This window comes from Lissotriton vulgaris, chromosome 7 (assembly GCF_964263255.1).
Source record: "Lissotriton vulgaris chromosome 7, aLisVul1.2, whole genome shotgun sequence".
NCBI classification, from domain to species: domain Eukaryota; kingdom Metazoa; phylum Chordata; class Amphibia; order Caudata; family Salamandridae; genus Lissotriton; species Lissotriton vulgaris.
The window spans coordinates 134345867-134490045 of NC_141695.1; the positions used below are offsets into that span (position 1 = coordinate 134345867).

General features: G+C 45.3%; 1 protein-coding gene across 1 annotated transcript; it reads right to left on the reverse strand.

Moving 5' to 3' along the window:
* Positions 1-6996: 6996 nt before the first annotated feature.
* Positions 6997-94250, reverse strand: LOC147701005 (phospholipase A2 inhibitor and Ly6/PLAUR domain-containing protein-like). Its single transcript, XM_086929833.1, has 5 exons — positions 93993-94250; positions 90182-90304; positions 28429-28575; positions 19357-19500; positions 6997-9093 (listed from the first exon to the last, which is right to left on the reverse strand). The coding sequence occupies exons 1-5, from the start codon at positions 94117-94119 to the stop codon at positions 8900-8902; spliced, it is 735 nt and encodes a 244-aa protein (XP_086785959.1). The 5' UTR covers positions 94120-94250; the 3' UTR covers positions 6997-8899.
* Between the last annotated feature and the right edge of the window lie 49929 nt (positions 94251-144179).

A 144179-nucleotide genomic window follows, 5' to 3' on the forward strand; every position in this document is an offset into this window, starting at 1 on the left:
GCGCTGCCAAAGCTTTGCGAGGCATGCAGTATATACTGTTGAATGGAAGCTTTGTGGAAGCTCCGTCGACTTTCTGCCCATTGGCTTTTTTCATAAATGCTGTCTTCTGGTTGGTTTGAGGCTTTTTAGTCTCTCCTCATTCGTCATTTGTATCCTTCCAAGGCTACCAGCCCCTTTTCTTCCACTGCCTTCCCCCCTCCCCTCCCACAGTCTGTGACTTCTCAGACCACACCAGCCCCCCATCCACTCCCGTTTGTGCCTTCTTCCCACCAACACTTCCAATTCTAATGCAATAGGACTTGTGTAAATGCGAGTCCTATTGCATTTTCAATGCTTGCTTATAAAGTCCTCCCTCTGACATACGATCCCGGCATGCCTCTGTTCACACTTGTGTCTCGCTGTATTTTTAAACAGCTTGCTTTTGTTTGAGTGCTTGTTTTTTTAATGCAGATTTATATAGTGCAGGTCACCGGCAGATTAAGTAATTTGCACAGAAACACAAGATGTGGACGCGACCCCGAGGCTCAAACCTTGGTTTCCAGCACCAAAGGCGGCAGCTCTAGCCGTCAGACCACATTCTCTCACTTAGTCTAACAGGAGTGAAAAAGAAGATAGCCAAAAGCAACATAAAAAAAGAAAGCATCACTGAACCATTTATTTGATCCCCAGGGCGCCCTCATCACAGTCGTTACTGGCTGTCGAGAACCACAAGTCCTTGAGTGAACCAGCCTCCCATTGGCTGCTTCCTCTACTGTAAGTATAAACTCCCCCACCCTACAACTCCTCCAGGAGCCATCTGTGTCTTCTGTCTAGCCGTATTACATGCCATGGCCTTAGAATACACCGCACATACGCTGGGGTGACCCATTCCTTGCACACATGCTCATATTTTAGGCGTGTTTCCTGTGACTTGTCTGCCTGCCCCACCACCACTCTGAGATCGCTTGTTTTTGTTTGAGTGCTTGTTTTTTTTAATGCAGATTTATGTAGTGCAGGTCACCGGGAGATTAAGTGATTTGCACAGAAACAAAAGATGTGGACGCGACCCCGAGGCTCAAACCTTTGTTTCCAGCACCAAAGGCGGCAGCTCTAGCCGTCAGACCACATTCTCTCACTTTGCCTAACAGGAGTGAAAAAGAATATAGCCAAAAGCAACATAAAAAAAGAAAGCATCACTGAACCATTTATTTGATCCCCAGGGCGCCCTCATCACGGTCGTTACTGGCTGTCGAGAACTACAAGTCCTTGAGTGAACCAGCCTCCCATTGGCTGCTTCCTCTACTGTAAGTATAAACTCCCCCACCCTACAACTCCTCCAGGAGCCATCTGTGTCTTCTGTCTAGCCGGATTACATGCCATGGCCTTAGAATACACCGCGCATACGCTGGGGTGGCCCATTCCTTGCACACATGCTCATATTTTAGGCATGTTTCCTGTGACGTGTCTGCCTGCCCCACCACCACTCTGAGATCGCTTGTTTTTTTTTCTCATCCCAGCGCCACACAGAGGACTGGGGGGACAGTGTGGGTGATTAGTTACACTGCGCTACCCCTCCTCTGGTGTTGGTCTACCCAGTGAAGCAAAGTGATGCCCCCTCACTACAGGTCAGGCAAGTCAGGTCAGGCGTCTGTTGGGTTGCCTCCGTCCAGTGGCAGGAACTTCGGAGTTGGCATTGAGTTCCTGTCTGAACCCTGCCCCCCCTGCATGCGCCTTGCAGAGGGAGGGGGCCCAGGGTGCCGGCAGCATAGAAGTGTGGAACCAGGAGGGCAGGTGTTAAGTTCAAATGAATCCAAATAAAATATATTAAACAATTGTAGTTTAATTGACAGCACAGCTTGCCAAGTAAAGAGCTACAGCAAACCTGGCCTACAATACAGAATGCTTAACATACCAAAACAATCCAAAGCTAACAAGGTGTTCTGAAAGCATTTAAAGACATAGCATACAGAATATAAAGAGAATGTAACACATCCCTCCCCTTAACAGTTTAAACATAATCCTTCATTTTAGTTTGAGGTCTGATATTCCTGCAATCAGTTTTAATAATGGAAGCAATAGAGTCAGACTCCTTGGAGATGTTGGGTTCACAAAGAATGGAGCGATGAAGAGGGAAACGACATTTAGCAATTCTTCTAACCTTCCGAATCCTTCCATCGTGTGTCCTTACACTATTGAAATTAACTTTAACAACTCAAATAGGAGGTCCAAACTTGTAGGATTCTTTGACGTTGAACCGTGGTTTCCGTACTCATATCCAGTCACCAACCACAAATGAAGGTTCCTTCATTTTCATTTTTGTGTCATAACATTTTCATTGTTTCTTGATTTTGTTGAACCGTAAACACTACTTGCTTCAAATGACTGCCAACAAAATCTTTTGACATTTTATTTTGACCCCACCAGGGACACAGCTTAGAAGCTAGTTCTCTACCTCTAAGGAAACGGAAAGGGCTCAGGTTAGTCGTAGAGTGTGGAGTAATGCGATTCGCCCACAATTTCTCCCTTAGGACAGTTTTTCACTCCCTGCCTAATTTCCTGTCTGTCTCAACACAATCTTTAAGCACACAGTTGAACATTTCCCTGGGGTCCATAAAGGGCTGTGGTATGATACTTAATGTTATGACTTAATTTGTACTCTATTGTCGGTCACAAGACCCTCTGGAAAACCTTCCCTAGCAAATATTTCCCTGAAAAACTAATTTATGGCTGAAGTGATGGCATGATGAACAAACTTAACTTCTGGCCATTTAGAATGATAATCAACGATTACCAATGCAAAGCAAGAGTCTTGAGGCAATGAGTGATATGGCCCAGAAACATCAAAGCAACCTTCTGCCATCGGCATTGTGGCCATGGAACGGGTTTAGGAGGAGCAGGAAAAGCTCTCAGCATTTTATCACTATTAGCACATTCAAAACATTCCCTACAGTTTTGTCTTAACCCGGCCACCAAAAACTAGATCTTATTAATCTCTTCATGGACAACATCCCCTCATGTGCAAGTTTAAGAATGGCATCCTGCATTGACTCGAGAGGTACACACTTTCCATTTTTGAAAATTAAAACATTTTCTACAGTAAGTTTGGAAGAAACATGCAAAAATGACTGGAGTTCAACAGGAATACTTCCATTGTTAGGCCATCCTTTGAGAATGAAATACTTAAGTAAACCCCAAGTCTTGTCAGAAATTATACTCTGATTCCACTCCTCCTCAGAAATCATAGAGAATTCCTGGGAAACCAGAACAGACACAGAGGCAATCATTTCAATGTCACGAGAAACTTTTCCTTCTCCCAGCTGAGAATTGGGCAGCTGGGAAAGACAATCTGCAGTAGCATTATGTCTTCCCTGAACATATTCTATAGAAAAATTATGCTCCTTCAACCTCGACCAAAGTCTACTAATTCTCACAGTGGCATTCCAGCCACGTCCAGGAGATAAAATAGAAACAAGGGGTTTGTGATCAGTTCTGAGTTTTAATCTGTTTCCCCAGATAAAATTCTAAAAATACTCACTGCCCTAAACACATTCTAGTAGCTCTCTCTCAATCACAGAATATCTCCTTTCTGTTTCGTTGAGAGTAAGGGAGGCAAACGCAACACACCACTCATCCTACCCAGCTTTTTGTGAAGGAACTCCCCGCCTAATCCATACATGCTGGCATCTACTGTGACAATACAAGTCTTATTGATCCAAAATGGTTTTAAGGTGGGAGCCCCAACAATTTCCTTCACAATCAGTTGAAAAGAACTTTCCTGTCTCTGTGTCCAAAAAAATTCTACTTTTTGCCTTGTAAGCTCTCTTAAAGGCTCCATTTTGTTTGCAAAGTCTTTGATAAACGGACTGTAATATTTACAAAGTCCTGCAAAGGACAACAGTTTCTCTTTGTTATCAGGAGCTGGGGCATTTACAATTGCTTCAACCAAAGACTTCTTTGGAACCACACCATTCCCAGATAGTGTATGTCCTAAATACTCAAAACTTTCATGAAACATTTTGCACTTCTCTTGTTTCAAAGTCCAACAATTTTGTTCTAAACATTTACATACTTCTTTTATGTGCTCAGCGTGTTTTTCAGGGTTAGGAGAGAACACAAATATATTGTCTTGGAAACAAATCCATCCTAGTTGGGCGTGGCCAGCAACATGACCGAGTAGGACGTGTGCCTGCACAGCTCCGCCGAGCTGAATTGATCCGACGCTCATTTTAGGTAGTCTAAGGTCCCGAAAACAGCATAATTATTACCCAGGGGGTCCAATATCCCCTCCGAGAGCAGCGGGTGGCGAGTGAAGGCCATGGCAAGCCCGTAATCTGCACTGGCAAACATTGATCCGGAGACCCATGACAAAGACCCAAGATTGCGCAGCTGGAAACCTGAGAGAGGAGGCGGAGCGGCTGGAACCACCAGTGGTAGTCGCCTTTGTCCTCTTGTAACTAGATTGTTGTAATCTGCTTTATGTAGGCATTGGTAAAGCTCAGAGGTTCAAATTATTATCGATACAAAACGCTGCAGCTAGGCTATTGTTAAACATCCCTAGAAGGCATCCCACTTCTGCTGCTATTCACTCATTGCATTGCCTTCCGATCCAGCAAAAGATGGAGTTTAAAGCCATATGTCTGATCAATAAGACATTATTCGGTGGAGGGGCTGCCGATTTTCTGAATCTTTTCTCAAGGTATACCCCCACCAGAAACCTTAGATCCACTGATGCTGGTTTTGTTTGTATCCCTATGATTCGCAAAGCTAGATGGGGAGTTAGAAGTCTCTCACATTGTGCTGCAAAATTGTGGAATCAGCTGCCTATTTCCTTGAGACTAATGTCTAATAGGCTTCTCTTTAGGAAGGCATTAAAAACACGGCTGTTTCCACCTCTTTAAATATCTGTCATAGCTGCTACGACCCACTATCTCACGTCAGCATTTGAGCGCTCTACAAAACTATATCCTATCCTATCCTATCACACTGTTTGCGATTCCCAATGGGGTCCCAAATTGAGAGGCTCATGAATATTGATGAGCCTCTTGCAATTTGCCACCCCATTGGGAATGGGAGGCCCATCCTGGTATGGTGGCCTGCTGGGCTCAACAGGCCACCATGTCTGGGACTGCTTTAAAATAAAGCAGTTTTTTTTAAAATGCAGCCTGTTTTCCTTAAAGGAAAATGCAATGCATTTAAAACATTTAAAAATAAAACGTTGTCATTTCATTTTTTAAGGGCAGCTAGTGGTCCCCTGACATAAAGTCAGAAACATAAATGTAAGACTGACAAACATTAGGGGGTGACTGTAAATTATGCTGTGAAAGGGAAGGGTTACTTACAAGGAAAATCCTTTCCACAAGTTTGTGGAATAAAACTTCTACCTCTTGACACTCAATTGTCAAATGCTAGCATGGAACCTCAAGCATCTGGAGAGAAAAGATCCATACAGATATATTTTAAACAGAGCTTTAGACTATACAATTTCTCAGTGAAAGGCAATATTACTCTCCATGTGTTCTCATACCTGGCATGTCACACAACTTGGTGCTTACTTTCCCTCCATGTCAAAGAACAGTAGATGTTCAGTACCCAGGCTAATGTACTGCATAGCTAAATACATATAAGGTTCTAAAGGCGAAATCGATTGCATTGCAAATGCTTCTTTGGTCTAGCTCCCAAATTATCTCGGCCTATATATGGATAGGTATCCGCAATCATTTTTGTTACTAATGCTCCTGGTCTACTACTGCAATGTGTGTGAGGCGCATTGCCAGTGCTGCTGCTTCCCCTTCAATATTACTTAATATGATTGAGTATACTGTAGCAAAATGGCCAATTAATTTCAAAACAGCAAGTGCTGGTGTACCATGATTTATGGTATAAATTGCAGCAAATACTGTACCCCGAGTGGCACAGTTGACAATTGGGGAACTACTCAAGTAGCAAGCACATAGTGAGAATTCTATATTTATCCTGAGGTCCCGTATCGGGAAACACTAATTGAAACTGATTAGTTTTTTGGGCTATCCAGAACAGAAATTCCTCCTGTCTGGTGGGAATCTTGTCCATAATATCATTGATAGTTACAGGAGTAACCGCAGGCACCGCTGTGGCTGGAAAGCTTGAACAGCCTTCTAATGCGCCGTCATTATTGTGAACATAACAAACTGTGTTAAACTTCTGTGTAGCATAACATGACCAGTAGAGAAAGTGTATAGTTCACCCACATTAAGCAGTGACAAATTGGGATATGATGTGTAGGTTGCTAGGACGGGCCATATAGCCCAGTCATTGCTGAGGGGACCCAACCTGCTGTTGCATAAATGATGTGGCAGGGCACCTTAGAACCAATTTGCTGGAAAAGTGACCCAAAAGTAAAATACTTCAGTTTTATAAGTTTTATGAGCATCAACCATGAAAGTAACATCTCCACTCCCATTTTTTAGCCCATATAATGGTATAACAACAGGTCTGCATTTAGCTGAAAGATTAAAAACATTTGCCAATGTTGTGAATTGAATTCAGAGAGGGAATACTCATAGTGGGGTATCCTTTTCAAAGTACAAGCTTGAACAACCTGCAGACAAAAATAGGGGCTCCCTATAATGCTGAGTATGATTTGTCCCTAACACCACCAACATCTCCATTTAAATGTGAATAGGGTACATTGGGCTTGCATAAGAATTACTCAGGAGATCTGTTAAATAAGTACTTTACCTAAGAACATTGGTGGTGCCATGTTATATGGTTCCCACTAGAAAAGGTGGGACTGTGTATTAGGATGACAGAACTTTAGAATGCAGGGACTGAGTACATATACACCACCAGAGAATAATGGCTCAATCCCTAGCTAGCTCACAGTGCCTCACCCAAACCACTAACCTTCTTGGGGTGGCAGGTGATTTTGGCAACCTCAAACATGACACTCTGATCTCCAAGGGAAACGTGGAAACAGATCTTACACCCTTCGTTGTTTACTTACGCATGACCATAGTGAACAGAAGAAAGATACAAATAAAGTTTTCAATACTTTTAATTGAAAACCTTTTAATCCTACATAGAAAGAATGAGCTGCAATTTGTAGGAAGATAAAACAAAGCAAAGCAACCAGCATTATGAACATGGTGAAGAAAAAAAACAGTCCTACCATAGCAGTCTGATTTCTCTATATATTTCCATCTATCACTACCCCTACACGGTGAGCATACTGTGCACCTTCTGCCCGACCTCTTAGGTTAGCCTGAGCCCCCGTACCCGGATAACTGGACCAGGGAATTGCCTGACATGGAATTTGCAATCTCTTTTTGCAGGATGGAGGATATGCATCGACAAAGCTGCATGTCAAACACAGCATTCATTCCAAGACAGTCGTGATTGGAGAGATCCTCTCTGACCACTGAAGGCCAATATGTCACATACATAATAAAAGCCACTGGGTTAGGCGTACAACTCTGTTGCAATGATGTGTCTAGATATTAGAATCTGTCTCCGAACAGGCAATGCAAGCACTAGGCTATCTTGTTCTGTGTTCCTAGCCTTGAACAGAGTGTACATATTATGTCGAAGGAAAGGCTTTCTAAAAAAAAAGCAGCATGTACAGTGTCTTCTATTAATAATATTGTGCAAGCATAAACTTATAAAATTAAATTCTCTAAAAATTATGTCAGCCTAAAACATATAAAATGTGAAACTAAAATGAAGAAGCAAAGTGGGCCCAATAAGGCCTCACAACATTAGCTCTCTTTGGGAGATAAATAAGTATCCCAATGAATGGATGTAAGCATGCACGAGTTTGTGCATGTTATGTGTTTTTAAATATCAGTTCTCTAATTGCAAATCACTATTAGGTTTAGATATGGTTCTGGTCCTGATGAAGGCCTATTGACCCATTGAGGTTAATTCTTCTTAAATAACTTGCAGACCAAGGATGCTAAGGTTATAGATAACTCAAAGCCTTGACTTTGGTGTAGGCTAGTACCATTGCTTTTAAACTTATCAGGGTAACCTACAATAAAACAAGCCATGCGGTATATACCCAAGGAGATTTTAAAATAGCCTAATCCCTACAGTATGTAGGAGCTCCCTGAAACATGATTGAACCTTCTCAGATGTACCGCCATTCTGAGTGAGGGTCACAATGATGAACCATCCCACTAACAAATATGGGGTGAGGGACCCTTTACAAATCAAAAATAGTACTTCCTTCTTCGAGCTGGGTTTTTGAATGGGAAGAGGTAATTTCCTGGCATTTCTAAAAAAGAGGGGATCACTTCTTCATCACATTATAGGGGACTGCTCCTCCTAAAAAAATGAATCCCTTATGTCTCGTGAGGTCGTATTGTTCCCTTTACAGTGATGCCTCTCCCGCAGAGATCGGTGTAGTCTGCCATTAATTTTTTTGATGTGACATCTGTGTGCTGTGGGCACTTTTTGTCAACGCAAACAAGAAATTAGGAATCTAAAGATGCAAAGGAAGTACTTCCATTGCATCCTGCATTTCTTTATTCAGAAGAAAATGCTTTTGGTGCTTGCAGCAGAAGCATTTACTGGTTTAATTCCTTGGACAAACTGTTTCGACCTTCGAAGTGTGGACGTAATGCAATGGAGGTCAATGGGTCATCCACAACTTAAAAGGAGTTAAAAAAGATGGACGAGGTAATGAAGAAAGTCCTCTGGCTTGTGAGGGCCTTATAATTTTTTTATTTGTCCTAAGTCTATGTTGCCTTTTCCATAAGCACAACCTTGCCCTGACATTTGGAAAAAAGGGGTGAGACCTGTCAAGAAACATTGAAAAATGGCTGCTTAAAATTCCTCCAAAAGTGTAAGCACTTACTATAGTGCTGGACCTGTGAGCATATCTGTGGCCCGCTTGCCAGTGCAACAAGGGCCAGAGACTGCTATCTACTGGCTGCAGGAGTAATCAAACAAAGAATTTGATCAGAAAGATCCCAAAGATGGCTGACAGAAGGATGCCCGGCTGAAGTCGCATGCTGCTGTCCGTGCAGGCCACATCAATGGTTACGGTTGCCCCTTGAGATGATCCTGAGCTGCTTCCCATAGCACAGAAACTTGGAGTCGCACAGCCACGTAAAGCAAGTTTGGTTGTCTGAGAGCCTGCGGAGAGAGAAAATAGTTAGAAAATTGAGAAGGAGATGTTACGAATGGGGTCTCTAGTTGGCAGAGGTGTGCGCCCTGTCCACGTAGGGACCACCACTCTAGTCAGGGTAAGTCAGATGCACACCCTAACTTAACCTGTGCACACCCCCTGGTAGCTTGGCACAGAGCAGTCAGACTTACCTTGAGAGTCAATGTGTAAAGTATTTGAGCACTTTTTAATTATACTAATTCAATGAAATACCACAAAAAGACTCTGCACCTGTTTAGAGGAATAGAGAATATTTCTCTGATTAAACCAAGATGGAAACAACAAACATCCAGTCAGTAGAAGCTGAGATCTGAAGTGTTAGACGTGACATCATTAGCGTAAGTCTCCCTTCCATTTTTTGACGGATTGCCTCTGCTGTATTTATGCTTTGGGTGCTGTGCCTCTGCTAATCAGTGCCACAGTGCAAGTTCTCCCTATGTTAAATTTATATACTGATTGGTTATTCCATGATTGGGTTATTTGATTTACCTGTGATTGGGTTATTTGATTTACCTGTCAGCCCCTAGTACAGTGCACCATGTGTGCTTAGGGCTTGTAAATCAAATGCTGCTGGTGGGCTTGCAGCACTGGTTGTGCCACCCACAGAAGCAGCTTGTAAAGTGTGTCTCAGGCCTGCATTGCAAGGCCTGTGTGCAGTCTAGCACTGCCATGTCAACTTGGCCAAGTGCACCCCCTTGCAAGTCCCTAAACCTTTCCTTTGCTTCATATTAGACACCCCTTTGGTAGGCCCAAGGGCAGGGTGCATTGTAAGTACAAGGTAGGACATGTTCTGATGTGTGTAGCGTGTTCTAGTTGTGAATTACAGCCATTTTCGTGTTTCACTATTGAGAGCTACCTGTTCTCATAGGCCAGAATGAGCAGCTAGATTATTACATGCTTATAATCCTAACTGACTCAGGGAACATGGTAGAAATTCGAATTTAGTATGCCTGAACTCAGAATAATAAAATACATCTTTTAGTAACGTTTATTTTAATATTCTGTGTTTGCAAATACCACATTAAGAAAGCAGGTATTTGCTTGCCTAACCATTTAAGCCTGCCTCTGCTGGGTTGTGTATTCCTTGTCTGGGTTTGTGTGTGACAGAGCTGGGGAATTCCAGGAGACAGGCTGGGACAGCCCAGTGGTGAATAGAGAGATTTACATCCAGCTGGGAGGGAGGGGTCCACCTGGGACCTGAATAGGGCTTCCTTCTACAATGCTGCCTCCAATGAAGCTCCGGCCATGCCCTCCAGTCGACCCCGACCAGAGGACCATCCCCTCAGCCTGGGAGCTCCGGCGATGGAAGCCAGTCGACCCCAGCTGAGTGGTTTTCCTTCCCCCCCTTTGGATCCGGCCCTCAGCTTGGGAGCTCCGGCGATTGAGGCCAGTCGACACGACCTGAGTGGCTTTCCCTCCCCCGCTTTGGATCCGGCCCTCAGTCTGGGAGCTCCGGCGAGTGAGGCCAGTCGACCCCAGCTGAGTAGCTTTTCTCCTCCCTCCTTGGATCCGGCCCTCAGCTTGGGAGCTCCGGCGATTGAGGCCAGTCGACCCCAGCTGAGCAGCTTTCCCCTTCCCTCTCTGGAGGAGTTTGGCAGTCTAGCCCTCACGATTTCATCTGGCTCGCCTCTTGATCCTCTTCCTCCAAAACTCTGGAAGGTGTTTCAAGAGGATCTCTTCCAGCCCTTGCATGCCATCCGTTGCCAGTCGTTTGAAACAGGGACTGTACCGGGCTGCTGGAAGAAGGCAGTGGTATCTCCGCTCTTAAAAAAACCTACGCTCGACCCTGTGTGCCTTTCCAACTACCGGCCAATCTCCCTGCTTCCTTTTCCAGTCAAAATCATGGAAAAATTGGTTACCCGCACTCTGTCCGGCTTCTTAGAAGGGAACACCTGGTTGGATGAGACGCAATTCGGTTTTCGCCCAGCTCACAGGACGGAATCCGCGTTGGTGACCGTGTTAGACAATCTGCGGGCGCGAGTCGACAGTGATCGGGCAGCATTTTTGGTGTTGCTCGATATGTCGGCCGCGTTCGACACGGTCAGTCATCCTACCTTGATTTCGAGGTTGGAAGAATGCGGGGTCAAAGACAAGGCTAGGGACTGCTTAATCTCCTACTTGGGCAGCCGTCAGCAACGGGTTTCGCTCCCTCCCTTCAGCTCAGAGGAGCGGAGAGTGGGACAAGGAGTACCCCAGGGCTCAGCCATCAGCCCTATACTCTTTAATATCTACCTCCGCCCTCTAGTCCAGCTCATTAAATCATTTGGGATCTCCGCATTTAATTATGCGGATGATACCCAGCTGGTCTTTTCTCTGGAGGGACAGGATGCAGTCCCATTGGAGACTTTTCACCGGTGCATGCAGGCTACAGCGGAATGGCTCCGTCTGAACTCGTTACAGTTCAATGGAACCAAGACAGAGGTCCTGCACTGCTCCACTGACCGAGTTCCCCGAGATCTCCCAGATGACTTTTGGCCCCCGTCCTTTTCAGAGACGGTGTCAGCCGCACAATCGGCGCGTAATCTGGGCGTCATTTTTAGGCCCAACCTGCAGCTGGATCTGCACGTAAATAAGACCACCTCAACGTGCATGATGCTGATCCGCATGCTGCGCAAGGTTCTACCCCTCCTCCCTGAGCAAGCCAGACCAGAAGTAGTGCGAAGTACCATCCTAAGTCGACTTGACTATTGTAACGCACTGCTTCTGGAGGCCCCGGTAACACTTCTGGGCAAGCTTCAAAGGGTGCAAAATATGGCTGCCAAACTCGCCCTCTCCCGCCCCTACTACAGCTCTTCTACGGCAGCGCTACAGGAACTCCACTGGCTGCCGGTCCATTTACGCGTTCGCTACAAAGCAGCGTGTATTGTGTTCAGGGCTATCCATGGCCTGGGCCCAATCCCTCTGCGGCGAATGTTTGCCTGGTACCTTCCATCCCGAGCCTTACGTTCCTCGTCGTCCAGGCTACTTGTAGTTCCGCGCTTCCAGAGAGTGAGGATGGGTGGCCGTTCGTTCAGAGTAGCGGCGGCCAAACTCTGGAACTCCCTGCCAATATCCCTGAGAAGTCTTGAGGATCTCTTAGCCTTCAGAAAGGCGCTGAAAACTTACCTTTTTCCTAGGACAGGTTGAGCTACTGATTTTGCTGGATCATGGGTCAAAGCGCCAGGATGCCCTTGGTGGTGACAGGTTTGCGCTATATAAGTATACCACAATACAATACCCCCCATTGCTTGTCTGAAGTCTCTGCCCTGCACTGTGAAAGGAGAAGAGGAATCATGTCAACAGAGTGCTCCAGAGCTGTATCTTCCCTCCCCTGTGCTGACTCCAACTCCTGTGGGGCGTCTGGTGTCTCTGCCCTGCACAGTGAAAGGAAGAAGAGAGGGGCATATTACCAACAACTAGCGATAATTATCACTATGTTGGCTTAGCGGCAATATTTTTATCGCCGAGCTGAGGCGATTTTTATCGCTTAGGAACCTTGCTATTATCAAGGTTTATCTTCTAAGCGATAAAAATCAGCCAAAATGCATGAATATCGCAGAAAAGTCAGCCATATTCATGCATTACCGAGCTAATTCTCTTAGCCATGTTATCCACCTACCATTGGATAACATGGCTAAGAACTGCTCAGGGCAGGTGTTAGCTTTTGGAGATATTCGCGCTTAGCGCGAATATCTCCAAAAGTTTGTAATAGGAGATAGCGATTTTAGCGACTGTTTCCAGTCGCTAATATCCTGGCACGCCCACTTTGCATGTCATTAGTGATAAATTTCACTGACATGCAAAGCGGGGCCCAAGATGGTCGCTATCTCCTACTATCTGTCGCTAACTGGTGTTAGCGACAGCTAGGTAATAGGGAGATAATTTTATCTCCGCTTTCTTGGCTTTTAAAGCCAAAAAAGCGGAGATAAACCCACTTGATAATATGCCCCTGAGTCCTGTAAACAAAGTGCTCAGGAACTGGTTTGCGCTAGGCAGAGGCCTCTCTGCCTTCAGAGAACAAAGGATTTTGGGGTATAAATAGTGGGACCCCGATCCCAAGAAATTAGATCACTTCTGGAACAAGAAACCTTTCTGTCAAGGAGAAGAACCAAGGAAGCTGCAGGAGTTTGGACTGCCCCTCTGCCAGTGTGCTGTTTGCTGGGTTGGCCTGCAGGGGTTGCTTCATTGCCAAGGGAAAGGAGAAGGAACTTTGTAAGGCTACAGAATATTCTCCAAGGGCTTTAACTGTGCTTGCCTCCTGCTAAACTCTCAGGGCCAAAAGAGTTCAACCCCAGCTCCCTCCTGAATTTCCTTGCTGGGAATTCAGACTCCAGTCACTTGCCTGCCACTGGGAGCAGGAAGCGCGACGCATCGAGAAGAAGCATGTGGCCGCCGCAGCTGAAACCGTCGCAATGTCAGAGAAGCGAGCCTTCATCGCATCTCCATGGAAGCATGTGTTCATCGAAGCTGCCTGCTGTCGCATCACAGGTGAAGCGTGTCGCAGGGCCTGTCGTGGCTCCAAAGTACAGAATCGTCCCAAGGCTGCCAGGGCGTCATCGCATCTTCATCGCTGCATCAAGGGCGCCATCTTTTTGCATCGCAACCGGATCGTCGCATAGCATCAAGGCACAATCTTGCGCACCGCAACGGGTCCGCAAGCCGAGAATCTATGCATCACCTTTCCTGCCCTGGTTTCCAGACTCACAACTGGATGTATCCAACTCTTTGTTTGGGGACAGGCACCTCCCTATTCAGCAGCGTGCCAGCTCCTTCTTTCGAATTTGCCCAAGGAAGCCCATCAGACTGGTGATTGGCAATCAGGGTGCAAATGTGACACCCCTTTTCCCTTTGTGTGGCTGTCCAGAGGGAATGCACAAAGCCCAGCTGTCACCCAACGCATGCGTATATTCAGAGACAGGCTGAGGCGCAGAAGGGTTAAAATAAGAAAATGCCAACTTTCTAAAAGGTGCATTTTTCAGACTAGCAATTTAAAATCCAACTTCAACATACGTTGTGATTTTAAATTGTGAGTCCAGAGACACTAAACTCCAAATCTCTATCTTTTCCCAATTAGAAATTACACTTAAAATGTGTTTAAGGCAATCTCAATGTTAACATATGGGAGATAAGGGAAGGTTTGGGTCTGGCAAATACGTTAACTTGCCAGGTCGAAATGGCAGTTTAAAACTGCACACAGAGGCTCTGCAGTAGCCAGCCTGAACCATGTTTAAAGAGCTGCTGAGTGGGTGGCACAATCACTGCTGCTACCGGCTCACTAGTAGCGTTTAATCTACAGTCCCTGGGCAAATATAGTCCAATCTACTAGGGATTTATGAGAATTGTAAATATGCCAATTGTGGATAACCCAATGTTAACATGATTTGAATTACAGAGCATATGCACTTTAGCACTGGTTAGCAGTGGTAAAGTGCTCAGAGTCCTAAAGCCAACAAGAACTAAATCAGCAAAAAGGGGAGGAGGAGCGTAAAACATTTGGGGGGACCCTTCAGTAAGAGCCATTTCCAGCAGGTGTGATTTGAAGGAGGGACCAGCACATGAAGAAAAGCAAGAACACATAAACAAACCAGACAGGGTAGATACTGTATGAAGAATCTTCTCTGCAGGTTTACCTTCTAGAATCCTCTGCATAAAGAATAGCATTTCAGAAGAGAACAGCATTATGAGTGCCAAGGTCATTGAAGCCGTAATTCTAACCTTTGGAGTTACTGTTGTCACCAGTACCGGATCCTCAGAGGGAGAACAAACAAGCCATTGATTTATGGACCCTGATGGTCCACACTGACATGGGCATAATGGAGGATGTTGGATCACTGCATCTCCTTCCCCTGAATATATCTCATTCTGTGGCAATGTTTTTCCTTGAGATTTCAACTGCTTTAACTCCCGTTACCACAAGAAGACCCTCACAGTGAGGTTTAAACATGAAATTCTACCATCTCTCATCAGTTATGATTTTTAGGAATACACAAATGTTACCAGAAAGAGAACCAAGTCTCACAAAAGCTGAAGGGTTGCAGAGGTACTGGAAATATTTTTTGAAGTCCATTTTTACAGATCAGATATGCACATGTCATTTTGCTCACACAAAAACCTTTCCAAGTGAGCTCATGTGGAATTGTCAATTTCTTTCTTCCTCAGGGAAAATATTTTTCAACATGGAGAAACTCTTTTCCTTTCACCCTGACCAGCTATAGGGCTTTTCCTTTGCTTTCCATTCAGGAAAGGAATTTACCTCTGCATTTCTCAGGAGTAGATTTACGCCCTTTTCCATGGTGTCAAGAGGTTATAGATGAGATTATGAAAGAGCAAAAGAATATAAATTTGTGGGTGTGCACAAACTGATAACCCCACATGCCATATCAACACTAGAATGCCAACTAACATCTCCTAGGAGTAGGTGTAATAACATGAAAATCTTTATGTGAGTAAATCATGTTAGTAGAGCAAAACAATTTTTTGTAGCTTCGAAAAGTAATTTTGCTGACACAATAGTGTGGTACTGTGTCTTACTTTTATTTCTATGGTACAATGTTGGGATTTAGATTTTATTATAAGTGTTCTTAGAATGGGATGATGTGCATAGGATTCTTGAAGAGATGGATTGAGAAACGGTTGGAGATCGGTCGAGCTTAGAAGTGTTTCCTGCGCATTAGTGGGTCCTTATACAGCACTTAAATAAATAGATTATTTTATATAATCTTGTCTCCCTCTCGTCTCTACAAATAGCTTTGTGACTTGTGAATGAACTATTTTCCAAATGTGGACACTTCCTCACTAACTGTCTTTTGGGAACAATTGAAGGGCCTGCACAAAGCCAATCCCACTGAAAAGGATCAATGAGAGGTAGCTATTTCTCTACAAGAAGATAGTAAGCAATTGAGCTATGTATTTCACCACTAGAAGCCAATTCTAAAATGGGAGCACCGTGTCATGGTGGTATCATTCAGACCGACACATTAACTTTGTCCAAAAGTATTTCACTTTTCTGCAGCTGAGGCAAATAGTCTGTGGCTAGAAATCAGCCATGCCTCCCTATCATGGCAGAATGGTCAGACAGCAGAACGGTGTCTAAAGTAGGAGTTAATTTCCTGATGTCCTATAACTGATGTCTCTCACATGTCTGGGTGATTTCTCCCAGTGAGTGGGGGCATTCAAATCGATTGTTTGTCTGAACCCACCAGTGATTTACTGGATGGTCCATCATGAGAATGGTGGTCCTGCAAATTCCATTCCAGACAGTAGTAGTTCTGTGTAGTAGGTCTCCACAATGACACATGTGTCTACCATCAGCAGCATCACCTTTCCCACACTTTAAATGTGGCAGGGGACTACAAAGGTGGGTGGACGAGGCACCTCTCAACTTTAGGGTATTAAAATAAAAAAAGAACAGAATACGAACGAAAGGCTGAACAATGAAAACATACACCACCCATCACAGATCTGAGTTTAATCCATCATTTATTTTCCGAACCACCCCATCCCAGTTTAGATCCAGCCACATCCAAATTAGTATTGACCCTGCTCCCCATGTGAACAGTCCAGCCTGAACTGCCAGGCTAAGTCCTCCCTGGACCAGTTTTGGATTATCACCCCTCATCAGCTAGGCTAGCTTGAATCGAGTGGCACAGTGAGCACTGGACCCACATATGGGCATACCTGTTCCATTTAGGATGGTAAAGGCCGAACAAATAGATGATGGAGGAATCCTGAACAATGGAAACATTCACCCTCATTTGCAGATCAAATTTCAATCCATCTCTTTTTTGCTCACCACACCCCACCAGGTTGGACCAAGCCATATACAAATCAATCTTGACCCTGCTTTCCATGGATACAGTCCAGCCCAAACTGCCAGGCCAGCTTTCCCTGTACAGAAAACATGCAACTTGGGACCGGTTTCGGGGTTTCACTCCACATCAGTCAGGCTGGCTTGAATCCAGTGGCCCATTGATCACGGGACCCACATCTGGGTATACCTGTCCCACTTCGGGCGACAAAAGCAAAAACAATAAATGATGGATGGAATGCAGAACAATGCAAACATTTAGCCCCAGTTGTAGATCTGGGTTTAATACACAGTTTTTTGCTCACCATGACACACCAGTTTGGACCCAGCCATATGCAAATCAGTCAGCACTGCTCCCCACTGAACAGTCCAGCCCGAACTGCCAGGCCAGGTCCTTCTTAGACTGGAAACAAGCATCCTGGGGCCGGTTTCGGGGTATCACCCTTCATCAGCCCAGCTAGCTTGATTACCTAGGCACTGTGAACACAGGACCCATTTCTGGGCATACCCATAGCCACTTAGGGTGAAAAAAGCAAAAAGAAATAATGATGGACGGAATGCTGAACAATGTCCCACATAAATGACAATATAAATATCACAATGGGATACAATACAAATTCTGTGCCTTATGGTTCATGATGGGTGGATGCAACCAGACCATGAGCCTGGTAAATCTATTGGATTCCGGGTGCTATGAGCATTGCCACAGCACTGACATTAAAACTGAAAATTACAACCACCCTAAAGTAGGAGGCACTATACATTGTAGTGGTATGTGCATGTGGGGAGAAATGATCAACAAACAACCATGCACACCGGAGAAGGACACTTCCTGGTCTTCCTTAATGCTCCCCCAGGGCAACCAATAGGAACTACCTAGGCAACCTCAGCATTAGGACCATCAAAAGTCCTAAAGCTGCTGACAGGTCTGCATTACTAACACATTGGGACATATTTAAAAGCCCCTAGTGCCACTGGAGCATCCCTTTGTTTGACGCTCAGGTGGTGCTCGATGCAGGCCCATATTTACAAGGGTGCACTAAGCCACTTTCTTTGGCTTAACTAGTCTTGCAAATATGACCCTCTGCATAGCAGTTTTTTGCAGCAAAGGCGCGTGCAATTGGGGCTGCTTTGGGCGTGCCCAGCAACACCGATGGCTTTTTGACACTGCTCCAAATTTACACGGCTCTGTATGCTTTAGACAGAGCCAAACACCTTTCAAAAGGAAATGTTAATGTAGTGCAATGAGGAGAAATACATTGGTGCAAGCGGGCCTGCGTTGTTAACATGGAGCATCCCTGTGTTTTCAATATGATGCAGCTTGGTGCAGCAAAATTGCTTGTAGTACCGCAATGCAACATTTTCATGTGAATAAGCCCCATTGTTTTGTATAGACATAACATCAGAATGGGGCATGATATTACACACTCATTACCCTGCCACATCCTGAAACAGATGAAGAATGCCCTGGTATGCCCAGTTGTTTGAACCATCACATTTCCCGCAGATGTAAATGAGTTAATCTAGTCCATTGCATCTTTCCCCTCGTCTATCAGACCCACAAACTACAGCCGCATTCAACAGGTGCCACTTATGGCCAGGTAGAAGATATTGACACCACCAAAAATAAACATATTCCATCAAAAGCGTATCTGACCTGTGATGCAGATTTGACCTTCATCATGTATGTGTAGAATACCCAGGAGAAATACATGCCTATAATTTGCTTAAATATCTGTCTACAGGCACCATGAATTACCCGACCATCAACACAGAACATGGGGGCATATTACCAAGCAATAGCGATAATTATCGCTATTGCTTGGTTAGAGACAAACATTTACCGCTGAGCTGCGGCGATTTTTACCGCAAATAAACCTTGGTATTACCAAGGTTTATCGCAAATGCGATAAAAATCGCTGCAATGCATGAATATCGCTGAAAAGTCAGCGATATTCATGCATTATCGAGCTAATGCTCTTAGCCATGTTATCCACCTCCCATTGGATAACATGGCTAAGAACTGCTCAGGCCAGGTGTTAGCTTTTGGAGATATTTGCGCTTAGCTCGAATATCTCCAAAAGTTGGTAATAGGAGATAGCGATGTTAGCGACTGTTTTCAGTCGCTAACATCTTGGCACGCCCACTTTGCATCTCATTAGTGATAAATATCACTGACATGCAAAGTTGGGCCCAAGATGATCGCTATCTCCTACTAGCTGTCGCTAATTGGTGTTAGCGACAGCTAGGTAATAGGGAGATAATTTTATCTCCGCTTTCTTGGCTTTTAAAGCCAAAAAAGCGGAGATAAACCCTCTTGATAATATGCCCCCTGATTCCCTCAAATTTTAGTAAAATGTGGTAAAATTAGGTATATCTCAGAATGACCTCCAACATTAAAATTAGCACTTGAGTAAAAGTCATGTAAGAGAACAAAAACCCTCACCAGAGCTTGTTGTGGCTGAATAACGCATGCACTTTGTCTCCACTCCAGTGCACTGCATGGTTTCCGACGTATAGCAGGAAGCGGAAGATGCATCTAAGCAGGACCGGCAGATGACACCATTCTTTGAACCACCGGGTGATGGCACTGAAACAAAATGAAATACTGGATTTGTAAAATGCATAGACTTTGGATATTGTACCACTGAAAAGGCGATGATGGAACGATATGGAGGACCACCTCTTTCAAAGATGGCTGACGTTAACAACTTAGGGAAGTGTCGATGTTACAAGGGATTCTTGGAGTTTTGAAGGCCTGTTTAAGTGCTGGGAAATCAAGGTTCACATAATGGTATTAAGATGATGAAATGCAGAGATGTAATGGTCAAGTTAGTCTGCTTTTAAAAAAAATTGGTATGTTATGTCGACATCATGATTTGCTGAGTAGGTCAGATCCTGACTAATTATCGGTGACACGTTAAATTCTGCCCCTCGCATAAACCGCTGTTTACAAAAGGAACGGAATTATGGGTTTGGTTTCACTTAACGCATCCAATTATAGGATGCGTTAAAAACCCAACATTATGTTTCTGCAGGTTAAAATTGTCTAAATTTAACAGGAGAAAACATACTGTATTTACTGTATCATGTGGATTTTGGTGCACTAAACACCAAAGTCTGCATGCTATTTTCCATAGAACTCATAATAGGTGTTATTTTTCACACCCAATAAGTAACGTACCCATGGTGTTGTTGTTTACCTGGCCCAAAGGCCCTGATTACGAGCTAAGGCATTATTTATCACCACTGATAAACGACGATACCACAGGTACATTATTTATTTGGTGCAATAAGTAACGCCTATTAAAGTTTATGGGGAAAAACAATTGGATTTTGGTATTTAACGCACCAAAATCCACATGATACTGTAAATATGGTATGTGTTCTCCTGTTAAACTTCTGTGGGTTTGACCTGGTATTTAACGCATTCGAATAGAATGTGTTAAATATTTTCACACTTATAATTGCGACCCATGAGTAAACAGGAGTTCACACAGAGATCTGAAAATTACGAGGAAATTGTAGTTAGGCTCCTAGAGATGTGGAAAGAAAAGCTTACTGTAGTGAAGTACTGTGAAAAAGACAAGATACCTAAGTCTGGATCAGGACTGGGGCATCACCACTGCTGCATGGATTGGCACCGCCTCATTGCCTCGGCTGCACCCTACATCCTCGATGACGACGCAACCAGGATCATGCTACCTTTGTTCGTGGGCCTTACTGGGTCCCTGTATCCGGCCCATGATCCATCGCAGTCGGCTAGAACGTTTGACTTTGTCCCGATCCGGCATGACCATACTGTTTGAAGTGGTGCACAAATACTTTACACATTGCCTCTAAGCTAAGCCTGACTGCTTTGTGCAAATCTTCCTTGGGATTAGCACAGGTTATTTTTGGGGTTTTCGTGCTTCTTACCCTGACTAGGATTGTGGTTACTGCTTGGATATGACTCATACCCTCGTCAACCTACAACCCAATTTCTAACAATGAGCCAGGCCAAGATGAAGCATTTCTGGACACTCTAGACAGTGCAGACATGGAAACGAGTTGCCCAGAGGAAAACATAACATCAACTAATAAATAAGATGAATCTGTCTACCCTACATGAGTGAGAGAGACTTGAAGAGGTCACTAGAGACTGGCCAACGAGACCAAATTCTAACCAGCTGTCATCTGCCTGTGAGAGATAAGTCCAGATCACCGTTGAAGTCCAACTAAAAAGGGCTCCTCCTTTACTATTGTCATATAAACTTGCTAAATGAGAAACAGCGTGATGCTCCTGACATAGTTTCAGACCATATTAGAGAATCTGGTAATGATGCTTAATCATCCCTAAATACTATGGTTAGGTGGAGGGTTCAAGTTTTTATAGTTCTAACAGTGAAAGTAATTGTTGGGTTCGGCATCTTACTATGTAATTTGATATCTTGGTGGGTTCTGAATGAGTTGGACATCAAGATGACTCTACCTTGAAGTGTCTCACTGGGGCCATATTCCAATCTGCACTGCGTTACATTAGATCTGTGCATGAACATACTTTGCTGAGGTGGGAGATTAGCTGCTTTCCCAGTACACCAAAACATTTAAGGCTCCCTCACTTTAACTGTGCATCTTGCATAAAGGCAAGTCTTTGGAAAATGGGAGGGGTATCCTAATGCACAGTTATCTACATAGATAGGTTTTAGAGATTTCTCCCTATTTAGCCAGGTTTTTCTTTTCCCTTATTTCTTTTTTTTGTTTGTGTAAGAACACTGCACAGCCTGTAGCTCCAGTTTAGTTATATACCAGGTCCATCTAGTTCACTAGACATTTTCTGATTACTGTCGTCACTGCACTTCGCATACCAGTTTTATTACACTGACTCCATCAACAAGTGCTTTTGTATGGAGCACAAAATACCTGGTAGTCCTCTGATTTAATGCCATGGCCTCAGCAACTACATTAAACTAAAAAACTATGGGGCATATTATCAACAACTAGCGATATTTATCGCTAAATAAGCTTAGCATAGCCGGATTTTATCGCATAGATAACTTGCTATTAGGAACGTTTATCTCCAAAGCGATAAAATATCCGGTGACAGGGGTGAAATGCGTGTATATCACTGGAAATCCACCGATATTCAGGCATCATCGCTAATAGGGAATTAGCCTGAATATCCCTCTCCCACACAGTCTAAGAACTGGTCCGAGCAGGCATTAGTTTTCAGCGATATTCGCTCTTAGAGCAAATTTTTTTGACGCTACGCCTGCGTTGATAATAGGCGATAGCGATGTTAGCGCCTGCTTTCAGTTGCTAACAGGTTGGATACGCCTACTTTGAATGTCATTAGTGATAAATCGCTGACATGCAAAGCAGGCCCCAAACCGCTTGCTATCACCTAAAAGCTGTGGCTAACTGTTAGTGACAGCTTGCTAATAGGGCAATGAAATTATCGCCGCAATAATTTCATATCGCCTGCCTTGGTAAAATGTCCCTATATTTTTTTACAGAACTTGTCAAATGAGTATTCATCCGGAAGAAACATCTTTCTCCGCCAGAAAGTGAGAAAATGGCAAAGAATATCATGCATTTCGTAAATAGACCTGGGATGAGACCCCCTTGCTAAACCCTCCCTGGAAGGTGGAGGTTGATGTTTTGATCAAAAAGGGTCTGCTGCTGAGAGTACTTAATATGTGGCCAGCTCTGTATGGAAATTACGTACCTTTTAAGGCCACTTTCCAATACCAGACACCGTTCCTAATATCTATTGAGCTCCAACTGGGGAGAAAAGCCTGCTCTAGATTCAAACACCCAGATGCAAACATAAGGTGCAGGAGTTTTTGAACAGATACTTAGAGGAGAAGCAACACTCAATGATCTCCCCTCATATCATTTGGGAAGCATGTAAGCCCTTTATAAGTGGGGAGCTGAGCCAAGATAATGTCTTAATGAATCAACAACTGACTAACGAGAAAGCCCTAGAACTGCAGACAACACCTATCACAACATAATACTATAAGACACATACTGACTCATGAACTCTTGCAAAAGAAATTAGTGCTCAAATAATTATTCACTTAACTGGCAGAAAAGGCCTCACTGTGCTTAACGCAAAGAGAGTATGGGAGTGGCAAAAATGCAGGACACTTTCTGGCCAACGGAGGCACAAAGAAGCCTACCATACAATAGAATCTATAAAAAATTAAAAGGGGGAGTTGCTCACGCATCCGGTAGATATCTTATCCATCTTTAGTGGCTCTTATAAAAACGTATACACGCATCCGGTAGATACCTTTTTCACTTTTAGTGCCTTCTATAAGGGAAAGGATAGGCCTATATTTTTATGTGCAGAGTAACCTGCAATATAGAACTGGCCTATCTTTTTATGTGCAGAGTTCTCCACCTCGACTTCGAAGTCCTCACAGTTGTAAAGTTACTATTACATTCTTTGTTTGTGAATACTGAAAAAGACTAAACCTACACAATAGTGTGAGTCTACCTTTCTGAATTGAGCACTGAGTATGGACATTTCTGTAGCACACACTACCCACCGTTAATGTGGTAACAGACTTACATGGCCTGTGGTATTAGTGTAACAACGCTCAGTATATTAGATTGCGCAATACTGAACTGAAATTTTGTCGTGCAGCTGCTGATTGGGAGGGAGAGCTGAGAATCATAGGTGGTTGTTTTTAATCTGCCAAACAAAAAGTCTTTCTAAAATCTTTTATAGCACTGTTGCACTTTTAAGCTGGGAGGCGAGACAGAGGTTAGCGCTCCAGCTTTTTCAGGGGGATTGTGCATATAATGGCATCAGATGTGTGGGCGCAAGCAGTGGATGGGTCCAGGGGCCAGGAACTCCGGTTCATCTCTAGTAAGTAAAATAACTTACGCTCACCTTCAACTATTAGCCTCACAAAAGCCCCTTAATGAAAGCTGGCTGCACTCCATGGATTTAAAGGTGCTCTGTAAACATTGTGCCTCACCCCTGCCACGGGTGACTGATGCCAAGCCGTGTTCTAGAAGGAAACCTACTTAATTGCAGAACACTGTCTGGACATAAGTTAGAACTATTTGCCTTCTTCAATGACAATAAACCAGATGCAGCATTTCTGAGGGACACCTGTTTCCGTGCTGAATCCGACCAGACCCTCTTCAAGCCCTGCCTCCTTTTTATTATATCCATCATTTAGAGTAGAAAAATGAAAAAGGCAGAAAGATTTCGACCATCCTCAAACATGAGTGCAGTCGCTCTACTGAATCTGTAGAAATCCAGGATTGCGAAAGACTGCTGTTCGCTATCTCGATCTCCCCCACAATTACCTTCTCCGGAGTTTTGCTGTATTGGCCACCGGGCCCAAGTAGTAAGTTTCTCCACTCCCTTCCTGAAGTGATTGCTAACCTCACTAGCACTAGAGAAAAATGTCCCCTTATGGGAGATTTTAACCTTCATTTGGAGGAGCTAGATGATACTCAAGCTGCTGGATTATTACACGGTCTTTTGGCCATATAATTTTCTCAAAGGGTTCTCGGACCTACACATGTGAAAGGCCATCTACTTGACCCTGTCTTTTCTCAATGATAAACGGCTAAAGATTCAAGCGCCTGCATCGATAATTTGGTCAGATTCATTTATGATTCCAGTTACCCTTGACACCCCCTCTTGTCCTTAAATTGTTAACCAGATTCCTGGAAAGACCGCCCCTGTTCCAAACTGCCAATTGAATCATGGAAAGATGCCCTGATTGACTCAAGACCTGCTCTAGGCCTAGACCCCATCTTAGCAAATGATAAAATCTCACATTGGATTACTTGCACTCTTTTTTGTGTTGACATTTTTTATTGAATTATGCAATAAAATACATACTAAATATCAATGTGAATAAGGAAAATCGGAAAACCTTATTTGCAAAATATTTGAAAAGAATAATGAATTGATAGGTTATGAAATTTACTCCTAGTAATAGAGATAAGGAAAAAGTTAACAGTACATACTCTACAATTACTTGCACTCTTGATCAAGTCATCCCACAAAAAACATTAACCAGAAGAGTAAAAGATAAATCGGCTCCCTGGTATACCCCCAAGCTGTGGAAACTCAAACAAGAATGTAAAAAAGCTGAAACGTTTTGGAGAAAAGATTAAGGGAAGTTAAGCAACCAAACATACAGAAATCACATCCGAAACTACCATGCGGAAATAAAAAAAGCTCAAGCTTCACACTGAGGAAAAAATCAATTGTGCCACAAACTCCTCAAGTGAAATGTTTTGCACAGTCAAAAAACTATTAGATCCCTCCTCCACTGGCTCTCCCTCTAATCCTCCCCACTGCAGTGTAATGATTTTTTCAGAATATAATCCACAAAATATACAGCGATATTCCAACCTTCAATGAACACCAGCACCATGAGCAATAAGAAAGCTACACTGGTCACAAACCAGCCTATTCTCAGTGCTTTCCCCCCTCTGAAGTTGAACAGTTTGACAGATATACTTTGTAAGGTCAAATCCAGCTCTCTAAAAAGATCCAGCCACTGCTCGGATTTTAGCCAAAGTTGCTGACCAGATGTTTCTTACTTTGCTGGAAATGGCCAACCTATCCTTGGCTGCGGCCCTGGAAACAGGCCATGGTCAAGGCGTTATTGAAAAAACCTAATTTGGACCCCTTTGGTTTAGGAAATTACTGACTGATGTCCCTGCTTACCGGAATAAGTAAAACTCTAGAAAAACATGTCAATTTTACTCTCTCAGAAGTTTTAGAAAAATATGATATTTTGTACCACACACAGACCAGATTTCTACCCTACCATGGCACAGAGACTGCTCTTCTAGTGGTGGTAGAAGAAGCCAAAAGAAAAATGCTGGATCAGAGAGGCTCAGCAGCAATAATCCTCCTAGATTTCTGCTTTTTGATATCCTTGCTGAAAACGGTATCTCTTTCTTCACTGAAGTTCTTTCTGAAAGGCAGGTCCATCCAGGTTTTTGACGGCGGTTGTGCGTCAGGTATTTGCCTCTTAGAAGGCAGTGTACCTCAGCGCTCATCTCTATTTAATGTTTATATGAGGCTGGATAAACAGCTCCTGCCTTAGACTAAACGGAGGGCAAATACAGTACATGACGCTGGGCAATAACTTGACCTCCTCATGTAATCTGAGCTGGCCAAGCTGTCTAGACCCCACTCCCTGCCCTATAAACGCCATAAAGAGCTTAGGAATGGGGCTGGACAAATCCCTGCACTTCAACACCCTGAGAACGCTCTGAAAAATGCTCTCTCTCTTTCCTCCCACTTCAAAGAGGTGGATAGTCCAGTCTATTATTCTTTTCTGCGTAGACTGCGGAAATTCCCTTTACTCAGCAGCCCCAAAGGCGACAATACGAAAACTACAAGTGATACAGAACTCCGCCGCCCAGACGTTGTACGATCTACTTAGACATCAGTCTGAAAAGACTAGCTCTTGCTTCCCTCCATTGGCTTCCCGTGGCCGAGAGGGATGTACGTTGTTACGACGCAATGTATTACATTGCGGTACTTTACAACGCGTCTTTTACAACGCAAGTCGTTACCACAACTTGCGCTGTAGGGGTGCTGGACTTAGGAATAGGTAAATTTACTATTCCAACACCAGCCTACGTGCAGTAGGGAAGGTGTTGGAATAGTAAATCTACTATTCCTTAGCCTAGAGCGCCCTCTAGCGCAAGTCGTGGTTACGACTTGCGTTGTAAAAGACACGTCGTAACTGCACTACGGGGTAACATCCGCGTTGTAAAGGATGTTCCCCGGCTGAGAGGATTAGGTTTAAATCACTATGCATCACCCTTAGGGCACTCCTTGAAAAAGGCCCTCTAATCTCCCACACTTTGAAATCGCCATACCTCTCCAAGAGAACCTTACGCTCCTTCATGGCCCACCAAGCCATCGTCCCTAGGGTCAGAAAGGTCAAATGTGGAAGGCGCTGTTTTGCCTGCAAGGTGCCCAAACTATGGAACTGCCTTCTGTATTATCTGAGATCAGCTAAAAAGGAAGTTCCATTTCAAAGAGTATTAAAGACTTGGCTTTTCCAGAACAGATCCCGGTAATCCTCATTTATCCAGTCTGAGCCGCACAATTAGCGCTGGGATGCCTAAGGGTAGCTATGCGCTCTATAAGTGTTGTATAGAATAGAAAAGAATAGATCGAAAAACAAGAGATTTTATTGGACATCCAACCTTTACATTTAAAGGATAACATTGTTTGATGTATATCCAACTGTATTGAAGGCATCTTCTAGACAAACACAATATGTGTCTTTTTGAATAGATCTAAATGTCGTCAGCATTTAGGAAAGAGGTTTTTAATTAATTGTACAACATAATGACATAGCTATTTTTATCATATATCACCACTTTAAGATTTTCTTTCATTGTATGTGTATTTTGAATGTACATTATCATATGGTAAATAGGATTAAACATCAAAATAATAAAAGAAAATACAAATGTGATCTCAAGTTGGATGGAATTCATTATTTTTTTAATTTATACGTTAACATTTTTTTGCATAGGTTTGAATTACTTTGTTAAGCTACATTCCACTATATCTTACAGTTTGTTTTCGGAAGGTAAAAAGCATCAACATTCTGGGGTAAATTCTAAATACAAAGAACAATCCACTGGCTCATTTTATCCGGGGGAAAGAGGAGATTCAGTCAATAAAGTTCGATATTAAGAGTTCTCTTAAGAATCAGTCACATCCTTTAGATTTGAAATAGGAATGCATGGGAGACCCTGAAAGGCGTCTTCTGAAGCCAGACTGGACTGCCCAAATGCTTATGGGAGCCTGGCAGGTGGCCATGTAGTCCGGTATTTACACGTAATTCATCTTATTTAAAACCTCGTGGTAGACCCTGTTAGCATTTTAAATCTATTTTCTTTTAATACAGGCATATTTTCCATTTTTTTTTCTACCTTACATTAGCCTCTTGCTTATGGGAATGCTCCAGGAAACCTATAGTGAGAGCATTTAGTAACATTCTGTACATTTGTTCCACACGCTTCATTTATGCCATGGTAGTACAATAAATGTAGCCAATTACATGTTACTTGGATCAACTATACTAATATACACTTATTTATATTTCTTCCTAGAGCGAGAAGGTTAACCTCGAGTTTATTACCACAGGACGCAAAACTGACATGAGAAAACACCACGTACTGCCTCCGAGATTGCATGTAACAAGTGCTTTACAGAGCGAAACAACATTTTGTATAGTCAAAAATCCTCACGAGTGTGGTTTTACCTTAATGCAAACATTTAACAACTTGTGTCCTGGAATTGTTTGAGTATCTTTTGCCAAAACAAATGCATATAAAAAAATGCTATAAAATAAAGGATCTATGCAGAGCATAATATATATTTTTATTACCATTGTTGAGAACGGGAGACACTTCACTTTTAATGAGTCATGGCCTCTCTCTATACTAAACAATGGTCATTAATAGATTGTTACACTCTTTGCATCTGTATATATGTTATATATGGTATAGTTATACATACACTGGGGTGGTGTAGCGTTGCAGTTATCCGTGGTGCAGCAAGCTGAGCTGGTTCTTACTGTTATGTATGGATTGCTCAAACTAGTGATCTTATCACAATCCCTGGATCGCCCACAGGATCGTGCAAACGTGCTGATTGGTGCACCACCTATAATAAAGAGAAATAAAAGGTCAATGCGTATTTTTGGCTGCCATAACAAAACCAGTACAAAGGGAGAGTAAAGGAAATGTTTATTTTGTAAATCATGTCCAAAATCATAGATGAGCACTGGATCCAGGAAGCATGGGTGAGTTTATTTGCCTCGCACTTTGAGTATTATTACAACCAACAGAGCCCTCTCCTTTTGCCTCTAACGTAATGGAGTAGAGTTTTATGTAGTGCTTCAATTTAGGTTTCAATTCATACCCCTAACTGTACACAAATACACACACTCACCCACACACTATATATATATGTATGCTGATGACACCATCCTTGTGACAGACTGACAGACCTCCTTTCAGTGTAATGTAACCCTTGACTATAACTGGTGTGAAACCTATGGGTTTTTCAGTGAATTTCAAAGGTTTTTTGAAAGCACATTTCTATAGCTATGAAATGTAATATTTTTTAAAATGAATTGTATATTTATATAATACTATTTTTTTAATGTTTTTTTTTTCCCTGGAGTGCTCCCGGAGCGCGTACCGATGCGCTTAACGGTAATCGCAATTTTGCCGCGCACCGGTTCGCGTACCGGTGAGCGCCCCGTTTGTGCTATTGCCGCGAACGAAAACATGATCGTGACGTATCGCGTAGCCGCGTGATGCGTGTTATGACGTACGGCGTAAGCGCACCCGGAAGCGCCGGAGCACATACGATCGCGCTACGTAAGCGCCCCAGGGTGCGCCCTAACGCGCATACGCTACACGCCTCCGGGTGCGCCCCGGGGCGCGTAGCGTAAGCGTGTCAGGTCATGTGACCTGAAAATAACACTTTTGGTTTCCAAATGAAGAAAGCCCCCACCCTCTTTCCTCATTCTCACTTTGTTGTTTGAGTGAGGAAGACCTGCTTCTATTGTTAGAGAAATGGCTACAGTAGCAGCAGCAGCTGGAGCATCTGCACCACCACCACCACCACCACCACAAGGACCACCACAACATCACATTGGTGGTCAAGAAGAAGATGAGGAGGAGGAGGAGAAGGAGGAGAGAAGGCAGACAAGGCATTTCCTGCCTGAAGACAAAGCCCAATATAAACCTAAGGATCACTTTATATGGGACTTTTTTGAAATACCAAGGGGTGCAAAGAAGGTAAACGCTGCAAAGGTGACTTCTTATATCTGTGGCGCAGTACTATCCAGGGGGAACCCTACAAAAAAATATTCATTTGGGAATCACACAATGATTCGGCACATGCAACGATTGCACCCCAATAACTATTCTGCAGCAGAGGTGAGAGAACTGTGCAGAAACCTTCCACAATCTTCTGCCAGCACCTCAACAACCAAAGAACCCACTCCATCGGGACCAGAAGCAAGTCAGATGGTTCCAAATATACAAACTAAGTTTGGTGGTTTCAAAATTGTTTGCATTTATTGTGGCAAAACCATTACCTATGGTGAGAAGAGTATTACCCTCATCAACATTGCTGATGATAACCACAAGTGCCCGAAGAAACCCTAATTTTTTTAATGTTTTTTTTTGCTCCAGTTGAGCCGTTTAAAATTCTCTGTTTTTTGTTTCTCCCCATAAAAAATACAAAAAAAATATAAAACTGTTCAGAAAAGTCAAAAAAGTAAAAAATGTTCAAAAAAACAATAAAAAAAATATAAAACAACAAAAAGAATAAAAAACAGTTCTTTTTAGAACTACCTCCAATTTATAAAAAAACCCTACATTTTTAAAAAACTCTGTCATTCTTTTTTCTCTAGGGTACGCTCCCCGGGCGCTCCCCCGCGCAAATCGAAAAAAAAAACATTTTTTTCTTTTTGCCCGCGGGGGCCTTTTATGGCCCCCACACCAAACCTAGGGGTCAGGGGGGGTCTACCCTTCCCCCTTTTGGTCATTTCCCCTCTTTGTTTTTGCCACCTCTTGTGTCTCGATCCTACCGAGACACAAGATGGCGGCTGCACCGGACTGTTTGGAATGTTTACAGACACCCGAGAGCCAATCAGCTTTCCACTCGCGAACTCGCGTAGTACGCTGGTTCGCGCCCCGGTGCGCGTACCGGGGCGCGCTTACAGATATATATTTTTTTTAACCTAAATTACTCAAAATCCACTGGAGCACATATCTTGAGACATAGCAAAGGCATATCGGGCTACCAGTCCCTACAATTTTGCCAAGTTTGGTGGAAATCCATTCAGCCGTTCGGGCTAAAAGTGAGGTCGACCGCCCTATGGAAATTAACATGGGGAAAACACGTTTTGGGACCCCCCTTTTATCTCGGACCCCGCTTGACGAATCCCCCCGGAACGGAGTGCCGCGAGGCAAATTTGAGGACATTTTCAGGTAGATTCCTCAACCGGCACCAAAGTTATTCCCAATAGAATGTTGCGATTTTCCTATTGAAAATAATCCTAACTATAACTACCTACTGGCAACTGCCAGTAGGTAATATATATATATATATATATATATATATATATATATATATATATATATTACCTACCGCCAGTAGGTAATATATATATATATATATATATATATATATATATATATATATATATATTACCTACTGGCGGTCGCCAGTAGGTATATATAGTTAGAATTTTTTCTCTATGGGATTTTTGAAAATTCTATGTCTAATAACTTTGGCGTTTGTGGATGGAATTGGCTGAAATTTTCAGGAAAATGGAACATTTCGTTTCTGAGCAGCCCCTGACAATTTGGGGGGGTTTCATCAAGGGGGGGCCGAGAAAAAAGGGGGGTCCCAAAACGCGTTTTTCCCATGTTAATTTCCATAGGGCGGTTGGCCTCACTTTTAGCTCGAACGGCTGAATGGATTTGCACAAAACTTGGCAAAATTGTAGGGACTGTTAGCCCGATGTGTCTTTGCTAGGTCTCAATATATGTGCTCCAGTGGATTTTGAGTAATTTAGGTTAAAAAAAAGATATATATCTGGGCGGAGCCTAACCACACATCTGATCTGATTGGCTGTCAGCACTTCATCCAAGAAGTGTTGGCAGCCATCTTGGGACCAATATACATGATAGCACCTCATTAAAAAGCATTGTAGTTAATAGAGGGTTTTAGGACTTTAGTTACATTATAAATCATTTGTTGATGGTACCATACTCGTTTTAGGAATTGTGGTGGGTTCTAAGGTGATTTTACCATGTGAAAAAACCTTCTGCTGTGATATCATGAATATTGTTTGAAAGAAAACTAATATCTCATGATTTTCCCTCAGTGGTTTGGAAGGGGATCTATAAGCTAAACTGAAAGCATATTTTCTGTAAATTCACATTATCTTTCTCAGTCATGTGAAAATGAAGTCTGACATTCTCAGTAAAACATCTACATCCAACAAGGACAGAGACTGTCAGTTGATTCCTTTGTGTTCTACTGCAGCCTCCTAGAGTGTTCTAAAGAACAACTAGAGCGCTAACAGTCCTACTTATTACAAAGGTATGGCACACCTGAAGCCATCTTGATTGGAATAAAGTGGTAACTCTTAAAACATTTAATTTAAAAAGAAACAACATGAGGGGGTATATTTTGCCATAGAAAGTATGATTAGTGCTGCAGAATGAAAAATTAGGGCACATTTTGAGTGACTTCTCAAATCCTTTTCTATTTCATTAAAACATTCTGACATGCAGTCTCCCAAAATGGCCACCAGAGACAAAAGAGTCCAAATGTAGCCCAAATATCACCCAGATGTAGCCCAAGTATAGCCCAATGACAGAATGTCCCAGAGTGTTCTAAAGAACAACTAGAGCGCTAACAGTCCTACTTATTACAAAGGTATGGCACACCTGAAGCCATCTTGATTGGAATAAAGTGGTAACTCTTAAAACATTTAATTTAAAAAGAAACAACATGAGGGGGTATATTTTGCCATAGAAAGTATGATTAGTGCTGCAGAATGAAAAATTAGGGCACATTTTGAGTGACTTCTCAAATCCTTTTCTATTTCATTAAAACATTCTGACATGCAGTCTCCCAAAATGGCCACCAGAGACAAAAGAGCCCAAATGTAGCCCAAATATCACCCAGATGTAGCCCAAGTATAGCCCAATGACAGAATGTCCCAGAGTGTTCTAAAGAACAACTAGAGCGCTAACAGTCCTACTTATTACAAAGGTATAGCACACCTGGAGCCATCGTGATGGGAATAAAGTGGTAACTCTTAAAACATTTAATTTAAAAAGGAACAAAATGAGGGGGTATATTATGCAATAGAAGGTATTATTAGTGCTGCAGAAAGAAAAATTAGGGCACATTTTGAGTGACTTTTCAAATCCGCTTCTATTTCATTAAAAAATTCTGACATGCAGTCTCCCAAAATGGCCACCAGAGACAAAAGAGCCCAAATGTAGCCCAAATATCACCCAGATGTAGCCCAAGTATAGCCCAATGACAGAATGTCCCAGAGTGTTCTAAAGAACAACTAGAGCGCTAACAGTCCTACTTATTACAAAGGTATGGCACACCTGAAGCCATCTTGATTGGAATAAAGTGGTAACTCTTAAAACATTTAATTTAAAAAGGAACAAAATGAGGGGGTATATTTTGCCATATGAATTATGATTAGTGCTGCAGAAAGAAAAATTAGGGCACATTTTGAGTGACTTCTCAAACACTCTTCAATTTCATTAAAAAATTCTGACATACAGTCTCCCAAGATGGCCACCAGAGACAAAAGAGCCTAAATGTAGCCCAAATATCTCCCAGATGTACCCCAAGTATAGCCCAATGACAGAATGTCCCAGAGTGTTCTAAAGAACAACTAGAGCGCTAACAGTCTTACTTATGACAAAAGTATGGCACACCAGAAGCCATCTTGATTGGAATGAAGTGGTAAGTCTGAAAACACTCAATTTAAAAAGGAACAACATGAGGGGGTTAATTTTGCCATAGAAAGTATGATTAGTGCTTCAGAAAGAAAAATTAGGGATCATTTTGAGTGACTTCTCAAATCCTCTACTATTTCATTAAAAAAATTCTGACATGCAGACTGAAACATGCACTTTGAATACCAGCAGCAGACGTCCCTGGTGAGCAGTAGCTTTACTACAGTGATCTAATGTGCAACTAGAGTGCTAACATTCAGAATTTATGGCAAATGTGTGACACATCTGAATGCCTTCTTGATGGAACCAAAGTAAACAAGCATTGAAAATGCAATAGATCTCGCCCTCGTTTAAGTTAAAGCCATTCTGTTTGTAATGAGGTGGCTTTTTAGCTTTGCTTTTATTAGTGTTTTTTCAACTTTCATGTAAATAACATGCATCTGTATGCATAAAAGTCTATGTATGCATGCATTTATGTTTGTATTTATATAGATATACAGATGATATATGTTTATATATGTATGTATATATATATATTCACTGAAAAAACCATAGGTTATAGACCATATATAGTTAGGAATTAGCATTTACAAAACCTTGAAAATTCACTGAAAAAACCATAGGTTATAGACCATATATAGTTAGGAATTAGCATTTACAAAACCTTGAAAATTCACTGAAAAAAACCATAGGTTATAGACCATATATAGTTAGGAATTCACATTTACAAAACTTTATTTTACTCACACAAAACCATTGAAATTCCATTTATAGTTAGTTGCACTAACTATATATCGCGCACCCGCAATCCACTGCTGATGATGTCACATATTACATCATTCATGACATGGTCAGTGACATCACTGATGACATCACTGATGACATCTCAAATGACATCACTGATGACATCACTGATGACAACATCCAGTGACTGTATGTTTCTGTAAAGTTAAAATATGTCTTACATATTGAAGAATGAGTGGATGTATAAGTGTCTGGATGAAGGATTTAGTAGGTGCATGACTGACTGTATGAGTGAGTGATTAAATGTGTCTCACTGAGTGCATGGGTTAGTGACTAAACTGTCTTAATTTGTGCATCATTATGTCTGTTGTTCTGTAAACTGTTGCATGTGTTGATAAGTAGCTATATGAGTAACTATATGGGTTATTGATTGGTTGCCCAAGTATTTGTATGGGAGACTGAGTGTGTGTGTGGGTGGCTGGGAGGTGTATGACTCTGTTTTTTTTTTTTTTTTTTTCTAAAACAAATGGCCGCGGTAAGAGAGCCCTAGGGAGGAGCTCCGGGGGCTTGGGATCTCCAATTTTGGATTAAATCCCTGAACATCCCCTAATCCACGACCCTACACCAAGCGGAACCATTGCTGTATGTTGTATCAGCGAAACGAACTTAAATGAAGCAAGACGCCGGAGTGAATCATTTACCTGGGCGGTGGTCAAGTCGGACTCCGAGGCTGACCTGAGGCTGACTCCTCTCCACGGACTCATCTGACAACCCCCAAGAAGCGGACCATCAGCAGCACCCACAACGGACATCCCGACGGATGTATGCGAGCCTGAGGACTCTGAGGAGAACGATCGGCGGCGGTCTGTAGGCTCCGGTGCCCGTGTACATAGACTGTCCAGCTCGGAAGGCGGAGCTGGGAGACCCCGGAGACGGACAAAAAGGTAGGATCCTCCGCATCCCCAGCGCGGCCCCACCAGTTGGGAGCCCCCCGAGACCACAACTCGCCGAATATAGGCATTTAGAAAAAAAAACGGGGAATCACTGCTTCTGGGATTAAAGAAATGCGGCTCGCCTGTCCTTAAAATGTCGGCCGCATAGGACCTTTTCACTCTTACACTCACTGTTCTCACGCTGGAGACACAGACAGGGAGAAAGGACTGGCAACCGGAGCCAGGGAAAGAAGACCTCCCTAACCCGACCGTACAGACAGCGAAAAGGGACCAACTAATCTTACAATTGAATTGAAATAGGACTGGCACCGGGGAAGAGGAAAGATACTTCCCAGAACCCACCTAACTCGGCAAAGGAAACTGTCAAAGGACTAAGATACTCAAGAGATAGGAGAACTCCCAGAAGCCTCTCAACTGATAAGGAGAATGGCAAATGCACAAACAAGTCATGGAGTGGAAAGAAAGAAGGGACTAAGAGAAGCAAAAGGAACCATCCAACTTCAAGAAGAAAATTAGAAAGAAAGATAAGACCAAGGAAAGAAAAAAGGGAATAACAACTTCAAGAGAAAAGAGAGAAAACCCTCCCCCCTCGCAGGAATTAATCAGGGAAAATCTTGGCTGACTTCGTGTACTGGCTACTGATCTCAGGACAATTACCCATCTCAATCAGAGATAGTCAATTAATTAATTAATTACCCTTAACTAACTACAATTATTTACTAATTACACACTAGAATAAAGCAGCATAACTAATAAAGATTAACGAACAAAGGAACAATTTAAAACTGTATGGTGCAAGTCAACTGAACCTACGATAGCTCCCACGTATACAAAGGTGTATCACTATAAGCAAACTATTCCACTAAGGAGCTATTACCTCCACCTCGTAACAATAGGAAGTAGTTACTACACTGTTACAACCACCAAGATACTCCAGCTGGGAACTACTCATTACACAACGTTCAATTGACCCCTGCATATCCCCAAGGTGAAGCGAAAATGGATGGTAGTCACCAAGGATCGACTGGGTCGTATGCAAAGAGCATAGAATACCCTGCAACGCTATCCAAAAATGCTGCCAAAAAACTCAAACACTATACCTTGAGAAAAAACCTGGACATACTGTTCTCTGACCCATATTTTGACAGTGTCAAAGGCATCATGATGAATGATCTTATTTTCTACACAGACAAAACAGCCAAATGGCGCAACGCCCTTTCAAATATGCTGTTCACGAAATCTATAAAAAACATACCATATGGCATAAAGATAACGACCACATTAACCAAAAGAAGCAAGACAGAATTATGCATTACTATGTATAAAACGGGAATAGTGCTGATACAAGCAAGCAATAGAGAACTCGAGAAATTCGAGTTAACCTTTCAAAACTTGAAGGAATACATTGAAAGACCAAACCACCAAAATAACTTGAAACCACCAGACTGCACGCTTGAAAACAACGACTCCAATACTAGAGACATCATTCCAACTGACAACCTTAACAACCAATCTGCTATCACCGAAGACGTAACCGACAACGAGAGGGTAATTACAGAGAATGAGATAGAAAGGATAACACTGACCACTATTCCTGGAAACAAAGTGAAGAACCGGGCCCCAAGGAAAGTATTGCTGACGCCAACGCACAACTCCACTACGCCTGAAGAAGAATGTACCCCAGCCCCAAGCGAGTCCCGCATGGATGCCAACGAAACGAAAAAGACAAATGATTTCGACCTCATCCAGCCTCCACCGAATGCTAGTCCTGAGTCCCATAGTTCCCTATCCACAAAAAGACCCCTCACATCCCATAACATAAGTTCTAATGGCGACATCTCGAAAAGAGCCAGAAATCACAAACAATCTAAGGTTATTAAGAAAAGATGTGTGGCAGTGAGAACAGATCACTCACGGAGACGAGCAAACTGCAATACTCATCCTATCAGACCTATCGCACATAAGAAATCATCCCGAACACAGAAAGAAGTCTATGAGCTCCAGAAGCTCGTAGGCAACCTGACACAAAACTCGATAAAAATCTCACAGACAATTGGGAAAATCTGGGAGATGGCATTAAGTACGCACACTAAGGTCTCACACATCCAGAATCTGGTACTCAGACCCAACAGACCTATCAGGACTAAGCCCCTGTCAAAAGAAGAAGCTCTTGCCTTACTCGAATCGTATGAACAACCTGCCTGCAATAGGGAGGAGAAGATCAAAACAGTACCTATTGACTCTAACAGAATGTACAGAAAGAATGACAGGAAAGCAATTCACCAAAACTTACAACATATTCAGCTAACAGCTCCCAAATCCGATAGCGAAAAACTCGTTAAAACACAGAAACCCCTGAATTGCCTACTACTTAATTGTCGCTCGGCGACTAAACACGCATCAGACATAGCTGCCCTCATCATTAATAAGGAAATTGACCTGGCCATCCTCACCGAAACATGGCTCAATGAATCTTCTTCTCCTACCATGGATCTCTTAATACCCCCACAATACAACATCGTCAGATTAGACAGACCAAAGATTGTGGGAGGAGGCATAGCTTGCATTCACCGCTCAGAGATTGAGGTCTGCCAATTCCAATCTGACCCCCTAGAATCCTGCGAATACCTTGGTATTAAGGTGAGAACACCAAGTAATCAAAACTGCAACTTGCACGCATTCTACCACCCACCAGGAGAGAACGCAAAGTTCACCGAGCAACTGATGGAGATCATAACGACCAACTCTAATTCGGAGGTCAATAACATATTCCTGGGCGACTTTAACCTCCACTGGGATGACGGCAATGACAAACTGGTCAACTCGCTCAAAGACTTCCTCAGTGAGCTAAAACTTATACAATCTTGCAACCAACCCACGCACTCACATGGAGCGACCTTAGACTGGATTATTTCAAGAAAGGATGAGGCATCAATCCTCGCTATAGACCCATGTGATTGGTCGGACCATCATACCATAACATTCACGTTACCTACAATGAAAAAGGGCAGGACCGTGCAACCACGCAATCTCAAGAAACTGATTAGAGACACAAAAGAGGCGAATATCGATCTACTGGTCGAAAGGTGTGAGACAGACCTGAAACCACCCAACAATAAGCAGAATGTTAATGGGATGACTGACCACTACCTAACCTCAATTGGCAATATCGTTAATGATACCATGCCCCAAAAACTGAAAAAAGTCGCAGAGAAACCAAAAAACCCTTGGTTCAATGAATCACTGAATGAGGATAGGCGCAAACTGAGAATGGCCGAAAGGAAATGGAGACAGCATCCCTCCTCCCCTGAACTGAAAGCCGTCAGAAAGACAAGGAAAGAATATAACAAAAAGATTATCAACTCCAAAAAAGAATTTATCAGATCTGAATTGGACAGTGCCTTAAATAGACCACGAAAGCTCTTCGAGATTTTAAAACTACAGTCGAATAAACTGGCCAAAACGGTTCATGAAAAGACAAAAACACCCATAAGCTGCGAGGAATTCTCTGCACACTTCACGGAAAAATCCAAAGTGCTAGAAGTTGAACTCACAAATGCAGCAACTAACATTATGACCCTTCCTCCACCTAAAAATGAGGCCATCGTCTCAGCAGAGGGTCCTCAAACAAAAAATAAGGCGAAATGGGACACATTTGAATTATACGACCAGGGAAAAATCGCCAAAACGCTGGCGGAACTTAAGCCAAACAACCACTACCAAGACCCTCTACCGGGAAAATGTGTAAGAGAAGTCAGCCACACTCTAGTTCCGATATGGACCGATATAATAAATGCCTCACTTACACAAGGGACCCTCCCGGACTGCCTAAAAACAGGGCAGATAATGCCCATCCTCAAAAAACCGACGGCTGACGCAACTGACCCGAACAACTACCGACCAGTGACCAACATCCCTCTACTGGCCAAACTCATTGAGAAATGCGTGCAGGGCCAACTAAGTCAACACATCGCTAAATTTTCGCTACTTGACGATTGCCAATCAGGATTCAGAACTGGTCACAGCACTGAAACTGCGATCCTGCATATTGTGGATGACGCCCTACAAGCCCTAGACCGAAATCAAACATGCTTATTGATCCTCCTAGACCTGTCATCAGCTTTTGACACGGTAAAGCATGAATTGCTAATGACCAGACTACAAGACAGGATGGGTCTGTCAGGGAACGTGCTGAAATGGTTCAATTCTTTCCTACAGAACAGGACTCAACGATACCTGGTTAACCAAGCAATCTCAGCCCCGAGCCCCAATGCAATCGGAGTTCCACAAGGATCAACGCTCTCCCCAGATCTATTCAACTTATATGTGGAACCTCTCACGGAGATCCTTCAAGAATCACAAGTATCCTATCATATGTATGCAGACGACACGCAACTATACATAAAAATAGCCTCCCTTGAGGACATCGACCTAATGAACAGAACACTAAAGAGAGCTTTGCGATGGTTAACAACAAACCATCTGAAACTGAATTCCCAGAAAACAGAATTCTTGCTAATTTCACCGACAAAGAGCCAATCTGAAGTTAAAGAATGGTCCAAACTGGTGACGGCGCTAAATTGTACCCCGACCCTAGTTAATTCAGTCAAATCACTTGGAATTATACTAGACGAAAACCTCGACATGAAAGATCATATTAACGCAATGGCCAAGAGCGCCCGCTTCCATTTGAATTACTTAAGGAAAGTGAAACCCTTTATCTCAGAGTCGGATCTAAAACTGGCTATCCAATCACTAGTCATCTCGAGGATCGAATACGGCTGCACCACATTAGCGGGTCTCCCGAAAACAGCCACAGCACCACTAAAAGCCTGCCTCAACGCAGCGGCTAGACTCATTACGGGCACGAGAAAATTCGATCACATTTCCCCGCACCTGAAAGCACTAAACTGGCTACCTTACGAGGCCAGAATCCAAATGAAGATGGCCTGCATTACACACAAAGCGGTCCACCATAACACGCCTAGATACCTGGTTAAGAAACTTAAGCTTTCAGGGGGTAACAGAATAACCAGAAGCGCCAAAGAACTACTACTACGACCAGCCTTTTTCCACAAGAAAAAGACCTACAACCGAGCATTCTCCGGAGCGGCCCCCAGAATATGGAACTCCCTCCCTCCAAACATCAGGATGATTCAAAATACCATGACATTCAAACGGGAAATGAAGAGCCACTTGATGAGTAAATACCCGACATAGAAAAATTAAGATGACTGAGAAGTTCACCTACAAGAATGGAGGTCGCTCCTCGTCTTGAAACATGACTGCTGTCGTGTTCAAGCTGAGGCTAGACACCTATAACTATATCTCACAATCAAACATTTAACTGCTACCTCATTGTATTTATCTACCCATTTCATCCTTGCGATGCACTTGAATGCCTTATAACCCTACCCCACCGAGCTAGATGGGATATTTCTGACCTGGGCTCAGCCTGCTCGTCATCTATTGCTAATTGGGCATTTAATAGGGGTATATATATCTAATCACGTCCCTACAATACACTGCCTTCTACCTCATATCTATTTGTTACTATTAATGTTAATATAATGTCTATATGTCATTTCTTTACATGTTAAGCACCTACTGGTAATTGCACAGATAATAGGAACACTCATAGCTAATCACAGCGTTGAGTATAGTACCTGCTACCTCAGATCAATTTGTTATTATCAATGCTATTTGAATGTTGATTTGTGTATTTCTTTCCTTGTGAAGCGCTCTGATACCCACGGGTCTTGTCCGCGCTATATAAAACTCTATAAATAAATAAATAAATAAATGTGTGAGCAGTTGATTCACTAGATGTATGGTTTCAAAAGTGCATGTGGAAACAGCTGTATGGGCGGTTGACTGTGTGCATGAGTGTATTGGTGAGTGAATGGATATCTCAGTGCTACATGTCAAAGTAAGTACATATGTAAAACACAGTACATGTGAGAGTTGACATATATAAATAACTGTGCATAAGAGCCAGTGAATGTGTGAGTGGCTGTATGGATCATTGTGAACTTGTATCAGGGATTGTATAAGAGAGTAAATATGTGTTGGTATATGTTGGAATAAGTAAAGTTTGTATAACTGTATAGTTGAGGAAATGGAGGTGTGATTGATTCTTTGCATGACTGACTAGGTGTGTGAGTAACTTCATGGATGAGTGACAGTCTGTGAGTGTCTGTTTACACTGATTGTATCTAAGGTTATATTAGAGTCTGAAGAGGTTCATCGTATTATCACATGAATGATATCATCAGTGATGTGATCAGTAATGTCAAATGAGATGTCATCAGTGATGTCATCAGTGATGTCATTTGAGATGTCATCAGTGATGTCATTTGAGATGTCATCAGTGATGTCACTGACCATGTCATGAATGATGTAATATGTGACATCATAAGCAGTGGATTGCGGGTGCGCGATATATAGTTAGTGCAACTAACTATAAATGGAATTTCAATGGTTTTGTGTGAGTAAAATAAGGTTTTGTAAATGCGAATTCCTAACTATATATGGTCTATAACCTATGGTTTTTTCAGTGAATATATATATATATATATCTATCCTTGACCTCCTCCGAAAGGAAAGAGTAGTGACCACAGGGAAGATTCAAGAGAGCACTTTATTTAGGAAATGTCCCAGGTGAATGCATTTCGGCGTGTCGGCTTTCTTCAGCGCCCCTCTTCAACTGTAAGTGCTGCGGTGTTGGCGGTCCTGCCTCCATGTTGATATATGTGCCTTGCTCCACCCCGTGATGAAATTAGGCACTCCTTAGCAGTCCTGCATAGAGGGACTACCTGACTCACAATACCTCGGATTGGTGCATCGCGGGACTGGTGATGCTCGCGTGGGGTGACACTTTCTGGAGTGGCAGTCGGTTGCAGGTACAGACACCAAAATTGCTGAGAGGTGAGGCAAATCCACAGTTTAATGTCCCCTTGGGTCTCCCCTAGTACCGCCAAAACCCCTCCACATGAACTCTTCTGCGGGGGCAGGCACAGGAATACCGGTAGCCCAAGTAAGAGAAAAGAATATCCCCCAACCGCTGTGTCCTCCATGCGTTTGAGGTGTGTTCAAACGTGATTGTTACCACAATCCACAAAAATTGCTCAGACGAGCTAGCCCAGGGCGTTTGAACCTCTTGTGTGGCGGGGGTCGCTGAAATGCGCTCTGGCTTGGCGCATATTTTCATCACCTTCACCTCCTCCGAAAGGAAAGAGCAGTGACCACAGGGAAGATTCAAGAGAGCACTTTATTTAGGAAATGTCCCAGGCGAATGCATTTCGGCATGTCAGCCTTCTTCAGCGCCCCTCTTCAACTGTAAGTGCTGCGGCGTTGGCGGTCCTGTCTCCATGTTGATATAAGTGCCTTGCTCCGCCCCCTGATGAAATTAGTCACTCCTTAGCAGCCCTGCGTAGAGGGACTACCTGACCCACAATGCCTTGGATTGGTGTATCGCAGGACTGGGGATGCTCGCGTGGGGTGACACTTTCTGGAGTAGCAGTCGGTTGCGGGTACAGACACCAAAATTGCTGAGAGGTGAGGCAAATCCACAGTTCAATGCCCCCTCGGGTCTCGCCTAGTACCCCCAAAACCACTCCACATTAACTCTTCTGCGGGGGCAGGCACAGGAATCCTGGTTGCCCAAGTAGGAGAAAAGAATATCTCCCAACCGCTGTGTCCTCCATGCGTTTGAGGTGTGTTCAAACGTGATCGTTACCACAATCCACAAAAATTGCTCAGACGAGCAAGCCAGGGCGTTTAAACCTCTTGTGTGGCGGGGGTCGCTGAAATGCGCTCTGGCTTGGCGCATAATTTCATCACCTTCACCTCCTCCAAAAGGAAAGAGCAGTGACCACAGGGAAGATTCAAGCGAGCACTTCATTTAGGAAATGTCCAAGGCAAATGCATTTCGGCTTGTCGGCCTTCTTCAGCACCCCTCTTCAACTGTAAGTGCTGCGGCGTTGGCGGTCCTGCCTCCATGTTGATATATGTGCCTTGCTCCGCCCCCTGATGAAATTAGGCACTCCTTAGCAGTCCTGCATAGAGGGACTACCTGACCCACAATGCCTCGGATTGGTGCATCGCGGGACTGGGGATGCTCGCGTGGGGTGACACTTTCTGGAGTGGCAGTCGGTTGCAGGTACAGACACCAAAATTGCTGAGAGGTGAGGCAAATCCACAGTTTAATGTCCCCTCGGGTCTCCCCTAGTACCGCCAAAACCCCTCCACATGAACTCTTCTGCGGGGGCAGGCACAGGAATACCGGTAGCCCAAGTAAGAGAAAAGAATATCCCCCAACCGCTGTGTCCTCCATGCGTTTGAGGTGTGTTCAAACGTGATTGTTACCACAATCCACAAAAATTGCTCAGACGAGCTAGCCCAGGGCGTTTGAACCTCTTGTGTGGCGGGGGTCGCTGAAATGCGCTCTGGCTTGGCGCATATTTTCATCACCTTCACCTCCTCCGAAAGGAAAGAGCAGTGACCACAGGGAAGATTCAAGAGAGCACTTTATTTAGGAAATGTCCCAGGCGAATGCATTTTAGCATGTCAGCCTTCTTCAGCGCCCCTCTTCAACTGTAAGTGCTGCGGCGTTGGCGGTCCTGTCTCCATGTTGATATATGTGCCTTGCTCCGCCCCCTGATGAAATTAGGCACTCCTTAGCAGCCCTGCGTAGAGGGACTACCTGACCCACAATGCCTCGGATTGGTGTATCGCAGGACTGGGGATGCTCGCGTGGGGTGACACTTTCTGGAGTAGCAGTCGGTTGCAGGTACAGACACCAAAATTGCTGAGAGGTGAGGCAAATCCACAGTTCAATGCCCCCTCGGGTCTCGCCTAGTACCCCCAAAACCACTCCACATTAACTCTTCTGCGGGGGCAGGCACAGGAATCCTGGTTGCCCAAGTAGGAGAAAAGAATATCTCCCAACCGCTGTGTCCTCCATGCGTTTGAGGTGTGTTCAAACGTGATCGTTACCACAATCCACAAAAATTGCTCAGACGAGCAAGCCAGGGCGTTTAAACCTCTTGTGTGGCGGGGGTCGCTGAAATGCGCTCTGGCTTGGCGCATAATTTCATCACCTTCACCTCCTCCAAAAGGAAAGAGCAGTGACCACAGGGAAGATTCAAGCGAGCACTTCATTTAGGAAATGTCCCAGGCAAATGCATTTCGGCTTGTCGGCCTTCTTCAGCACCCCTCTTCAACTGTAAGTGCTGCGGCGTTGGCGGTCCTGCCTCCATGTTGATATATGTGCCTTGCTCTGCCCCCTGATGAAATTAGGCACTCCTTAGCAGTCCTGCATAGAGGGACTACCTGACCCACAATGCCTCGGATTGGTGCATCGCGGGACTGGGGATGCCCGCGTGGGGTGACACTTTCTGGAGTGGCAGTCGGTTGCAGGTACAGACACCAAAATTGCTGAGAGGTGAGGCAAATCCACAGTTCAATGCCCACTCGGGGCTTCCCTAGTACCGCCAAAACCCCTCCACATGAACTCTTCTGCGGGGGCAGGCACAGGAATCCCAGTTGCCCAAGTAGGAGAAAAGAATATCTCCTAACTGCTGTGTCCTTCATGCGTTTGAGGTGTGTTCAAACGTGATCATTACCACAATCCACAAAAATTGCTCAGACGAGCTAGCCAGGGCGTTTGAACCTCTTGTGTGGCGGGGGTCGCTGAAATGCGCTCTGGCTTGGCGCATAATTTCATGACCCTCACCTCCTCCGAAAGGAAAGAGCAGTGACCACAGGGAAGATTCAAGAGAGCACTTGGGCTCAATATTTCCGTAACTTCAACAGAAACCACAGCACTCAGGAGCGTAGCTTGCTTCACAGATTTATTTTCTTGCAGGAATCACATACAGACGCATTTCGGCGTACCGCCTTCGTCAGTGTCTCTCCCATTCTGTGCACAACATGTTAATAAAGTTAACTTCACTTTCATTGGACACAAACAAAGGACTTTACCACTCTAGGCGTTTTGGGCGCCATCTTGTAGTGTGCCTGGTTAGTCTATCCGGCATACTTTATGTAGTTCTATTCATTAATAGTAAACCGTAAATAGGAGGGTAGAGGGTTATCTATATTGCTACAGTAACACACTATAAAGCCTTGTATCAGCCTTTGTCCTTTGTCATCGTGTCCCCATTTCTAATACCAATATACACCTTCATCCGAGTGTAGACAAAATCCAAATACTGCTATATTTTCTCAAAGCTTTTCTCAAAAAAACATTTAGATGCATTGGAATGTCACAAAAAATCATCAAAAACAGCAAAAACCCAACCAAATCAAGGGTGATAAAATTCATATGTCTCTCAATGGCAGAACAGCCACACGATCCTTATATTACATGGTCATTATAAATTCCTTGTGGAAAAAGAGGAAAGGAAGGAAGAAAGGGAGAAGAGAGAGATAAAGAAAAAAGAAGAAAGAAGAAAAGAGAAAGGATGAGTCCTAGGCCTCTGTTTGTTCCCCAAGAGGCATAGTTGCTATCTCCAATTCCTCACATTCAGTTCTATTGTACAGTCGAGCCCCTAGAAAAAACAGACCCTCTCATTTGCCTAAATGTACCGCCATCTCTTCTCCACTGTTAAGACCCCTTGGGTGCTTGGTTGATAAATCAATAATGTACCTAGATTCCAATCTGCGGAGACGTCTTAGCCTGTCTCCGCCTCTGCTGTTTGCTCGAACCATGTCTAGGCCAAAGCACTGTAGCTTGCTTCTATCTTTATTGTGAACCTCTGCAAAGTGACGCGCCACCGGATAAGACTGGTCTGTCTTATCTATGGCCCTGAGATGTTCTAAAATTCTCAGTTTTAGCTGATTTATTGTGCTGCCAATGTACCGCAGCCCATACGGGCAAGTCAGACAATAGACCACGTACGGTGTACTGCAGGTAATGAACTTCTTAATGTACATTGTTCTCCCTGTATCGGGTACAACATATGACAGAACTCTTTTGCTGCTGGCACAAGCCTTGCAGCGGCCACAAGGATAGAATACCTTCATTTCTCGTAAGGTGTTGGTTTGTGGGGTGATATTCCCTGAGTGGCTAGTTATTAGCAAATCTCCTAGAGATCTGGCTCTACTAAAAGTTACCAATGGGTAGGCCGGTAGTTCTTCCTGTAGCACACTATCGGTTTGGAGGATATGCCAATTTTTCTTTAGCATGGCTCTTAAGTCCTGGGCTCCTGAGGAGAAAGGAGTGATCATCCTAAATTTCCCTTTATCTATTGGGCCTTTACTTTTCCCTTAGCCAAGGGTGATTTGCTTTCAAGGAATACTTTCCTAGGAATCTTCCTAACTTTCTTCAGGGCACTCTGTAATAGAGTGTCCCCGTATCCTCTCACTCTGAAACGCACTAGACATTCGTTGGCAGCCGCCTCGAAGTCTTGATCTCTGGAGATAATTCTCCCTAGCCTTAATAGCTCCTCATAGGGAATGTTCCTCACTAGCTGGGGTGGGTGACTACTGCTTGCAAAGAGTATTGAATTGCCAGCGGTATCCTTTCTGTGCAAAGCTGTGTGTATCCGATTGCCCTCTGGGAACACCTTAAGGTCCAAATAGTCCGCAGCAACCGAACTAATGGTCCCTGAGAAATGCAGATTATAATCATTCTTATTGAGTACCCTGATATATTCCTCAGCTGTACTGTGTGTTCCATGCCAGATGATAAATAAATTGTCGATATAACAATACCAACACACAGTCTCACCCTTCTCCTGCCCCACTATACAGCTCCTGGGCACCTGCTCCTCCCACCAGCCAGCGAACAAGTTCGCGTAGCTGGGGGCAAAGCAGGTGCCCACTGCCGTCCCAGACTTTTGCTTATACAATTGGTCTTCAAACAAAAATATTTTATTGTTTAGACAAAACTCAACAAATTCCTGAATCATGAGGTTATGTTGAGCAAATTGCATTTGCCTCTGGTCCAAAAAGTGCCGGACCGCCTCCAGGCCGTGTCTGTGTTATATGCACATATATAAGCTGGTGATATCCAGCACCATCAGTAAATGTTCTGAGTCCCACTTAATGTCCCGAATTTTGTTAAAAAAATCTTTGGTGTCCTGCACATAAGATTTTAAGGTAAATACCAATGGGAACAAGATGTCGACAAAGCGGGACATGTTCTCGGTGAGATTGTTAATAGAGGAAACTATGGGGCGGCCCGGGGGACGGGTGCTGTGTTTATGGAGCTTTGGAAGGTGGTAGAAGGTGGGGATCATCGGATGGTCATTACGCAGAAACAGATGTTCATCTCTGCCAAGCAATTTAAGATTGTACCATTTCTGGACAAAGATATCTTAGTCCATTACACTCTGTTGGTATAGATCCTGTGTATATTTCATGTAAAACCTATTATCCGACAACTGCCCCAATGCTTCCTGTCTATAGTAATCCCTACTCATGAGGACTACATTCCCACCCTTGTCTGAGGGTTTTACCACAATGTTCTTATCATTCATCAAGTTACATAATGCCTCCTTTTGGAAGTCCATGATGTTCTTTTTGGCAAGATGGTTAGTTTTTCTATAACTCATGAGATCATTGTTCATGGCTTCGGTGAACACATCCACTGCATCCCATGGTGACTGGGGAACAAAAACGGAAACAGGTTTATACCCGCTTTCCTCCCTTTCCTGTGTTACACCTTGTAATTCTGCGCGTTGGGCAGTGTCAAGGGAGTCCAAGTCAATTGTCTGTTCTGTTCTTAGCTCCTCTAAAGTCTCCACTATAGATAGATCTCTACTACTAAGGGCGTCTGTAGCAGTTACTCTTCCGCCTTTGCTGATTGATTTCTTCAGATGTGGGCGTAATTTAAAGTATTTGTGGAGTTTCAACTTCCTTGTGAAGCAGAACAGATCGATCCGTGTTTGTGTATATTCAAGATTGCTGTGAGGGCAGAAGGTGAGGCCCAGACCTAGTAACTCAATTTCGGAATCTGTGAGAGTTTTATCGGTAAGATTCACCACCGTGAGATTTCATGAGTTACTGATGTTATTGTCTATTCCTACTTTCTGTTGCGGCTGTTCCAGGAGGGTTTTGTTCTTCCCCTGCCTCTTCCTGCCGCCCCCTGCCCTCCTTGTCCTCCTTGTCCGCCTTGTCCTGATGTTGTCTCCTCTGGTGGCTTGTTCTTTCCTCTGCGCAGCCATGATTTCCTGATGATTTTGAACTCCTCGTGAAAAGGAGTCCTTTCGGGTTTGCCACCTCGGTTGTCCCTTTGCACTGCTTGATCACGTTGATCATCACTGGATTTGTTTCCGGTGGCATCTGACACTGAGGTGACCACCTCTGCTGCCGCCGTGGAGCTTGACCCCCCCTGTCGACCCCCCTGTCTGGCTTTCCGTGGAGCATCATATTTTTTCGCATAAGTGAGCACACATCCCTGAAGATAATCCCTTTCATCGCGCTCGTACTTTTCTTGTTTGCGAAATCTTATCTATTGTTCATATTTGATAAGTCAGACTTTCATTTGGTCTTTTAGTTGTGCTAGCGCTGCTGGATCTGGCTCCTTCTCAAGCTCCTCCTCGAGCAGTTTAATCTCTGCCAGCACCTTCTCCCTGTCGCTCCAGGCGTATTTGACCAGAATTTTCAAGGTCCCTTCGCAGTAGGTGGCAGTATGCTCGGCCCAATCTGTTAATAGCTGGGGATCAGGATGTTCATATGAGGGTTCAGTATGTACTCTTAATCCTCTGGGCACTGTCTGCTCCTCAATGTAACTTGTGAGACTTGTGGCCTCCCACCATTTACGAACTTCCCGTTCATAAAGCCTTTCTAATTTAAACATATTGTCCCTCAATTTGCTGTTCTGGGGTTACGCTGTTGTAGAGATTATTTCGGACGGCTTATACCGCCGTTTGAACATATCTTTTGCCGCAGTGCGGCGCTCGGTGTCAGTAAACATGTCGGCACTTGGTCGGCACTCTCTTGTCAGCTGTATGGTCTACACCAGCTGATTTTTTGGTGTTTCCTATTCTGTGAATGCAAGTCCCCTCCATGACGTCCTAACGCAATACCCGCTGAGATGCAACTATTTGCAAAGGGGGAAGGAGAACTGAAAAAGGCTCACCGGACAACTTCTTACATCGGCAGCTCCGGGGTCATCAGGCGCTATCCCCATATCGGTCCTTCAGTCGCGGTCATACCTGCGTCCCCAGCGGCTGCGGCGGTGCACGAGAGAAACCTTGAAACCGCTCGTCTTCCAAAATATCTTGCGCACTCATGGGCGGGTGTTGTCATCGGCTAGTGGAACGCCGCATAACACTGGGCTCAATATTCCCGTAACTTCAACAGAAACCACAGCACTAAGGAGGGTAGCTTGCTTCACAGATTTATTTTCTTGCAGGAATCACACACAGACGTGTTTCGGCGTACCGCCTTCGTCAGTGTCTCTCCCATTCTGTGCACGACATGTTAATAAAGTTACCTTCACTTTCATTGGACACAAACAAAGGACTATACCACTCTAGGCGTTTTGGGCGCCATCTTGTAGTGTGCCTGGTTAGTCTATCTGGCATATTTTATGTGGTTCTATTCATTAATAGTAAACCGTATATAGTAAGGTAGAGGGTGTAAGTTATCTATATTGCTACAGTAACACACTATAAATATATATATATATTGGAAACAAAAGGACCTCGGGTCTGAAGACGCACTCATAATCCGATCATTAGGCTAGCAGGACAACTTTCTCTTGCTTTAGAAAACAGTTCACAGGCTTACGCGTTTCAGAGCTCATCCGCTCCTTGTTCACAGCTAGACATGAGAAGAGCACAACATCAAGAAGCACTTAACAGCATGTGATTTTATTTCGCCCTCTGATGGGCAACACGTGAGTACAGTCAGTGCTGCATGATGGGACATGCAGTAATAGTTACTTCCAAGATTGCCTTATTAGGCTTTTCAGTGCTCCTTTAACATTGTGTCAACGCATGCCATACAATTATTTCCTTTACATTATTTAACTCTCCACTGGGCTTCAAAGTCCGGAGTTAGTCGTCATTGTGCCATCTGATTACATCAAAGGGAGACTGCGCACAGTTCTGTGTTTCTGTGGTTCCTTGACTTTTAGGACGGTGAAATCTTCACGGCTAAGCCTGCCGTTAATTATTAATTTTGGAAACAAAGGACCTCCGCACAGGGTACAATGCGTACCAACAGAGAGTGAGGAAAATCCAAAAGTGACCCAGTTATTGAGAAAACAGAGAGAAAAAAAATCTACTTCTCACTTTCAGATGAGCTAAATCATTGAGGAGTGAATTCGTTTTCAGTAGTCCTGACATGACCAAATCAGAGACATGGTTGACATCAAACCTGGGCTTTCAAAAATGCCATAGTTGCAAGGCTTGCAAATTTGAAGTACATACAAGGGAAGTTACATCACCTTTACTTAATACCCACTGAAAATATGCACCACATACATATGTAGAAGTGATTTTGTTGTATATATCCGACAATAAATATATGGCCAAAAATATATGTGTGCAGTACTATCCACATGGTACATGTCGGAATTTTACAACATCTAAGGACTATAGCAAGAGAAGATAAAAGCTACCCTGTTGCTCACCACATTCATGAGAAGCATGGGGGAAAGGCAGCAGATCTAGTCTATTATGTGATAAACTCTGTCCCCAAGAATATAAGAGGCAGCAACAGGGAACAAAGACTGAGAAGATTGCAATCTCGCTATATAGTTATGTTGAACAGTAAGATGCCGAATGGTCTGAATCCGGACGAGGAGATGTATGTACAAGTGTAAAACTATTAATGGCTAAATTTCCTGCTACTTTCAATAGCTGTAGGTTTAACATTTGGGTTGATAAGGAGAACAAACTTATTACACTTTGAGCACTTTTTGGGAAAAAAAGAAAGGGCGCTGTAGAATAATCAGTATGTAGCAAAACTTAGGGAGGTCTGACAATGATTTATCAAAAAAAAAACAAAAGGGAAATCATGTAATAAGAAGAACCTACTTGGGTTGGATTCAAGCTATAGCCTCTGTATGGACTACATATGGGCCGGACAGTACATTTTAGCAAAGGTTTAAAAAAAGGAATTACTTTAAAATCTATATGGTAGTGCTCTTGCAAACATAAAAATGGATATTTAACCATGAATTCCAGACTATGTTGTAGTTGGTAACCCCACGTTGAATGTGGTGATTGTTGAAAATAATAAGGTTTTTAATCTGAAATAAGTAGGCAAGTCACACTGACTTTTAAAGAGCCCTTCTGAAATTATATTTTAGCGCAGGGACACCCTGTCACTGGGGCAGCCATGCCCTGTATAAATTCTTTTAACATAACATAACATATTCTTTATTATCATTGTTCAAAAAGAACTTCTGTTACTGGACCTGTGCACAGTGCGCCTCTTAAAAGATGATGATTAGCTCTCCTCAAGTCCCATGACCAGTTCTTTAGCTTTCCCTGCAACATATCATGGTCTAGTGTGTTGCCACTCTTAGGAGTGCTATCCTTTTCCCTGCAGGTCTTTCCCAAGCTGTCAAAAACCACATGAATCCAGAGGGTCTAGTGAAAAGGGTGCATGTTAGACCTGACATCATTGGCCTGAGTCGCTCCTCCATTTTTTTCTGTTTGCCTCCTCTGTTTATGATGTTTTTACTGGTATATTGGTTTGGGCACTGTGCCACTGCTGATCAGTGCCACAGTGCAAGTGCTCCCTATGTAAAATTACTGTATTGATTGAATTCCATGTTTGGCTTATTTGGTTTACTGTCATGCCCTAGTCCAGTGCACCAGGAGTGCCAGGGCTTGTAAATACAAATGCTGCTCGTGGGCTTGCAGCACATGTTGTGCCACCCACAAGAGCGGCCTAGTAAAAGTATGTCTGAAGGACTGCCATTGCTAGACCTACGTGCTGTCTGGTACTGTCACGCTGACTGTGCAAGTACACCTAACTGCCAGTCCCTAAACCTTCTCTTAACTTCATGTTAGTCACCCCTATGGTAGGCCCACGGGCAGGTTGCATTGTAAGCATGAGGTAGAACAAGCCTGACCAAGTTGGCATGTCCTAATAGTGAATTACAGCCATATTCGTTTTTCACTATAGTGAGGTTACCTGCTCTCCATTAGTTAGAATGGGCTGCCAGGATTATTAATGCTATAATCCTAGCTGGCTCGAGGGGCATGGTGCAATGTCGAGTTTGGTATCCCTGAACTCGGGGTTTAATAACGCATCCGTTTGTGTGGATGGTTTTTGGACTCTGGGTTTGAAAATAGCAGTTTTAGAAAGTGGCTACTTTCTTGTCTAACTATTTCTGGTTTCTGCTGGTTTGGTGTGTGTGCAACAGGGGCTGGGTGGCTCCAGAGTTCTGAATGAGTAAGTGTGGGGTGAGTGGTGCATTTGCATTGAGAGTGGGGGGAGAGTAGTTCCTGATAGCCTGCCCTGCCTGATACAATGCTGGCTCCCCCACCTGCCGTGCGACTGATAGCTCTGCTCCTGCCAGTGACAATACTGGCTCCACCTCCTGCTGGGCGTCTGCGGACCCAGCCCTGCACAGTGAATAGGCCAGGTGCCTCTGCCTGGCTACACCCACAACTAAACCAGGATGAGGGGAATTCCCCTGCATGGACAAAGGGATCAAAGCCAAAAAGGGGTATAAGAGAAGGACCCCTGAACCAAGAATTTAGATCACTTCTGACAAGGAACCCTGAACCAAGGACAAGAAGCCTGCTGATCCAAGGACTTGCCTACCCCTTCTGCCAGAGTGCTGTTTGCTTGGGGGAATCCTGCAGTTGCTTCTTTATTTTTGCCAAGGAACCAGGAGAGAGGAACTGAGTGTGTACTCTCAAACTTTGCTAAAGAAAATCTCCAAGGGCTGGAAGAGTGCCAGCCTCCTGTTGAAGTCACAGGGCTAAAGGACTTCATTTATCTGCTAAAAGTGCTTGTTGTTGGAACCTGAGAATCCAGCACCTCTGAAAGAAACCAGCAATCTCGACGCCGACGGACTCTGCCGAATCCAGGTCGACATCGTGAGTAACGGCTCCAGTGTCCCGCTTCCTCGACGCCGGCCGCCGGGCCCGATCGACGCCAGTAGCGACGCCAGTGAGTAGTGAGTTCGGCTCCAGCTCCAAGTGACCCTGTGTCTGCACCGCCGCTGATCGCATCGACTCCGAGCCCTCTCGACGCCGTGAGCGCTGCTCACTCTTGCAACATCATCATCGACATCGACGACTACGCCGTATCCTGCTTCGCCTCGTGAGCGCTGCTCCTGCCTGACCTCTTTCGACGCCACTGCAGGTCGCCCAGACTCCGAGGTTCGATCGACGCCTAAGACGCGACACCAGACATCTCGACGCCGCTGATCATCGTGTGCTTCGCTTTTCCAAGGTACTGTGTTGCGGGGGTCTGTGCGACTCCGGGCTCGACGTAGCGCTCCTCGCGGTCGACGCTGAACCTTTGGATTAACTTTGCCTCGACGTCGTGTGACTCCTGTGTGGGTTACATTGTTGCCAAGAACTGTGATTTAAAGAAGAAGAGTTGCTTTTGTTACTAAAGACTTTGTGCTAAGAAGAAACTACACTTGAATTATTATTTTTCCTTCCAAGAGTATTTATTAAGATTGTGGTATACTTTTGTCGTTATTTGGTCTTGTGCTAAGCCTTATATAAAAATCCTTATTCTTATAATACTACTGTGTCGTGTCCATTTGTAGTGTATTCACTTTATTACTGTATGTGGTCATAAATGCTTAACTCACTGCCTCTGAGATAAGCCTGTCTGCTTTGCCAAGCTACCAAGGGGGTGAGCAGGGGTCATCTAAGTGTGTGATCCCCTTGCCCTGACTAGAGGAGGTGAGTCCCTATTTGTCAGAAGTGTATACCTCTACCACCTAGAGACAGCCAAGTCTAACATTGGTGGGTCAGCGGTGAAGATTTGAACTTTGCATTTATGACCCATGTTGGACTTGGCCCTTCTGGCAGGTTCACCCCTAGACTTTTTGCTTGTAATGGTGACCTGGTGATGGGGATTTTTGGGTTCTGCGCACTTTCACTGTGTCCCAGTGGAAAGTGCGTGCGCACTCTGAGTGCATGTGATGAGATAGGAATGCACAGGGAATGTCTGTGTCCCTGGAAGTTCCTGATGCATGAGGTGTACAGGTTCGAATTTGATATGTGCGAACTCGTGAGAGTGAATGCTTCGCAATGATGTATGTGGCATGAGTGTGTCTTGTGTACAAATGCCACTTCTAGGACTTGGCATATTAATGTAAAATATGCCTGGCGTGTGATTGGCTGGAGCTGGCTGGCATGCCAGGCTACAGGAAGTCTGGATGGGTCTGCCCGGTGGTGAGTGGGAGATTAGCATGCTGATGGCTGGGTAGGTGTGTACCTGTGTCCTGAATGAGGCTGGGTTTTCCCCTGACAATGCTGGCTCCGCCCCCCTGTGGTGCGTCTAACGACCCTAGCCCTGCCAGTGAATAGAGAGGGTGGTTGAGCCCATCAACAGTGCTCACAGACCAGCTGCGACTGGTTCTGCCCCCACTCTGCACCTACAGACAAAGGATTTACTGTATAAAAATGGGGCTGTGTCCCCACAGAAGTTGTTCTTTCCTGATCCTACTTGAGGAGGGCTGCGGCTGCTGCTGGGGCCAGGAGGAACCGCCACTTGAAATGCCTCCCTGCCTGGAGGGCCAGTGAGCTGGCCCCTGGCCCAGCCTTGCCCCCCCCCCTGCATTCCTGGAGGACTTTTGCTGGGCTTGTTGGCCCCTAGCGCCTGGGAGCGCTTTTGATTGCCTTCTGGCACTTGAGAGCACCTTGTTGTGACCCAGCGCTTAATAGCGCTTTATTTGCCATTTTAGCACAGGGAGCGCTTTAAATTTCATTTAGCGCTTGGGAGCGCTCTGGGTGCTTTGGCCGATACCCACCCGGCATCTTTTGCCAGCGAGCTGTGTTGCTGCTCCAATCGAGTGCCCACCTCGATTCCTTGATAATTGCCAATCCGGTGCCACCCGGCATCTGCCCCAGATTCCTGCATTGAAGCCTTCCCGCGGGCCGCCGCTCTGCCCACGGCGACCCGGAAGCAGCTGACAGGCCGGCCAATCGCTGCGCGGCCTGCCCGGAAGTCCCGCCCCCGCAGCCCAAAGAGAGGAGGTCGTCCGAGGGTGCAGGCAGGGCTCCGGTGCTTTGGAGAGAGAGCCCCGCCCGCCGCCTTTAGCAGTACCTGGCCCCCAGGAGCGGGACCGGGTGACCAGAGAGGGGACGCCGCCTCCAGAGACCGGTGAGTGGGGCCGGGGTTCCTGTCCAAGGAGGGGGGCGTCGGGGCACATTGCCGGTGCCCGCCCCCTCCCAGTCGTACCCTTCTCACTTTTTGGCACACCCTGCTGGCATTGGTGAACGTTCTTGGGCCCATCTGCTTGAAGGTACGAGTCGCACAGGCTTAGTATGACTCGTACCCCTTCCCTTGTCTGGACCGGCTGAGGTGTACGCATCTCACGCCAGATGCGTGAGATTTGGTAGGGTCCATTGCCGGTAATCGTACGGAGCGCACGGGAGCGTTCCAGAGGGCCCAGACTTCGAAAATACAGTACCTGGGCCCTAAAGATCAGATCAGAGAAGGGGTCATTGCCTTTTTGAGTCCCCAGGAGGGGGACTCCAGCAAAGAGGCTCACAGTTGTTTTCAGAGCCCTGAGAGGCTCAAAATCGCCACAGTTGTTGTATATTTCAAGAGGCATTTATTGATTTCGAGTCCCCAGAGGGGGGACTCCAACATTTGTGCCACATTTCTCTTGAGTGCCCCATTGTTGGTTAGAGCCACGAGGCTCTTGGGGGACATAAGGGCTTTGTGCAGAGCCTGAGAGGCTCCAACGTTGTCCCACCATCATTGCTTCACAGCTGCCCAGCACTTCGTGTATTTAACAACAAGGGGTGGTGATGGACAGAGTTTCTGAATTAAGCAGAATACTCTCACCCAGTCAAGAGATCAGGGCTAGATCCAACACCGTTTTTTAGCTCACTGCACCATCCCAGGTCAGAACCTGGCTATATGCAAATTAGTCTGTTCCTGTCCCAGTGCATGATGGGAACAGGGCAAACCAAACTACCAACCAATTCTTACACTGGGAAGGAAACAAGCTTCCGGGGACCGGTTTCTGGCATTTCAGCCGTCGTCGGCCCGGCTTGCTTGAATCCTGATGGTGCAATGAGCAAGGGACTCACATCTGAGTATACCCTTCCACGCTTAGGGTGGACAAAATATTTAACAACAAGGGGTGGTGATGGACAGAGTTTCTGAATTAAGCAGAATACTCTCACCCAGTCAAGAGATCAGGGCTAGATCCAACACCGTTTTTTAGCTCACTGCACCATCCCAGGTCAGAACCTGGCTATATGCAAATTAGTCTGTTCCTGTCCCAGTGCATGATGGGAACAGGGCAAACCAAACTATCAAGCCAATTCTTACACTGGGAAGGAAACAAGCTTCCGGGGACCGGTTTCTGGCATTTCAGCCGTCGTCGGCCCGGCTTGCTTGAATCCTGATGGTGCAATGAGCAAGGGACTCACATCTGAGTATACCCTTCCACGCTTAGGGTGGACAAAATATTTAACAACAAGGGGTGGTGATGGACAGAGTTTCTGAATTAAGCAGAATACTCTCACCCAGTCAAGAGATCAGGGCTAGATCCAACACCGTTTTTTCGCTCACTGCACCATCCCAGGTCAGAACCTGGCTATATGCAAATTAGTCTGTTCCTGTCCCAGTGCATGATGGGAACAGGGCAAACCAAACTATCAAGCCAATTCTTAGACTGGGAAGGAAACAAGCTTCCGGGGACCGGTTTCTGGCATTTCAGCCGTCGTCGGCCCGGCTTGCTCGAATCCTGATGGTGCAATGAGCAAGGGACTTACATCTGAGTATACCCTTCCACGCTTAGGGTGGACAAAATATTTAACAACAAGGGGTGGTGATGGACAGAGTTTCTGAATTAAGCAGAATACTCTCACCCAGTCAAGAGATCAGGGCTAGATCCAACACCGTTTTTGAGCTCACTGCACCATCCCTGGTCAGAACCTGGCTATATGCAAATTAGTCTGTTCCTGTCCCAGTGCATGATGGGAACAGGGCAAACCAAACTACCAAGCCAATTCTTACACTGGGAAGGAAACAAGCTTCCGGGGACCGGTTTCTGGCATTTCAGCCGTCGTCGGCCCGGCTTGCTTGAATCCTGATGGTGCAATGAGCAAGGGACTCACATCTGAGTATACCCTTCCACGCTTAGGGTGGACAAAATATTTAACAACAAGGGGTGGTGATGGACACTTCGTGAGCAGCTGCCACGTTTAGGCCCCCTGACTTTGGACACAGGGCGTCCTAGCCCCAGAGAGGCCAGTTGGCCTAGGGACAGTCACAGGTGGTGACTTATGTGAGTTTAGCGCAATAGTTCTTTAATACACTGCTGAATGTGTTGTTTAATGCATCATGTGTTTTCCTTCTTTGATACACCTCTGAATGTTTGTAGGCATCATGTGTTTTTCTCCCCTGCACCTCTGAATGTGTAGGTTATGCATCATGTGCCTTGTTCCTTACACCTCTGAATGTATGTCATGCATCATGTGTTATGTGCTTATACCCCTACAGGTATTGTGATACTTAGGTGGTTGTTCTCCTAGCACAGGTGGTGCTAGTGAGGTCATGGTTACCAGTAGTTACTGGTTGTGTGCTCTATTTTTATATTTTGTGCTACAGTGATTTATACTCTAACTTCTAAGTGCTATTTCTAAAAGTGATACTTCTAAAAAGTGCTGATTCCTGACAGTGGTCCAGGTGGCCCTGTCTTGTACATAATCCCCTGTAAATTCTGCCCATGCCTGTTGGCACATTGTAAAGTGTGTGTTCTATCTAATGTGTTTTGGTGTAATACAAAGGATATTTTTATATATAACCTTGTGTGGAGTTTCCTTTGTGGTGGGTCTTGGGTGTTGTTGCTGGGGTGCGTGCGCAAATACTTAACTCACATCGCCTCCAAGTTTAGCCTTGCTGCTCGCGCCACGTTACCTAAAGGGTGAGCAGGGGTTATCTTGGCGTGTAACTCCCTTGCCCTTACTTAGGAGTGGTGGTCTCTACTGACTTTGGCGCAAGCCCTGGCCAGCCAGGGATCCCATTTCTAACAACCCATGTGCAGTGATTAGTGTGCGCTACATAGTGAAAGCAGACCGTAGCGCAGCCACAATCTAGTTTGGTAAGATTCTATTTTTGTTCTCCGCTTTCCTGAAGCTTGTTTGAACACTGTCAGTTTTGACCATGAGTGATGCCGGAAGCACTCCCCTTGTTGTTGTGGAAGGATTTGATAGAGCAAAGATAAACGACTACAAGTTACAGGAGCTGAAATCCTTTTGCAAGCAGTTTAAAGTCCCTACCACAGGCCTCAAGATTAAGGAAGACTTCTTTAAAGCATTGAAGGCCTGGTTAGAGGCCAGAGATCCCACTGATCCAGTGGTGGTACCGCCAGTGGAAGGGGAGGAGGAGGTGCCAGTGAATGGGCCCGTGTCTCCTCCCGGTAGCAGTGTGTCCTCCAAGGGTCTTTCTCCTGAAGAAAGAGAAGAAAGGGCGATGGAGCGAGCATACAACATGGAAATGGCAAAACTTAAGATAAATGGGCAATTGAAGATAGAAAATGCAAGAGGTAGGAGAGAAGCTGATATGGGGATCAAAAGGTTGGAGTTTGAAAGAGAAAAGTTAGCTTTGGAGCATGACACAAGGTTGAGGGAGATAGAGCTCCAAGCTAAAAGTTTAGAATTGAATCCCTCTGGTGGCAGCATCCCATCTGTGCCTGCAGAAAGTAGGTTTTATTTTCCCAAAGATGTGATCAAAGATTATCACAAGAATGAAGATATTGGCCAATGGTTTAAAGCATATGAGTTAGCATTGTTGGCCCACTGGGTCCCTGAGAAGGACTGGGGAGCGGGGTAGTGCGGTCGCTTTGTGAATGAGGGGAGAGATACCCTGTTAGATATTCCTGTGGAGGATAGGATGTCGTATGCTCATATTAAAGATGCTTTAATGTTGAGGTATGGCCTAACCCCAGAAAAGTACAGACAAGCTTTTAGAGAATGTAAGAAATTGCCTGGTATGACGTGGATTGAATATGTGTCATTTTTTTTGCAGAGCCATGGATGGTTGGGTAAAGGGCAGCAAAGTGGAATGGTATGAAGCTCTTTATGATTTGTTTGCTTGGGAGCATTTGTCTAATAACTGTTTTCCAGAGCTGTGCCAGCACCTTATTGATAGCAAGATATCTAACCCTAGAAAACTTGCTGAGGAGGCGGACCGCTGGGTCAGTACCAGGGTCCACAAGGGTCCAGTGGGAGACTCAGCCAATGGTGGGCAGGGTCCCCAGCAGAAGAGTGGGGGGGACATGGGTAAACAGAGGGAGTTCCAGAAAGGGCCCCAAAGTAATCCCCAAGGGAACCATGGGAAGGGTTCCCAGCCTCCCCCTGTGAAGAAGCCAGGGGCCCCGACAGGTAAACCTGTTCATAGGGGCCCAATGACCTGCTATGTTTGTAAGCAGGTAGGACATCATTTTTATGATCCCCAGTGTCCCATGAGGGACTCTAATGCACCACCATGTGCACCCCCCGTCAGTTGGCGAGTGTAGCCCTGGGAGGGGAGGAGATGGTTGCCCCTGGTGGGAGGGGTCCCGCAGATATGTCCCTGGTCTCTTTAGGAGACATGGAAATGGTCCCTCCACCCCCTCTGCCTAGTAACACTCATAAATATAGGAAGTGTGTGACCATTAATGGCCATAGAGTGGAAGCTCTCAGAGACACCGGAGCGAGTGTGACAGCTGTCAAGTGTCACTTGGTGTCCAGAGAGCAGGTGGTTCCCCACGCATTCTACCCTGTGATAGCTGTTGACAACTCCCAGAAAGAGTGTGAGGTAGCTCAGGTTTCCTTTTAATGGGGGGGAGTTTCAGGTACTCTTCAGGTTGCTGTGAGGCCCGCCATGCCTGTTGATTGTCTCCTGGGCAATGATTTGGAAGACTCCCCTTGGGCTAAGGTGGAGCGAGAGACACATTTGAAAATGTTGGGTGTGCCAGAGTGGGTGTGTGCAACCACTCGTTCGATGACAGCAAGTAAGGGTGTTGATGGGGTCCCGGAGCCTGAAAGTATGGCCCAGGACCCAGCTGTGAAGAGAAGAGGCAGGAGGCGCGGGAAACCGGCCCCCATAGTTCCCGTGGTCCAGGAGGAGGCAGACCCTGAGGGGGATGCCCTGGAGCCCACAGGGTAACAAGTTGCTGAACTGGGAGACCTGCCCGAGCTGACCCACTGGCAGCAGGATGGTGGTCCCTCCAGGGAAGAATTTAGTGCAGAACAGAAAGTGTGCCCTTCTCTTGTGGGTATGAGGCAGCAGGCCTCAGCCCAAACCGCAGGTGATCAGTCAGGGACACATTTTGTCTAATGGGAGAACGACCTCCTGTATAGCGAGCCTAAGGCTGCTGAGCCTGGGTCAGCCCGTGTGCTGGTGGTACCCCAGCGCTTCAGAGCCTTCCTACTGGGTTTGGCTCATGACGTTCCGTTAGCTGGACATCTGGGGCAGGACAAGACCTATGACAGGCTTGTCACCCATTTTTATTGAGAAGGGATGTAGACATCCATTGTAAAACCTGTCACACTTGCCAGGCAAGTGGGAAAAGCGGAAGGAAACAGAAGGCTCCCCTCCAACCTTTTCCGGTTGTCAGTACCCCCTTTGACCGGGTGGGGATTGACATTGTTGGGCCCCTGGACCCCAAGACAGCCCTGGGCAACAGGTTCATCCTGGTCTTGGTGGACCATGCCACACGGTACCCGGAAGCCATCCCTCTCCGAACAGTGACGGCCCCCGTGGTGGGACGGGCACTGATGGGTGTTTTCTCCCGCATGGGGTTCCCCAGAGAGGTGGTGTCAGACTGGAGCAACAACTTCATTTCCAATTATATGAAGTCTCCGTGGAAGGAGTGTGGGGTAACCTACAAGTTCACCACTCCTTACCACCCTCAAGGTAATGGGCTGGTTGAGAGATTCAACCGAACCCTTAAAGGCATGATCATGGGTATTGAAGAACCAATGAGGCGTAAATGGGACGTCCTCTTGCCATGCCTGCTGTTTTCTTACCGTGAGGTGCCACAGAAGTCTCTAGGGTTCAGCCCCTTTGAGCTTTTGTATGGTCACCCAGTAAGAGGACCTTTGAGTCTGGTCACAGAAGGCTGGGAGCAATCTCCCAGGAAACCTCCCAGGATGTATACAGTTACATGCTGGCCTTTAGGAACCAGACTCGGCGCTTCAGAGATCTTGCTCAGGCAAATCTGGAGGCCAGCCAGGAAGAGATGAAGCGGTGGTATGACCGGAATGCCACTCTGGTTGAACTTCAGCCTGGTCAAGAAGTTTGGGTCATGTCCCCTGTGGAACCTTGTGCGCTCAAGGACAAGTGGACTGGACCGTTTAAGTTTGTGGAGAAGAAGAGCGATGTCACCTACTTGGTGGACTTGAAATCTCCCAGGAACCCCTTGAGGGTCCTGCATGTCAACCGTTTAAAGCCCCACTTAGAAAGGTCCGAAGTGGGCATGCTCCTAGCTACTGATGCTGGAATGGAGGAGGGGAGTGAGCCTCTTCCTGACCTCCTGTGTGCTAAAGAGCAAGACGGGTCAGTGGATGGTGTGGTCCTCTCTGACACACTGACCCTTGAGCAGAAACAGGATTGTCGCCAACTGTTGGGACAATTCCCTGATCTGTTCTCCTTGATTCCTGGTGTCACTCACTGGTGTGTCCATGACGTGGACACCGGGGACAGCACTCCTGTGAAGCACAAGGCTTACAGGGTGACTGACAAGGTCAGAGCATACATTAAGGAGGAGGTCTCCAAAATGTTTGCCCTAGGGGTGGTTGAGTCCTCTAGCAGTCCTTGGGCCAGCCCATTGGTCTTGGTCCCGAAGGCTGCAGCGCCTGGTGCTTCACCAGAACTTCGGTTCTGTGTGGATTACCGAGGACTCAATTCAGTCACCAAGACTGACGCGCACCCCATCCCTAGAGCTGATGAGCTCATAGATCGGTTGGGGGCTGCCCGGTACCTTAGTACGTTTGATCTAACGTCTGGGTACTGGCAGATCGCCTTAACTGATGGGGCAAAAGAGAGATCAGCATTCTCCACACTAGATGGGCTCTACCCGTTCTGGGTTATGCCCTTTGGGATGAAGAATGCCCCTGCCACCTTCCAGAGGTTGGTCAACCAGGTATTGGCTGGACTGGAGGACTTCAGTGCTGCCTACCTGGACGACATCGCAGTGTTCAGCGCCAGCTGGGAGGAACACTTGCGCCACCTCCAGGAAGTGTTGTTGGCCCTGCGCAGAGCAGGCCTCACAATCAAAGCCAGTAAGTGCCAAATTGGGCAGGGTTCAGTGGTGTATTAGGGGCACCAAGTAGGGAGCAGCAAGGTGGCCCCCCTGCAACCCAAGATACATACCATCCTGGCTTGGGCACCGCCTAAAACCCAAACTCAGGTGAGAGCCTTCCTAGGTCTCACGGGTTACTACAGGAGGTTTGTCAAGGATTATGGTAACATTGTGCACCCCTTGACTTCGCTGACTTCCAGGAAGCAGCCACAAAATGTGCTCTGGACTGACGCCTGTCAGACGGCCTTTGACACCCTGAAAACTGCAATGTGTACAGCACCTGTACTCCAGGCACCCGACTTTTCTAAAGAATTTGTTGTCCAGACGGACGCTTCAGAGCATGGCGTGGGGGCTGTTCTAGCTCAGGTGAATGAAGAGAGCCGAGACTTACCTGTAGCCTTCATCAGTAGTAGGTTACTTCCCAGGGAACAGAGGTGGAGTGCGATAGAGTGAGAAGCATTTGCTGTGGTCTGGGCGCTGAAGAAGCTAAGACCCTACCTGTTTGGGACTCCTTTCCGGGTTCAGACTAGGGGTGGGCGGCCAGCTACGCTCCGTGCACGGAGTGTGCGTAGTGCCGCCTACTCCGCATTTTGCGGAGCTGGCGGAGCCAGGCGGCACTACGCACGCTCCGCAGACGGAGCGTAGCTGGCCGCCACCCGCCTCCCTCCCGCCCTCCCTAAATACTTTAAAATAAAGGAATGCAATAATTTAAAAAGCACTTACCTTGCCGCCGCTGCCCGCCGCGTCCCCGGGGCTCGTTATCTTCCGTCTTTCGTCTTCTTCAGTAATGCGCATGCGCGGGCGGCCTCGCATGCGCATTTTCACGAGAAAATGCGCATGCGCGGCCGCCCGCGCATGCGCATTACTGAAGAAGACGGAAGATAGCGAGCCCCGGGGACGAGGCGGGCAGCGGCGGCAAGGTAAGTGCTTTTTAAATTATTGCATTCCTTTATTTTAAAGTATTTAGGGAGGGCGGGAGGGAGGCGGGTGGCGGGGCTGGCGGCCAGTGGTTTTGCGGAGTGGGGCTACGCGGAGTGCGGAGGTGGACGTAGTTTCTCGCCCACTTCGCGTAGCTCCGCAAAGCCCCACTCCGCCAACTCCGCCCAGGGCTAGTTCAGACAGACCACAGGCCCCTCAGATGGTTGATGCAGATGAGGGGTGAGAATCCAAAGCTGTTGAGGTGGTCCATTTCCCTACAGGGGATGGACTTTACGGTGGAACACCGCCCTGGTACAGATCACGCCAATGCTGATGGTCTGTCCAGATTATTCCGCCTTAGTGATGAGGACTCCCTAGGTCAAGGGTAGTTCTCCCCACATTTCAGCTGGAGGGGACACGTGTTAGACCTGACATCATTGGCCTGAGTCTCTTCTCCATTTTTTTCTGTTTGCCTCCTCTGTTTATGATGTTTTTACTGGTATATTGCTTTGGGCACTGTGCCACTGCTGATAAGTGCCACAGTGCAAGTGCTCCCTATGTAAAATTACTGTATTAATTGAATTCCATGTTTGGCATATTTGGTTTACTGTCAGTCCCTAGTCCAGTGCACCAGGAGTGCCAGGGCTTGTAAATACAAATGCTGCTCGTGGGCTTGCAGCACATGTTGTGCCACCCACAAGAGCGGCCTAGTAAAAGTATGTCTGAAGGTCTGCCATTGCTAGACCTACGTGCAGTCTGGTACTGTCACGCTGACTGCGCAAGTACACCTACTTGCCAGTCCCTAAACCTTCCCTTACCTTCATGTTAGTCACCCCTATGGTAGGCCCACGGGCAGGGTGCATTGTAAGCATGAGGTAGGACAAGCCTGACGAAGTTGGCATGTCCTAATAGTGAATTACAGCAATATTCGTTTTTCACTATTGTGAGGTTACCAGCTCTCCATTAGTTAGAATGGGCTGCCAGAATTATTAATGCTATAATCCTAGCTGGCTCGGGGGGCATGGTTCAGTGTCGAGTTTGGTATCCCTGAACTCGGGGTTTAATAACGCATCCGTTTGTGTGGATGGTTTTTGGACTCTGGGTTTGAAAATAGCACTTTTAAAAAGTGGCTATTTTCTTGTCTAACTATTTCTGGTTTCTCCTGGTTTGGTGTGTGTGTGACAGGGGCTGGATGGCTCCAGAGTTCTGAATGAGTCAGTGTGGGGTGAGTGGTGCATTTGCATTGAGAGTAGGGGGAGAGTAGTTCCTGATAGCCTGCCCTGCCTGATACAATGCTGGCTCCACCTCCTGCCGGGCGACTGATAGCTCTGATCCTGCCAGTGACAATACTGGCTCCACCTCCTGCTGGGCGTCTGAGGACCCAGCCCTGCACAGTGAATAGGCCAGGTGCCTCTGCCTGGCTACACCCACAACAAACCCAGGATGAGGGGAATTCCCCTGCATGGACAAAGGTATCAAAGCCAAAAAGGGGTATAAGAGAAGGACCCCTGAACCAAGAATTTAGATCACTTCTGACAAGGAACCCTGAACCAAGGACAAGAAGCCTGCTGATCCAAGGACTTGCCTACCCCTTCTGCCAGAGTGCTGTTTGCTGGGGGGAATCCTGAAGTTGCTTCTTTATTTTTGCCAAGGAACCAGGAGAGAGGAACTGAGTGTGTACTCCCAAACTTTGCTAAAGAAAATCTCCACGGGCTGGAAGAGTGCCAGCCTCCTGTTGAAGTCACAGGGCTAAAGGACTTCATTTATCTGCTAAAAGTGCTTGTTGCTGGAACCTGAGAATTCAGCACCTCTGAAAGAAACTAGCAATCTCGACGCCGACGGACACCGCCGAATCCAGCTCGACATCGTGAGTAACGGCTCCAGTGTCCCGCTTCCTCGACGCCGGCCGCTGGGCCCGATCGACGCCAGTAGCGATGCCAGTGAGTAGTGAGTTCGGCTCCAGCTCCAAGTGACCCTGTGTCTGCTTCGCCGCTGATCACATCGACTCCGAGCCCTCTCGACGCCGTGAGCGCTGCTCACTCTTGCAACATCATCATCGACATCGACAACGACGCTGTATCCTGCTTCGCCTCATGAGCGCTGCTCCTGCCTGACATCTGTCGACGCCGCTGCAGGTCACCCAGACTCCGGGGCTCAATTGACGCCGAACATCTCGACGCCGCTGATCATCGTGTGCTTCGCTTTTCCAAGGTACTGTGTTGTGGGGGTCTGTGCGACACCGGGCTCGACGTAGCGCTCCTCGCGGTCGACGCCAAACCTTTGGATTAACTTTGCCTCGACGTCGTGTGACTCCCGTGTGGGTTACATTGTTGCCAAGAACTGTGATTTAAAGAAGAAGAGTTGCTTTTGTTACTAAAGACTTTGTGCTAAGAAGAAACTACACTTGAACTACTATTGTTACTTCCAAGAGTATTTATTAAGATTGTGGTATATTTTTGGCGTTATTTGGTCTTGTGCTAAGCCTTATATAAAAATCCTTATTTTTATAATACTACTGTGTCGTGTCCATTTGTAGTGTATTCACTTTATTACTGAATGCTTAACGCACTGCCTCTGAGATAAGCCTGTCTGCTTTGTCAAGCTACTAAGGGGGTGAGCAGGGGTTATCTAAGTGTGTGATCCCCTTGCCCTGACTAGAGGAGGTGAGTCCCTATTTGTCAGAAGTGTATACCTCTGCCAACTAGAGACAGCCAAGTCTAACAGTGCACACCTTACTTGCCACAATTAGCAGATGGGATGTAGGATTTAGCCTTGCTTCAATAGCCTCTGCACCATATGACAAACCAGACTCCAGATGGAATAGGAACCGGAGGATTGGACTGAATTCTTGGAGGATCCTAATTGCGGTGCCTGAGAGGCACAATTGAGGTTTTGCCTTTTTAAATCACTGCATGACTGGCACTAGACTCCCGTGAAGGTTCGATGAGTGGGCCTGATACCTGACATAAACTGTTGGTGCTGCTCACATGACCACAGTGACCTGCTGCACGTCCTCTGTGACTTCCCCTTGCTAAATCCTTTCTGTGAGACGAGTGGCATTACGGTGAGTGAGATTCTTCCAGTCATGACTCCTCTGTCTCACCCCCTGATCCATCTACATGACCTTGTGGGCTCTGCGAACCTCTTCCATCTACAGAGCTGTGTCTGCAAACGTCACTCGCCATGGCTAAGATGTGCATTCTTTGCCACTGGCATTCCCCAACCCCTCCTTCCCATGAAGAATGGTTCTCGTTGATGTGCCAGAAGGCCTCCTATGAGGTCATCTACAACTTCCAGGCCGGGATATGGGCCTTTCTTCACATCTCAGCACCCTTCCTCCAGGACACCACCCAATAGTGCTTAAATACATGTACACTCATCCCTAACAGGTTGGCTGGTAAATTGAACCACACTGACATCGCTTGATACCTGGTCATGGCCAAAGGAGATCCTTGCCTATTTTACTTGCTCCTTCTTTCCCTCTTGTTTCTGATTTCTCCAATTCTCTCTTCCTTCTTATTTCAGTCTGTTCCACTTATCCCATTGATTCTTTTGTATGCAATTGTGGATCCACAAGCCCTCCTTAACGTTGCTCTTGCTTGCCCTTTAAGGGTCCCTGTCCCATGGGAACTCAGCATTTCATATTGGCAGTATTTTGTTTCATTTTGTATTATATTATTTAGTGCTGTACTTTCGTCTCACACAAATGGCATCTCATGCTTCCTTTCCCCTACCCTTTTTATGCTTTTTTACTCTGATTTCTCAATAAAGAATGCGAAACAAAAACGATCCCCCTACAGGTCAGATATTGTTGCCTCTCCTTGCTTTGCTTCCTTTCTGACTTCAGTCAATATGACTGTTCATCCAATCACCCCTCCCTATTATTCATGGTTGAAGAGTTCTAATATGATGGAGGCTTCAACCACATGAAGGGCCTAAGACCTTTTGTCTGTCCATGGTATACTGACATAATATCGAGTACAAAAATATCGAGGTAGTGAAATATCGAGTTGTAAATATCGAGTAGACAGAATATCGATAAGACAAAATATAGACTACAAAAATATCGAATAGAAGGACAATATTATCGAATCAAAAATATAGAATGGACAGAATATCGAATGGACAGAATATAGACAACAGAAATATCGAGGGACAGAATATAGACGGGACAGAATATAGACAACAAAAATATCGAATTTTAGGTGTAACTATGTCAATTTATGGTATTTAATTTTTGCGTAATATAATTCTGGAGCGGGTTGTGGGTTTATAGGGGAATAGGGTGGGAAGTAATTTAATTATAATCAATTAAATATTTTTATTTATTGGTATTTATGTACATTAATTGTTAATTAATTATTAATTGGCAATTAATTAAAATATAATTGGTAATTAATTTTTATTAATTGGTTAATTGATAATTATGTGAATTTTATTTATTTATTTTATGGAGCGGGTTGTGGGTTTATAGGGGAATAGGGTTGGAAGTAATTTAATCATAATTAATTAAATATTTTAATTTATTGGTATTTATGTACAATTAATTGTTAATTAATTATTAATTGGCAAATAATTAAAATATAATTGGTCATTAATTTTTATTAATTGATTAATTGATAATTATGAGAATTGTATTTATTTATTTTCTGGAGCGGGTTGTGGGTTTATAGGGGAATAGGGTAGGAAGTAATTTAATTATAACTAGTTAAATATTTTCATGTATCGGTGTTTATGTACAATTAATTGTTAATTAATTATTAATTAGCAATTATTAAAATATAATTGGTAATTCATTTTTAATAATTGATTAATTTATAATTATGTGAATTTTATTTATTTATTTTCTGGAGGGTGTTGTGGGTTTATAGGGGAATAGGGTGGGAAGTAATTTAATTATAATTAATTAAATATTTTAATTTATTGGTATTTATGTACAATTTTTTGTTAATTAATTATTAATTGGCAATTACTTAAAATATATTTGGTAATTAATTTTTATTAATTGATTAATTGATAATTATGTGAATTTTTTTTATTTATGTTCTGGAGCGGGTTGTGGGTTTTTAGGGTAATAGGGTGGGAAGTAATTTAATTATAATTAATTACATATTTTAAATTATTGGTATTTATGTACAATTAATTGTTCATTCATTATTGATTGGAAATTATTTAAAATATAATTGGTAATTAATTTTTATTAATTGATAATTATGTTAATTTTATTCATTTATTTTCTGGACTGGGTTGTGGGTTAATAGGGAAATAGGGTGGGAAGTAATCCAATTATAAATAATTTCTACGCTATCCAACGCTTTCCCTACTGTTGCACTCTTTGGAGTGGGAATAGTAATTTTTACCCCTACGCTATCCAACGTTTTCCCTACTGTTGTGCTCTTTGGAGTTGGAATCGTAATTTTTATCTCTACGCTATCCAATGTTTTTCCTACTGTTGCACTCACTGGAGTGGTTATATTAAATGTAACCCTCTTGCTGTCCTACGGTAAAAATATTGTATATGTTTTGTTAATAATATGTGTGTATATATATATATATATATATATATAAATATATATGTATATTTTTTTGGTGGTATTTTAAAGTTACATTAACTATTTATTAATTTTAGATTCATTTAATTATTTTAATTATGTTTAAATTAATTATGTTTATTATTATATTACTTTTAAATTAATTTTAAGACATTTAAAAAATTCGATATAATGACAGTCTATATTTTTTAGATTCGCTATTTTGTAGATAGGCAGTCGATATTCTGGCATTCTATATTTTTACCTCGATATTTTTGTAGTTCGAAATTTTGTCTGTCGATATTATGTCACTGATCCCTGTCCATACACACATTTAAGCTTCAGTTTCTCTCAGCTGTTAGTTGTTAATGTGGCATAGTGTAAGGTGGTTTTGTGGAGCGCTGCTTGTCACCTGTGAGGGCGAAGAAGGAGGGCGGTGGCAGTGTTCTCCTGACTCGTTTGTACGGCCGAACAGGTTCCCAGTGTTATTATTTTTAGCGCTTTGTTTAAAAAAAACATTTCTTTGGTATTTTAACTCTCGGGGTTGAGGAACCTGGAAACTGCTCATGGGGACGCTGGGAAGGATTAGGGGGTTACTGTGATCACTGACCCTAGCGCGGAGGCCTGGCTCGGTGCTGTGTCCTTCCTGCCCTGGTCTGACACGGTAGCTAGTACCTTTGCGCAGAGGGCGGGGTAGGGAGAGCCAGGCACTTCCGCCTACTATGGTTAGCGCTTCAGTCGCAGGTGATATCCGGCATAAAGGTCGATTGAGCTGGCGGCGGCACTGCAAAGAAGGAGGGCGGTGGCAAGGTCCTCTGACTCGTTTGTATGGCTGCACAGGTTCCCAGTGTTATTATTTTTAGCGCTTTGTTTTAAAAACCATTTCTTTGGCATTTTATCTCTCGGGTGGAGGAGCCTAAAAACTGCTCATGGGGATGCTGGGAAGGATTAGGAGGGTTACTGTGATTACTCACCCTAGGGCATAGGCCTGAGCTCAGTGTTGTGTCCTTTCTGCCCTGGTCCGACGTGGTAGCCAGTACCGTTGCACGGAGGGCGGGGTAGGGAGAGCCAGGCACTTTCACCTACTGCGGTTAGTGCTCTTGTCGCAGGCGAGATCCGGTATAAAGCTCACATGCCCCAGCGTCTCCGCAGCGGATGGGCGCAGCGGGCACGCCGCTGGTGCACCGAAGGCCCGCCAAAGGCAAGACCGTCTGCGCCCATCCGCGGCCAGCCGGGGCACGGGGCCAAAACCCATGCATGGTTTGAGGTAGGGAAGCAGTATGCTTGACAGGAACTACTTGCTCTACATTCTAGAGTGGAGGACAACTGTAAACACAGTTTGAACCCAGAGAAACTCGAGAAGAACAACATGAGATGCAGGCATTTTCCCTTTACTGTTAACACCCAATTGAAGATCTGGGACCTTGGGCAGTCACTTAGGTGTGCCCTGATCAATTGTAGATCGCTAAGGAAGCACAGAGCTGAGATACATGACTATCTTGTGGATAGTCAGGTAGAAGTACTCGTCCTTACAGAGATATGGCTTGACAAGGAGTCGGGCCCGGAAATTTTAGAGGCAATCCCCTGTGGCTATGGAATCTGTAGAATAGACAGACCTACGGGAAGGGGGATCACCATAATTCACAAACACAACATACAGTTCACTTTAGAGCCGGCTGATATAGTAGACAGTGAAGCAGGTTTTTTCTCTATCACTGTCTCTAATAATTATGTTATAAAGGTATTTTTAGTTTATAGACCCCCTGGAGTCTCAATGCAATTTGCGGCAAGTCTTATTGAAAGTTTAATGCAGCCTGCCCTCAGATATGAGAAGCTACTTCTGCTGGGGGACCTGAATCTGTATTTGGACAATCTCTCCAATGTAGGGGCCCAGGAGATCCGAAAAGAGTTAGCAGCTCTGCAGATGCGGTTAATATCTGAGCTCCCTACTCATCAGTTGGGCCATTTACTTGAACCAATCTTTGCTAACTGGGAGACTCTAGAAATTTAACCCCCGGTACTTGTCATATGGTCCGACCACTTCCTGATCCCCTTTAGGGTAATGGGGACAGCAGATAAAATACGGGTGAAGGTGGGAGTTAAGGGGAGGCAGAGGAGTTGGGCAGGCTTCTCTTCTGAGAGTTTTTATATGGCCCTGGTGCGCGGGGGTCCTCTGGGTGGGTTGGAAATAGAATCAGCCTGTGAGGCCCTAGATAGGCGCATTCTGGAGGCACTCGATAACACGGCACCCTGGTCTAGTAAAGTCCAGAGAGACAGATAAAATCTGTCCCATGGTTTGGTATGGAGTTGAGGTAGGCAAAGACAGCATGTAAGCGCCTTGAGAGACGCTGGAGAAAAGGTTGTCTGTTAATACACAAGACTGAATATAAAGCCAGCCTCAAGAGATATCACGCCCTAATTAGGAAAACACGGTAATCCTATTACACAGAGAGGATAGAGAAGGCGAGCAGCTCAGTCAAGGAGCTGTTCTCAGTCTACAAAGAAATATCTTCTTTATCTAGCATAGAGGCACCTGCGATAGGATTAGTGAAATCCTGCAACCAGGTGGCAGAGTTATTTGCTAATAATGTGGGGATGATCTATTCCACCTTCCCTGTGGAAGCCAGGGATGGGCATAGGATAGATGGGAAACCCAGTGGCATAACTGGTACAGACTGTCTGGTGGCCTTCAGGGTCCCTGCTTCGGATACGCTGAGCAAGATAGCGACTAGTATCAACTCTGGCAAGCCTAAAGACCCTGCGCCAGTTAAAGTTTTAAGAGGTAGTACTGAGACTTTAGAGCCATATATCAGACACCTGCCAGAACTCTCTTTTAGCTCAGGTAGGGTGCTGAAAACATGGAAGGAGGCAGTGGTGCTCCCTTTGAAAAAAAGCCGAACATCAGTATGGAGCAGTCTAAACAACCTGCGCCCTATCTCGCTTTTACCCTACTTCGCCAAGATTGCAGAGAAGGTTGTTAATCAACAACTGACAGCCATTATTGACAACTCATAAGTTGCTCCATCCCACGCAATCTGTCTTCCGTGCACTCCACTCGATGGAGTCAGCTCTGCTCTTCTTCACGGAGACCCTACGCAGACACATGGATGAGGGTCAAACGGCGGCACTAATTTTACTTGACTTAAGTGCTGCATTTGACACTGTAGCGCATAACACTCTGCTGCAGTGTCTAAAAAGGAGAGGGGCGGCTGGTAAAGCGCAGGAATGGCTGGAATCCTTTCTTTATGATCGTAGTTTCCAACTAGCACAGGGACCATATAGGTCAAAAATTATAGGCATGAAGCAAGGGGTCTCTCAAGGGTCCAGCCTCAGCCCGACCCTTTTTAATCTTTATGTGGTGCCAGTGATTACCGATGAATATGGGGTGGAAGTTGTGTCATATGCAGAAGACACTCAGCTGGTCATGGCTTTGACACAGCCAGCTGCGAGTGCAGCAGTAATTTTACTTCTTGTTTACAAGAACTGGCTGTCTTGATGGCCAGCAACTGTCTCAGATTAAACAGTGATAAAACCGAGGTGCTGATTGTTGGGAAGGCGCCGTCAATATGGGCTTCAGCGTGGTGGCCTAAGACGCTTGGCCCTCTACCCTCACCCAGTGAACAAGTTAGGAATCTGGGGGTATGGCTTGACTCTAAAATCTTGTTTGAGTACCACACTAGATGAGTTGCAGGCATCTGTTTCGGCATCTTGCGGGGTCTCACAAAGACTCTGGATTTATTACCTACAACAGCTAGGAAGTCCTTAATCCATGCCTTGGTTACTTCGAGCCTGGACTATGGTAATGCCCTCTATCTGGGAGCAAATGCGAGGTGCATCCAGAGGCTTCAACGCATACAGAATATGGCAGCTCCTCTGGTGCTGTTGCTGCCAAAGAGAGCTCCTTCCAAGAAAGCTCTGTAGACAGTACACTGGCTGCCAGTTAAAGAACGAGTGCAGTTCAAATCCCTATGTGTGAGTCATCGAATCATACGAGGGAAAGGGCCCCGTTATCTCCAGAACCAGCTAACCCTATACAATCTGACCCGGCAACTGAGATCTAGCGGGGTGGGACAGGTTAAGGTCCCTAAGACCAGAAGAGCGAGAATGGGAGGGCGCTCGTTTTGATTTCTGGCAGCACAACAAAGGAATAGATTACCACTGTCGCTCCGGTAGGAAACCTCAGAGCTGGCTTTTCGTGAAGGTCTGAAAACCTACTTATTCCCTAGGGGGTAGGCCGCAGAGGTTGTGTTCTGGGGAATGGGATATATGATTGCAAGGAGGCTGTGTTAGGCTGGTACTAAAGCGCGGGAACACACTGGTCAGTGTAACCATGAGCTTTCTAAGGTCGGTTTACTTACTTACAGGTGTTAGCTGTATTTATGTGAAATACTAAGTGCAGAGACGACCTACAGCTACAACATCCCCAGCAGAATCCATGGGAGGAAAGCAGTGATCACAAGCACAGACAAATGCACTTATCTGTTGGCTGCTGCAGGGCCACTCAACAGCCTTCCCCCTTATTTTAAAGGGCCCTGCCCAGCAGCTTGGGTTTCTTTTATGTAGAGCCAGGTTGCCAGTGGTGGCGGCTGCCGAAATAAACTAGTAAGGTAATGCAGGGGGAGGCAGCGGGGGAATACTAATAATAGAATACACTTACCTCATGTTGCCGCTCCTAACACAAGCATGCTCGACAATAAATCAGGCTAAAGACACTATTGAGTATCTTGAAAGAATGGTCTCAAATAAAGTCTAAGACCGGAATAGGATACCTATCTGAACATGCACCAATTTGGGACCTACCTGGGCTAGCATCACAAGAAGTCAACATAGTCAAAAGAGTCCTGTCAGACGCAGGGATCACAAAGTGGGGAGATTTAATGTTGGAAAGATCAATCATTGACTGGGAAATTTTCAAGCAAAAAGTAACATCATCACTCTCCTGGATAGTATATCTACAAATAGGGAGCTGGTTTCGGACTCAAATTAAGAAAAAAGGAATGATGGGAGAGGAGAGTTCTTTAGAAAATATCCTAGTGGAAAAAAACTGCGGGGAAAAAGGAAGTTGCACTCTTCTATTGGCATATTATAGAGGATGGTGAGCGTGATTTTAACCTCCCGGAAAAACTTTGGGGTGTGGAGGGAGAACCAGATAGAGAGATTATTTGGGAGGAATCTTTCACCCTTCTTTACAAAATCATCAAGCCAGCATGGTTGAGACGCAACCATTTCTTCACACTTCCCAGAGCGTATTACTCCCCTAAAAGACTGTCGAAATTTCAAACAGGGAAGTGCTGCTGTAAATGCTCTCTACCAGCAGCTTCAGACCTTCACATGTTTTGTGAGTGCCCAAATATAGCCACTTTTTGGCATGAAGTCAGAACAACACTTGAATCTATTCTTGGTATCACGATTCCGTGCACATGGTCTTTAATAATTTTTGGACTAAACCACAATATTAAGGGATTAGAGAGAGATTTTCTGTTTTATGCCATCCTACTGGCAAGAAGAGAAATTTGTAAAAATTGGGTCAACATAAATCCCCCAACACATGCAGAGTGGCTGTCTTCACTTTATGCAACATCAAGGCTGGATCTATCGAGAACATGCAGCCCTAGATCGCTTAAATTTTGGGACTTTTTGATTGATTGGACGAGGGATAGTTAGACAACCCGGGTTTTTTTTTTTGGTTTTTTTTTCCCCGGGTCCGATGATTAGGCCTAAAATCTCTCTGTCCTATATGGTGGTATCGTATAGCTACGGGACATCTGGCCGAACTGGTCTGAAGGGAGTATGTCCGTCCAAGCTCTGTTGGTGACACTGAGGCTGACTCTCGGGGCACCTGGAGCTCAACATTGGGCTCCGAGGGGCTACCGGGGGGTCGGTCCTCGTGTCTGAGAGGACAAGAGCATTGTTGGATCGACTTTTTGGCTAATGAGGACAAAAAAAAAAGAAAAAAAAAAGAAAAAAGAAAAAAAAAACAGAAAAAAAAGCATGCTCGACAAAGAGGTATGAGGAAGTCCATGGGCTACTCACCCCCAATCCATAGATGCCAAGGTTTCAGAATACTATGAGTGATATTTTCATATTTTCAGTGTAATTATTAGTGGCATTTAAAAAAATATGAGTGACGCTATCACACGAGCAAAATCGAGCAATAAAGACAAGGGAAACATATAAATATCAGACGTTACACCCATTTGAGCAACAAGAAACTCTAACCCACGGGTATTTGCGCCGACTATATAATGCTTAAATAAATAAATAGTATATTAAAAATGCGGCAAAGCACCAGAAATAAAAGGGCAGTAACCCGGCACAGACTGCTTGACTGCAAGTCTCAGTAACAGATGGCAGGCACTGCAGCTGATCAGAACTGCCTGGCATTTTGTGTGTCAAATTAACAGGATGCCACTTTGGTTTGGGCCATACAACCATATCTCTGTGCTGAGCTCTCCCATATCTGCTTCTGGTATGTCTGCCGGCAGCCTTATAAATTCACCATGTGGCCCAAGACACAGTGCCTATGAGGGGCCACCCTTATCTCAAATGCAGAGAATGGAGAATCATGGCTGTACTAGCTTGGACCTACAGCTGTTTTTACCATGGCAAGGGGCTAGAGACACTGTGAGGTGCAGAAGTTTAGTATTGCGAGCATGGGAACCATGAGCCTGCAGTGGACTCTGCGTGGCAAGTTTAGGCTTAGTAGTGAGTAGTGTGATAGTATTAGATAATCAATTAATTCATAAGTTTAGGCTGAGTGCCGTGGCAGCACCCGCCTCCTTAGTCCAAGGATATCTTCGGCGGGTCTGCTGCTGTCCAGTGAGTGTTCTGCCTGACTCACCCTCATGCAGGACACCACTAACAACCCACCAAATCAGACACAGTCATTCGACGGGCCTCTGCATATTTCGGGCAACTCCTAGACCCTCACGCTGGCGGTCGCTTCACAACCTCCCTCCACGGTTAAACCACCAGGATGTATTTGATGTGCAAAGCCATCCTTCTGGCAGCCTGACACCCTCATAAATCCTAAAGACTCTGCCCGCTGAACCCCACAAAGGCAGCAGTTAGACCTTTCAGAAGCAACTGTGTTTAAGTTAGGGGCACAGTTCACAAGTAATTCATAGGTGACTATAAGACAACCTCCCCTCTTTCTTTCTTTGTCTTGTGTCCCTTGGCGGCCACTGTAATTGTGGGTCACTGCCTCAGTGACGTGAGGCTTGGCTATAATTGAATTCAGCGGGAGTCACATACGATATTTGACTGCACGCAGTGGCCCGGGCCAGTGCGAGAATATAGGCTGAGGCAGCACTGCCAGCGGAGCGCCATGATTGAAGCACCGGCTGCTTGACTAGTAACTGCTTGTTTACTCCCATAACAAACACCCTGCCTTCTGTAGCAGGACGCAACACCAACCCGTCGCGCCAGACTTTTAAGCTAAATCATCTTACTCTCTCTCGGACCCGCCCAGGCTGGGACGGTAATATCCATTGGGCCCTACAATTAACTCAGGCTGTCTCAGAGCAGCGCCACAATAAATAATCAGATATAATATAGCAGTGAGCTGGCTGCCAGGAGCCATAGCTCAGCTGCAAGCACCAAGCCGGCACGAGCAACGCGTGCACGGCATGGACGGCACGCTGCTAGCTGCCACACCATGATATTACAGTCTTAGCCAGTGTTTCAATGAGGCTGAGACTCTATGCAAATGCGTGTCAATGCATTTCAGCGCGGTGATGTGGAGTACCACACTGAAATACATTAGTTTACCGCCAGATGCGTGGTACTTGGCAGGACTCTCAATCCAGATGCTGCTCTCAGTATGAGAGCAGCACCAGGATTTGCCTGAGCATCATAGTTAGGCTCTCAGTAAGTGACTGGTAATTTTTGCCATTTCTCTACCCAGCTGTACAATGCAGCTGGCTTGGATGGCCTAGAAGTGCTAATGCTTTGCTACCAGCCATGCTACGTTTGTTAAATAAAAAACAAAGTCCTAATACCCAAGGTGTTTGGACTATTTCAGGTCACCTCACACTGCAGGGAAGACCTAGAAGTGCTAGTTGTATCATTTTTAAGTATGTGCATTATTGAAGAGTAGACTGATACCGCAACCTTGTGGTAAACTCTTCTAAATATTTACCAGTACTTATAAATAAGTGCTGGTGCCAAGCACTAGAAAACACTGGCACAAATTAAGCACTGGAGAGTTTACTAAAAGCAGAAAGGCAGATGTTGGCATTCAGTGGTGTGACGGACTGATTCATCTGCCCAATCAGTTTACAGAAACACAGCATGCAGAGTCTGATAGTCCCCAAAAGCTACAGGGTGAGCTCAGAATTAAATAAGCTTGCTGCATGCAAAGCACACAGCCAGGGTTGGAACTCAGGTTAACCCGAGTACCAATGTGGAGGAGCCGCCAGGATGGTGTAAGATCGAGTCATGGTCACTGCTCCAGATCGTTGCCTTGTGGACAACAGTGCTTAATTAGTAAAACAAAAAAATTATGTAAGCGTCAATGCCCAAGGTATTTCTCAGGTGTCCACTGTCACTGGCACCACCCAGAGCTCCTGCCAGTGCTCCTGAATGCCTTATTATTCATTAGAGTCATCATGCAAGCTTGACATTTTGAACAATTTAAGGTCAACTCAAACCAGTGGGATGTTATGTTATTTTATTAGATATGTAAAGCGCATGGCTGCCTCAGCAATGGGGCATCCTAGCGCTAAAACCCAGACATAACCTTGCAGGGTGGAAGGAAAACAGGAGGCAGGGACTAGACCGGGAAGAGCCAGGTTTTTATGGCCATTCTAAAAGCCAGATGATTCTTAATACTCCTGCTAGTCACAGGTAGGGAGATCCAGAGTGCTGCCATATCCCTGAAAAGCATCCCTCAGGTCTTACTCTTTTAACTTGGGGGACATATGCTAGGTGCAGATCCGCTGAGCGCAGAATAAGGCGCAATGTATACAGCAAGTGAAGATCAGATAGAATAGGAGGCGTTTGGTGGCTGAACATTTTGTGGCCAAAGCATAGGGTCCGGAAATGACTTCTCTTGTCCACTGGCAGCCACTGTAATTTGGGGATGCTTCAATACTGAACAAGAAGTAGGTAGCGCAAAGAGATTGCAGAGGGTTAAAAATGCAGCAGTGCGCAAACGCTGTATCACAGATTTGTTGGTGCGTAGATAAAAGGAGTTGCAATAGTCTAATCTGAACAAGATCATGGACTGGATAATAATCTGGGGTGTTTATGGGTCGAAAAACCCTAAGAGACTTAAGTCCGCGTAGAAGTCCAAAACAGACCTCTGCCACTGCTTTTGTTTGCCAAGTAGCAGAACGGGTCTGGCGTATGGCACAGTAAGGCTGCGCCCAATCTAGAAGTAAGCAAAACAGTTTGCCAGTACTGTGCAATGATTTACGACAAATTTATATTGAAGAGCTATTAATTGCTCTATCAAACTGACCACTCTTTCAGTCAATGAAGGTTTTCAAAAAGAGACTTTTGGTTAGTCTTTGTTTATTAAATTATGTTTTGACTTATAATAAACTTGTTTTCTAAGTTTTTTTGTGTTATTTTTTCAAGGATACATTAGTTATATACAACAATATACAATGAATTGGAGGAGAAACAATTTCATAGATGAGGGGATAGATCAATAAAACATATTGGACAACATTTAGACACTAGACACACAACAAACACTAGACACCAATGAACACTGAATAGTACATGACAACGTGGGGGCGGTGGAAGTTGTTGGCGTTATTTCAAACTGTTTATCAAGGAAAAATAATCATTCTTTGTCCTATGTGAAGTTTAGCCTATTTAGAAACAAATCAATTGAAAGACCAACTTAATGCATATTTATCTTTACCAAACAGCGAAATGATCGGTTTTTAAATAAAGTTTTACAATTTCAACTTGTTATGAACGTTTGGCCACACCCTGGCCAAACAGCCACTACAGTGGCGCCAACTGACAACTAACACCTCAATCGGTCGACGCGTTTCGAATCCTAAATTGTTCAATAGGATTCTCTTCAGGACCACACAAAATCAATCTGTGGAAAACAATAAATAAAACATTCTGTCAGTGGAAACAAAAGAAAGACTCTCAACTTTCACTTAGCATCCATACACACTCAGGATATTACCTGTCTGCAATGTTACTGCGACTTTGGCGTAAAGATGAACTGAAAAGAAGTTGGATAATATATATCAGCATCAATCAGAAGGAACCTCGTTTTCAAAATGTGCAAGAGTCTATGGTACTCACTGGAGGGTGTTTTCTTCCAATACCTATTGCGGGCATCCCCCGAGGGGGCAAATGATCCAATATCTCAATGGTTTGTTTAGGGGGACGGACTAACAATAACCCATTCCTCCAATGGATAGGGGGATGGGTAAGATACATAGATGACATTTTTTTCACATGGTCAGGGACATCTGAACAACTGAACCAATTTCATGTTTGGATCAATGACAGGTCAAATGACATCAAATTCACATTACAAACTTCAAAAACAAGAATGTCCTTCCTGGATGTTGAAGTTTACTGTGTGGATGGACAACTAGTTACTACTTTATTCAAAAAAGACACGGACCGCAACAAAGCATTAGATTTCTCAAGTAACCATCCGAGGAGTCTCAAACAAAATCTCCCAATCGGGCAGTTTCTGCGCATCCGCAGAAACTGCACCTTCAAAGACGAATTCATGGATCATGCCAACGTCCTAAAAGAAAAACTTCAAGCTCGCGGATATCCAGCCAGATTATTGAAACAATCTATCAAACGAGCATGGTGGACACCACGAGAAGAATTACTCACGAGGAGAAAGAAACAACAACAACAGCGCATTGTGCGCGTGTCAACATATTGTCCTTCATCAAACCTTCTTAAAAAGTTGATCCATCAGAATTGGCATTTACTTAAAGACCTTAACACTCAATTTTTGCAATGCCCCTTATTTGCATACAAAAAGGATAAGAGCATCGCCAATTACATTGTACGGGCAGCAATCCCTAAACCAAAGACATTGACAATACGGGACTATGTGAATCTTTAACCCGTCACAGGCCACCGCAAATGTGGCACATGCCTCTGCTGTGCGTCTACCCTAGAAGGGAACTTATTCCAACATGCAGGAATATCCTGGAAGCATGAACAATTCACCAACTGTAAATCTAGAAATGTGGTGTATGGGATTCTATGTCCGTGTGACAAGTTGTACATAGGTAAAACAGCCCAGGAAGTACGACAAAGGATGTCCCAACATAAATCGCGAATAAAGAAAAAAGTTGTCACTGCCCCATTAGTCCAGCATTGGATTGACGAGCTCCATGGAGAACAAGATCTTAAATGGACTGTAATCTCTAAAATCGACCCTGACCCAAGAGGCGGAGATGTAGAGGCCAAACTGCGTCAACGCGAAGCCATGCTGATTTTGAAATTTAATACGACCACGCAAGGCTTAAACGAAATGTCGGAACTATACAGTCTGTGAAAGTATAACGAGCCTTATTGCCTTAATGTTGGTTGAACTTATAATGCGTACTTTTGTATTGTTTGATTGTTCGCATCACAATTCTGCACAACCAATATTGCCAAAAGATCCATTGAATAGAACCCGGAAGTTCCAATCTTGTCACCCATGGCTCCTCCATTAACTACAATTCCCATGATTCCCCCTGTACGAACCCGGAAGTAGTCCAGACTAAAAGTGAGGCGGTTCCGATCCACTGGTATCGCGTTTCCTGTTTACCGCGACCCAGCTTGGAGGAGAAAGACGCTAAGCCACAGGTAAACAGATCCTTTCATCTACGGACACACTTGGATACCGCGAGCGGTATATGCAACTCGTCTGCCACTTCCCGTTCCCCCTGAATGTATTGAGGAGCCCACAACGGAACACTCATTCCCGTTGTTTGTTGTTACAGATTGACTCTCGAGGCCAGTCCGTCCCCCTAAACAAACCATTGAGATATTGGATCATTTGCCCCCTCGGGGATGCCCGCAATAGGTATTGGAAGAAAACACCCTCCAGTGAGTACCATAGACCCTTGCACATTTTGAAAACGAGGTTCCTTCTGATTGATGCTGATATATATTATCCAACTTCTTTTCAGTTCATCTTTACGCCAAAGTCGCAGTAACATTGCAGACAGGTAATATCCTGAGTGTGTATGGATGCTAAGTGAAAGTTGAAAGTCTTTCTTTTGTTTCCACTGACAGAATGTTTTATTTATTGTTTTCCACAGATTGATTTTGTGTGGTCCTGAAGAGAATCCTATTGAACAATTTAGGATTCGAAACGCGTCGACCGATTGAGGTGTTAGTTGTCAGTTGGCGCCACTGTAGTGGCTGTTTGGCCAGGGTGTGGCCAAACGTTCATAACAAGTTGAAATTGTAAAACTTTATTTAAAAACCGATCATTTTGCTGTTTGGTAAAGATAAATATGCATTAAGTTGGTCTTTCAATTGATTTGTTTCTAAATAGGCTAAACTTCACATAGGACAAAGAATGATTATTTTTCCTTGATAAACAGTTTGAAATAACGCCAACAACTTCCACCGCCCCCACGTTGTCATGTACTATTCAGTGTTCATTGGTGTCTAGTGTTTGTTGTGTGTCTAGTGTCTAAATGTTGTCCGATATGTTTTATTGATCTATCCCCTCATCTATGAAATTGTTTCTCCTCCAATTCATTGTATATTGTTGTATATAACTAATGTATCCTTGAAGAAATAACACAAAAAAACTTAGAAAACAAGTTTATTATAAGTCAAAACACAATTTAATAAACAAAGACTAACCAAAAGTCTCTTTTTGAAAACCTTCATTGACTGAAAGAGTGGTCAGTTTGATAGAGCAATTAATAGCTCTTCAATATAAATTTGTCGTAAATCATTGCACAGTACTGGCAAACTGTTTTGCTTACTGCTTTTGTTTGGGCGTCGAAGGACAAGGCACTGTCCACCCATATGCCCAGATTTTTTGACAACCTTCTTGGATGAAGGCGCGGACCCCGGCACATGTGGCCAGCATTGGTCAATCGATAAATGGGTATCTTTACCTTACAACAAGATTTCGGACTTGCTGGAATTTGATTAGGCTATGGTTGCAGTTGTAGGAGAAGGAGATAACCAGCTGAATGTCATCAGAATAAGATACTAATGGAAAGGGGCGACCACTCGGTCCCCCCGAACGTATAGTGGAGTACCCTGATCCCCCCGGGAAGCCATCTTGGGCGGGAGGCGAGTCTCGGCTGGTATGCCCGAAGCGGCGTAGCCGGGGCGCGCTTTGTTCCCGCCCTAGAGTGGGTTGTCCTAGACACTGAAGCCGCCAGCCACACCCCCGGAGGCGGGCGGAGGCGGGTTTACGCCCGCCCAAAGAAGGATAAAAGGAGCAACAAGCCAGAGAAGCATCCTCTTGTTCCTGTGCTCTGAAGCTGCACCTCCCCGCTGCACGTGAGCTCGAGACGGAACGAAGAGCCAATTTTGAGCGTTGTAATTTTGTTCTTGTTCTTTCAGATATCTTCGTTGGAGAATGCCGGGCAAGAAGGTCGGAAAGCGGGTCGGTACCGATCAGATGCTCCGCATGCTCGTAAAGGACATGGCCGAGATGAAAAAGCAGATGGCGGCAATGAACGGGGTTGGAGGCCCGAAGCGAGTCGTCGGACCAGCATTGCCGGGAGTAGTCCCCAGCAGGAGAGGCAAGAGGTCCAAGAGGGGGACACCTTGGGGGGAGGCCCCGGTTCCCGATACTCCGATAGAGGAGCCAACCCCGGTTCTGAAGGAGGGGCAACCGATCCCCGTTGTAGTCACCCCCGTGAACGGGGAAGATATGCCTCCTGAGTTGGCTGCACAACTGGCAGCGTGGTTGGGAAAAGATAGTGAGGGCACCACGGTGGACGACGCCAGGGCAGTAATGAGGCAAATGCGGGAATCTAGAGAGGCTGCGAAGGCACCATCTTCTGTTCCCCCACAGGTTCCGGTGGCTGAGACCGCAGCGGGCACGAGTTCGGCAGCGATTACAGCTCCTAGCTCAGGTAAGCGGCTACTGCCGATTGCGGGGAAGGGGTCTGTACCCTCACGAAGGGAGAAAGTGGCCCAGCATGTTCCGCTCGAAGTTAAGGAAAAGATTTGGGCTGATAAGTATGTGAACATGTTTTCTTTGCTTACCGACCATTACGAGATCGAACATGTGAAGGGCCAAAAAGAGCTTCTGCATCCGAGTGTTTGGCGCGCCAAAATGGCCGCCTTTAAGGTTGATGAGAACATAGGTAACTGGGGCAGGGCGTTTGGCATATTCACCTCAATTATGGGGGAGCGAAAGCCTCAGTTGTTGCCCGAGTTGCCCATATATCAGACACGTATCATGGAGTATTCTCAATCATACGAGGGCAATCAGTGGTTTTGCTATGACAATGTTTTTAGGAAGGCCAAAGAGCACGACCAGCTCTGACCAGGGATTGTTATGACTCCATTTCTTGGCAAAAAATGGAGAATTCAGGCATGTTAAAGGTACCATTGTCGGGGGGTAACGGGGGTGAGTCTTCCCGCCAATCCTCTGGGACACCCTTTCGGACGGGTGCAGGTAACGACCATCACTCGAAGTCGAGTGGCAGCGCAGGTAAAAAGGGGATTTGTTGGAATTTTAACAGGGGAAAATGTACAAGGCCCCAGGGGTCATGCAAGTTTAGACACGACTGTGGGGGGTGTGGACAGTCCTCCCATCCCGAGACCATGTGCAGAGCCAAAACGGGTGATAACGGTGGTAGGGGAAGCGCCAAACAGGTCTGAAATAGTCAGAGGGGCGCCTTTACCTACCCCGGTTGATACCATGGCAATGATTCCTTGGCTCAATGAATACCCGGATCATGTCTCCGCTGGGGTGTTGCGAGGCGGGTTTTCGTTTGGTTTCCGCATTCCAGTGGGGGATTTTCAGGGTAATACAAGTTGTAAGAACCAACTGTCGGTCCTGCACCATACGGCGGTGGTGCAGGTAAAGATTGGGAAAGAGGTGACTCGAGGGCGGGTTGCCGGTCCATTCGATTTACCACCGGTTGCTAACTTTGTATGTTCCCCCTTAGGGGTGGTCCCTAAGAAGGACCCGGGTGAGTTTAGGCTAATACATAATTTGTCAGCCCCACGAGGTCTTTCCGTGAATGATGCGATAGACCCGGAAGTGTGTTCGGTGCGGTACGCATCTTTCGATGACGCCGTCGCCATGTTGAATCGCCTGGGGCCGGGGCGCTGATGGCAAAATCAGACATCGAGTCAGCGCTCCGGTTGCTCCCGGTACACCCAGACGATCAGCGTCTCCTTGGTTTCATGTTTCAGGGTCGCTAATATATGGATAAATGTATGCCAATGGGATGCTCCATATCTTGTGCTTATTTTGAAAAATTCAGTTGTTTTCTGCAATGGGTATTCATGAGAAAGACGGGTTTTCAGCATGTTATGCACTATCTCGATGACTTTCTGTTCCTGGGGGCAGCCGGGGATCCAGAATGTGGACAGGCTTTAAAAGAATTTTGTGACTTAATGATTCATTTTGGTGTGCCACTGGCACCAGGTAAGACTGTGGGTCCCTCAACTTCACTCGAGTTTCTTGGGATAGAGCTGGATTCGGAGGAAGGTTGCTTTCGCTTACCCAAAGAAAAGGTGGTAACATTCAGGGCCTCCCTTGAAACATGTATTCGAGAGACTAAGGTAAACTTGCATCAATTGCAGCAAACGGTGGGCCAGTTGAATTTTGCCCTTAGAGTAATGCCAATGGCCCGCCCCTTTTCCCGCTCGATAGCACAAGCCATGGTCGGTCTTAAGGAGGGACACCACCGCACGAGGCTCTCGGCAGAGATTCGCCAGGACATGCGCATTTGGTTGCCATTCCTGGCGGATTTCAATGGTCGAATTGTCTGGAACAAACCGGCGGTGTCCTCCGAGGAGCTGGGGCTGTGGACAGATTCGGCGGGGAGCATAGGTTTTGGCGCCATATTCGGTGCGCAATGGTCGGCTCAAAAATGGCCGTCATGGTGGCACGAGTCCAGGCTGACGAGTAACATTCCTTTTCTCGAACTCTTCCCTATTTTGGTGGCCCTGAAAACATGGCCTGAGGGGTTTCGGGATCACTCTGTGGTGTTCTGGTCTGATAACATGACCGTGGTTGAGTGTATCAATAGTCAGGCAGCACGTTGCAAATGGATTCTGAGACTGCTCAAAGAAATTGTGTTATTGTGTATGCAGTTGAATGTGCTCTTTAGGGCAAGACATGTCCCAGGGGTACTGAACCAAGCGGCTGATGCGCTTTCTCGTTTCCGTATGCAGGCCTTCTGGGGTTTTCTGCCCACAGCGGACCCGGTGGCGGCACCCTTTCCCGAAGCTCTCTGGTCTCTCGGTGCCCCGAATTGCAAAACCTCGTGGGAGAGAGTTTAGCACCCAGGACAAGGAAGGCATACGAAGGGGCGTTCCGTTCCTATTGGTCCTTTTTGGGTTCTGCTAGGGGGGAACTTTGGGGCCAGGAAGAGCTTGTCGTAAAATTTTTGCTGTCTTTACATCAGGCAGGCAAGTCAGTAGCTACGGCCCAAAGGCATCGGGCCGCCATTTCCTTTATGGCGAGGGCTCATGGGATCCAGGACCCGACAGCGTCTTTTGTGGTACAGAAAGCGCTACGTGGGTGGCAACGCCTTGAGGGTCGCAGAGTAGATGAGAGGCACCCGATAGGTCTGGATAGGTTGGCCCTGTTATTATCCGTACTCCCTGCGACATGTTCATCCCAGTATGAGACAGTGTTATTCCGGGCCGCTTTTGCGTTAGCATTCCATGGGGCGATGCGGGTAAGCGAACTGGTGGCAAAGAACAAGCAGGATACGGTGGGGGGACTGTGCGGAGAGCACATTCAGGTTAAGGGGGAGACTATGATTGTCTCGTTTGTCAGGTCTAAGACCGATCAGGGTGCGAGCGGGGACTGCGTAGTCATACATCGGATTCCCGGATCTCCCATGTGCCCCGTGGTTTGCGTAGAGGAATATTTAGCGCAGGGGGCGGCATCATGGGGGGGGACCTTGTTGAGACACGCTGATGCCACCCCACTGACGAGGTTTCAGTTCCAGCGGGTGCTTGCAATGGCAATTTCGGCCGCGGGCTTGAACCCCGGCGAGTTTGGGACCCATTCCTTTCGGATAGGGGCTGCTACAGAGGCTACAGCCAGGGGTCTGAGTGTGGAAAGAGTGAAACAATTGGGGCGTTGGTCCTCGAATTGTTACAAAAGGTATGTGCGGTTGCACATGTTGTGAAGCTGATATCATGTACTCACGCTTCTTGTTTTTGTTTGGTTTACAGTTTCGCAAGCTTACGAGGCGGGGCGGACTGTGCAGTCGACCCGACACCTGGGAACCAGCGGTCAAAGATCACCGGCTGCGGAGAAAGTGGTGTGGGTCGTGGGCCACTCATACGTGAGGCGTGCCGCGGACGTATTCAAAGCAGGTGACATGATTCACACAGCTGGGGAATACGGGTACAGGGTGACCTTCTACGGAAGGGGCGGGCTCTGTATTGACCAGTTTCAATCCTTTTTCGAGGGTTTGTTAGGGCGGACGAGGTCACCGCCATCTATAATCATAGTGCATCTTGGGGGCAATGATTTGGTGACCACTGGTAGACGACTTCTTCTCGAGGCGATCCTATCCACAGTAAGTTGGTTGGCGAGAAGGGTTCCAGGGTGCACAATTGCATGGTCCCATATGATTCCACGTAAGGTGTGGCGGGGGGCGAATTCGGTGTCTGCTATAAATCATTCGGTGAAGAAAGTGAACAACAAATTGGGTAGACTGTTCCGTTCAAGTGCATTGCATTCCATTGCTCATGGTTGTATCAAGGGGGACAGTATGTACCTGGAGGATGGGGTCCATTTGTCCCGGGTGGGGAATGTGTTACTCATAGGAGACCTCGTAGCCTGGCTAAAGTGTTTACAGCATGACCTTTAGGTAGGAGTTTTGTGGGGGGTCCGGATAGCCGGTCAACTATCCGGCCTGTGGCGGTAAGGTCATGATCGGTGAGCAGTAATTGGAAGATCCCTATGGGGGGGGGGCGTCACCCATTACAGATGGGAGCGCCCGGGGGGAGGTGGCCATTGGCCCCTCAACGGGGAGGCGGTCCCTTCTAAGGATGGGACGCCGAAAGGAAAGGGAAGGCGGTCAAGGCCCCTCCCTGGATAGGAGGGGCTACGGGCCCCTCCTGGGAATTTCCCGGGGCCAGGACATCTGCGACGGCAGATGTGGTAAGTTGTGTGGGGTGGGGAGGGGGGTCTACGCTACCTTCTAGACACCTCACACGAGTCCTCGGACGACCATAAAATGGCGTTGAGTTAATTGGGGCCCCCGTCAAGGCAAGGGAAATTGGTATGTGCACACGAGGTACAGCCCTCTGTGCGGTCGCCCCTCGCAAGTGAGGGGGTATTTCTGGTTTAGGGATCTGACACCGGTTACGACCTTGCCGTTGGCCCTTAACGTTAGGATGTACAATTTCAAGTTAAGAATGTATTTGTAGGATGTTAGTTTCGGCTAGGAGAACCTTTGTATTAGAAATATGTTAAGGTTAGCCAAAACATCGTAATGTGGAAATGAAATTGTACATGACATGAAACTGTTATTTTAATGTTTTGATTTTGTTTCATATTTTAATAAATACGGCCGGTAGGGTAACTCCCTCCCGCCTTCCAAAAGTTCAGAACTGTTTCCGGTTTCCCATCCTTGGGGATTGTGTTGAGAGGGGGTGGCGGGTATCTCAGCCATATGGAAAGGGGCGACCACTCGGTCCCCCCGAACGTATGGTGGAGTACCCCGATCCCCCCGGGAAGCCATCTTGGGCGGGAGGCGAGTCTCGGCTGGTATGCCCGAAGCGGCGTAGCCGGGGCGCGCTTTGTTCCCGCCCTAGAGTGGGTTGTCCTAGACACTGAAGCCGCCAGCCACGCCCCCGGAGGCGGGCGGAGGCGGGTTTACGCCCGCCCGAAGAAGGATAAAAGGAGCAACAAGCCAGAGAAGCATCCTCTTGTTCCTGTGCTCTGAAGCTGCACCTCCCCGCTGCACGTGAGCTCGAGACGGAACGAAGAGCCAATTTTGACCCACCCACCAGCCCCTGGAGACAGCAAGTGGTTTGAAATAAAGTTTTGATGTGGTAACTCAATTTTTCTTACAGGTTGTTGTGATTAAAGTTTTTCAGTATGCAATAAAGTGGATAATTCCGTACAGTATATTTTTTCGAATAAAGTATTTGCACCAGTATTGATCAGTGATGTTTCAGTAATCATACTTTGAGCATCTGTTGTCTTTTAGTTTTAGTCTTTCTAGTTTAATGTCGTATTTATTTTTCGGTCGGGCGGTAAGGTCATGATCGGTGAGCAGTAATTGGAAGATCCCTATGGGGGGGGCGTCACCCATTACGGATGGGAGCGCCCGGGGGGAGGTGGCCATTGGCCCCTCAACGGGGAGGCGGTCCCTTCTAAGGATGGGACGCCGAAAGGAAAGGGAAGGCGGTCAAGGCCCCTCCCTGGATAGGAGGGGCTACGGGCCCCTCCTGGGAATTTCCCGGGGCCAGGACATCTGCGACGGCAGATGTGGTAAGTTGTGTGGGGTGGGGAGGGGGGTCTACGCTACCTTCTAGACACCTCACACGAGTCCTCGGACGACCATAAAATGGCGTCGAGTTAATTGGGGCCCCCGTCAAGACAAGGGAAATTGGTATGTGCACACGAGGTACAGCCCTCTGTGCGGTCGCCCCTCGCAAGTGAGGGGGTATTTCTGGTTTAGGGATCTGACACCGGTTACGACCTTGCCGTTGGCCCTTAACGTTAGGATGTACAATTTCAAGTTAAGAATGTATTTGTAGGATGTTAGTTTCGGCTAGGAGAACCTTTGTATTAGAAATATGTTAAGGTTAGCCAAAACATCGTAATGTGGAAATGAAATTGTACATGACATGAAACTGTTATTTTAATGTTTTGATTTTGTTTCATATTTTAATAAATACGGCCGGTAGGGTAACTCCCTCCCGCCTTCCAAAAGTTCAGAACTGTTTCCGGTTTCCCATCCTTGGGGATTGTGTTGAGAGGGGGTGGCGGGTATCTCAGCCATATGACAGTCCTCTGTTTTCTCCCACCACCGCAAGCGGTTGTAGATAGATATTAAAAAGCGTGGGGCTCAGCATCAATCCCTGGGGAACTCCATGATTGACAGAGTATTCCCCAGAGCAGCAAGCGGGTGCAGTAACCTGAAATGATCTGCCATCCAGAAATGATTTGATCCAGGCAAGTACAGTGCCTCCAATAACCGAAAATGTATCAGAAGTTACCTTTATTAGGGGGATGTTACACCCCAATCCCCCACCCCCCACCCCACAACCTTAACATAGCCCCTGCATCCTGGGGGTTGGAGAGTCGAGACAGCAGCAGCTGCACCTGAATCAAAACCGGCCTCCAGGCGTCCCGACCTCCGGGGGAAGTGCCCAGTGCCTGACATGGCTAATCCGGAAGTCTCTTTATTTACTCTTTTCTAAAATTGACAAAAACATTTCTGAAAGAAGTAAATGGTGTCACAGGTGCAAAGAAACGGCTGTAGTAAATAAATTGGATGCCATGAGATGGCGCTTTCTCCACAAACATGACACAGACCCATGTTTTTCTCCCCGGTGTCATGGTCCTAACCAGAGGATTAGGGTGAGGTTGTTTTCTCTTGCGCCTCTGAGCACTCAGACAAGCCCCCTGTCGAACCTCCCTCAAGCACTCACACAAGACACTTATTCCCCAGTTCACCACTGGACCATCCACCCCCACAGACAGTCTGACATCAAGCCCCAGGTTTCACATGTAGCGTCACCCACCAGTGACACAAGAGACTAGTTGGGGACATATTATCAAGAACTGCGCCGCTTTAGCTATTACCTGTATAGTCAATGGGGGGTGGATTATCACATTAAGCCCCCATTGGCGTTAATGCGAGAATATCGCTGGATTTCCAGCGATATTCTCGTATTTCGCCGCTATCGCCCGATATTTTATCGCATTGGAGATAAATTTGTTAATAGCACATTATCCCAGGGTTTATATCCGGCGATAGCAAGCAATAAAAAAAGTGCGCATTCAGCGATAAATATGGCTAGTTGTTGCTAATAGGCCCCCTAGTTTTTTAAATGCAAACTTACCAGCAGCGCTGGTTTCGGAGACTAGAGAAACGCAGGCGTTAGCTGGGGAAGTGCAGGTCTGTGAAGGCCCCGTGCAGGTCGAAGTAGTCACGCTGGAACAGTGTTGGCACGAGAGGGCATTTCCTGGAAACAACAAAGAGAGAAAAGATTTTTGTGCCTGGATATGATGGTGGTTGGTGGATCTTTCTGTGTTTTTCAGATATTTGAAAAGGACCACATGTTGCAAAGATTGATGAAATGTCAGCAACTCTGGTCTCCTAGATAAGTCTTTTCATATATATATATTTTTATTGTTAGAAAGAGCAGCCATGGCCCGTGGAGGGAGTTTCGGTGGGGCGAAGAGGCAGGGCGGGGGCTGCTAAAAACCGGAGTATGGATAATTGAAGGTAAGTAAACAATATAATTAATAAAACGAATTTCGTAGCGCACCCTGCATCACATTTTGCGATGCAGGGCGCGCTACAGAATTCATTTTATTTATCCCACCACGGGACGTGGCTGAGAAAGAGAAGAACAGCTCCACTAGGCACCTGGGTGAGCTCAGAAAATGCATTTGGAACCCGCAGTGGTCCAGGGGCTCTTTTGTGAATTATTTCTGATTTTATTAGTAACCTCACAGGACACGGTTAATGCTAATAAGGTAACAACCAGGCAGCAATGCTAAAGGTAGTTAAAGACATAGTTAAGTTTACAGAACTTGCTACACCTTAGACACCTTAGACAGGACAAAGGATGGCCCTCAGGGCTATTGTTCCATGGATTAGTACATTTTGTGTAATTACAAGGCAAACATTGTGCTACTGAATTGTATTTCTACAGCAAACCCACAGCACCATGGTACCGCAGTATCAAAGCTTAAAAACTAAAATTTCACTTTAGTGATAGAAACTCTACATCAAGTCGAGCAATATTGTTGTAAAGGATACATAGGCCACAACATTTATGTCAGACGATTTTGTTTCCTATAGATATTCCACAAGAAAACCTTCCCTGGTACTTTGTTTTACTCAAACTCATTAGTTTCGCAAAGTTTTGAGCTTTAAAAAGGCGAACTATTCTCAAAGTTAGTATTGTGCTGAGGATAGACATTTTTAAACTAAAGCATAAGTTCATGTTGTTATATATACCTTTGTGATAACTTCAAATCCTAGGCCAAGCTGAGAACAGAAGAAGAAGCCTGCTGTCCCCACCCTAGGAGGCTGCACAATGCCATACCACCCCCAACCATCATTGTCCCACAACCGACATCAACACCGCTGCCCCACTCGTGGCATCCTACCCTGAACCCCCAAAACATCACAGCCCCACAACTTGAGCCCTGCCACGCCCTGCAGACACAGGACCCCAATTCTAAGCTACTAGGACTGGTCTGTGTGCAGAGGCAAGTTTTGCTTAGGTTCACATGTTCAGATGACTGCGCTGTGTACTGGTTTTGTCATTTCGAAGCACTGTAAAATTAGTTTTTTACCCACCTCGGAAATGAGGAAGGCTGAGGTGATCTAACCTGGATATGAGCTCACGAACTTAGGGACAGGTTTACTAATGTTTCATGCAGCGCAGGGCAGCGAGCAAAGTTGCTGCTCTCCGTTGCGCGAAAGAGAAACAGGGGAAACTGCTACGATTTGGCGCATTTCTGCTGCCTCCTAGCGCTGGCACACTGTGGGGGATATTTACTAAGATTTTGTGCCATGTGATGCGAATCAACGGAAACTCTTTTTCTTTCAGTTTACTTTCCAACACCAGACGTGTTTTGCACTGAAAATTCAGTTGACAGTAGTGCAAAGGAGCGCCTAGCGCTGTTTTGAATTACTTAGCGCCAAGGGTGCATTCCATGGGTGGTGTTTTGGTGTTGCCATTCAACAATCCAAGCTTTTTTAAACAAAACCCTATCTACTAAAAAAATTAGACATGGGTTTGCATCAAAAAATAATTCCGCTTTGAAATATGTCCATTAACCCGTTTGCCACGGCCGCAATTTCGCGGCAGTGCGGCACTTCTGCAAAACGGGCGGGGCCGCGTCGGCCGTTGCACGTGCGCAGCACTACGAAGGTAGTGCTCGCGACGCCCAATGGACGACGGCAGCATTTAAGGGGTTAAGGAGGATTGCTTTCATTTCTCCTTGCATTTCGAATGTTGCATGTGTGCTGCTCTGTACAGCACACATACATATAGGAAAAGGTTTACATTTAGTCTCACCAAAGTATTTTGCAATGGAAGGGCACTGTTCCAGTACAAACCTGTAGTAGAATCACGCAGAAAGCTCTGCTCGAAACTGTGTGCGTGGTACTCGCCAGGCTGCTTAGGCGCCAGCGCTTGGGAGTGAGGAGGAGAGGGCCAGATCTCTGTAGATATGATGCTGGCTGCGTTTTCCTTCTCACGCAATGCAATGCAGCACTTATGGCTGCTGCTCTGCGTTGTGTGAGAATCCAGTAAATAGGACTCTGTGTACTGACTAACGCCAGCACTGGCACACCTTCCCCATTGTGCACAGTTGTCTGCATTGCAGGCAGGATTGTTTTTGTTCAGTAAGGAACACCTGACGGTGGAGGCATCAATTTTGAGTACATAGAGCAGCGATCTGGGTAAAGGAAGGCAATACCTTTTTTCAGCGTGGAGGGCAGGTCGGATAAACGTGTAGAGAGACAGCTCCACTCACCTGCAAACTGAAGTCCAGAGACAAAGCAGACTGAAGAGATGGAGAGAGCATCTCAGCTTCAGCCAAGAGAGCAGGGAGGATACAGGCAAAGAGCAGAAAAGGGAACATCAGACACAACTGAAAAGAGGATACAGTCTGCAGAGAGGGAGAGGGGACGTCACCTTCTTCCAGGAGAGCAGAGGCAATAGAGCCAGAGATAGGGAAAGGGAACTTAAGCCACAAGGGCAGAGAGAATACAGGCTTCAGAGAGAGAGAGGGCACTTCAATTACAGGGAGGAGAGCAGAGACAATACAGGCGGTGAGAGAGAGAGAAAGGGCACCGCACCTTCTGCCAGCAGAGCAGAGAGAATACAGGCTAGAGAGAGGGAAAGGGCACCTCACCTTCAGCAAAGAGAGCAGAGAGGAGACAGGCTGCAGAGGGAAAAAGGCACTTCAATTGCATGAAGGAGAGCAAAGAGAATACAGGTTATATGTATATATGTGTGTGTGTGTGTATATATATATATATATATATATATATATATATATATATATATATATATATGTATATATAAATATATATAGATCGAGAGAGACTGTAGAGCAGAGGGTGTTCACGGTATAGAGTAAGCCTCACCTTTGGCCAGCAGGATCGAGAGGGTATAGGATAGACAGAGAGGAAGAGGGCACCCCACCTTCTCCCAGGAGAGAGGATACAAGCTAGAGAGAGGGAGAGGGCACGGCACCATCGTCCAGCAGAGCAGAGAAGATGCAGGTTATAGAGAGAAAGACTCATGTTCTCCCGGAAGAGGAGAGGGGGTCCACATGAAAGAGAGAATAAACCTCACCTTCAGCCTGTAGAGCGGAGAGGATACAAGTTATAGAGAGAGAGAGAGAGTTATCTTCAGCCTGTAGAGCAGAGAGGATACGGGGTAAAGAGAGGGATGGAGAGACCCTCATGTTCAGCCTGTAAAGAGAGAGGATACAAGTGAGAGAGAGAGAGAGAGTTATCTTCAGCCTGTAGAGCAGAGAGGATACGGGGTAAAGAGAGGGATGGAGAGACCCTCATGTTCAGCCTGTAAAGAGAGAGGATACAAGTGAGAGAGAGAGAGAGAGAGTTATCTTCGGCCTGTAGAGAAGAGAGGATGCAGGGTTTAGAGGCGAAGAGACACTCACCTTCAGCCAGCAGCGCAGACAGGATACAGGTGACAGCCAGAATGACCCCCATCTTACGGAACAACAGGTGGAGCTGAGTGTGTCTGGGCTCTGGTCCTCTGGCGCTAAGAGTGTGGGGAGGGCCCATAGGGTGGAGTATTTAGCGTGAGATTTACCAGGGTGGGGCTTGTGTCCAGAGTTCAGTTTCTAGCAGGTTTAACTGTAGCTTGCAGTTCCTTGTATTTCGTGGTTGTGAAATAACATGTTTGCCTATTGATTACTCGATTTGTCAGCGTATTTTCTTTATCAGAGCAGCTTTTAGTAGCTGGCTGCAAGCCTATCTTGAAACACCTGCAATCAGAAAGTGTTTGGAAACCACCGGCCCTCCAGCTGAGAGGCAAACACGTTTAAGGGGTCCTATAAGGCCATGAAGTGGAACAATGTTGTTCACGTGCCAGGGGTTCAGGGATAGACAAAAGGCTGGTGTTTGCCTTCTTGAGATTTGTGGTGGTGCCTGTTTCAGATGCAAATACAGTCACATGACTAAGAACTGCCATTGAATTCCTTCGAGCTTTACAATGTTTCACTGACTGAGTCCAGATCACAGTAGTGTCAGACAGGGCTGGATTTAAGGCTGAACTTCCCACCGCCTCATCCCACATCACATTACTTCCACCTTGACCCCGCATCAAAGACCCTGGATGCTACCACCGGCAGGTTTATTTTACAACTTAAGTGCAGGGAAAACACCTTTATTTCAGATTCCCCTTAGTTCTTTCTGCAGTCCTACAGGTAGGTCCTCATCGCGAAAATGGTGCAACAGCCCATAACATAGATAAACAGGTCAATGTAGCGTCCTCCCCTGGGCACATTCAAGTGATCACACCACACATGGAGCCTGGTATTGCACATCTTTATTCCTCAGCATGTAACTGTGAACTGAACTTTCTACGTCATTAATTCTATCACCCACATTTAAGCACTAATGTTACTGTTCTAAGGAGTGCGTCAGAAACAAAAAGTATTCTGTCATCACTAGTTCACAAGATACTACATCTTCCCCTTTGGTTAAGTAAAAAGTACAAATAATGCATATATACATTGCAACTCTTCAATAAGTCATTTTGGTGCTCAAATCAATTGCTCAGATGTGGTCATGTGAGGTTGCGGTGATACCAGAGAAGTGTCCATGACTGGCATTGGTGACAGAGACCTTTGTACAGTCATTGGGCTCTCAGGATTTCCAGGTGGACATGTCTCACTCCTGACATCTGACATCTGGGGTTGGTGAATGGTGAGGCAGGTGCTTGAAATGCAAAGAATATAGTGTAATTGACTTTCCAGGACAGTGAGCCATCACCATGTGTCCTAGTCACAAGTCTCAGCAGGTCTACATTAAAAGGAGCATTAGACTTGCGTTTCCATTTCTGCCTGATTATAACTTGGTCTCCTGTTTTGAACACATTACTCCGAGCACAGAGGCGTCTGTCCCCATCGGTCTTCTCTTTTGTTTGTGAGATAAATAAGTGGTGCAGAGTTTTTCAATGTCAATAGGTCTCGCAGTGGTCCATTGTCATAATTTGGTTCTCATGGTTCTCATAAACATTAAGGTTGCAGGGCTTTCACCCATGGTAGATTGGGAAATTGACCTGTAGGCCCAAAGCGTATATTGAAGTGCTGATTTGAGTTCAAGCTTTTCCAGCGCAGCGCACTGAGTGTCCTTGAGTGTGCTCATAAATCTCTTGACAATAACATTCGCCTGTGGCCAGAGAGATGTGTTTTTCTGATGCTTGATATTTATTTGAGTGAGAAAATCTTAGAATTCTCGACTATTGAAAGGCAGGCCATTGTCAGATTTCAAAATCGAAAGAACATCCCATGTTACAAAGATACTTTCTAATCTGTCAATGGATCTATCATAAGTAGTTGACGACAGATAAAGTGGAAAACAGGAACATTCATCAACAATTGCTAGTAGATGACGTCCATTATAAAAGGGACCAAAGGAATCAATTGGAGTCCTCTCCCATGCATGCTTTGGAAGAATCGATATGTTTATCGGATGCAGAGTTGTTTTGGATGACAAGCTGTGGCACAAATGGCATGCCCTTAACTCTTGATTAGCAGCAACCACTTCATGATGTCCCGCATGAGCCTGTTCAATAATTTGTTTTCTCAGAGTCTCCGTATGACAAATCTTGACCCTTCCGGGAATAACGTCTTCCTTGCACATTTGAATTTCTGGTATTGAAGGTCATCATGAAGAGGGTGAGTATGTTTTTGCCACAAGTTATGCACAATAATGTCTTTGAGTGTTAGCAAATCTTGTGGCAGCAATTATTTGTTGCACAGATATGGCAGCAGAGGTACTGGATTGTAGGATGACGTTAATATAATTGTCAGCTGCTTAAAAAGTAGTGGTACACTTCAGAAGTAGTCGGCAGGGTTTTGATCTTTATCCTCGATGATGCACATTTGTATAACATACTCTGCAATCGCAATCCCCACCTCACAATGCGAGGGGGGCATCCATCTTGGCTTTAGTGTTGCCAAAAATGGTGAGCAATGCTTGGTGGTCGTGACAATGTGTGAAATGCTTTCCATATAGGAACACATGAACATGCTCACAAACCCACACCACAGTGAGACTTTCTTTTTCAGGTTGTGTATAGGCACGTCCCATTGATGACAAACTTCGAATAGCATAAGCCACATTGGGGCATATTTACAACCCACTATCACCACAGAAACATCACCTTTATGGCGTTCCTTTGGTGATATTGGCTTCATCCTATATACAAGGTGGTGTGAAGTGTCAGACGGCTGGATTTAAGGCTGAAGTTTCCAAAGCCTGCACCCCCATCACATTATTGCCACCTTGTCCCCACTCTAGGCTTGGGGGACATTCCTCACGAACCCTTGATGCTGCCACCAGCAGGTTTACAGTACAGGTGCAGGAAACCCACCTTTATTTCAGAACACCCCTAGTTCTTTCTGCAGTCCTACAGGTAGATCCTCATAGGCGAGATGGTTAGGGAGAGGATGTAGCCTAACGGCTATGGCGGTCAACCTCAAATCAGTGGAACTGGTTTTGAGTCTTGGCAACAATGCTCAACATCCGGTGATTCTGGGCAAATCACTTAATCTCTCTGTGCCTAACAAAAATGAATGTGTCTGTAACGAAACTGGTGCTCATGTAAAGCACTCTAATACCCGACATTTTCGGGTCAAGTTTACGCTATTTAAAACTCCAGGGAAAAAAGGCACCCTTTCATACTTAGCATGACAGGGGAGGGCAATTGGTGTTGCAGTGGACATTCCGCCGCAACACCCATTAATTTTGACGCTACCCCATATTTACAAGGGTGTCATATATATTGGGTTATGCCAAAATTAAAACCGACAAAATCCTGGTCTTAACATGGAGAAACAAGGAGAAATGTGTAATTCCTCCTCGTTTTTGCTGCTTCTATGTGTGCTGCATTGTGTAAATCGAATTTGTAAAATATGGTAAAAGTAACATTAATTCAATTAAATAATCAATATATTTATGTAAAACATACTTGAAATTATTAAAACAATGTTAAAATTAATAAATAATATATGTAATCTCTAAAAAAAGTTACATCACTGTTGGATAGCAGGGGTAAAATGTACTGTTCACACTCCAGCGAGTGGTACTGTAGGGAGAGCGTTGGATGGCGGGAGGGTAAAAATTACTATTCCCACTCCAGAGAGTGAAACAGTAGGGAAAGCGTTGAATAGCGGGAGGGTAAAAATTAATATTCCCACTCCAGAGGGTGCAAAAGTAGGGAACGGTTTTGGATAGCGTAGGGGTAAAATTACTATTTACACTCCAGTGAGTGCAACAGGAGAGAAAGCGTTGGATAGCAGGAGGGTAAAAATTACTATTCCCACTCCAGTGAGTGCAAAAGTAGGGAAAGTAATGATTTAATATTGAAATAAAAAGACATTGATGATTAATACCAATAAACATGTAATTGAAAATTATTACCAATTACAAAATTTTGAATAATTAATTTATTATAAATACCCTGAAAATATTAGTTATTAAATGTTTTTTACCTATTAATAAATAATTCACATCCAATTAATTGTCAATATCAAAAATGTGATTAATAATAAAAAATACCAATTAATAATTAATTAAAAATAAATTAATTATCAATACACTAAAATAATTTCAATAATTACTTAATTACAATTAAATTACTTTCCACCCTATTCCCCTATAAACCCACAACCTGCTCCGAATAATAAATGAATAAAATTAACATAATTATCAATAATCAAAGGAAACCAATAATACAAATTAATTTCCAATTAATAATAATTAACAATAAATTAATTTCAATACCAATACATAAAAATAAATATTTACTTAATTACATTAAATTACTTCCCACCCTATTCCCCTATAAACCCACAACCCGCTACAGAACTAAAACGCAAACTTAAATGAAAAATAATTAATAATTCCTAAAAATTAATATTTAATTTACTATAATTAAATTACTTCCCACCCTATTCCCCTATATAGTAAGTACACCCCCCACACCCATAATACATCCACCAATCTTGCTCCCACCCTCACCAGACCCCAGATTTGATGATATTATACTGTCTTTACGAGAAGTCAAAGAAGAACTTCAAGCTTTATCTGAGGTTCTCTCGAGCAAACCCCGGAACACTAGTTTTGCACAGCAGACTAAATCAAACTTTTAGTTCAGTAACCCAGTAGTCTCTCCGAGATTTTCGACCCCCAGATGGAAATCAGTTCCTTTTCACAATGAATTGACTAGCTCAATCAGTAGAACTAATCTGCTATCGGAGAAAGATTTACTCGCTCTGCTCCATTCATATGAGCCCTCAACCTGGAATAGCAACACTATGCCACCAGATAACCCACCCAAATTGACTCCAATCCCAACTACTCCCTCGAACACTCACAGACCCACTAAACACAACCCTGGAGGCATCGTCAAAAACAACCTTAGACAGGTTCCCCTCATTCAGGGACCCAAAAAATCCCACATTACGCCCCGCCTTAAGTGTATACTACTAAATTGTAGATCGGCCTCAAGACATGCAGCCGACATTGCTGACCTCATTCTCACACAAGACCCGGATTTGCTCATTTTAACAGAAACTTGGTTAAAGGTACCCTCTACACCTATCATTGACATACTAGTAACCCGAAATATGACATCATCAGACTGGATAGAATTGATAAGACAGGGGGTGGTATCGCTTGCATACACTGGAATAATATCTCAGTAAACAAATACCTATCCCCTGTACTCCCTTCTTGTGAATACATATGCCTTGACAACAATAGCAATGGCAAACCAATATGTTGTCTACACACCCGTTATCACCCACCAGGTGATAACCTCACTTTTATAGAACACTTCATTTCCATAGTTTCAATGGACATCAAATTACTTAGGACATCAAATTACCCAAATATTTCTTGGAGACCTCAATCTCCACTGGAATGACCCCAAAAAGATTTCTTCCCTCACCAATTAGACCAGGCAACAAATTGTCCCAGAAACTTCTCGAGTTACTCAAAACTCAATTAAAGGATGCACCTCACTGCCCCCAAGATAAATGTGGCCCATGACCCAATTGCGAAGAATTTGCTACATTCTTCACTCAGAAGACCAACAACATAAATAAGTACCTTCTCAACAATCTAATTACACACACTGTCGCACATATGAACCCCTCACCTTCCCTTACAAATTCACCACAGCGAAATTCATCAAAGTTCGACTTAAAAAATAGTGCATCTTGGTCTTCTTTCAATACCTACAATGAAGAATCTATTCTCAAAATGCTTACTGCTCTGAACCCGGCCAATCACTTCACTGACCCACTCCCTGCAAAATTCGTAAAAGACTTCACCCAGCTGCTTCTGCCTCTATGGACCAAGATCATAAACAACTCTTTACTCCAAGGTTGCATCCCTTACATGCTGAAAGCCTGGCAGGTATCCCCCATTCTAAAGAAACGTATGGCTGACCCTGCGGACTTAAACAACTACCGCCCTATATCCAACATCCCTACCTTGGCCAAACTCTTAGAAAAATGTGTACACCTCCAGTTTGTAAGACATATTTGTAAGACCTAGTCAAAATTTACCGATCAGATTTCCGTGCAGGTCACAGCACTGAATCAGCCATGACCCATATAATTGATGATGCTCGACAAATCCTAGATCAGAATGGAGCCTGCTTACTCACCTTGCTAGACCTTTCCTCGGCCTTTGATACAGTCAAACATGATAACCTGATAGACCTTTTGAAACACAGAATGGGATTATCTTGATCAGTTCTAAATTGGTTCACTTCTTTCCTCCAAAACTGATCGCAATGATTTGAGGTCAACCACTCATTGTCCGAACCGGCCCGGGTCACGTTAGGAGTCCCACAAAGATCTTCACTTTCTACAAAACTGTTCAATTTATTCATGGAACCACTCACTGAAATTCTCAACTCGTCTAACGTGTAATATCTCATGTGCCCTGATGACACACAATTATACCTTAAGATCCATACCCTAGAAGACATCAAAGCACTCTACACAAGTCTCTTAAAAAACTCAGACCTGGCTGGCAGAAAACCATCTAAAACTGAATGCCCTCAAAACCAAATTCCTCCTAATCGCTCCTCTTGCCCAAGTACCCATAATGCAAGACCGGATCAAACACCTTATGTCACTCAACTGCCAACCTCTCATCGTTGACTCAGCAAATTCACTGGGAATTACACTGGACAGGAACCTCAATATCCAAAAACACAATAACAATGCAACAATAGGAGCAAACTTTCAGATAAATACTCTGAGAAAACTGAAACCTTTCCTTCCAGAAAAAGACTTTAAACTGGCAGTACAAGCTCTAGTCATCCAAAGACTTGACTACAGGAGTGTCTCTTTCTGTGGCTTGCCCAGAACTGCAACGGCCCCTGTAAGAGCCTCAATCCACTCCACAGCTAGATTTATCACTGGCTCCAAAAGAAGCTCCCACATATCCCCTGATCTAAAATCCCTTAATTGGTTACCTTTTGAAGTCAGAATACATCTGAAAATAGCATGTATGAAACTTAAAGCCATTCATCACAATCCACCTAGCTATTTGGCACAGAAACTGTTGCCCTCATGCGGGGACAGATCCTCAAGAAGTGCTAAAAACTTTCTACTGAAACTGCAAAGATTGAACAAGAAGAAAACATATAGCCAAACTTTTTCAGGAAGGGTGCCTAGAATATGGAATGCTCTACCCCCAGAAACGAGACTTAATCCCTCTACTAAATCGCTTCTCATGGCTAAATTCATGTGAGCATGAACTACAGTTATTATGCCATACAACGTATCTTCTACATTGCACTTTTTATTGTCTACTGTTCAGTCAGGTTCCCTAAATACTGTATCTATATATTTCTTGATTTACATTGAAAGTTTTGTTATGTATCTTATACCCATGTATATATGATAGGATGTTCATACTATCATTGACCAGCATTGAACCTTATGTTATTTACTTTGTACCTATGTAACTAAGACACTTACCCTGTAATGCACTCTGATACCCGTAAGGTTCTGGCTCGCGCTATATAAAACTTTCAAATAAATAAATAACCTCACAAGCCTCTACAGAATTAAATTATGCAAAAATGAAATAACAAAAAATTCATTACTTAAGAATGAAACATACGTTACACAAATAATATAAATTTTTAGCACATATACTAACATACAAAACACTTAAAAAATTTGATATTCAAAATTCGATATATTTTAATGCTTATATTATGTAGTTCGATATTTTGACAGTCGATATTACTTACTTGCATTTTGATATTATTAACCAGTATATTATGTCCATTCAATAATATGTCCATTCTATATTTTGAATTTGATATTCTGTCCATTCTATATATTTTTTTCAATCTTTTGTCTAGTTACCGGATGGAGCAGGGATGTGCGCATATCACATGCACTGGAGGCTGGCCCATGAGAGGATTCTTCAGAGCTAAAGTCAGGTGAGAAGTAATTACATTTCCAAGGGAGGGAGTGAAGTTAGTTCTTCCCAGAGCTGCACTGACACTCAATGAAAATAGACACATCAGTTAGACTACACAGGATACCAGGCATGCATGAAAAAGGTGTTGGAACTGTATGGAGGCTAGAAGCCCTTCTGCATGAGGACAGTGGACCGTGTAGGTGAGTAGAGCCTGAGGTTGCACTGCCTGTCTGTGGCAGGTCCATAGGGTGTGTAGCTACTTCCTTGGACGGGGTGGTTGGTGTGTCCTTACCCATGGTACTCAGTTTCGGTGACCTTTTGCTCCAATCTCAATTCTTGTGTGTATTGCATAGGTATAGAGAGAAAGAGGAAGGATGTGGCTCTGACAAGATATATTTGGAGGGTGTCTGAACATTTTCTGAAAATTTAAAGGGGAATGAGTGATGGTGCTTGAACAACATCATTAAAAGTGGGAATGCGCTGCCTCTATATTTTAATATTCAAAATTCATCTAGCAATTAAAGCACTGGAAGTTCTATATCATAGCTGCCAATGTTTCAGATTGCATATGTGTGACATTTTCATAGTTATTTTCAGTGTACTTTTGAGTGACATTCAACAACCAAATGTGTGACACATAGAGTGAAACGTTGTTGCCAGCAAAATCAGGCAATGAAGCCAATGAAACACTGCTACGAAGAAGCTGAAATGGAAGGGCGCTAACCTTTTGTCCTTGTAAGCTCATTGTACTGTGAAATAATTGTGTAACCATGATATTAAACAATAAACATGTCTTTTGGAGGCAATAATTCAATCAATCAAAACATTTTATTTAGACAATCAAGTCCATTAAAGTGCAAAAGTGCCACGTATAATTATAAAATCATCTGTATCTCATTTTTTAAAGTTTGTAGACAATTTGTCAAAGCAATCAAATTATCATCATACATGTTCAATAAATGCAGGTATTGTGAATCATTTAAAATAAAATTCAATACAGAGCTGATGACTTAATGATATGGACATTAGATAGTGTTTTGCACTGTTCATTAAAACAAGTTGTTTCAGTTTGCGCTATATTAATAAAAATCTGTGATGTGGATAAAATCAGATACGTATCACATTTCTTAGCTGTATGCAATTTATCTTTAGCGCTAATCACATTTGCAGCTAAGCCACTGCTTCTTTTTGGGGTCTGGATTTTTTCTTAATAGTTTGTATTCAATGTCCAGAATTTGTATTAGTTTGGTAATCACTTTTGGCTGCGCATTATTCAGTAGGTGTCTTATGGCAAATGATCATATCCATGATCCATCGTTAATCCACAGTTGTCGGAGAAATCTTCTGCGATCCACAAGAAGGGTGGGACATATGCAAAGCAGGTATTTTATCCATTCCTGAGAAAAGCCACATAGTCTACATGTAGACTCAGTTTTAATTGTCCATGGATGTAGTAAGTCTAGTGATGAAAATGAGTCCATCTGGAGATGTAGATATTTTGTTTTGTAATATGGTCAGAATGATTCCATTATATATTTTTGGGGCTTTTTCTTTTATAGCTAATGAGGTCAGTAGAGCATGTTCTCTTTTAGCAAATGCCCTGTAAACAGATTTAAAAGATGTAATGTTTACTTTTCTACTCAGGGCTATTTTAAGATGTGGGTGCTGTATTTTTAAGTACCACAGCTCCTCCGAGCCAGTTAGCTCCATTGCTTCACGGAGGGCCTGTAACCATTGTTTGTATAGCGTGAGCTGTTGGCGCACGATACTTCAAGCATGATTAGATTTGTCAGTGTCCCTTGCTTTGCTACCCATGTGATGTGCAGGTACTTTATTGTTCCAGCCTTCTGCATGTTTAGTTGTTCACTTAATGCAAGTTCCATCCTAATCTGGGCTGGCGAAGTGTTATATGGTAAGTTCTGAAAACTGCGCTGTGTGTGTTGTCCAAGTAGGTTCCCATTTTTCCTGTGAAAGCCTCAGACCTGTATGCCAATGTTGTTACTAGTTTGGCAGCTCCTATTTTCAGCAAAGATTCAAATTAGAATTTTTTTTGTTTTTTTTTAAATGTCAGAAATGCACATTGCAATGATTATAGTTTTAGTTGTAATGAGTTTAAATGTAATGGGTAACTTCGTCTGTCATCTAGCCAACATTCTAAATATTTGTATATGTTTGTGATGGTCATGTGATGATTTTTAAGGTGCCAGTGGTGGTGCTTTTTCTTTTTCCAGACAAAGATAACAATATTAGTTATTTCATAGTTAATTTTCATCTTGATGGCTTGACAGTGAGTATGTAACATGTCTAGCTATCTTTGGAGCACTACCGGCGTATGGATTAACAGGACAACATCGTCCGCATATACTTGTATAACTGACTGATTAAGTTTATCCTAGTGAGTACATGGGTTAGCGAGTAATGTTTAAATATGTAAATATCTGTATCAGTCCTTCACTTTGTGTATAAGTGGCTGCATGGGTTAGTGAGTAGCTACATGAGTGTCCATATGGATTATTAGTTGGTTTCCTCAGTATCAGTATGAGTGTCTGAGTGTCTGTATGGTTCAGTGGGGGGTATTACTTAGCGCATATATGCATGAATGAGTGACTCACTGTTGTATGTGTTTTGAACACAGCATGTGTACAGGACTCTATGGGTGGATGAGTGTGTGTATGGGTGTGTTAGTGGGTGAATGGCTGCTCAATAGTGTCTTTATGAGTAACTTCATATATTTAAAACTATTATATGTGAGTATTGGTGTGTATATAGGTGAGTATATGCAAGAGTGAGAGATTGGAAGAGTTCCTGTATAAATAAGTATGTGTTTCTATAAGTGATTGTTTAAGAGAGTAGGTATGTGTACGTTTCGGTAGAAGTAAGTCTAGTGGTGTGTGTGTAACTGTATATGCCAGTGAATAGATGTGCTATTCTCTATTTGCGTTTAACAACAAGGGGTGGTGATGGACAGAGTCTCTGAATTAAGCAGAATACTCTCACCCAGTCAAGAGATCAGGGCTAGATCCAACACCGTTTTTTAGCTCACTGCACCATCCCAGCTCGGAACCTGGCTATATGCAAATTAGTCTGTTCCTGTCCCAGTGCATGATGGGAACAGGGCAAACCAAACTACCAAGCCAATTCTTACATTGGGAAGGAAACAAGCTTCCGGGGACCGGTTTCTGGCATTTCAGCCATCGTCGGCCTGGCTTGCTTGATTCCTGATGGTGCAATGAGCAAGGGACTCACATCTGAGTATACCCTTCCACGCTTAGGGTGGACAATATATTTAACAACAAGGGGTGGTGATGGACAGAGTCTCTGAATTAAGCCGAATACTCTCACCCAGTCAAGAGATCAGGGCTAGATCCAACACTGTTTTTTAGCTCACTGCACCATCCCAGCTCGGAACCTGACTATATGCAAATTAGTCTGTTCCTGTCCCAGTGCATGATGGGAACAGGGCAAACCAAACTACCAAGCCAATTCTTACGCTGGGAACGAAACACGCTTCCGGGGACCGGTTTCTGGCATTTCAGCCATCGTCGGCCCGGCTTGCTTGAATCCTGATGGTGCAATGAGCAAGGGACACACATCTGAGTATACCCTTCCACGCTTAGGGTGGACAATATATTTAACAACAAGGGGTGGTGATGGACAGAGTCTCTGAATTAGGCAGAATACTCTCACCCAGTCAAGAGATCAGGGCTAGATCCAACACCGTTTTTTAGCTCACTGCACCATCCCAACTCGGAACCTGGCTATATGCAAATTAGTCTTTTCCTGTCCCAGTGCATGATGGGAACAGGGCAAACCAAACTACCAAGCCAATTCTTACACTGGGAAGGAAACAAGCTTCCGGGGACCGGTTTCTGGCATTTCAGCTGTCGTCGGCCCGGCTTGCTTGAATCCTGATGGAGCAATGAGCAAGGGACTCACATCTGAGTATACTCTTCCACGCTTAGGGTGGACAATATATTTAACAACAAGGGGTGGTGATGGACAGAGTCTCTGAATTAAGCAGAATACTCTCACCCAGTCAAGAGATCAGGGCTAGATCCAACACCGTTTTTTAGCTCACTGCACCATCCCAACTCGGAACCTGGCTATATGCAAATTAGTCTGTTCCTGTCCCAGTGCATGATGGGAACAGGGCAAACCAAACTACCAAGCCGATTCTTACACTGGGAAGGAAACAAGCTTCCGGGGACCGGTTTCTGGCATTTCAGCCGTCGTCGGCCCCGCTTGCTTGAATCCTGATGGTGCAATGAGCAAGGGACTCACATCTGAGTATACCCTTCCACGCTTAGGGTGGACAATATATTTAACAACAAGGAGTGGTGATGGACAGAGTCTCTGAATTAAGCAGAATACTCTCACCCAGTCAAGAGATCAGGGCTATATCCAACACCGTTTATTAGCTCACTGCACCATACCAACTCTGAACCTGGCTATATGCAAATTAGTCTTTTCCTGTCCCAGTGCATGATGGGAACAGGGCAAACCAAACTACCAAGCCAATTCTTACACTGGGAAGGAAACAAGCTTCCGGGGACCGGTTTCTGGCATTTCAGCCGTCGTCGGCCCGGCTTGCTTGAATCCTGATGGAGCAATGAGCAAGGGACTCACATCTGAGTATACCCTTCCACGCTTAGGGTGGACAATATATTTAACAACAAGGGGTGGTGATGGACAGAGTCTCTGAATTGAGCAGAATACTCTCACCCAGTCAAGAGATCAGGGCTAGATCCAACACCGTTTTTTAGCTCACTGCACCATCCCAGCTCGGAACCAAGCTCTGAGCTGGGATGGTGCAATGAGCTAAATAACGGTGATGGATCAATCCCTGATCTTTGGACTGGTAAGAGTGGTCTGCTTAATTCAGACACTCTGTTCATCACCACCCCCTTTTTTGAATCGTTTTTGGCCACTATAGGTGTGGCAGGGTATACTCAGACATGAGTCCCTTGCTCACTGCACCATCAGGATTCAAGCAAGCCGGGCCGACGACGGCTGAAATGCCAGAAACCGGTCCCTGGAAGCTTGTCTCCTTTCTGGTGAAGAATTTGCTTGGTAGTTGGGTCTGCCCTGTTCCCATGATGCACTGGGCCAGGGACAGACTAATTTGCATATAGCCAGGTTCTGAGCTGGGATGGTGCAGTGAGCTAAATAACGGTGATGGATCAAACCCTGATCTTTGGACTGGGTAAGAGTGGTCTACTTAATTCAGACACTCTGTTCATCACCACCCCCTTTTTTGAATCGTTTTTGGCCACTATTGGTGTGGCAGGGTATACTCAGACATGAGTCCCTTGCTCACTGCACCATCAGGATTCAAGCAAGCCGGGCCGACGACGGCTGAAATGCCAGAAACCGGTCCCCTGAAGCTTGTCTCCTTTCTGGTGAAGAATTGGCTTGGTAGTTTGGTCTGCCCTGTTCCCATGATGCACTGGGCCAGGGACAGACTAATTTGCATATAGCCAGGTTCTGAGCTGGGATGGTGCAGTGAGCTAAATAACGGTGATGGATCAAGCCCTGATCTTTGGACTGGGTAAGAGTGGTCTGCTTAATTCAGACACTCGGTTCATCACCACCCCCTTTTTTGAATCATTTTTGGCCACTATAAGTGTGGCAGGGTATACTCAGACATGAATCCCTTGCTCACTGCACCATCAGCATTCAAGCAAGCCGGGCCGACCACGGCTGAAATGCCAGAAACCGGTCCCCGGAAGCTTGTCTCCTTTCTGGTGAAGAATTGGCTTGGTAGTTTGGTCTGCCCTGTTCCCATGATGCACTGGGCCAGGGACAGACTAATTTGCATATAGCCAGGTTCTGAGCTGGGATAGTGCAGTGAGCTAAATAACGGTGATGGATCAAGCCCTGATCTTTGGACTGGGTAAGAGTGGTCTGCTTAATTCAGACACTCTGTTCATCACCACCCCCTTTTTTGAATCATTCTCTATTTGCGGGCGGGTGAGTTATAGTTAGCTGAACTAACTATAACAGGGGAATTTCAATGGTTTTGTATGAGTGAAATGTCCAGCTAACTATAACGCCCCTGAAACAAATGTTTTTTTTCAGTGAATTGCCAAGGTTTTTTAAATGCTAATTCCTAACTATAACGTGCCTGAAACCTATTGTTTTTTCAGTGAATTTCAAAGGTGTTTAAAAGGCTAATTTCTAACTATGCCTACAGAGATAGGACATGTGAAGAAAGAAAAAAAAGAAAGTAGGGAAAGCCTTGGTTAGCGTAGGGGTAAAAATTTCTATTTACACTCCAGTGAGTGCAACAGGAGAGAAAGTGTTGAATAGCGTAGGGGTAAAAATTACTATTCCCACTCCTTAGAGTGAAATAACAAAAATGTAATTAGTAATAAAAAAATACCAATTAATAATTAATTAACAATAAATTAATTATCAATAAATTCAAATATTTTCAATAATTACTTAATTACAATAAATTACTTTCCACCCTATTCCCCTATAAACCCACAACCTGCTCCGAATAATACATTAATACAATTAACATAATTATCAATTAATCAATTATTAAAAGAAACTAATAATGAAAATTAATTTCCAATTAATAATTAATTAACAATGAATTAATTATCAATACCAATACATAAAAATAAATATTCCCACCCTCACCAGACCCCAGATTTGACGAGATCATACTCTCGTTACGAGAAGTCAAAGAAAAACTTCAAGCTTTATCGAGGTTCTTCTGACCAATCCCCGGAACACTAGTTTTGCACAACAGACTAAATCAAACTTTTACTTGAGTCACTCTGTAGTCACTTCGAGATTTTCCACCCCAAGATGGAAATCAGTTCCTTTTCACAATAAATTGACCGGCCCAATCAGTAGGACTAATCTGCTATGGGAGAAAGATTTACTCGCTCTACTCCATTCGTATGAACCCTCAAACCGAAATAGCAGCACTATCCCACAAAATACCCCGCCAAATTGGCTCCAATCCCAACTACTCCCTCCAACACTCACAGACCCACTAAACACAACCCTAGAGGCATCGTCGAAAACAACCTTAGACAAGTTCTTCTCATTCAGGAACCCAAAAAATGCCACATTACGACCCGCCTTAAGTGTATACTACTAAATTGTAGATCGGCCTCAAGACATGCAGCCGAAATTGCTGACCTCATTCTCACACAAGAACCGGATTTGCTCATTTTAACTGAAACTTGGTTAAAGGAACCCTCTACGTCCATCATTGACATACTAGTAACCCGAACTATGACATCATCAGACTGGATAGAATTGATAAGACCGAGGGTGGTATCGCTTCCATACACCGGAATAGTATCTCAGTAAACAAATACCTATCCCCTGTATTCCCTTCTTGTGAATACATATGCCTTGACAACAATAGCAATGGCAAACCAATATGTTGTCTACACACCCTGTATCACCCACCAGGTGATAACCTCACTTTTATGGAACACTTCATGTCCATAGTTTCAATGGACATCAAATTACCCAGGACATCAAATTACCCAAATATTTCTTGGAGACCTCAACCTCCACTGGAATGACCCCAAGCAGACTTCTTCACTCACCAATTAGACCAGGCAACAAATTGTCCCAGAAACTTCTCGAGTTTATCAAAACTCAATCAAAGGATGCACCACACCGCCCCCATGATAAATGTGGCCCATGACCCAATTGCGAAGAATTTGCTACCTTCTTTACTTAGAAGACCAACAGCATAAAGAAGTACCTTCTCAACAATCTAATCACACACACGGTCGCACATATGAACCCCTCACCTTCCCTTACAAATTCACCACAGCGAAACTCATCAAAGTTCAACTTAAAAAATAGTGCATCTTGGTCTTCTTTCAATACCTACAATGAAGAATCTATTCTCAAAATGCTTACTGCTCTGAACCTGGCCAATCATTTCACTGACCCACCCTGCAAAATTCGAAAAAGACTTCACCCCGCTGCTTTTGCATCTCTGGACCAAGATCATAAATAACTCTTTATGCCAAGGTTGCATCCCTGACACCCTGAAAGCTCGGCAGGTATCCCCCATTCTAAAGAAACCTATGGCTGACCCTGCGGACTTAAACAACTACTGCCTTATATCCAACATCCCTACCTTGGCCAAACTCTTAGAAAAATGTGTACACCTCCAGTTGGTAAGACATATGGAACATTTCAACCTACTCAAAATATACCAATCGGGTTTCCGTGCAGGTCACAGCACTGAATTAGGCATGACCCATATAATTGATGATGCTCGACAAATCCTAGATCAGAACGGAGCCTGCTTACTCACCTTGCTAGACCTTTCCTCGGCCTTTGATACAGTCAAACACGATTACCTGATAGACCTTTTGAAACTCAGAATGGGATTATCTGAGACGGTTCTAAATTGGTTCACTACTTTCCTCCAAAACTGATCGCAATGATTTGAGGTCAACCACTCATTGTCCGAACCGGCTCGGGTCACGTTAGGAGTCCCACAAAGATCTTCTCTTTCTACAAAACTGTTCAATTTATTCATGGAACCACTCACTGAAATTCTCAACTCGTCTAACGTGTAATATCACATGTGCCCTGATGACACACAATTATACCTTAAGATCCATACCCTAGAAGACATCAAAGCGCTCTACACAATTCTCTGAAAAACTCAGACCTGGCTGGCAGAAAACCATCTAAAACTGAATGCCGTCAAAACCAAAGCCCTCCTAATCGCTCCTCTCGCCCAAGTACCCATAATGCAAGACCGAATCAAACACCTTATGTCACTCAACTGCCAACCTCTCATCGCTGACTCAGCGAAATCACTGTGAATTACACTGGACAGGAACCTCAATATCCAAAAACACATTAACAATGCAACAATAGGAGCAAACTTTCAGATACATACTCTGAGAAAACTTAAACCTTTCCTGCCAGAAAAGGACTTCAAACTTCCCAAGCGCTCTGTTGTGCTCCCCCCTCCTCCATTTTGTTGCTTGTTGTTCTCGTGGTCAGCCCGCCCCGCCTCCCAGCTGAGTCGCCCTCGCCCCTCCCCCTCCACTATCCATATATGACAGTAGTTCTCGCGCGCAGCGACCGCGCCCTATCCGCGCCGAAGGTGCGCCAAAGGTAAGCCCGTCTACGCCCGTCCGCGCCTGGACCGCGCCCAGCGCCAGACCCCCTGCCCCTCGCGCTGCCCAGCCCTCCCGCATTACCTACGATGCCGCCACTCTCCTAGCCCTTAACCCCGGTCGCGCCCCCAACTGCGTCCAAGCCGCCCCTGGACACACCCATGGACCTTTCTCATGCTACTCCTGCAAATTCATCGGCACTGTCAACATCTCCGCTACGCCCACAGCACAGACCCCCGACCCCAATCACCTTCAATGCATCCTTCTCAACACCCGATCCGTCCACAGACATGCCATTGACCTTTGGAATCTACTAGACACCATTTCTCCGGACATCGCCTTCCTGACGGAAACATGGATGAATGCTTCCTCCGCACCAGACATCACCATTGCCATCCCTGAAGACTATAAGATCACTCGCAAAGACCGTACCAGCCACACAGGAGGAGGAATCGCGATCGTCCATAAGAAATCAATCCGCATCTCAACCAGCTCTGACGCCAACCTCGCCAACTCCGAACACCTTCACTTCCAGATCCACATCGACCCCAAGACCACACTCAGAGGCACCCTCCTCTACAGACCACCAGGACCCCGCGCAAAATTCAGTGAAGACATCACAGACTTCATCACTCCACACGCGCTCCCCTCCAAAGACTACATCCTTTTGGGAGACCTCAACTTTCACCTTGAAAAGAGCCACGACCGCAACACCACCACCCTCTTGGACAACCTCGCCAACCTCGGACTTAAACAACTAGTCACTTCCCCCACCCACATCGCAGGTCACACACTCGACCCCATCTTCACCTCCAGCAATCATGTCTCCTTCAGCCACACTACGGATCTCCTCTGGACTGACCACAGCTGCGTCCACTTCACCTACAACAAACCAAAACCCAACATCCACCTCCAACCTACCCTGCAAAGAAACTGGAACAAAATCACCACGGACCAAATCTCCGCATCGCTCCTTCAAAACACCCCAGCCCTCTCTTCTAACGCTAACGAAGCCGCCGCCAACCTCACCCTATGGTTATCCAACACCGCTGACACCTTAACTCCACTGAAAAAACGTCAAAGTAAACCTGGCAGCAAGAAGGCCTCATGGTTCAACGATGATCTCAAGAAGTCCAAGAAACTCTGCCGTTCCCTTGAAAAGGCCTGGAAAAAAGACCCAACCACCAGCACCAAGGACGCCTTCAAAAGCGCCACCCGCACTCACCACCAACTGATCCGAAAAGCCAAGAACACAGCATTCAAGGATCGACTTGACAACAACGCCCACAACAGCAAGGAACTTTTCAACATCGTCAAGGAATTTTCCAATCCCTCGGCCAATTCCAACGACATCACCCCCTCTCAAACCCTCTGCGACTCCCTAGCCTCTTTTTTCCACAACAAGATTGCAGACATCCACAACAGCTTTGACAACCAACCCGGAATCCAACCCACCCCACCATCTGCTGACCATCTTCCCCCCATGAACACCCTTAACGCCTGGAACCCAATCTCCACTGAGGACACCATCCGCCTGATGAATTCCATCCACTCAGGCTCCCCCACAGACCCATGCCCTCACCACATCTTCAACAAAGCAGACTCCGTCATAGCACCGCACCTCCGAGACGTCATCAACTGCTCCTTCAACTCCGCTACCTTCCCAGAAGATTGGAAACACGCTGAACTCACCGCCCTTCTGAAAAAACCAACAGCGGACCCCACCGAACTCAAAAATTACCGCCCCATCTCGCTTCTCCCATTCCCGGCCAAAGTCATCGAGAAAGCCGTCAACAACCAGCTCGCCACCTTCCTCGAAGCCAACAAATCCCTCGACCCCTCACAATCTGGCTTCCGAGCAAAACACAGCACTGAGACCGCATTCATCGCAGCAACAGACGACATCCGAACTCTACTGGACAATGGAGACACAGTCGCCCTCATCCTCCTCGACCTCTCTGCAGCATTCGATACAGTCTGCCACAGCACCCTTCTACAACGCCTCAATAACATCGGAATCCAAGGAAAAGCACTTGAATGGATCACCTCGTTCCTCACCGGAAGAACCCAGAGAGTCCGCCTTCCTCCATTCAAGTCCGAGGCCTCTGAAGTCATCTGCGGCGTACCTCAAGGATCCTCACTCAGTCCCACCCTCTTCAACGTATACATGAGCCCCCTCGCGACCATCGCACGCCAACACAACCTCAACATCATCTCTTACGCGGACGACACTCAACTGATCCTTTCTCTCACCAATGACCCCAGCACCGCCAAAACTAACCTACACGAAGGAATGAAAGAAGTTGCCGAATGGATGAAACAAAGCCGTCTGAAACTGAACTCAGACAAAACAGAAGTCCTCATCTTAGGCACATCCCCCTCTGCTTGGGACGACTCCTGGTGGCCGGAAGCCCTCGGAAAAGCACCCATCCCGACAGACCACGCACGGAACCTTGGCGTCATCCTAGATTCTTCACTCTCAATGAACAGACAAGTCAGCGCCGTATCCTCTTCCTGCTTCAACATTCTTCGCATGCTCAGAAAAACATTTCGCTGGATCCCCTCCGAAACAAGGAAAACAGTCACCCACGCTCTGGTCACGAGCCGACTGGACTACGGAAACACCCTCTACGCAGGTACCACCGCTAAACTCCAGAAGAAACTCCAACGAATCCAAAACGCCTCAGCCAGACTCATATTAGACATCCCACGCAACGAACACATCTCTAGTCACCTTAAAGACCTCCACTGGCTACCCGTCAATAAGAGAATCACTTTCCGACTGCTTACCCACGCACACAAATCACTCTACGACATCGGACCAGATTGCCTCAACTCCCGACTGTCCTTCTACACCCCCTCCCGCCAACTACGCTCTTCCAGCCAAGCCCTCGCCACTATACCTCGCATCAACAAGACCACCATGGGAGGCAGATCCTTTTCATACCTGGCTGCTAAAACATGGAACTCACTTCCCGCTTACCTTCGCCTCACCCAGAACCACCTAGCGTTCAGAAAGCAGCTTAAAACGTGGATATTTGACAAATAATCCTCCTCCCCTTCCTAAGCGCCTTGAAACCCTCTGGGTATGTAGTGCGCTATACAAATTTTTTGACTTGACTTGACTTGACTTACAAGCTCTAGTCATCCCAAGACTTGTGGCTTGCCCAGAGCTGCAACGGCCATTGTAAGAGCCTCAATCAACTCCACAGCTAGATTTATCACTGGCTCCAAAAGAAGCTCCCACATGTCCCCTGATCTAAAATCCCTTAATTGGCTACCTTTTGTAGCCAGAATACATCTGAAAATAACATGTATGAAACATAAAGCCATTCATCACAACCCACCTAGCTATTTGGCACAGAAACTGGCGCCCTCATGTGGGGTCAGATCTGCAAGAAGTGCTCAAAACCTTCTACTGAAACTGCAAAGATTCAACAAGAAGAAAACATATAGCCAAAGTTTTTCAGGAAGGGTGCCTAGAATATGGAATGCTCTAACCCCAGAAACAAGACTTAATTCCTCTACTAAATCGCTTCTCATGGCTAAATTCATGTGAGCATGAACTACAGTTATTATGCCATACAACGTATCTTCTACATTGAACTTTTTATTGTCTACTGTTCAATCAGGTTCCCTGGATACTGTATCAATATATTTCTTGATTTACATTGAATGTTTTGTTATGTATCTTATACCTATCTATTTATGATAGGATGTTTATACTATCATTGACCAGCATTGAACCTTATGTTATTTACTTTGTACCTATGTATCTAAGACACTTACCCTGTTAAGCACTCTGATACCCACAAGTGTCTGGTTCGCGCTATATAAAACTTTCAAATTAATAAATAAACCCACAACCCGCTACAAAATTAAATCATGCAAAAATTAAATAACAAAAAATTCATTACTTAAAATAATTAAACATACATTACACAAATAATATACACTTTTAACACATATACTAACATACAAAACATTTTTAAAAAATTGATATTCAAAATTCGATATATTTTAATGCTTATATTATGTACTTCGATATTTTGACAGTCAATATTACTTACTTGCATTTTGATATTATTAACCACTATATTATGTCCATTCAATAATATGTCCATTCTATATTTTGGATTTGATATTCTGTCCATTCTATATATTTTTTTCGATATTTTGTCTAGTTATCGGGTGGAGCAGGGATGTGCGCATATCACATGCACTGGAGGCTGGCCCATGAGAGGATTCTTCAGAGCTTAGGTCAGGTGAGAAGTAATTACATTTCCAAGGGAGGGCGTGAAGTTAGTTCTTCCCTGAGCTGCACTGACACTCAATAAAAATAGACACATCAGTTAGACTACATGGAATACCAGGCATGCATGAAATAGGTGTTGGAACTGTTTGGAGGCTAGAAGCCCTTCTGCATGAGGACAGTGGACCGTGTAGGTGAGTAGAGCCTGAGGTTGCACTGCCTGTCTGTAGCAGTTCCATAGGGTGTGCAGCTACTTCCTTGGATGGGGTGGTTGGTGTGCCCTTACCCATGGTACTCAGTTTCGGTGACCTTTTGCTCCAATCTCAATTCTTGTGTGTATTGCATAGGTATAGAGAGGAAGAGGAAGGAGGTGGCTCTGATAAGATGGATTTGGAGGGTGTCTGAAAATGTTCTAAAAATTGAAAGGGGAATGAGTGACGGTGCTTGAACAACATCATTAAAAGTGGGAATGCTCTGCCTCTATATTTTAATATTTAAAATTCATCTAGCAATTAAAGCACTGGAAGTTCTATATCATAGCTGCCAATGTTTCAGATTGCATATGTGTGACATTTTTATAGTTATTTTCAGTGTACTTTTGAGTGACATTCAACAACCAAATGTGTGACACATAGAGTGAAACTTTGTTGCCAGCAAAATCAGGCAATGATGTCCCTGAAACACTGCTACGAAGAAGCGGAAATGGAAGGGCGCTAATCTGGTGTCCTTGTAAGCTCATTGTACTGTGAAACAATTGTGTAACCATGATATTAAACAAAAAACATGTCTTTTGGAGGCAGTAATTCAATCAGTCAAAACATTTTATTTAGACAATCAAGTCCAATAAAGTGCAAAAGTGCCAGCTATAATTATAAAATGACCTGAATCTCATTTTTTAAAGATTGTAGACAATTTGCCAAAGCAATAAAATTATCATCATACACGGAGAAGTGTGGCTCAGGGGTTAGAGGCGGCAAGACCCGGAATCTGAGATCGGCCCTGGACCAGGGTTCAATTCCCCGCCTCGGCGGGTCTTGGGCTCAAAAATGCCACGGACTTGATAATTCTCGCTCCGGTGCCTTCTCGACTCACGGGTTCACACTCTGCGACTCTGGGCAATAGCTTGCTTAATCTCCACAACGGCCCCTCGCGGTGGGATGCCCTGCTTTCACCTTGTGGATACCCTGCCGGGGTTATCCCACAGGGGAATACCAGGACGGGTTCCCTAAGCAAGCGCCGGGAAACCCACTGCGGGTAGCTGTGCGCTATATAAGCTCAAATACATTTACATATACATGTTAAATCAATGCAGGTATTGTGAATCATTTAAAATAAAATTCAATACGGAGCTGATGACTTAATGATATCAACATTGCATAGTGTTTTGCACTGTTCCGATGACAACCATGTGATTTAAAACAAAAAATTATAAAATCTTCAAAATTAGACCATATTAAAACAAGTTGTTTCAGTTTGCGCTACATTAGTAATAATCTGTGCTGTGGATAAAATCAGATATGTATCACATTTCTTAGCTGTATGCAAATTATCTTTAGCGCTAATCAAACTTGCAGCTAAGCGACTGCTTCTTTTTGGGTTCTGGATTTTTTCCTAATAGATTGTATGCAATGTTCAGAATTTGTATAAGTTTGGTAATCACTTTTGGCTGCGCATTATTCAGTAGGTGTCTTACGGCAAATGATCATATTCGTGATCCATCGTTAATCCACAGTTGTCGGAGAAATCTTATGTGATCCTCAAGAAGGGTGGGACATATGCAGAGCAGGTATTTTATCCATTATTGAGAAAAGCCACATAGTGTACATGTAGACTCAGTTTTAATTGTCCATGGATGTAGTCGGTCTTGTGATGAAAATGAGTCCATCTGGAGATGTAGATATTTTGTTTTGTAATATGGTCAGAATGGAAAGGGGCGACCACTCGGTCCCCCCGAACGTATGGTGGAGTGCCCCGACCCCCCCGGGAAGCCATCTTGGGCGGGAGGCGAGTCTCGGCTGGTACGCCCAAAGCGGCGTAGCCGGGGCGCGCTTTTTCCCGCCTAAGAGTGGGGGCAATGATTTGGTGACCACTGGTCGACGGGTACTTCTCGAGTTGATATTGTCCACTGTAAGTTGGTTGGCGAGAAGGGTTCCGGGGTGCACGATTGCATGGTCCCATATGATTCCACGAAAGGTGTGGCGGGGGGCTAATTCTGTGTCTGCTATAAATCATTCGGTGAAGAAGGTAAATAACAAGCTTGTTCCGTACAAGTACATTGCATTCGATTCCTCATGGATGTATCAAGGGGGATCATATGTATCTAGAAGATGGGGTCCATTTGTCCCGGGTGGGAAATTCTTTACTCATAGGAGACCTCGTAGCCTGGTTAAAGAGTTTACAGCATGACCTTTAGGTAGGAGTTTTGTGGGGGGTCCGGATAGCCGGTGAACTATCCGGCCTGTGGCGGTAAGGTCATGATCGGTGAGCAGTAATTGGAAGATCCCTAGGGGGGGGCGTCACCCATTACGGATGGGAGCGCCCGGGGGGAGGTGGCCATTGGCCCCTCAACGGGGAGGCGGTCCCTTCTAAGGATGGGACGCCGAAAGGAAAGGGAAGGCGGTCAAGGCCCCTCCCTGGATAGGAGGGGCTACGGGCCCCTCCTGGGAATTTCCCGGGGCCAGGACATCTGCGACGGCAGATGTGGTAAGTTGTGTGGGGTGGGGAGGGGGGTCTACGCTACCTTCTAGACACCTCACACGAGTCCTCGGACGACCATTAAGATGGCGTCGAGTTAACAGGGGCCCCCGTCAAGACAAGGGAAATTGGTATGTGCACATGAGGTGCAGTCCTCTGTGCGGCCGCCCCTCACAAGTGAGGGGGGAGTTCTGGTTTAGGGATCTGACACCGGTTACAACCTTGCCGTTGGCCCTTAACGTTAGGATGTACAATTTCAATTTGAAAATGCATTTGTAGGATGTTAGTATCGGCTAGGAGAACCTTTGTATTAGAAATGTGTTAAGGTCAGCCAAAACATCGTAATGTGGAAATGAAATTGTACATGATATGAAACTGTTATTTTAATGTTTTAATTTTGTTTCATATTTTTAATAAATACGGCCGGGAGGGTAACTCCCTCCCGCCTTCCAAAAGTTCAGAACTGTTTCCGTATTCCCATTCTTGGGGATTGTGTTGAGAGGGGGTGGCGGGTATCTCAGCCATATGGAAAGGGGCGACCACTCGGTCCCCCCGAACGTATGGTGGAGTGCCCTGACCCCCCCGGGAAGCCATCTTGGGCGGGAGGCGAGTCTCAGCTGGTATGCCCAAAGCGGCGTAGCCGGGGCGCGCTTTTTCCCGCCCAAGAGTGGGTTGTCCTAGACACTGAAGCCGCCAGCCACGCCCCCGGAGGCGGGTGGAGGCGGGTTTACGCCCGCCCGAAGAAGGATAAAAGGAGCGACAAGCCAAGGAAGCATCCTCTTGTTCCTGTGCCTCGAAGCTGCACCTCCCCGCTGCACGTGAGCTCGAGACGGAACGAAGAGCCAATTTTGACCCACCCACCAGCCCCTGAGGACAGCAAGTTGTTTTTGAAATAAAGTCATTTGACGTGGTAATTGTTTTTCTTACAGGTTGTTCTGAATAAAGTTTGTGATTCGGTATGCAATAAAGTGGATAATTCTTTACAGTATGCTTTATTAAATAAAAGTAGTTGCACCAGAGTTGATCAGTGATGTTTTAGAGAGTTCATACTTTGAATTGCTTAATGTATAATTGTCTTTCTCCTCTTTAGTAATTAGTTTGTCGTATTTATTGTTTGGTCGGGTGGTAAGGTCATGATCGGTGAGCAGTAATTGGAAGATCCCTAGGGGGGGGCGTCACCCATTACGGATGGGAGCGCCCGGGGGGAGGTGGCCATTGGCCCCTCAACGGGGAGGCGGTCCCTTCTAAGGATGGGACGCCGAAAGGAAAGGGAAGGCGGTCAAGGCCCCTCCCTGGATAGGAGGGGCTACGGGCCCCTCCTGGGAATTTCCCGGCGCCAGGACATCTGCGACGGCAGATGTGGTAAGTTGTGTGGGGTGGGGAGGGGGGTCTACGCTACCTTCTAGACACCTCACACGAGTCCTCGGACGACCATTAAGATGGCGTCGAGTTAACAGGGGCCCCCGTCAAGACAAGGGAAATTGGTATGTGCACATGAGGTGCAGTCCTCTGTGCGGCCGCCCCTCACAAGTGAGGGGGGAGTTCTGGTTTAGGGATCTGACACCGGTTACGACCTTGCCGTTGGCCCTTAACGTTAGGATGTACAATTTCAATTTGAAAATGCATTTGTAGGATGTTAGTATCGGCTAGGAGAACCTTTGTATTAGAAATGTGTTAAGGTCAGCCAAAACATCGTAATGTGGAAATGAAATTGTACATGATATGAAACTGTTATTTTAATGTTTTAATTTTGTTTCATATTTTTAATAAATACGGCCGGGAGGGTAACTCCCTCCCGCCTTCCAAAAGTTCAGAACTGTTTCCGTATTCCCATTCTTGGGGATTGTGTTGAGAGGGGGTGGCGGGTATCTCAGCCATATGGAAAGGGGCGACCACTCGGTCCCCCCGAACGTATGGTGGAGTGCCCCGACCGCCCCGGGAAGCCATCTTGGGCGGGAGGCGAGTCTCAGCTGGTATGCCCAAAGCGGCGTAGCCGGGGCGCGCTTTTTCCCGCCCAAGAGTGGGTTGTCCTAGACACTGAAGCCGCCAGCCACGCCCCCGGAGGCGGGTGGAGGCGGGTTTACGCCCGCCCGAAGAAGGATAAAAGGAGCGACAAGCCAAGGTAGCATCCTCTTGTTCCTGTGCCTCGAAGCTGCACCTCCCCGCTGCACGTGAGCTCGAGACGGAACGAAGAGCCAATTTTGACCCACCCACCAGCCCCTGAGGACAGCAAGTTGTTTTTGAAATAAAGTCATTTGACGTGGTAATTGTTTTTCTTACAGGTTGTTCTGAATAAAGTTTGTGATTCGGTATGCAATAAAGTGGATAATTCTTTACAGTATGCTTTATTAAATAAAAGTAGTTGCACCAGAGTTGATCAGTGATGTTTTAGAGAGTTCATACTTTGAATTGCTTAATGTATAATTGTCTTTCTCCTCTTTAGTAATTAGTTTGTCGTATTTATTGTTTGGTCGGGTGGTAAGGTCATGATCGGTGAGCAGTAATTGGAAGATCCCTAGGGGGGGGCGTCACCCATTACGGATGGGAGCGCCCGGGGGGAGGTGGCCATTGGCCCCTCAACGGGGAGGCGGTCCCTTCTAAGGATGGGACGCCGAAAGGAAAGGGAAGGCGGTCAAGGCCCCTCCCTGGATAGGAGGGGCTACGGGCCCCTCCTGGGAATTTCCCGGGGCCAGGACATCTGCGACGGCAGATGTGGTAAGTTGTGTGGGGTGGGGAGGGGGGTCTACGCTACCTTCTAGACACCTCACACGAGTCCTCGGACGACCATTAAGATGGCGTCGAGTTAACAGGGGCCCCCGTCAAGACAAGGGAAATTGGTATGTGCACATGAGGTGCAGTCCTCTGTGCGGCCGCCCCTCACAAGTGAGGGGGGAGTTCTGGTTTAGGGATCTGACACCGGTTACGACCTTGCCATTGGCCCTTAACGTTAGGATGTACAATTTCAATTTGAAAATGCATTTGTAGGATGTTAGTATCGGCTAGGAGAACCTTTGTATTAGAAATGTGTTAAGGTCAGCCAAAACATCGTAATGTGGAAATGAAATTGTACATGATATGAAACTATTATTTTAATGTTTTAATTTTGTTTCATATTTTTAATAAATACGGCCGGGAGGGTAACTCCCTCCCGCCTTCCAAAAGTTCAGAACTGTTTCCGTATTCCCATTCTTGGGGATTGTGTTGAGAGGGGGTGGCGGGTATCTCAGCCATATGATTCCATGATATATTTTTGGGGAATTTTCTTTTATAGCTAATGAGGTCAGGAGAGCGTGTTTCTCTTTTAGCAAATGCTCTGTAAACAGATTCAAAAGGTGTTATGTTTACTTTTCTACTCAGGGCTATTTTAAGATGTGGGTGATGTATTTTTAGGTTCCACAGCTCCTCCGAGCCAGTTAGCTCCAGTGCCTCACGGAGGGCCTGTAAACATTGTTTGTATAGCGTGAGCTGTTGGCGCACGATACTTCAAGCCTGATTCAATTTGTCAGTGTCCCTTGCTCTGCTACCCATGTGATGTGCAGGTACTTTATTGTTCCAGCCTTCTGCATGTTCAGTTGTTCACTTATTGCAAGTTCCATCCTAATCTGGGCTGGCGAAGTGTTATCTGGTAAGTTCTGAAAACTGCGCTGTGTTTGTTGTCCAAGAAGGTTCCCATTTTTCCTGGGAAAGCCTCAGACCCGTATGCCGATGTTGTTACTAGTTTGGCAGCTCCTATTTTCAGCAATGATTCAAATGAGAATGTATTTGCTTTTAAAAAATGTCAGAAATGTACATTGCAATGATTATAGTTTTAGTTTTAATGGGTTTAAATGTAATGGGTAACTTCTTTTGTCATCTAGCCAACATTCTAAATAGTTGTATATGTTTGTGATGGTCATGTGATGATTTCTAAGGTGCCTGTGGTGTTGTTTTTTCTTTTTCCGGGCAAAGATAACAATATTAGTTTTTTTAAAACATTTTTTATTTAGGTTTTTACAACATATTATTTATAGCCCCTGGTTCCCACCCCCCTCCCCCCATGAGGACAGGTATTTCTATTGTTACATACATAGGTATTGCAGTACACAAATACGAATTCCTTAAGGAGGGAATAAAGGAGAACAGAAAGAAAACATATTAGCATCAAAACTCAATACACTCTTAATCATACATTTCCTTCTGTGATGATTTAATGAGACACAATTTAGTATTATCAAAGAGGTTGGATTGCGTTATTAGGTGATTAAAGAATTTTGCATTTATCAAAGGTTTTTTCAATTCCTGTATTCAGTGCGCCTGAATCCAATCTAGCAGAGGTGCCCACATTTTCATGCCTCTCTTCCGAATATTACGCCCCTTTTGTTTATGAATGGCGACCTCGAGACTACATGTCACGAGTAATCTAGCCTTCCATTGAGAAAAGGATGGTGGAGTGGGATCGAGCCAGGCTGATGCGACACACAGTCGAAAGATAGCCATTGCCACGAAAATCAGCCCTTGAACCTGTCTAGGACGTTCTTTATTAGAGATGCCCAGCATAATCTCTTCAGTTGTTATGTTAATCCTAGCATGGGTAATGTCCGAAAGAAACCCAGATATTTCATTTAAAACGTTTGTTAGGATATTACATGTGGCGAACATATGAACACTGTCTGCAGCGGGAAGCGCACATCGTGGGCAGGTAGTGCCTTTACCCGTCCCCCATTTAGCAATTTTATACGGTGTATAATATAACGAAAAATATGTTTTATAAATCTGCGCCTGTAGTTTTATGGACATTAAGTAAGTAAGTGACAAATCATATGCAATAAGGGGAATGCTGGGTGGAACTTCTAGTTTAATTTGCCATGCCGCCCCATGTTTGTCCATATCATCTGGGAGTAAGGCGTTAAAACTTTCATAGATCTCACCAACTCTTGGGGGCGTGTTGCTGCGTATATTTTCTATGATTTGGCATATTTGAAATTTAATACGACCACCCCCCTTTTTTAGTAGGAAGTCTCTCACCTGAAGATATTTAAAAAAATCCCTGTTGGGGATGTTATAGTCTTTTTTTAATTCATCAAATGATTTAATTCCCTGAGTAGAAAAAAAAACAACCGAGTTGCTCTATCCCTAATGCACACCAGCTCCGTACATAGGAGTCATGAAATATTTCTGGGAGATCTGTATTCTGAAACACCGGTGTGTAATGTGAAAATCGGCCAAGACCAAGTAGTTTTTTAACCTTTCCCCAGACTTTGACAACACTATTGATGGTTTTGAATTTCACTTTTTTAAGGTGATCATCATTAACGTGTCGACAGAGACAGCCTGTGCTCCCGTTCCCCAGGATGAGTTCTTGCGGTGTGGGAATACTCAGATCATCTGGGTTAGAGTTTAGTAATCTTATGCTGTAATTCATAACCGAAGCCCAGTAATAAAGCATAAAGTTAGGTAGAGCCCACCCCCCATGCTCTCTTGGTAATGTAATCCATTTGAGTGCTCTCCGTGGCTTACTATAACCCCATAAAAACCGTGAAAACATTGAATCTATATTCCTAAATACATGTGGTGGGAATTCTAATCAAATTGCCATAAAAAAATACATAAACTTAGGAAAAAAAACATTTTCACTAAATTAGTTTCATCTCCAATAGATAGGTGCAAGTTATCTAAACGTGACAGTTCTCTCTTCGTGTGCAACATAAGTGGCTCCAGATTATTATTTACAATGTTCCCAAAATCAGCACTAATGCTGACACCCAGTTATGTCGCTTTATCAGTTATTCTTGGATCTCTCATCACAATCTTAGTATTAAGCACGAGCTGTGTGGAGTTTAGCTTAGACCCCGAAACTCTGCCGAAGTTCTGTGCTTCGTTTTCAATCAAATTCATAGCAATGGCGATATCGTCAGCATACGCTAAGCATTTTGTTTCTAGACCACGCACACATATAGGGGTAATTAACATGTTTTTTTCGAGCCTGTGTATGAACCCATCAATATAAATGGCAAAAAGGAGGGGCGAGCAGGGGCACCCCTGCTGTGTCCCCCTGTTGATTTTAAAATTGTCGGATAACTCCCCATTGATCAGAACCCTGGCACTGGGATTAACATTTAGCTGTTGAATCGCTGTAATATATTTCTTACCTATGCCACAGTTTCGCATGGCGGTCCACAGGAACTTTCAGGAGACCCTATCAAACGCCTTCTCTGCGTCAAGCAGTATAAGTGCCATAGGGTCTCCTGTCGTTCCCGTGTAGTCAAAAAGGGATATAACTCTTTGCACATGGTCAGTCGTAGATCTACCTGGTATAAACCTGTGTTGTCTTTCAGAGACTATATTATGGATCCGAGGTGCTAGCCGTGTTGCTAATAATTTAGAATATACTTTGGAGTCTCCCTTAATCAATGTAATTGGTCAGTACGACCCCATTTCCTGGGGATCTTTGTTTTTCTTGGGGGAAACTATTATTTTGGCAAGTGACCAGGATTTCGGTGGATTCCCACCTTGAAAGATGTTTTGAAATAGTTCAGTCATGATAAACTTGAGCTGTGGTGCAAATTTAATATAGAATTCAGTTGGAATCCCATCCAAGCCTGCAGCTTTTCCAGTGGCTAAGGAGTTCATAGATAGTAGGATTTACTCCTAACATAGTGTGCAATCTAAGATCTCCTGATCTTCTAATCCCAAGCCCTCTGTAACTGATGGATCTATATAGCTCATGGGATCCTCGCATTCATTCTCATCCTCATAGTATAACTTCTGATAAAATACTTGGAAGGCTTTTCTAATATCTGCCGGATCCGCCTTCAAGCCAAGCGCAGGATCATTAATTGCTTTAATTAGAGTACTGGATGCCTCTTCCCGGGTTCTAACTGCCAAATGATGACCAACTTTCTCGCTCAATTCATATATAGTCTCCCTATGGGTAGTTGCTCTCACAACTGCTTTCTCAATTAAAATTTCCGATATATAGTTTTAGCAATTGCCACCTTGTTCACCTCCCTGTCTGTCACCTCGCCATTCTGTACTGCCTTGATCAGACCTTCTTCCGCTCTCCGCAAATTTTGTTCCAAGGACATCATTTTTGGTCTTTCTATATTGTTAAGTCGGAATGAAAATCGCATAGTTTCACCCCTGATACATGCCTTCATAGTATCCCAAACAGTTTCTATTGAGGTGGACCCCAAATTATCCTCCAGAAAGGCCGGGATCCAGTTCCTCATATGCATGCAATATTCTTTGTTATTCAATAACGCTCTTTCGAACTTCCAACTAGTAGCTGTGGGTCTATCAGCCCCCACTGTGATGGTAAGTTCAAGTGGGTTGTGATCCGAGAGAATTCTCGGGAGTTTTGTTATTTGGCAAATTGATTTTAAAGTACAGGACATAAGCATGTAGCCCAGTCTTAGATGCCTGGAGTGAGGTCAGAATATTAAGTATATCCAGGATCTCCCGGGTATGTCTCTGACCACCCATCTATTAATCCATGGAGTACACACAAATTTTTCAGAGATTGATATACTTTTCGTTTCCTACCAGGGTAACCAAAGCCTGGGTCAGATAGCCAATCACCAGGTAGATGAATATTAAGATCTCCACAGACAATAACAGGGAGGGGCCAATGTACCAGTTCGTTGGAGATCTTGTTCAACACTTCCTGATCATCACTAATATTGCCATAGACAGTGCATAATGTCAATTTGCTTTTCCCTTTATTATAGCAGCACTCAGTTATCACATATCGCCTGAACACGAGAACTGGATCCCCCCTCCTTTTGCCAAGATGGCTACCCCTTTTGTACGTGACCACTGGGATGTAGCAGAGATAAGTCTATATCCAAGTGTTTTCAATAGGTATTGCTGTGACCCCTCAATGTGAGTCTCCTGGAGACATATGATATCTGCGGCAGATAGCTTAAACCCTTCTGCCACTTTATGCCTTTTCTTAATATCATTCAGGCCGCATATATTCAATGAAAGTATTTTTTATTTAGTCATCCATATCTTTCAAAGTTACCAGATAGATCAAATGCGAGCCCTGAACACAGGCTTTCCTCCTTAGCCTCCATTCCCATCTCCCCCTGTATACATCTTGTGCCCCTTGTGACAGTTCCGGTCCCTTTTCCCACCCTCCCCTCTCCCCCTAAGACCCCACTGGATCCCCCCCTGTCCCTACACCCCCCGCCCCTCCACGATCTAGTGAGACTACCTGGTTCCCTTGGAACCAGGTTGTGGGAATCGAGTGATTCGTTGGCAGCTGGTGTCTCCGCGTCCTGACCCCTGTTACTATGGGAATGGGGTGAGGTTTGTTATTTAGTCATTATATTTTCTTAGATTCATTGTACACAAACATAGCATCTGTCTATGTAGCATAAGATACCCCCTCGCTCCCGCTTTCTCAAAATGTCTTATTCCTTATGCCGCGAGTGCCTTGTTGATAGATATTTAGTTATGACCTATTTGTGGGAGTTTTTTCCCCCTCCTTTTTTAGGTTTTTCTTTGCCGTCTCTGTTTTTCATAATCTCTTCGAGATAAGTTTGCGCTTGAAGTTCGCTGGTGAAACTTCTGGTGACTCTGTTATATATAATTTTCAGTCTGGCAGGATTCTGTAGAAATACTGTGGCTCCCAGCTGTTCAAAAGAGTTGTCGCAGTCGCCATCTTCTTTCCACAGTCGAGTGGGCAGAATCGGGTCTACTAAAAAACGTATATCCTTTGTGTTCTCTTTTATGGGTTGGGCGTGCCAGGTCAAAAATGGCTTCACGTAGGAGAAAGTTGCCAAAATACACCAACATTGCTCTTGGGTATTTCTCTGATGAATGCGATCGTTTGTTAAGGGTTAGCGGAAAGTGATGGGCCCGCTGGATTTCTTTGTCCTAGCCCCAAGCGGTGAGCTCCGGAAAAGATTCTTTAAAGAGGGATATCGTATAGCCCCTGGAGTCGTTCCCCTCGACTCCCTCCGGTATTCCCAAGAGACTTAAGTTATTTCTCCGGGCCCTTTTTTTTTGATCCTCCACTTTCATCATAAGGTCTCGCACAATTCCTTTGTGTTCTTTTCCCTGTTTCTGGAGAACGGATACATCCTTTTCGAGGTTCTCTGTCCGTAGCTCGACCGATGCTATTCTAACTGATATTTCTAGACAAGTTTGCCCCACCTTATTGATAGTTCCTTGAAGTTTCTTGTTATCAAGTTTCACGACTTCTTGGAATTTCATAATTGAATTAAATACATCACCCAGGGAAGGTTCAATTTGGCCTCCCATCTCATGGGATGTTTTATGTTCAGTTATATTTGTATCTCTTAGCGAGTTGTATTTTGGATCGGACATTGATGTACCTTGTGTAGGTGGATTCCTATGGCGATGATCAATCTGATCGGTGTTACTTCCTTGATCAGTGGTATCTTCATCAATAAATTTATTATGTCTCCTTAGTCTTCTTTTCTTTTTATCTTGCCTTTTCTTTGCACTATTGTCTTTAGGGGAGTCATCCATCTTTTTGGAGTTGGGGTAGGAATTAGAGTCAGAGGTTTCTAAGTTTTCAGATTGTATCTGTTCGTGGCTCAATCCGTGTGGCTCGCTTGATGTAGACATCCCCGTCTCATATACTTCAGACTCCGAAGGTGACTCTGACTCAATTTCAGATCCAGCCCTGTCTGGGAGTAGAGCTATATTGCCGGGGTTTCCATCAAGGCTGCGAGACGGATCAGTCTTTTCCAACTCTGCACAACTCGAGCTAAGAGGCATTGGTAAGAAGGCAGTTGGAGCTGTGAGATTCTTTGTCTGTATATATTCTTCAGGTGGTGGTGCAGTCAAATCTGCAGTTGGTCCTTTAGGTTTGTCTGATGTAGCCCTGTACACCTCTGTTGCTAGTCCAGTCGTGGTTCTCCCACTCATGGCCGCCGGGATCTTACTCCGATTACCGGGTATTTTGGACAGTTCGCTTGGGTTGCTGTCAATTTCTGGTAGTTTCTCTTGCGCTGATTGACCTTTAATTACTGGGATAAAGATGGTTGAGATCCGGGGTTGAGCGTCGTTGGCCTGACCGCTAATTTTGGCCGCTGACTTCAGGTTTTTAATAGCCTGTAGCTGCTTGGCTTTTTTTCCAATAGTTCCAGCTTAGCTGCTGTCTGCAGATTATCAGGACCCTCTTCTATATTATACTCCTTGGCCGTATCTTTTTCTTTGTTTTCTTTGTTTTTATCTTTGGTTTTGTCTTTCTCCTTATCTTTCTGCTCCTTCTGTTCCTTTTGCTTCTCTTTATCTTTCTCTTTATTTTTATATCAATGTTTTGGGATTTTTCGTCCTTATTTTTAGCCCCCCTTGTCTCGGGTCACCGTGTTAAATTAGCCTGGCCTTGTATGCTTGCATCCTCGAGCCGATTTCCTGTCCCCCGTGTGCTTGTCACGGTTAGCTCACTCTGAGCACTCTCCCTGGATTGTTCGGATGGTTCATACCCTTCCATTTCAGCCATGCTGGCCACTTTCTTTACTGTCGGTCTCTGGCACCGCTGCGGCTTCTCTTGGGCCTTCGCACACCAGTTCATGTAAGAGCAGACTGCTCTCCCAGCAGTTCTTGATTTCTGGCTGTATTCTTTTGTGTATTCTTTTGTCTTTGTTTTTGATGAATTCCAGCACAAAGACCAGCAAAAGAGCCGTTTCACAGTGCCCGCAATCCCCGGATGGGACACGTACCTCAGGAGTGCTATTTCTTGGCAACCAAACCCACTGGGGGAGCAACCTGCATGGAGACACACTAGAACCGAGCCTAGACCTGCTCGGGAGTTCCGTGTGTGTATGCACTGCATCGAGTGCTGTCAGCTTCTTGTAGTGTTTCCCTGGCGTCTCCCTGGCAACGTAGACCGGGAGAGCAGTGGAGCGCGGAGACTGAAAAAAAAGTCGATCTGTCTCGAGGTTAGACCGAGTGTAGCCAGGGCAAAGTCAGCGGCTCCCGGACAGTCTTTTTTCTTCCCCCCGGTAAATCCTGATGGCGGCTTTCTTTTCGCAGGCTTTTACCCGGAGCTCCTGAATCGAGCCCCCTGCACTTCCAGACCCTGCGGCAGTAAAAGACGATGATGATGAGCCAAACACTATATCACGGTGAGTAGAGAGTTGAGAGCCGCTATAGAGCCATCGATTAATCCGGCACTCTCGTTCTCACAGACCCTGCTTAGATCCGGACTGCCGCGGCATCTTTTCAATAATACAATATGTCCTTTTCCCTGTCAGCACACAGCACTTAGGACCCCACGTATATGCCACGCATATGTCAGTTGCAGGATAGGCGAGGTACAGGCAAGCGTACAGGCATGGTGTGGGTATGTGTGCGATAAGGATTCACTTGTCACGCTCTACTACAGCGGCTGTTTTTTACTCCCCCGTTTTCTGGGGTTATTGCCTGGGGTTACTGCCTGGAGTTCTATTTATCTTGTCGTGCCTTGCATGTCAGAATGCTTGTAAGTTTACTGGCCCATTCAGTTTGTCAGAGCTTACTTGTTCACTTGTTCAAGCTGTCCGTGTCCGTCTCCGGCAGGCTCCGGCAGGACCCCTCAACTAAGGCACATCGTCGTCATTTTCCAGTAATCTCGAGGTGTATTTTTGTTGTTGGAGATTTTTCACAGGCAGTTCACAGGCAGGATTTGCTGAACTGAGCAGTGTTGAAACCCATTGCATCAATTATTAACCATGGCGATGAGCGGCAATATCCCGTGTATGTGTCCGTATCAGCAACAGAATCACCCAGGGGTCAGGACCCCGCGGAGCACAGCTTGCAGCACCGATCACACCGACGCCATCTTGGTCTCCAAGAAACAGCCTAAAAAAATATCTTTTTCAGGCACAATATTAGTTTTTTCATAGTTAATTTTCATCTTGATGGCTTGACAGTGAGTATGTAACATGTCTAGCAATCTTTGGAGCACTACAGGCGTATGGATTAACAGGACAACATCGTCTGCATATAGCTGTATAACACACTGATTAAGTGTATCCTAGTGAGTACATGGGTTAGCGAGTAATGTTTAAATATGTAAATATCTGTATCAGTCCTTCACTTTGTGTATAAGTGGCTGCATGGGTTGGTGAGTAGCTACATGAATGTCTATATGGGTTATTAGTTGGTTTTCTGAGTATCAGTATGAGTGTCTGTGTGTCTGTATGGTTCAGTGGGGGGTATTATTTAGCGCATAGATGCATGAATGAGTGACTCACTGCTTGTATGTGTTTTGATCACAGCATGTGTACAGGACTCTATGGGTGGATGAGTGTGTGTATGGGTGTGTTAGTGAGTGAATGGCTGCTCAATAGTGTTTTTAGGAGTAACTTCATATGTTTAAAACTATTATATGAGAGTATTGGTGTATATAGGTGAGTATATGCAAGAGTGAGAGATTGGAAGAGTTCCTGTATAAATAAGTATGTGTTTCTATAAGTGATTGTTTAAGAGAGTAAGTATGTGTACGTTTCTGTAGAAGTAAGTCTAGTGGTGTGTGTAACTGTGTAAGCCAGTAAATAGATGTTTTATTCTCTATTTGCGGGCACATGAGTTATATCTGAACTAACTATAACAGGGGAATTTCAATGGATTTGTATGAGTGAAATGTCCAGCAAACTATAACGCCCCTGAATCAAATGGTTTTTTCAGTGAATTGCCAAGGTTTTTTAAATGCTCATTCCTAACTAACGTGCCTGAAACCTATGCTTTTTTCAGTGAATTTCAATGGTTTTTTAAATGCTAATTTCTAACTATGCCTACAGAGATAGGACATGTGATGAAAGAAAAAAAAAGGCTGAAAGAGGCAACTGAATTCAACAAAGACAAAGAAAAGTGCAGAAAGAAGTAAAACGTGTAGAAAGAACAAACAGAAGAGCAGAAAGAAGCCTTGTTGCAAAATCATCCTTTACCATCAACTTTTTCAGACAGCTACTGGTTCTAACTGAGTCTGACTAACCAGTCCTAAAGCTAGTGCTATGTTAAAAGACACTTAGAATACAGTGAAAATACCAACAGACACTAGGGAATACTATGCATTGGGGTCTCCCTGTGATTAACACAACCTCCTCTGTAAGCCCCTAGTATATAATAGGGCAGGGGGTTTAAAACGACCTGTAAAAATGCACCACAGAGTGTGTTTGAAGAAGTCACCTCAGGCCCTGTCCCCTCCCTTCCCCACTGTGTAAATGCGCCCCACGGTCCCTGTTGCCCCCCGCCTCCTGCGGGAGCCGGCATTGCTTTTCCACATGGGGAGCTCCTAATATGCAGCTCCCTGTGTGGAAAAGGAATTTGGTTTGTATTTTGAAAGAGAGCAGGTTTCCCTGCTCTCTCTTTCAAAATGCAAACCAAGCTTGCTATGGCAAGGCGGGAGCCACAAGGCGCCCGCCCTGCCATAGCAATCTACAGTGTCCCAGAGGTGGGCACCCTGGAAAACTCCTGTTTTTAATTTAGCGTGAAATACACCTTCATTTATCTCCAGACGTTTCAACCATTAAATTATTTCTCCCTTTTCAGATACTGACTTGATTGGCTCAAGATGGGTGGAGCGGGATCTCACCCTGCAATGATGCCCTGGGCATTCTGCCGCCTTCCATTGTGGTATGAAGATACCCTCCCCGGACTCGGAGCTAGCACCAACACGTCGTGGGACACACCGTGGTGGCAGGTGAGCAGTGAAGCCTTGGTGTGCAGGACCTACAATTGAGCACAGTGCGGGGGAAGGGGCTGGGGTGCAGCACTCAGGGTGCACAGGTGCAGGCAAGCAATTTTACCGTAGCTTATAATGTAGGACCATGTTATCAAAGAATGACGATAACAATATCGCCGCTTTAGCAGCAGGAAACTGCCGTTATAACACCATGAGTACTGCCCGTGTGATTACAGAATCAATAAGGCACTGCCTAGAACCACCGCAGCTTCAGGGACTGCCGAGGCACACCCTGCATATTTAAGTAAAGCCCCGGAGTGTGGTGATCCCTGGACTTTACTTTTTGAAAAACAGGGAACCGCTACCAAAGAATGCGTTCGCTACACATAGGGAAAAAGTAATCAATTAGGAAAAAAGGGGACTGTAGCAATCAAATTATATCTCAAACACCATTTCCTATAAGGTGAATATCTATATCAACATGAAGTACACAACAACATAAAAAAACTGATGACTAACTGATTATTATAAAAATATAGTTAGTTTTTTCATTTTTTCATATTTTATCTGCATTTTGAATGTATTTGATATTATTTTGGACTTGATATTAACAATAAACACATAAAAAGAAAATATACAGAAGAAAAACAGAAAACAAAATCAAATGACTAGTTGGTTAGAGGGCTATTGAGGTTGGCAATGCCGTGGGTTGTAACACTATGCGCGTTTCGACCACTGCCTTCATCAGGAGACCGTCATTTGCAACAAAACAAAAAAAGGGGGAGAGCACTGAAAAAAGTATAAAGAAATATATCAAAAATACAGTTGTGTACATTATTATACAATATACATATTTATAATGGAAAGAAAAAGAAACATCTTTAGGCATGGTCATGTTTTTACATCAATATTACATTGGTTATAAGTTAATCATCTAGAACAGCAGCTAAACACTATGTGGTGCATTATGAATTGATACTTATTTAAAAGAATAAACATGCTTGGATATTCCTATTGTTTTCAATAAAAAAAGTCAACAAGAGAATTCATTAATAGAAACCTACCAGAACGTACTTCTATTGTCAACACATCAATCATGATTTTCTTATTATCATATATAGTGGATTTGAGTTTTGATTCGCATTACATAGTTATACATTAGAAAAAACGAAGGTATTACTGATAGTTATGTACATGGACCAATCTAAAAAAATATCAAAAAAAGAGTCTTTGACATAAGTCTAACAGAATATAATTTTATCCTCAAACCAGCAAAAGAACCCATAGAAAAGATAAAGTGAAACATAGAAATAAAGGCAAGTAAAGAACAATTATAAAAGCAGCTGAAACCCTATTGTATGGTTGTTAGATTATTTTAGACCATTTAACAAAAGAAATGGAAGGATTATACGTTGACTTACTATTTTCTTACTCCAAGTAAGTATGGATCTGTAATGAGTCAATGACGGTAGTAATCTGATGTGATAGACTTCTATTTCATAAAAGATTTATTCGATTTCTTATTAGTGTCCAAAAGTAAATCAGATCCTAATTAGCAGCTATTCCTATTGTGCATATAACAAATTGGCGCTATTAATTGTAGATAAGATAGTATACCGATGTAATTTATCGCGGCAAACACCAAGACATCTAATCTCAAGTTCAGAGAATGAAGTATTTAGATTTTTCCCTTGACCATTTAAATTTTAGTTAGAGAACAATTTCTTCCTAAATGCGCATACCATGAGAATTATTAGTACGAGTAATATCACTTTTAACAGAAGTAAGAAGATGAACACAGAAAAATAAGTGAACATATACCTGATATAATTAAAAGCTAAATATCAATGTCTACCGTGGTATAGTTCACACAGCTAAGACGTATTGGAAAGCGATGTCTATCCAGCTGCAGTACTTCCAGAGAGATAGAGAATTGTTTTAGATATCTAAATGGATGGCATATAAAAAGGGGGGGGGGAATGGAAGAAAACCGGTATTGGTAATTTCATCCAAATATATATCTTACAAATCCACGTTACAAGGAAAAACCTTTAAAAAGAAATACCTCATTTAAAGGAAATACCAGTCTTCAGGGAAATTCCATCAAGAGGATGTTTACAAAATGGCATAATTTGTCGACGCCATGGTGTAAATCACGAAGATCTACATAATGAACAGATGAAAAGGGAATTTAAAAATAAGGAGTTATTAGAAACAAGTCTATCAGGGAGTATTTCTCAGGTGACTTACCAAGGATAGAGAATCGTGAATCAAAGTTGCCGGGATTCTATGTTCGACGTGCCGCCATCCACGTTAGAGAAGAATGAAGGTCAATACTTAGTAACCGCACTATATATGTGCGTTTTTCTGACGTTAATTAGAACCTGGTGTAAACAATCTAAAGGTCGATTTAGTCGCCTAGCTAATGGAAAGGGGCGACCACTCGGTCCCCCCGAACGTATGGCAGAGTACCTCGATCCCCCCGGGAAGCCATTTTGGGCGGGAGGCGCGTCTCGGCTGGTATGCCCGAAGCGGCGTAGCCGGGGCGCGCTCTTTCCCGCCCTAGAGTGGGCTGGCCTAGACACTGACGCGGCTGGCCACGCCCTCGGGGCAGGCAGGGGCGGGTTTACGCCCGCTCTGAAGACGGATAAAAAGGGACGCAAGACCAGAAGACATCCTCTTGTTCCTGTGCTCTGAAGCTGCACCCCCTCGCTGCACGTGAGCTCGAGACGGAACGAAGAGCCAATTTTGAGCGTTGTAAACTTTCTTTTGTCTTATAGATACTCTGTCGGAGAAATGCCCAAGAAAGGCGGGAAGAAAATGACGACCGAACCGATGGTTCGGGTTCTCATGAAAGAGATGACTGAGCTGAAGAAGCGGGTGGCGGAGAGAGACGGGGAAGGGGGGCCGGAGCGTCCGTCGGCTGGAGCAGCTCCAGGAGGAAGAGCCAAGAGGCCAAGGAGGGGACCAGCTGGGGGAGACGCCCCGGTTCCCTGTACCCCGCTCGAAGCGCCAACCCCAGTACCGGCGGAGGGGAATCCGATTCCTGTGGTGGTCACCCCGGTGTCCAAGGAGGATATGCCGCCCGAGCTGGCAGCACAACTTGCAGCGTGGTTGGGCGACAGTAGTGAGGGCGCCACGGCTGCCGAGGCCCAGGCGCTGATGAAGCAATTGCGCGAGAAACGGGATGCAGCCAAGGTGTCCGCGCCGGCTGCAGTAGTCGACAAGCCACAAGGGACGATTGCGACCGCAGATGCAGCGTCCGGTGCAGGTAAGCGGCCATTGCCGATTGCGAGGGATGAGTCAGCACCCTCTCGTAGAGATAGGTTGGGTCAACATGTGCCTTTGGCAATTAAGGAGAAGATTTGGGCGGGGGAATATGTGAACATCTTCTTGTTGCTTGTTGATCATTATGAGGTGGAGCATGTTAAGGGTCAGAAAGATCTTATGCATCCGAGTGTTTGGCGGGCAAAAATGGCCGCCTTTAAGGTAAATGAGACTATCGGCAATTGGGGCAATGCATGGGGAATTTTTACGTCGATCTTGGGGGAACGTAGGCCCGAGTTGCTTTCCGAGTTGCCGACCTATCAGTCACGAATCATGGGGTACTCGACATCACACCAGGGTAACCATTGGTTCTGCTATGATAATCTTTTTAGAAAGGCAAAAGAGCATAATAAAAGCTTAACCTGGGATTGTTATGATTCTTTGACATGGGATAAAATGAAGGAGACAGGTATGTTGAAAATGCCATTGGTAGGAAGTAATGTTGGCGAATCCTCCCGCCAATATGGGGGGACGCCCTTTCGGTCAGGTACGAGTACCGACGATTACTCGAGACCTGCCGGCAATACAGGAAAAAGGGGGTTCTGCTTCAATTTCAACAGAGGTAAATGTACCAGGCCCCAGGGGTTGTGTAAATTTAGACATGAATGTAGTGGGTGCGGGTCGTCCCATCCTGAGTCCACGTGCAGAGCCAAAACGGGTGATAACGGGGGGAGAGGAGGCGCCAAACAGGTCTAACGTAGTCCGAGGGGCGCCTTTACCTACCCCGATTGATACCTTGGCGATGATTCCCTGGCTCAGTGAATACCCGGATCGTACTTCTGCTGGGGTGCTGCGGAACGGATTTTCGTATGGTTTCCGCATCCCGGTAGGGGACTTTCAGGGTGTGGAGAAGTGTAAAAATCAACTTTCCGTCCTGCAGCATACGACCGTGGTTCAGGATAAGATCCGGAAAGAGGTTACTCGAGGTCGGGTCGCCGGCCCGTTTAGTATACCCCCGGTACAGGATTTTGTTTGTTCTCCTTTAGGGGTGGTCCCCAAGAAGGACCCAGGTGAGTTCCGACTTATTCATAATTTGTCAGCTCCACGTGGTCTTTCTGTAAACGATGCAATAGATCCGGAAGTGTGTTCGGTGCGGTACGCATCCTTCGATGAGGCCGTAGCCATTTTGAATCGCCTGGGGCCCGGGGCGCTGATGGCGAAGTCAGATATCGAGTCAGCGTTCCGGTTGCTCCCGGTACACCCAGACGACCAGCGTCTCCTAGGTTTCATGTTTCAGGGTTATTATTACATGGATAGGTGTATGCCGATGGGGTGCTCTATATCTTGTGCCTATTTCGAGAAATTCTGTAGTTTTCTACAATGGGTCTTCACAAAGAAGACGGGTTTCCAACATGTAATGCATTACCTTGATGATTTTCTGTTCCTTGGGGCAGCCGGGGATCTCGAATGTGGCCGGGCCTTGGCCGAATTTTGTGTATTGATGAAGCAGTTTGATGTGCCATTGGCACCAGGTAAGACGGTGGGTCCTGCGACTTGCCTCGAGTTTCTGGGGATCGAGTTAGACTCCAGAGAGGGTTGTTTTCGTTTGCCAACTGACAAAGTGTGGAAGTTCAGGGCAGCCCTGCAAGTGTGTCTAAATGGATCTAAAGTTACGCTGCATCAATTACAGCAGTTGGTGGGACAGTTGAATTTTGCCCTGAGAGTTATACCGATGGCCCGCCCCTTTTCTCGTTCAATTGCCCAAGCTATGGTCGGCCTAAAGGAGGGCCATCATCGCACGAGACTATCGGCTGAGGTCCGCCAGGACGTGCGTATTTGGTTAGCATTTCTGGCGGACTTTAATGGTCGAGTCATCTGGAACAAACCAGCCGTGTCCTCTGAAGAGCTGGGGCTATGGACAGATTCAGCAGGTAGCATAGGTTTTGGTGCCATCTTCGGCACAAAATGGTCGGCACAAAGGTGGCCGACATGGTGGCATGACAATGGTCTGACAAGTAATATTGCTTTCCTGGAACTTTTCCCCATTTTGGTGGCCCTGAGAACCTGGCCAGAAGGGTTCAAAGATCACTCTGTGATATTTTAGTCTGACAATATGACCGTGGTCGAGTGCATCAATAGTCAGGCAGCACGATGTAAACTGATTTTAAGACTGCTCAAAGAAATTGTTTTACTGTGTATGCAACTGAATGTGCTATTCAGAGCAAAACATGTCCCAGGGGTAATGAATCGGGCGGCTGATGCACTGTCTCATTTTCATATGCAGGCTTTCTCGGGTTTCCTTCCCTCAGCGGACCCAGAGCCGGCACCCTTTCCCGAAGCTCTCTGGTCTCTCGGTGCCCCGAACTTCGTCACCTCGTGGGAGAGAGTCTAGCACCAAGGACGAGGAAGGCATATGAAGGGGCGTTTCGGTCCTATTTAGCCTTTTTGGGGACTGATAAAGAGAGGCTTTGGGGCCATGAGGAATGGGTAGTGAATTTTCTGATGTCCTTACGTAGGGCTGGGAAATCGGTGGCTACGGCCCAGAGGCATCGTGCTGCAATTTCCTTTGTTGCCAGGGCCCATAGTATCCAGGACCCGACAGCGTCTTTCGTTGTACAGAAAGCGCTGCGTGGGTGGCAACGCCTTGAGGGTCGCAGAGTAGATGAGAGGCGCCCGATAGGTTTGGATAGGTTGGCCCAGTTGTTGGCTACACTCCCTGCCACATGTTCATCTCAGTTCGAGGCGGTATTGTTCCGAGCCGCTTTTACGCTAGCATTTCACGGGGCGATGCGGGTAAGCGAACTGGTGGCAAGGAACAAACAGGATGTGGCAGGGGGTTTGTGCCGAGAACACGTTCAGATCAGAGGAGAGGCAATGACTATCTCCTTTGTCAGGTCCAAGACCGATCAAGACGGGATGGGTGACTGCATAATCATACGCAGGATTCCCGGGTCCTCCATGTTAATGTTAATGTTAATGTTAGTTGGGATTTGTTAAGCGCTCGTACGCCCGGAGGCTTCATGGCGCTGTAGAAGGAACCAAACAGGACAGTCGAAGGACAGGCAGTGCTATCGGTAGTAAGCTTGAGAAAACAGCCAGGTCTTCAGAGATTGCCTAAAGCTAAGTATGTTATCAATCTGCTTTATATGGAGAGGAAAGGAATTCCAGAGTACAGCAGCTTGGTGGTCGAAGCAGCTGCCTCCGTGGCGTTTCCTCTTGAAAGGAGGCACAGTCAAGAGTGATTTGTAGGTGGATCGAAGGTGACGGGAGGGGCAATATTTTTTGAAAAGATCTCTGATAAAGGAAGGGCCAGAGTCGTTCAGAGAGCGGAACAGAATACACCCAGTCTTAAAGGCCACACGTTGCTCAACTGGCAACCAGTGTAGTTGCTTAAGGCCAGGTCTGATGGATTGCCTCCTGGGTATATTCAGCAGCAGCCTGGCAGCTTGGTTCTGAACAAGCTGGAGGCGTTTAAGCTCACCAATTTGGAGGCCGAGGTAAAGACTGTTAGAGAAGTCCAGCCTGGATAGAACCAAGGAGAGGACAATCTGTGTAAGGGCTGCTGAGGAGAAAAAGCGGGCAATTTTTCTTATTTTCTTCAATTGAAAAATGCTGGAAGATACCACCGCTCCAACCTGTCTTTTTAGCGAGAGATCCTCGCTGATAAAAATGCCTAGGCTTTTAACCACGGGAGATTTAGTAGGGGGGGCTCCCATGTTAGTGGGCCAGAAGTTAGGGTTCCAGCTTAGTGGGCTCTGTCCGGGCAGGACCAGCTCGGTCTTGCCCGGATTGAGCTTCAGATGATTGCAGCTCATCCAACTCAGTATGTGGGACATGGTTCTTTGGAATACGTCCACTGAGTCAGTGTTGTTGAGAGGGAAGATGAGCTGCAAATCATCCGCATAATTGAAGATGGTTACATTAGCATGACGCAAGGAGTGCAAAAGAGGGCGTAAGTAAACATTAAAAAGAAGGGGAGATAACGAGGAGCCCTGTGGTACCCCACAGGTGGTGGGTATAGTGGGAGCGGTGAAGGAGCCGAGTCTGACTGATTGTGTGCGGTCCGAGATAAAAGAACGGATCCAACTCAGTGCAGGGCCCCTGAGACCTGCCTGCTCGACACGGTCTACCAAGATGGTGTGGTCGACCGTGTCGAACGCAGCAGAGAGGTCCAATAGTACAAGCGCCTGGTGGGTTCCTGCGTCTGCATTCCGCCTCAGAGTGTTTAACACCGAGAGGATAACCGCCTCGGTGGAGTGGCAAGGGCGGAATCCTGCTTGATTCGGTGCCAGATATTCAGACTTTTCCAAGAAGCTGGAGATAGTTTCGCACACATGTGACTCCAGCAACTTGGCACAGTATGGTAACAGCGATATAGGTCTGTAGTTGATGGGATCTAGCGGGTTGGCACCTGCCTTTTTTATGAGGGGAATGAGGAGGGCTTTTTTCAATTTGCGTGGGACTTTGCCCTGTGCAAGTGACCCATTCAGTAAAGAAAGTAAGCACTCAGGGAGATTGGTGCCCACTTCTTTCATGATGTGAGGGGGGCAAATGTCATCAGGAGAGCCTGTTTTGACTTTGGTTAGTAATTTGAGTAGCTTGATATCGTCTATGGGGGGGAAAGAGTCTAAAGTGGCAGGGTTATAGCAGGTGTCAGCAAATAATAGAGGGGACTGAGTAGTAGAAATGCTTTGCTTGATCTTGCATATTTTATCATAGAAAAAAGAGTTGAGTGTGTTGCAGAGCTCTTGGGTAGGAACCGTAGGGAGGGAGGTTCTGTCGCAAGAGCTGAGGTTTTCCACGATGTTAAACAACTCTTTAGACTTGTTTTGGGCCTTGAGAATTTTATCTGAGAAGTAGTCAGTTTTGTATTTGAGGATGAGATTTTGATATTCCCTGCGGGCCTTACGGAAGTTGGCTCTGTCATGCTCTAAGTAGGCTGTGCGCCATTTGCGCTCCATTTGACGAGTTTTAAGTTTAAGGGCTTTTAGATGAGGTGTGAACCATCTGTGAGCATCGTTGGGGCGGGAGCGAGAGAAGTTAACGCAGGGGGCGTGGGCTTCAGCTGCCTGGAGTAGCCAGTCGGAGAAGACTGCTACTGATTTCTCTACGTCCAGTTCGAGTGAGGGGCAAGTAGAGGTTAACATTTGGAGGAAGGACGGAACGTCGACCTTTTTCCACATTCTTGCCTTCCCGCCTTGTTGGGGCGAAGGTTTGCTGTTTTTAGCAATGGTTATGGTGAAATTGATCAGGAAGTGGTCCGACCAAATGCAAGGCAGGATGGAATTCACCGCCAGGGAGGTGTTTTGAGACCAGATTTGGTCAAGGCTGTGACCTTTCTCGTGTGTTGGAAGGTGAATGTGTTGGATGAGATTAAGATCAGAAAGAGTGTCCTTGAGTGTGGCTGCCTGAGAATCAGACTCCGCTGAATCCAGCCAGAAATTGAGATCGCCCAGGAGTAGGATTTTATCATGGGAGATGATAAGGGGGGCTAGTTGTTCCGATAGAGATGCAGCAAAGGTAGGCATATTTTGAGGGGGGCGATAGATGAGGATCACGAGAAGAGAGCCAGTGTCCGCATCCATTTTAAAGATTACATTATCTGATCCTGTCAGATCAAAGGATGGCAGGAGAGAGACTTTAAGGTTTTTGCGAATAATCGCAGCGACCCCTCCGCCCCTCTTACCAGCTGGCCTATCGACATGCAGTATATAGTACTCAGCGGGAACTGCCGCCAAGATATCAGGTAGGGATGCGTCGTTAAGCCAAGTCTCAGATAGGCAAAGAAGGTCTGGTTGATCGGCCTGAAGCAGAAGAAAGATGTCCAGGTGATGTTTTACCATGGACCTGGTGTTTAGGTATAGACATTTTAAAGTAGTCTGAGGCACATGTGGGGGTGGGAGGGTAGAGCGTGGAGAGGGCTTAAAGGTTTTAGTAAGCATGAGGTCAGGTTTTAGTATGCCATATGTGGCGGCGCGCTTTAAAGCGTGAGCGGGCGGGGGGAAGGTGGTGCTGTCAGCAGGTCTTAGTGACAGCAGCGAAGCAGCGGAGTAACAGTAATTTTGACCAGGGGGTTTGGCCCCGAGCCCCGGACTGCCTCGGACGGGCGCAGACGGGCTTGCCTTAGGCGCGCCTTCGGCGCGCAAACGGCGCTCCCGCTGCGCTCGTCCGCTGCGCTTCCGGTGGCAGCACATATTATACCCGGATTCGGGGCGTGGCTTACAAGGGGGGCGTGGCCTACGTCCTCGGCGGACTGGCGCGAATGTTGACGTTGCAGCCGGCGCTAGAAACGCTGCCCAGGCTGTTCAGAATGACAAAGTGCAGGAAATACGGGTAATTTCAATTTTAAAAGATGATTTTAAAACAAAGTTACTCCCGGCCTTCGCCTGCGGAGTTTAGCTCAATCTGGGGCGGCACGCAGCGAGCCTGCGCTTTTGAAGGGCGTCAGGGGGCGTGGCTTACAAGGGGGGCGTGGCCTACGTCCTCGGCGGACTGGCGCGAATGTTGACGTTGCAGCCGGCGCTAGAAACGCTGCCCAGGCTGTTCAGAATGACAAAGTGCAGGAAATACGGGTAATTTCAATTTTAAAAGATGATTTTAAAACAAAGTTACTCCCGGCCTTCGCCTGCGGAGTTTAGCTCAATCTGGGGCGGCACGCAGCGAGCCTGCGCTTTTGAAGGGCGTCAGGGGGCGTGGCTTACAAGGGGGGCGTGGCCTACGTCCTCGGCGGACTGGCGCGAATGTTGACGTTGCAGCCGGCGCTAGAAACGCTGCCCAGGCTGTTCAGAATGACAAAGTGCAGGAAATACGGGTAATTTCAATTTTAAAAGATGATTTTAAAACAAAGTTACTCCCGGCCTTCGCCTGCGGAGTTTAGCTCAATCTGGGGCGGCACGCAGCGAGCCTGCGCTTTTGAAGGGCGTCAGGGGGCGTGGCTTACAAGGGGGGCGTGGCCTACGTCCTCGGCGGACTGGCGCGAATGTTGACGTTGCAGCCGGCGCTAGAAACGCTGCCCAGGCTGTTCAGAATGACAAAGTGCAGGAAATACGGGTAATTTCAATTTTAAAAGATGATTTTAAAACAAAGTTACTCCCGGCCTTCGCCTGCGGAGTTTAGCTCAATCTGGGGCGGCACGCAGCGAGCCTGCGCTTTTGAAGGGCGTCAGGGGGCGTGGCTTACAAGGGGGGCGTGGCCTACGTCCTCGGCGGACTGGCGCGAATGTTGACGTTGCAGCCGGCGCTAGAAACGCTGCCCAGGCTGTTCAGAATGACAAAGTGCAGGAAATACGGGTAATTTCAATTTTAAAAGATGATTTTAAAACAAAGTTACTCCCGGCCTTCGCCTGCGGAGTTTAGCTCAATCTGGGGCGGCACGCAGCGAGCCTGCGCTTTTGAAGGGCGTCAGGGGGCGTGGCTTACAAGGGGGGCGTGGCCTACGTCCTCGGCGGACTGGCGCGAATGTTGACGTTGCAGCCGGCGCTAGAAACGCTGCCCAGGCTGTTCAGAATGACAAAGTGCAGGAAATACGGGTAATTTCAATTTTAAAAGATGATTTTAAAACAAAGTTACTCCCGGCCTTCGCCTGCGGAGTTTAGCTCAATCTGGGGCGGCACGCAGCGAGCCTGCGCTTTTGAAGGGCGTCAGGGGGCGTGGCTTACAAGGGGGCGTGGCCTACGTCCTCGGCGGACTGGCGCGAATGTTGACGTTGCAGCCGGCGCTAGAAACGCTGCCCAGGCTGTTCAGAATGACAAAGTGCAGGAAATACGGGTAATTTCAATTTTAAAAGATGATTTTAAAACAAAGTTACTCCCGGCCTTCGCCTGCGGAGTTTAGCTCAATCTGGGGCGGCACGCAGCGAGCCTGCGCTTTTGAAGGGCGTCAGGGGGCGTGGCTTACAAGGGGGGCGTGGCCTACGTCCTCGGCGGACTGGCGCGAATGTTGACGTTGCAGCCGGCGCTAGAAACGCTGCCCAGGCTGTTCAGAATGACAAAGTGCAGGAAATACGGGTAATTTCAATTTTAAAAGATGATTTTAAAACAAAGTTACTCCCGGCCTTCGCCTGCGGAGTTTAGCTCAATCTGTGTCCGGTAAAGTGTTTAGAAGATTACCTAGCACGAAGGGTGGCACTATGGGGGGGGACATTGTTGAGACACGCGGACGCCACCCCACTGACGAAATTTCAGTTTCAGCGGGTGCTTGCGATGTCAATTGCCGCTGCGGGCTTGAACCCGGGCGAGTTTGGGACCCATTCCTTTCGGATAGGGGCTGCTACGGAAGCTACAGCCAGGGGTCTTAATGTTGAACAAGTGAAACGAGTGGGGCGTTGGTCCTCCAGTTGTTATAAGAGGTATGTGCGGTTGCACATGTTGTAAAGCTGTAATGATGTACTCACGCCTCTTGTTTTTGTTTGGTTTTCAGTTGCGCAAGCCTACGAGGCGGGGCGGACTATGCAGTCGACCCAACACCGGGCCAGCGGTCAGACATCACCGGCTGTGGAAAAGGAGGTGTGGGTCGTGGGCCACTCATACGTGAGGCGTGCCGCGGACGTATTCAAAGCAGGTGACATGATTCACGTAGCTGGGGAATACGGGTACAGGGTGTCCTTCTACGGAAGAGGCGGTCTCTGTATTGACCAGTTTCAAGCATATTTTGAGGATTTGTTAGGGCGGACGAGGTCACCGCCGTCTATAGTCATAGTACATTTAGGGGGCAATGATTTGGTCACCACCGGTGGACGACTTCTCCTGGAGGCAATGCTTTCCACTGTAAGTTGGTTGGCGAGGAGAGTTCCGGGGTGCACAATTGCGTGGTCCCATATGATCCCACGAAAGGTGTGGCGGGGGGCTATTTCTATTCCTGCTTTGAATCAGTCTGTTAGAAAGCTTAATAACAAAGTGAGTAGGTTGTTCCGTTCCGGGACATTGCATTCTATTCCACATGGCTGTATTAATGATGACAGTATGTATTCGGGGGATGGTGTGCATTTGTCTCGGGTGGGGAATGAGTTACTCATAGGAGACTTCTTAGCATGGTTAAAAAACGTTAAAGCATGACCTTTAGGTAGGAGCTTTTTGGGGGGTCCGGATAGCCGGTCAACGATCCGGCCTGTGGCGGTAAGGTCATGATCGGTGAGCAGTAATTGGAAGATCCCTATGAGTGGGCGTCACCCAACACGGATGGGAGCGCTCGGGAGAGGTGGCCTT

What these genes read in the sequence shown, in the direction of transcription:
- LOC147701005 (XM_086929833.1), bottom strand. Translation starts at nt 94,119, where the DNA reads ATGGGCCCTCCCCACACTCTTAGCGCCAGAGGACCAGAGCCCAGACAC. An exon ending in CTCCGAAACCAGCGCTGCTG is followed by an intron (nt 28,576 to 90,181) that starts GTAAGTTTGCAT and finishes TCTTTATTATAG; the next exon opens with GTGGTGCACCAATCAGCACG. An exon ending in TTCAGCCACAACAAGCTCTG is followed by an intron (nt 9,094 to 19,356) that starts GTGAGGGTTTTT and finishes CTCTCTCCGCAG; the next exon opens with GCTCTCAGACAACCAAACTT.